This window comes from Lagenorhynchus albirostris, chromosome 12 (genome assembly GCF_949774975.1).
Source record: "Lagenorhynchus albirostris chromosome 12, mLagAlb1.1, whole genome shotgun sequence".
Classification (NCBI taxonomy): domain Eukaryota; kingdom Metazoa; phylum Chordata; class Mammalia; order Artiodactyla; family Delphinidae; genus Lagenorhynchus; species Lagenorhynchus albirostris.
The window spans coordinates 15,091,792-15,235,970 of NC_083106.1; the positions used below are offsets into that span (position 1 = coordinate 15,091,792).

Here is a 144,179-nt window from a genome sequence, read left to right on the forward strand (position 1 = left end):
TCTCAGTCGCTTCCATAAATTAAAATCCCATGGGGACAAACATTGAGACAATAGAGCTTAATAAACAACTGCCATGATAACTGGTCCACAGCCCGTAAAACGGAATCAGTTAAGTTTCTGTCTCTTCTTTCCATCCTTCCTCTCCTTACTGTCAGTTTCATAGTTTGGGGCTGAATCTTTACAATGACCTCTTTAATAATATCTTGCTAAATTCAATTTCTTTCTTCCTCAAGCCATCTCTACATGGCTCTCTTCTAAAACTCAGAATGTAGGTTACTCTCTGCCAGGAAAGCTTGATACAGTTCCCTATGGTCTACGAATCAAGCAGATACTCCTTATCTTAGCACTTAGCCTCCTAGGGTCTGGACAGGTACTGCAGCCATATTGGAACACTCAACACTCCCCAGGGATACTCTAGCTTTTCATACCTCTGGGCCTTTGCTCAGGCTAGTGTCTGCCCTGGGGATGCTCTTCCCACCGTTCCTTAAGTATGGAAATCACAAAGCACTTGGGGAATCAGGTTTGGGTAGAGCTTATATTCTCTTTAATGGTTACCTGAAACTTCTCCCAGGTCCTCAATAAATATTTGGTGGTGAGCTGACTTTATCATCTGACTTTGCTCCCAGAATAATTGTTGAAAAAGAAAGTTGGTTGAGATTTACAGCTACCTTTTCTTACTAGGTGGGTGGTTGAATTTGGAAAGGAATGAGAACCATTCCATTCATACAAGGAGAAGCTGTTCCCCAGCCGACATAATGAAGGAAATGGTGGTTTAGAAAGAATCTTAAAAATTACTCAAAGATGATTAGAGGCTGTCACCGAGAAATGAGGAAGGAAGGGGTTTCTTTTCGACTACAGGGTATAGAGTCCCACAGTCAGAAATTATTATTTTATATTGAGGCCAATGGTAGTCTGTATGCCTTTGAAATGTGAAAAGCAATACTAACTTAAGTTCCTGGTATGACTTACAAGGCATCAAGATAGATTATACAGGCCGTCTATGAAAACCAGGCTCCTTACTTGATAACATTTTGCAGTCATGTTTCTGAAGGCCCGGCTATCAAATAATCATTGAGTGCCTACCCTATAGAGACACTGGCCATGGTGGATTTAGGGTATCAAGCCATGGAGCTCTGACTGAGCTCAGCATCTAGATAAGGAGGGAGGATCACAGGCAAAGTGAATGGTGGGTGCTGCCTCTGCTATCCTGCAAATGAGCAACACGGCCAGGTTTTCTGGGTGTTCACAGGAGCTTCACTGAAGAATAGAATTTCTGAAATAGTGCATGCACTAAAGTGGGCATGATTTCACTCAACAAAGCAAGTCACTTAGTTGCAACTTAAAATGGGCAAATGCAAATGAACTTATCTACAAAACAGAAACAGACTCACAGACCTAGAGAACACAGAGACTTGCAGTTGCCAAGGGAGAGGAGGGGAGGGGAGGAGAGGGATGGAGTGGGAGTTTGGGATGAGCAGATGCAAACTATTACATACTGAATGGATAAACAACAAGGTCCTACTGTAGAGCACAGGGAACTATATTCAATATCCTGGGATAAACCATGATGGAAAAGAATATGAAAAAGAATGTATATATATGTATAACTGAATCACTTTGCTATACAGTAGAAATTAACACAACACTGTAAATCAACTATACTTCAATAAAATAAATTAAAAAAATAAAATGTGCAAATGTTTATTCTTGGTTAGATATTGAGAAAGTGGGTGGGGAATCATATACAGAAGAGGTATCCTTTGAGGAGTTACTTCCTAGTCCAAGGGCTTCATTTTGCGTTCCTCCTCCTTTCTCTCATGTCCTTCACAACTTTTGGAATAGTCAAAGCACAACGAGAGCACATTTTAGTGCGCTGAGTGGTGGACTGCCCAGATATACATGCACATACATCCTTACTTATTTGGACAGAGCTGGCAGAAACATAGTTACATTTTGTATTTAAAGGTGAACACTGTGAATCACCCACATCCACCCTCGTCTCCAGTTTCCCTACTCCAGTGAGGTGCCTAAGAGCTTCTCCAACTTGTAGCAGCTTCTGTTTCAGTTTCACTGTTCCCAGTTCCTGAGCCCAGCACTGAGAAAGAATAGCTATGTAGACAGCACCAAGAGCAGCTATGAGTTGAGAAGACTTGATTCACACGACACTGCTTAGCAGCTGGGATACTCAGATCACCCTCAAAACAAAACAAAACAAAACACCACCAAATAGTCTCTAAATTAGTATGAACTAGGCATTACCAGATTTCCTAAGTTAACTTTTGACATGTCACAGTTAAATATTTATATTATATAACACATCTACTCTGATATTCAGTGATCTATGGAGTGTGAAATAATTGCAGTTAGCAATTTTTACATCCAAAGAAAATAGCATTGCTCCAGAAAATAAAGAACTAAAGCATAAAGGTTATATTATTTTTTATTTAAAATCTCTTTCCTGGTACCTAAAAGTAAAATCTTATAAACTATTCATCTGTCCATCTCAAGGTAGATTTGCTGAATAATTATTCTAGGCCAGGACCTGGACTAGACATTAGGGATAAAAAAGATTTTTAAAAAGATGAATCTATGGCCCCTGCCTTTAAAGAGCTAACTGAAAATCAATACCTTCCTAAGAGTCTCTTCAGACTTCAAATAAATATAAAAATACCAGTAGACTGAAAAATATCTGAAGATTCTTCTATGAGCAGGTTAGAAATTACGGTATAGTTATGGGAGGGAGAATAAAACAGAAGGAAATGAAAACCATAAAAAGGAATGAAGTCCTGATACATGCTGTGGATGACTCTTGAAAACATTATGCTAAGTGAAATTAGCCAGACGTGAAAGGACAAATATTGTACGATTCCACTTATATGAAATATCTAGAATAGGGACATACCTAGGGACAAGAAGTAGGTTAGAGGTTACCAAAGGTTGGGACAGGGGAGAATGGGGAGTTACTGCTTCATGGTTACAGAATTTCTGTTTGGGGTGACAAAAAAGTTTTGCAAGTAGACAGTGGTGATGGTGGTATAAAATTATGAATGTAATTAATACCACTAAATTGTACACGTTAAAATGGTTAAAAGAGCAAATTTTGTGTTATATAGATTTTCCCACAACTTATAAAATGAATAATGTAACAGAAACCATTGAATTGTACCCTTTAATTGGGTGAATTGTATGGCCTGTAAATTATATCTCAGTAAAGCTGTTAAAAGAAATCCCTCACATGTTAGCATATTACTTCGTCATCTTGTAAAGCTCTGAATATTGTTAAATAAATATACTAGGAGCACAACTGGGCGCTCAATGTTTGAAATATTACGATTCACACTTCTTTCTGAATGCCAGATGTTACCAATAATCACTAACTCTTCTGGCCGTTCAGAACACAGCTGAGCCTTCTATCTTTTGCATATCTGGTTAAATAAGGAATTGACTATCTTGCCATGAATAAACTTATTGTGAAACCATTTTCACAATAGTCTCTTGGCTTGATTCTTCTTGAATACCATCAGCCTGAAAAGTATGGTTGGAAACCACCATCAGAACAAAACAAATGACAACTTTTCATTTTCATACCTCTCCACTGTAAGTTAGCAAGAGGCCAGAGTAAGTATCTCGAAAAATGCCTGGCACGTACTGGCTTCCAATACATATTTGTTGAAATGACAGAACGGTTAGCAGTTACTGCTTGGGAACCTCTCAGGGCTCTGGGTCAGATAGAAGCCTTCTGAGGGGCAGCAGTCCAGCTCAGAACACCCCTGGGAGTTGATTCCTTCTGGGCTCACCCCTGGTTCCTCTGCTAGCTCCGTGCTTCTCTCATAGGTCACTCATCAGCAAGACCCAAAGAGTTCCCTTCTAAGTAAGTATCATTAAGAAGTCCAAGGTCTAGGGGACTTCCCTGGTGGCGCAGTGGTTGAGAACCTGCCTGTCAATGCAGGGGACATGGGTTTGATCCCTGGTCCGGGAAGATCCCACATGCCACGGAGCAACTAAGCCCATGCGCCACAACTACTGAGCCTGCGTTCTAGAGCCCACGTGCCACAACTACTGAAGCCCAGGTGCCTAGAGCCCGTGCTCCGCAACAAGAGAAGCCACCGCAATGAGAAGCCCGCGCACCACAACGAAGAGCAGCCCCCGCTCGCCGCAACTAGAGAAAGCCCACGCGCAGCAACGAAGACCCAACACAGCCAAAAAAAAGTAAATAAATTAAAAAGAGAAAAAAAAGTCCAAGGTCTAGACAGAGCAGAATGAGGTTAGGAATTTCCAAAGTTTTTCATTCCAATGCAAATTTCTTTCAAAAATTTGGAGCTAAGTTAACAGGAGAGCTACATTTTGGTCACGAGTTCTATTGCTGCCTCAAAACAAAAAGTAGCAGAAAATAAATATAATTAATGGGGAAACCCAGAAGCTAACTACTTTTTTTTATAGAAGTATAGTTGATTTACAATGTTGTGCTGATCTCTGCTGTACAGCAATGTGACTCAGTTATACACATACAGACATCCTTCTTTAATATTCTTTTCCATTATGGTTTATCACAGGATATTGAACATATCAATAATTCCCTGTGCTATACATTAGGACCTTGTTGTTTATCCACAGAAGCTAACTACTTTTACCATTGCCCATACCAGAAGTAATAAAGTGATAAGATTTAGACTACAATTTGCCAAAGCCAATAAACCTTTTCTGTCTTATTAGTCAAATACACGTATCATAGAACAAGGATTACATCTTAAAATAAAAGCCTTTGAAGGAAAATAAGGGGGGATAATGATCTCTTACTGTGTGATCACTGAACGTCCCTGTGTCTTTGACTAGGAAAAGAGAAAATGAACCGCCTGCCATGAGTTAGCCATGATTTATAATAACCTAAGAAGAAAAGCAGACTCTAGATTTGTCAACTCTATTTGAAGGGGGAGAAAGCTTGTAAGCTCATTATCACCTTCCTGAACTCTTTAAAAAGAAAATCATGCAGTCATAGCAAAGTCACAAACCTACCCTGAGTCTGAATTCCATCTTGACTCTGGAGAACAGAAGTCTGGATTCTGCCCTTCGGGGAGAGCTGCGATTCCTCCATCCTCTGACCAGAGCTCCCACCACGGTTGTGGACCCCAGGTGGCCGTAGCCCCGCTGGGCGGCCGGGAGGGGGTAGATAGCCCTGGGAGGGAGGAGGATCCCATCCACCTGCGATGGTGCTACACCCCAGACAGACAGGTCCGGGCAGTTCCACCTGCCCCGTCCTCCACCCACACGCTCACCCTTGTGTTGTTGATCCTCCCTCAGGAGGCCCAGGGAAAGTGGGAGATGAGCCGAGAAAAAGCAGAAAACAGCAAAAACAAAACTGAGTGGTAGGGCTTCCCTGGTGGCGCAGTGGTTGAGAGTCCGCCTGCCGATGCAGGGGACACGGGTTCGTGCCCCGGTCCGGGAAGATCCCACATGCCGCGGAGCGGCTGGGCCCGTGAGCCATGGCCGCTGGGCCTGCGCATCCGGAGCCTGTGCTCCGCAACGGGAGAGGCCACAACAGTGAGAGGCCCGCGTACCGCAAAGAAAAAAAAAAAAAAAGACTGTGTACCTGTGATAAACCATAATGGAAAAGAATATGAAAAAGAAGCTATATATGTATAACTGAGTCACTTTGTTGTACAGCAGAAATTAACACAACATTGTAAATCAACTATACCTCAATAAAATTAAAAAAAAAAACCAACCCCCTCAAACAGACAAAAATGACTGTATATGTGGAGGGGGGCATGTACCTGTGTATCTATTTCTCTTTTCCCAGCTTATTTTCTCTCCTAAATTGGAACAGCTATCAGACAATTGTTTTTCCAAAGAGAACCAGTCGTCTAGATAAACAGAATTTGTTTCTGAAAAGTATTTCTAATGTCTGGGTGTTCACGTCACAGAATCATAACAGCTTTTGTGGATGAGGAAAGTTGATTAAGGGAATTTAATAAAAATTCACAATCATGTCAATGCTCGAGAACTTTAAAAAAATGAATTGATTCCGATGACCTAATTCTTTTCTCTCTCCTGGTGAGCTAGCTGGAGTTGCCTCAGACTGGTGGGTGGGACCTGAACGTCAGGCATAGAGTACACTGCTCACATATGCCCCCTCCTGGCCAAGATGCCAGGTGCACATTGGTTAGAGACCGAGGATTGCCTTAAAGCTGTGGGAGGGGCAAGGGGTAGAAAGTTCTGGAACCCCCTTGGTATGCTATATTCATTTAGCCTGAATTAATTATAGGCAGGCTGAGGCTTTTGATATTATTTTCTGTCCTAATGACTGTTACGGATTACACAGTTGGAGTAGATGGAGCGACCCATTACCTGGCTTCACTCCTCTCTTCCCCAGCTATACCTTATCTAATAGGCTCAAGACTGTTTTTGCAGGAGGGAAAATTCCCCAAATCCCTCCATATCCATTTACAATATTTCTTTTAAAGAGCCTCCAGTGTACTAAAACGCAGTAGTGTTTTGGGATACATATTTTATGGATTCAATTAGTCAAAATTGCCCTCATTTGCTTATGATTTTGACTTTTCCGAACTGCAGAAAAACTTTGGTATCGTGGCAGATGGAGGGAAGGCGGAAATGAAGGATGGGATTTGAAATGGTCTAAGAGTAGGAAGCTGCTGGTTCTACTCTCTGTTCCCTGACCTCAGGAGGGGTTCAGACACGCACCTGGGGCAGAGTCTGCAGGCAGGGAGGGGCAGCGTTTGCTGAGAGGACAGGTCCTGGTTCTCCTTGAGGTGCGTCTCCCACTTCCTCACTGGAGCGGGGGCTCCCTCTGCCGTGGGCAGCGCCCTCCACCTCCGAGGGCTGAGCCAGGCTCTGCTGGGGTTCAGGGGAGAACTGCTCAGGGAGCAATGCCACCTGCCCTTTAGGGGAAAGCGGCAAGAAGCCTTCAATAGTCTCTCAGTTCCGGGGACCCCCAGAGTCACAAAGACAGCCTGAACCTGCCTTCTGCTGGGGATACCCCCTGTGGGAGTTGGGCGGCATCAAGGAAGGACAGCAGGGAGCCAGTTACTGGAGCCTGGGGTCTGGTCCCGGCTTAGAGGTGAGGGATTAAGCAGGGGTCTTGAGGATGGTCCAGCGTCACTTGCAATTCATCAGGGGACGGTCAGGAGGCAGGAACGTGGTGGGTGCATTTACCCTGAGTCATCTCTCAGGGGATTCTGTGTCCAGTTGTAGGAGACTAGACGCGGGAATGCAGGGTGGTAGGGATTCCAGGAGAGGAGCTATCAGGAGGAGCAGAAGCCACCCGGCCCCATCCTCAGGGTGAGGTGGTGGAGATAACACAGTGATGCTGGAAGCAAAAGATCTGCTCTGAAGACTCTAGAAATCCACTAATGCCCCCAGATGGAGCTTTTCTTTGAGGGTCGATCATTAGTGCTGCCACGTATATGAGATCCCTGCAGACACCCGTCCCCAGTGGGTCAATGAGAAGTCCATGGTGGGAGACACAGGGCTCGTGGCCAGAAGCACAGCAAACTGCCCTAATTCAGACTCTGAGGACCCCGCACAGCTGTTGTTATCAGCCTCCAAGGTAAGACGGACATACGTGAGAAAGGAGGTGAACGGAGCCAACGGATACTTGAAATAAAACTCCCCAGATCCCAGCCCTGAACCCTCCCGTGACTACGGCTCCTCTGTTCTCACAGTCCCCGGGCGCAAGAACCACAGAGCTTGTCCCCCTCTGCTGCGGCCATGGACGTCTGCCCCACTCAACCAGCTGCCTCAGACCTCACTGCACATCAGAAACACCTTATAAAATACAGATTCCCGGGGCTCGCCCTGAAATGACTGCTCCCCTAGGTCTATGACAGTGCCGGGGGGCCTGCATTTTCTCGAGCTCCCCCCACCAGCCTGGAATTTTTTTTTTAACATCTTTATTGGAGTATAATTGCTTTACAGTGTTATGTTAGTTTCTGCTTTATTACAAAGTGAATCAGCTATACATATATATATATATATACATATATCCCCATATCTCCTCCCTCTTGCATCTCCCTCCCTCCCTCCCTGTCCCACCCCTCTAGGTGGACACAAAGCACCGAGCTGATCTCCCTGTGCTCTGCGGCTGCTTCCCACTAGCTATCTGTTTTACAGTTGGTAGTGTATATATGTCCATGTCACACTCTCACTTCGTCCCAGCTTCCCCCTCCCCTTCCCCGTGTCCTCAAGTCCATTCTCTATGTCTGCGTCTTTATTCCTGTCTTGCCCCTAGGTTCTTCAGAACCTTTTTTTTTCCTCTAGATTCCATATATATGTGTTAGCATACGGTATTTGTTTTTCTTCTTCTGACTTACTTCACTCTGTATGACAGACTCTAGGTCCAGCTACCTCACCACAAATAACTCAATGTCGTTCCTTTCTATGGCTGAGTAATATTCCATGGTATATCTGTGCCACATCTTCTTTATCCATTCATCTGTTGATGGACATTTAGGGTGTTTCCATGACCTCACCAGCCTGGAATTGATCAAGGAAGGTCTGAAGAAACGAACTTCCTTGACTGCGGGCTTCTTGAAGTCTGCGACCTTCATTACTTTTGCGGCCAGCACAGTGTGTGTGGCCAGCTTGTAGTCTGCTGGATGAGGAGAATCAATGCCCACCCCTCGTCTCCACACCCACTGGGCTGCCCGACCCCCTCACCTTCCCCTGAAGCCTCCTTCCTTGCTCTAACCCCAAGGCCACCCTGGCTGCAGCAGCCGTTCCATGACATTGCTTCGTCTTCTCTCCACCCCAGACTCGCACACTTCACTCGCCTGTGAGGTTCTGGCCCAGAACAAGACTGGCCGAGGCGGCAGCTTCCTGTCCCCTCAACCCCACAAAGAACGGCTCCATCTTTGCTGCTGATGTCTGAGGCCCCGGGTACCATGATCAAGGGGTCTGCATGGGAAATCAAGGTTTTGCAGCAGCAGGGAATACTTTGCCGTCCTTTTTTTGCTGGTTGTAGCAGGTGGACGCTCGGTAGGCAGGGTTTTCCCTGACAGGAAGCTGAGCTGTGACCATGACCGCTGTGGGAAATGTGGCCAGGAAGAGGAGGAAGTGTAACGTCCTGCCCACAGAGGGCAGCCCCACCCTTCCAGGTTCCCACACATACACTTCCTGACAGAGGCCCGCCGGAGGCCGACTGCGCCTTTCACTGGGACACGAGGGGAAACGGCTTGCCCTCGAGCCCATGAGGTCATCTCCCCCCTCCACCCCCGTCAGTCTTATTATAAGACACCCTCCCCTTCCACTCACGAAAACGGGCACACTGAGGAAGGAAACACACTTTTTTCTTTAGACAGAATATCTAGAAAACCAGAATCATACTGAAGGCTCTGTAAAGGTCAATACAGCTCAAGACAAACTCAGCTCATGGATGTTTGCTTCCAATTTCCTATGGTGTCTATGAGTTACTAACAATTCTCTAAATTTCAGAAATATAAGTACTGTTCCCACCCACCTTCCAAAGAGGATGAGGGCTGAATCGGCCACATGCTTCTTTGTAACCCCTTAGGGCTGGTTCTGGGCACACAGGGGGCTCTCAGAAAATGCTGATTGTGTAAATGCACAATGTGATGATATGGTTGTCACCTGCTAAAAGGGCTTTGAGCTACCAGACTAAGAATGGCTTCCGTCTCTGCAGCAGATAGGCGACCTCAGCTCTTACTTCAGGAAGGAGCTATTGGGTGGAGGGTGGGCTGTGTGGAGAATTTCTGCCTGGCTCCTGAGGTTTTCTTCCATCTGGGTGGGCTTCCAAGAGCTCCTGGTCTCTCTTTGACTCCTCACACACATTTCTCTTGGGGGCAGGAATCGGAAATTAGATCGGCAAACACAGGAGGGAAAATCGGGCAGGGGTAGTCTAGCCCTACTCTTTGGCTCCGGTGGCAGAGAGCTATCCACAAGTAGCAAGGTTCTGCTTTACTTCCCAGGAAAGCTCTGCTCCTATGTGGGGAAGGCTGCCCCTCTTCAACCCACTGGTGGGAAGGCTTCTGATGCTGAGTGTAGTATTAGGATGCTCACCTGCCCACAGGTGTAAGATGCAATATCCAAGGTCGATCTTATCAGTAATAAAGGTGGGGGGTTAGTCTCCATCTGCCTTGCTCCTTTGTTTCAAATTCTCAAATTGGTTCAGAACCTGGATGGAAGGAAAGGGTCTTAGCTGCCCTTTGCCCGCAAGCCCCAACATCTGGTGGGTTGGCTCCTGGACATGGCATTTGGGGAGCAAAATGACTCCTGGAGGTTGATGCTTCTGGCAGATGCTGTACCAAGTGTGGGCCACTGGTGTTTACCCGGCAATTTACAGCACATTGTTTTGTGCCAGGGTTGGCTTTTATGGTCGTGCCATTGCTTTTGGGGTCATCTGGTGAGCAGCTTTAAGCTTCATCCCATGTGCAATTTTGACTCTGCCAGCTGACTCAGCTGAAGATGACTTTGCTCACAGGCGAGGGGCTCTTTCAAGAGCATCAGGCCTGCAGGCATCAGGCCTCCCAAGCAGGGCTCAGGCCTCACCCCCTAAGCAGACGGCTGGGTGGCCTCAGCAAGTGTAGGCTTAGCCTAAGGGTCGGGGGCTTTCGGAGGCAGGCAACCACTGCCTGCCCTTGACCCACACAGTGCAGGGTGCTGAAGCAGGTGTACTGAGGCAAAGAGTCAGTGCAGGAAAAGGAGAGTCTGGGTTTACAGGCTTTCTAGACGTCAAGACTGGAACAGCGCCGCAAGGCAGCGAGTTCTGCACACATAGCCTGAGGAGACTGAACTTCAAATGAGTAAATGCCGGGCAGATCCAGGCGGCACTAATTGCTCCAATTCTACTCTGCGTTCAAGGCCAAGAGGAAATTGAGGGGGGCAAAATCTGAACTCAGATAGCTCATCCACAGGTTTGAGAGTCTCCCCGCGCTCTAGGGCCTCCAGCTGACTTGGGTTCGCTTGGTTCTCTCACTCAGACACCACTGAGATTCTGCTCTGGACTTGGCGATGGACTTTGGATCAAAGTGCTGCATTTAGGGACGATAGCTGTACATAGCTAACTGCTGCAGGGGATGGGAAATAAAACCTATTTTCTAAACTTGGAGGGCATGGAGCCATTGGTGTTTGCAGAGTTCTCAATAAGAGAAACGTGGAGGAAATTCTCGAAATTTTAAGGCAAAGGAAAATGAAAAGAAAATACTGATGCTCTAACCTCATTTCTTTTCTCTAAGTGATAACCACAACCCAGGCTGAATGGCTCTGAACTGGATGCTGTACCAAAACCAACCAAGCGCTACAGCACAACTCCCCTGCGCCATATGTACGGTCCTCGGTGTTGTAGAGGTCGCACATGGGGAAAACATTAACGCACGTGTGGTTTCTGCTAATGCTGATAATCACTGAAAAACGTATTTGTAAATTCATATGGAATTTGGATGCTCACATACACAAGCAGGTCTTGCTGTTTAGAGATGTTCATTCACTATCAAAGGCATCTCTTCTCTATCCGCCCTAAGAGTAGAGAAAACGTGCTCAGACTTGCCCATCTAAGAAGATGTTCCCTTGACTTTCCCTGTGTCCTCCTCCTCCAGCTGTAGGTCTCTTCTCCTCAAGGGTAAAAAATCACAAATGGCTTATCTGTACTTCTCTTCATTTCTTCCCCAAGTCACTCCAATCTAGTTCTCCCCTCACCCTCCTCAACCACCCAAACAGCTCTCTGTAGTTTAATGCTTCCTAATCCCACTGCCATTTATCGGTCTCTTTCTCCTACAACTTCTTGACAGCATCCGACACTTGTGACTGCTCCCTTCTTCTTGAAGCACTGTCCTCCCCCGGGGACCATGATCTCTGATTATCTGGTTTCTCTCCTACCTATATTGATATCCTTTTTCAGTTTCCTTTGCAGGACCATCCAATCACCGACTTTACCTTTGGCCCAAACATCTGAGCAACAGACCAGTACATCCAAGTGACTATTTGATATCTCAGCTTTGAGATTTCACAGGAAACTGAATGCTACTGCCATGTGCATGGATATACCAGCCAGAAATTCTGGAACCATCCTCTCCACCTTCGCTCCAGATGGTCAAACCATTACTACTTCCAGTTCTTGTTTTTTTTTTTTAACTTCTTAACTCTCTCAAACGGCACTTGCTTTCCTCTATCTCTACCCTGCTCGTCTTTCATTTGTACTAGTATAATGTTCATCCTGGAGGGTATAGGACTGTCGCACCACAAACTTTTCAAATTGTAAATCTGATGTCAGCCCACCTTTACCCCATCAACTGAAAGCTCTTCCATGCTTTTCATTTCTTCCAGGACAATGATCAAATCTTTGACATGGCCTCCAACTCCTCACAGGTCTAGTCCCTGCCTCCTTGCTCACCTTACCAGCCTCTGTAGCACTACAGTCTCACTGCTCTTCTCTAAGTTCCTCTAGGGAGTCGTGGTCTCTCCACATTGCTCGTCTGCCATGAACGACCTCCCCCCACAGCTACTACTGATCTGTGAGAGCTCTCTACAACGACCACCTCCTTAAGGCAATGCCTGTATTTTTTTCCTTTCTAGCATTTATAATTTGCAATGATTATTTGGTCTATAGTCATCTCCCCCACTAGTCTACCCTGTAATATTGATGAGGGCGGGGGCCATGTGTTTTTTGCCCATAACAAATCCCTAGAGCCTGGAATAGTGCCTGGCACATAGTACATACTCAATGAGCATTTGTGGGATGAATGAATGAACAGCTATAGTGCATTGGAGACTTTGGTATAATGAGTGTGTATGATATTTCTATCACAGTTGTTGTAATGTTTAAAAACATGCTATTGTTATAATTAGATGCTAAGATTGGATTAAAAGAGTAGCTGGTAATTATAAAAACATTCCCATGGGAAAATATGATCTACGTTATGACCCCCACTTTATTATAAGCATTCTTCAAAGAGAGCATTGTGGTGAAATGTGGGCTGCCTGTATTGATCTCCTATTTAGATGTAAGATTCACTTCGTCTGTGCCCCTAGAAATCCTACCAATATTGCTGAACAGAGACATAAAGCTCAGGAAGTTTAACAGATGGCTAAGCATCTCATTGCAGCTTAATATTCATTCGAAGATTAAAACCTAGGTTAAAATATATTAAAAACTGTTAAATGTGTATTTTATTAAAAACACAGCAACCGGAATAAAGAAGAGGCAATGGCGCCTTCTCATGCCTAACCCTTAATATACGGCAAAAAAGATTCTCACACTTAAAAAAAAATAAATTTGTTTATTTAATTATTTATTTTTTGGCTGCACGGGGGCTTTCTCTACTTGCAGCGAGCGGGGGCTACTCTTCGTTGAGGTGCGTGGGCTTCTCATTGCGGTGGCTTCTCTTGTTGTGGAGCACGGGATCTAGGTGCGCAGGCTTCAGCAGTTGCGGCACGTGGGCTCAGTAGTTGTGGCTCGCGGGCTCTAGAGCGCAGGCTCAGTAGTTGTGGCGCACGGACTTAGTTGCTCCGCGGCATGTGGGATCTTCCTGGACCAGGGCTCGAACCCGCGTCCCCTGCATTGGCAGGCGGATTCTTAACTACTGCGCCACCAGGGAAGTCCGATTCTCATATTTATTTTCTCTTCTACATCAAAGTAAGGTAAGGCTACTATCCCTTATTGTGGCACCTTCATTTATATATGCAATTTTATAAGAATCTGTTTAAGATATTGGTTTATAAAATTATTAATATTGTTGTCCTTTTTTTCATGGGTTTATTATCTATTTTCTCAGAAATGAAAGGTGATACATATAGACTGACTTCCAGTTTACAATTAATTGGTATTCAGAGATGTCTGATTTTAAAAACTGCAATATCAATGTTAATCTAATATGATAAAGCCCAGGTTTTCAAGCCATATTTAAAAGGCACATAAATGTTTTTTTTTCTTTTTTTAACATTTTTATTGGAGTATAATTGCTTTACAATGGTGTGTTAGTTTCTGCTTTATAACAAAGTGAATCAGTTATACATATACATATATCCCCATATCTCTTCCCTCTTGCGTCTCCCTCCCTCCCACCCTCCTTATTCCACCCTTCTAGCTGGTCACAAAGCATGGAACTGATCTCCCTGTGCTATGCGACTGCTTCCCACTAGCTATCTATTTTACATTTGGTAGTGTATGTATGTCCATATATACACTACCACTCTCTCACTTCGTCCCAGCTTACCCATCCCCCTCCCCATGTTCTCAAGTCCATTCTCTAGTAGGTCTGCATCTTTATTCCCGTCTTGCCCCTAGGTTCTTCATAACGTTTTTTTTTTTTTTAGATTCCATATATATGTGTTAGCATAAAGGCACGTAAATGTTTTGTCTTTAATCCATATATTCATACATTTGCTCATGGATGGTTAGAACAGATTCCCAAGAAAGCCTCAACACTTGGCAGTTGGAAATAACCATCTGCTACAGCAAAACCTTTGTTATTTGTAATTCTACCCTGAAACTGAACCCTATAAAATTGTAGAACTCTCTATTAGATTGGCGCATAACCTTAAACTGGAGAAGGGCCAACATTTCTCTCTCTCTTTTAAAAAGAGTATGTGGGTTAATTACAAGGCGCTGATTGATCGGGATTAGTCTTTAACCCTGTCTGCACAGAAGTAATTCCTACCACTTCCATCCGTTAGACTGGGTCAAGATGGGTAATTCAGGCTGAACCTAAAATAAAAACTTTTGTTTACTATGGCATCTGAAGTTAGCGTGGATTATTTTTGTTAAGAAATAATTCTTGTTTATCAGTGGCATAAGGAGTTCGATGTCTCTATGCTCATTTTATAGAATTATTAAAGCTTGTTCAAGCAGTGCTCAATTTAGGTGTTCACTGGAAGCAGATTTTAAATATTTGACTAGAAAAAGTGAGAAAACATATTTACCTTTTCTGGGGTCCCATTTGCTCTCTAAGTACCAGATAATACTCATACCAACATTTAAGGGGTCACAGATACTATTTACATTAAAGACAAGGGAACACACTGAAAAGACCTTGAAAGGTTTCCCTCTTTACTCTTGCTGAGAACACGTGATATTAGACTTCTAAATTAATGAACAGTTGACTTGCTAGATTTTCTAGCTAATGGGATTTGGGCAATCTCAGAGAGATGCAGCTTTAACCAGGTCACCTCCTTCTTGAGGTGACCTTCCTTTCACCTCCCAATGGTCTAAACCTCCCCCTTGATGCCACTGGAGGTATATCCCTTCCCTCCTTCCTCTTCTGCTGTGGTTGTTGAAGGCTCCCAAATCTGGCAGTGCCAGAAATCTGTTCTTGTTTCTGTAGACAGCAAGGAAGTGAGCAAAGAAATACAACTCTTATAGATAATTTAAAATGGTTGTAGCTACCACTATCAATAAAATAGTATAAAAGATAGTATTACAACTCACCATATTAGAGATTAAGCAGGATAATATATTTTGCCTCAAGTTAAATGGAAAACAGACTGTTCAGACATGCGTTTTCAGAATTCAGAAGTTCTTTCCCAATAAAGACAACATTCTACACAAGGGGTAGTCAGATGTTGTGGACACAGGTGGGTCTCCTCACCTTGTGTCTGTGTATATCAGAAAGTGGCCTATCTCATGAAGATGCCCTGGAAGGGATGATGTATGAACTGAATCCAGAAGAACAAATAAGAATAAATAGGTGTCAGCCAGCCTGGAGTTTCGGGATGAGGTTAGGAGCAGGTAAGGGCGTGCTACGTGCAAAGACCCAGGGTGCCTATTTGGGGAACTGTAAGCAATGTAGTGAGGTAGTAAGTGGTGTGTGTGTGTGTGTGTGTGTGTGTGTGTGTGTGTGTAGGAGGTGTAAAGAGGGAGAGAAATAAGAGACAAGACTATAGAGGTAAACAGGAATCAGGCCATGAAGAGCCTTATATATCTTAACAGAGTTTGACTTTATCCTGAAGCGTGACAAGGTTTTGAAGGGTTCAAAGTTGAGTGGTACCATGATCAGATCTGTGTTTTGAAAAGAAGACACTAAATGAAGTTGGAAAATGGATTGGAGGAAGTAAGAATGCAAGTAGGCAGATGAAGACCAGCTGAAAAAGAGATGATGGTCGCCTGGATAAAGGCAACTGGAGTGGGGATGCCTGTGGCTTGGGAACTGATTCCCTGGGGTTGGGTGTGAGGGGAGACAGCAGTCAGGAGGAGCTCAGGTCTGCGGTGCAGGTGACACGGGGCTCACAGGGGTGTGTGCAGAGGAAGAGAGGCGTTTTGGTCGTGGGGTGGTGGGTTGTTCAGGGAAATGATGAGTCCCCCATTTTCAGACATTTACACTACCCTGTATTTTTCCCCCCATTATAATGAATCCTCTGAAAACATTTTTGTACATGTATTATTTTAGTGCCTTTATATTGCATTAGTCGCTCCTTCAGATTAGAATCTATCTCCCCCATCTCTGCTTCTCACACTGCAGTGGTTCAATAAGTGTTTATCTCATGATATCCTTGGGATAAATTCCCAGGAAGAGCACTGCAGGATCAAAGAGGAAGACTTTGATAGTTCTTACTATATACGGTCAGATTTTATCCAAAAAGATCAAGTATTTTTACTTCGTCAGCAATAATGCATGAGTATATCTCTTTTTCCTATAACCTTTTTCAGATCTGGCCTTCGACTTTCATTTACTTGGTAGGTGTAAAATTCATTTTAAAATTTGTTGATGTTGAATATACAAATTTAATTTTCTATTTGTTTTATTTTGGGTGAAATAGCTGAATGTCTCCTTGAACCACTTATTTAATTATAATCTGATATTGTGCTCACATTTATATAAATTCATGTGTTATCAAGTCTCTAATTTTTGCTATGCATATTTTCTCATTTTGTTGCTTTCACTGTTTTAGTTTTAAAAGGTTTTAAATTTTATGTAAATACATTTTCCCATCTTTCCCTTTTCAATGTTCATTTCTTTTTTTTTTTTTAATTCTTTAAAATTTAAAAAAAATTTTTTTTTTTTTTTGGCTGCATTGGGTCTTTGTGGTTGCACACGGGCTTTCTCTAGTGGTGTCGAGCAGGGGCTACTCTTCATTGCGGTGCGTGGGCTTCTCATTGCAGTGGCTTCTGTTGTTGCAGAGCATGGGCTCTAGGCACGTGGGCTTCAGTAGTTGCAGCATGCGGGCTCAGTCGTTATGGCTCATGGGCTCTAGAGCACAGGCTCAGTAGTTGTGGCACAAGGGCTTAGTTGCTCCATGGTATGTGGGATCTTCCCGGACTAGGGATCAAACCTGTGTCCCCTGCATTGGCAGGCGGATTCTTAACCACTGCACTGCCCGAGAAGTCCCACAATGTTCATTTTTTCAACAAAAATTTCCCCTTTGTAGCTGGAACTGTGCTACTCCAAATCCATAATTCTTCAATTCACTGAGAGTTTGTTGAGGTATACACATTGTTTATGGTATGTGGTCTGAATCTTAGACATTTTTTTCTTTCATATTATATCCTGTGGTTAATAATTTTCCTAGTTTTTACTCGATTCATCTATATTTTATAGGTTTTTTATTATGATATCTGCAAGAAATATTTCTGTAGGCTCATTTTTGCTATTTAATTTTATCACCTTAGATTTAAATTATCCTTGTGCTTAATCTTCCACTAAGGAAAATACATTTTATCATTATAGACAAGAGGCTAAAATAAAACTATCTCAGAAAGGGTGTACACCAGCACCATGCCAGGTGCTTTACATAAAATCAGTCTGAAGAATAAGTAGTATCACACCTTTATGAGTGTAATATAATATACACTCATATTATATTATAAGTAATATTACATCTCATTCCTTTACAGATGAGGAAACTGGGGCTCAGGAGGGCTGAACAATTTGCGCAGGATCATATAGCTAGTAAGCGGCTGAGAACCTAGTTAAACCTAGAGTGTCACCAAAGTTAAACAGAATACAGATGAATTTTCCATAAAAAAGAAAGGGGATAAAAGACCCTCAAATATGTTAGAAAGATGAAACACTGAAAGATGAGGTTGTGGGGTAGGACCTCCCTTCTCCTAAGCACCCCCCCACCTGGAAAGCATGAGAGACAGAAGAAAAGAGCAAGAACACAGGAGTGTTCTGCGTGAGCATATGCATCGGAGACAGTGCAGGTGGTGAAAGCACGCGCTGCAGTGTCTGAAAGATTCGGTGGGAGTCCTGCTTCTGCCCTTCAGGCAAGTTCCAGAGCGGGTAATGGAACATGGAATGAAGGCGGCAAGCATGAGCGAGAAGGGCTTCCCTGGTGGCGCAGTGGTTGAGAGTCCGCCTGCCGATGCAGGGGACACAGGTTCGTGCCCCGGTCTGGGAAGATCCCACGTGCCGTGGAGCGGCTGGGCCCGTGAGCCATGGCCGCTGAGCCTGCGCATCCGGAGCCTGTGCTCTGCAACGGGAGAGGCCACAACAGTGAGAGGCCCGCGTACCGCCAAAAAAAAAAAAAGAATGAGCGAGAAGAGCTGCCAGGAGCTGTTATCACCGGGTGGCACCTGGGAAATCACAAAGCACCTGCAAATCACCTGCCCCGCACTGCCTGCGGGCACATGATAAGCTCCCCAAACGGTGCCCGAGATTATTACACGTCTCAGCCAGGCCACGTCATCAACTCATACAGAAGTTTTTCGGGTTTACATTTTCAAACAGGAAACAGTTCCCAATTTGTGTGTACCTTTTCTAGGAAAGATGTGAGGCGTAATCTGGCATCATGCAATTTGAAATACAAGTGAAACCCAGGTGCCATAAACGCAGTTCTATAATAATCTGTAACAAGAACTTGTTTCTTTCCTTTTCTTTTTTTAAATTGAAGTGTAGTTGATTTACAATGTTATGTTAGTTTCAGGTGTACAGCAAAGTGATTCAGTTGTACATATATATATGCTTTTTCAGATTCTTTTACATTATAGCTTATTACAGGATATTGAATATAGTTCCCTGTGCTATACTGTAGGTCCTTGTTGGTTATTTTACATATAGTAGTGTGTATACGTTAATCCCAAACTCCTAATTTATCCCTCCCCCACCCTTTCCCCTTTGGTAACCACAAGTTTGTTTTCTGTGTCTGTGGGTCTGTTTCTGTTTCGTAACAAGAGCTTGAACCCAACCATCTCCCCACTCCTCATTTCGGTGGTTTTCATTCTCAGAGGAGCTTCTATAACTTGCTGGTAGCAAGCTGATGCTGGGGAAGTCGGGGGAAGAGGGCTTGGCCTCTGAGATCATTAGTTCTGTCATTGTTATTAAGTAACATAGCGGTTACTCAATTTCCTCAAGAGATGAGGACTTCTGCCTAACTGAACTTTCTGATCGCTTCAGGGTTAACAATAAAAAACTCTTTTAAGTCTTGTTAATTTTTTTTCTAAGTTATACAGGTTCCCATTAATTAATTATATTAAATTAATATAATTTAACCTTCCTCTGATGATTCAGACTCTTGCTCTGCCTCTGGGTCAACTCCACAAGGCGTGTAGCGCCAGACTCTGGGAGGAGAAGATGGTGAAGTGGTTTAACAAGGACTGATCACATAACACGGCTCTGAAGGTTTACCTTTTCTCCTTAAATAAATCCCTCATGTCTAACTAGTTTGTGTTTGTAGTGGGGAGGGAGGGTTTCTTCTAGAAACTGAGTTTAGAAAGAAAATAGTACATTAAGGGCTTTGGCTTACCTAAACTTCACTCGAGTACAGGTGAGTATATGCCTTCAACGAGAGTCTAGTGCCCTGAGAAGTGTTTCTGAATATATTTCAGCATCTAGTAGCAAGCATTGGCTAGAGACAGGCAGAAGAAAAGCAACTTTGTCTAGCAGGCTCTTCATCTAAACACTGACCAGGATGGGGGGCTGAGTTAGCCACAGCTCTGCAGAGGTCACAGATTACACAGAATGTTTACAAATAATGCAGTACTAGATAGATGTGCATATGCTTGAAGATAAAAGGATCTTTTAGTAGAATGGCCCTTACCTTCACAGTGGTTTTGGAACTTGTATCCATGATGATTTGCCCTTTTGAAGAGGATGCTAAAGCTTAATTTTCTATGGCAAAAGGACTGCAGACAAATGCCAAAATTCTATTCCCAGACCTAAATTATATAATCAGCAATGCAGCATTCAAACTGCACATCAAATAGTCTCGCTTTCTGGCAGACTATGAAAAAAATCAGTTTCAGCGTTTGAAGTAGGCATCTGTTTATGTAATGCAAGCAACCACGACTGCCAAACACAATAATTAAATGCTTTAACAAGTGAGAAATCTTGCCAGAATATGTAATTTGAGGGGGAAAATAAGCAGAGAGTTGATATGTAGCAGAAAATGCTGAATTATTTATTTCCTACTAGTTAGAAGCAGACACTCATACTGTGAGCCTACCTGCAGAAATATTAAAAGAGAAAGAGCAGCAGAGGGGACCAGTTACCTTCCTTTTTATCCATCAATGTGCTCTTTCCTCCTACCTAAACTAAAAACATGAGGAGTTCTCACCCCCCTTTCACTATAATCTTACCTATGTGGAAATGAAATTAAACATCTACAAAGAAACAATAAATAATCCTAGTTTTCTCTTTTCATTCTTTGAATTATCAACTAAAAATGTAGTCACTTTGGGCTGTGCCTCTATTTCTCTTCTGGAGAGGGTAGACTGTGATTTCCTGAGTCTATGATACGGAAGTGCTTTTGTGTCATTTGCTTCTGTGAAAAAAAAAGAAGTTAGGGCTTCCGTGGTGGCGCAGTGGTTGAGAGTCTGCCTGCCGATGCAGGGGACGCGGGTTCGTGCCCCGGTCCGGGAGGATCCCACGTGCTGCGGAGCGGCTGGGCCCGTGAGCCGTGGCCGCTGAGCCTGTGCGTCCGGAGCCTGTGCTCCGCAACGGGAGAGGCCACAACAGTGAGAGGCCCACATACCGCAAAAAAAAAAGGAGTGGTACACCTACTCAGCTTTAAAAATTTCTTCTAATTCTAAAGTCTTTGATACGATTTCTATCATAACATTCAAAGGAAAAAAATCATAGTACAGTAACAAATAGCTGAAGATACTGTGCCTCAATGCTTTAATAGTACTTAAAATAATAATTGAAAACTTTCCTTGATATGTCTTATACATTATAGTTAACTTAATGTATGTATATTATATGTTTACTATGTACATTTACTACATATATTTATATATTAAATAGTTTATACTAATTATATTACACATGTGTCAAAGCAATAATGACTTAAAATTTTCTGTATTCTCTTTTCACGTCAAGGTTAGTATTTGTGAAATACAGGCTTAATTTAAAATAGGCTTATAATTAAAATGAGCGACTAATTAGATCTTTTCAAAGAATTCAACTTCTAAGACGACTGTAAAATCATCCTTAATTGTGATGTTCACTCATCTCCACGAACAAGCAATATAAATGTCTACTGGTTCCCCCAGGAACTTCAAGGAACAAAGGGGAAAGCAGAGGAGGCAGCAACAATTTCTAGAACTTGTATAGTACTACAGAGCACCTCGTGGCATTGATTTATTCATGTGGACAGCTCTGGAGCTGGGCTCTAATTTTCTCCATGGTATAGAGAGAACCCAAGCAGAGACCATCCTTGCACCACTTATAAAAGGTGAGGCAGTGAAGAGAGGAAGACTTCTGGTCACATGCTTTTTTCCCATTATTTAAATAGTGGTTCCTCAATAACATCTTCTCATCTTCCGTGTGCCCTAGAGGGTAATTTCTTTAATGTCAGGGATCCCGTTGGTGCAGGGGACCATTAGCTCCTGACTCGCCTATTGAAAAGCCCCCTAATTATTTACAATAGCCAAGACATGGGAAGAACCCAAGTGCTTATCAACAGACGATTGGTTTAAGAAGATGTGAGATATATATATATGCAATGGAATATTACTCGGCCACCAAAAAGAATGAAATACTGCCATTTGCAGCAACATGGACAGACCTAGAGAAGATCATACTAAGTGAAGTAAGACAGAGAATATTATATTATATCACTTATATGTGGAAATATAATAGAAATATTATATGATATCATTTATATGTGGAATCTAAAATATAATACAAATGAATCTATATACAAAACAAAAACAGACTCAGAGACATAGAAAATAATCAATAATCTTATGGTTACCAAAGGGGAAAGGGAGGGAGCGGGGGATAAATTAGGAGTATGGGATTAACAGATACAAACTACTATACCTAAAATAGATAAGCAACAAGGATTTACTATATAGCGCAGGGAACTATATTCAATATCTTGCAATAACCTATAATGGAAAATAATCTGAAAAATATATATATAACTGAATCACTTTGCTATATACCTGAAACTAACAAACACTGTAAATCAACTATACTTCAATTAAAAAAGAAAAAGAAAAAGCTCTTAACTGGTTACCCCCTTTCCACTCTTATCTGTAATTCATTCTTTACCCCAAAGAGCAAACCTTCAAAAAACTAAGCTGGATTACATCACTCCCCTGCTTAAAACCTGTAAGTATGTTCCCACTGCAGTTAGAATAAAAGTCAGACTCCTCAACACGGCCTGCAACCCCGCGCACGATACAGCCCTCACCTGCCTCTCCAGCCCCGTCTCATTGCCCCACTCATCGTTGCTCACCAGCCTCTTACACATTCTGGCTTTCATTCATTCACTCATTCTCTCATTTTTGTCCCAACTTCAGGATGAGCCTTCGTGCCAATGAAAACCCACTCTCTTAAGCGTCCCTTGTTCTCTTCATTCACAGCATTCACCGCAATGTGTAATTATACACTGAACGATGGTCTTTACAATGATCTTTCAGCTCCGCTAGCTCCAGGCTTCCTGCAGGAACTTCCAAGGTAACCACTGTATCCTCAGCACCCACTACAGTGTCTGGCACATGGAGCCCATCCTTAAGTGCTGGCTGTGTGGAAGCCTGAGCAAGTGAGGCGTGGAGGACTCCTGACTTGACAAACTCCTCAGCGGTCTGCGGCTTTGGTTCCTTCTTACCCATAATGGCTCTGCCCTTTCTTCTTTAAAGGAGCATGCTTTAGGATGGGGAAGACGCAGCAACATAGGAGCTGTAACATTATGCCATTTGCCTTGGCCAAATGGACGACTCTTGGGGGTCAACAATAAAAAGGCCACTTAGCTATGAATGCTGTGTGATCCAGGGTTTCCCCAACAATCCTAGGATAATTAGGGAACCCAAAAGTTTGCTGAATGAACCCAAAAATGTGAAAACATTTTTTATAACCCTTAGGTCTAGGGATGACAGGTTGCACAACTCCAGAGGGCCCCATTCCTGGTGGAGTGTGTGGAGCTGGTCTGTGTAGCTGTACAGGGTGGCCCTGCTCAGTTCCTTAATGTTGCCTCTCTGGACTATTCTTCCAGCTTTAATATATATATATATATATACACATACATATATATATATATATTTTTTTTTTTTTTTTTTGCGGTACACAGGCCTCTCACTGTTGTGGCCTCTCCCGTTGCGGAGCACAGGCTCCGGACGCACAGGCTCAGCGTCCATGGCTCATGGGCCCAGCCGCTTCGCAGCATGTGGGATCTTCCCGGACCGGGGCACGAACCCGCGTCCCCTGCATCGGCAGGCGGACTCTCAACCACTGCGCCACCAGGGAAGCCCTATTCTTCCAGCTTTATGCTTTGCTCCTGGGCTTATTCTTTGTTAAAACCCTAATATTTATCTCACACAAGTCTTTAAAAATATGACTAAATGGATCATATTCCTTATAAAGTTAAAGAAATAGAAGTCAGTGAGAGGCTATGAAAAGTGAAGCTACTTAAGTCAATCTTTTTAGTAGAAGAACACCACCAACATTACTGATTTTTGAAAAATGATTCCTCATTGCTTATTTACTTTGAAAACATAAGCACATGTGAAAATATTATATAAATTTTTTTTCTTGATGGTTTTTCTTGATACTCCTATTAAAATCCATGGGGTTTATAAAGAAAAATAAACATCTATTTCATTGAAGGAGCAGGGATAAAAATTAATAAAGCCACGTCTTTCCTTCAGTATAAAAATCCCTTAGTAATCTCAGGTATGGCTTCAAAAGGAAATTAGAAATACATTTCAAGGTCAAAATCCGGGTTAGCGTTATGTCAACATGGAGAACACCTTTGGTAAGAACCTGACTGAGTGTAAGAATCACTGTTTACAATTGCTACTGCCAAAGGATCTAAATGAATAGTTCAAGTCACTCTGACATCAAGTCAAGTATTGAAAGTAATTTAGGTAAAAATTTCCCCCAAAGAACATCTCATGATTTTCCATGTTAGCTAAAGAGTTAATTCTCCCCTTAGAGTGAAGCCTTGTGGATTCGAGCAGAAGTAATTACAAGGGAGTCAGGCATCAAAGTAGGTCAGAGAATGCCCTCTGTAGGAACACAAACACCATCTCAGATGCCTCTTCAGCCCTCACCTGCCCAGGCCAAAGTCATATTTTCTTTCTCTTCGCTCCTACTCATTTTGTACAATACAGACACATCTCAGCTCTCTACAATTATGAGCCTTGCGGATGCCCGCCTGCCTCTACTTGAGGGCTAGCTCTAAGTCAGGGACCTCCCTTTGTCTCTCCTGAATCCACAGTGTAGCCGTGCAAATGTTTGACTTAGAAAAAAGAACGTCGGTACTTGTGGTGATCTTATTTTAGCCATCCGACAATGCTAGGTGGGGGAGGAACAGAGAAGCCCTGAGAAGAAGGCTTAAGTTAAAATGTTTAAAAGTAAATTAGGATCAACAATTGCTTTGAGTCATCACTGCCATAAAATAAAAAGATTACTGCCAGATGCATAAAATATATTGGTCACAATAACTTGGCTCTCCTTTTACTTACATTTAAGGTCAATTAAGACATTATGCTTTGCGTTACTTTGTACAGAACAGGAGGACTGGAGAAACTATGGATTTTGTAGCATCAGAAGACTAAAACAGTTTTCCAGAAATGAATCAAAATTTAAGTAAATGAAAGAAACACAAGGTTTTAAACTTCTACTGCACTCTTCTCCCAAAATAATCAACATATTTTCAGGATGACACATAAAGCATTCTGATTTTAAAGTCCTTTGTCCGAGTGTTTCAGGTCAGACCTGATTGGGAACACTGCACCCCAGCTGACAAGAATGCCGAGCTCTCACTTGGTCATGAGAGCCAGCAAGACTCCGTGGAAACCAGTGAGTCCCAACGGATCAAAGAAGAGGTCAGCACTCAACAACTGCCTCCAACAATCCCGAAATAGAAACTATGCTCAATACAGGTACAACTGCTCAAATGGACCGTTCAATTTTATTGTAGAAGAACTCAAAATATCACCCCCCAAACCCAGAAATGTATAAAGGGAACTTCTGGCTCTCAGAGAAAACCATAATTTCTTCTTTGGAACTCGACTACTGGGAGTTGAAAAATAGTTGAGGGAGCCGTAAAGAACCAATCATTTTGCACTTTGTCTAGAAGGTGTCCTGGTGTTTAATGCTCCCGTGATACTTTTTTATTTTGTTCTCAGAAAAGTTACAGGAAGGGCAGCCAATGCTTTACGTCCTTTCTTGGCAGGTACAGATAGCAGTGAGGTGCACGTTCAGTCCTTGCAGAAGCACCAGGACACAGCAGTACGCACGTGGGCACAGGGAGCCTTTCCCGATGCATAGAAAAACTCTCACACCTGACAACAGCCAGCTGAAAAAAACAGCAAGTACGCCTTCAGAATCCATCTTCCCTTTCATATTCCTGGAAGGACCTATTTGTATACAAGTATTTTAGCCACTCTTGTATACAAGTCAATCTTCAAATACTTCTGCTCTTTATGTCTCTTTAGACACACGTCTCAAAAATAGACAAGAGGTCTTGAAACCTTTTAATATCTGCTGATAGAGAAATCTTTTCAAGGGACAGGTAGCACTCGACAACAATACATAGTATTTTTACTTGTTATTGTTGGTGGATTTAATATCACCTTGAGCTCTAAAGGAGGGTCAATTCTGCTTCCCGCCACTTCCTATCTTTCCATACATGTGAATCCTATCTTTCCATACATCTGAATTCGGTTTCTCTAAATGTTCCCAAGCAGCATACGCTCCTCACACAAAAGAAAACAATGTGATCTTAGGGTCATTTTAATGCAGGAAAATATTTCTGTTTGAGTTAATAAAGCATATTGTTTAGACACATCTGTTGCAAATAGGAAAAACTAGACTGCTATGAGCAAGGAAAATTAATGATACTGTGGGAGGTTGTCGCTGGAAACTGTGCTTCAAACTACTCTTTCCCAAGATACTTTACAATGTTAGATTGTGTTACAAGAAGTCTCCTCTGCCCAAACCCCATTTTAGTGCTGCAATAAGACGACATATTGCTGTCTCTTATAAGTTTGCTGAAAACACAAAGACTTGACTGAACAGATAATAGAAACAAGTAGCCTTCTTAGGCTTCAAAGACTAGGTATCCATAAAGTCGATGGGTGGAAATCCTTTTTGAAAGTCATGTCTACAGCCATTCAAGATTTTGAAAGTCTGATGTTGGGATGCTAGAAACTTGAAATCTTAGTAGTTAGGTGACCAAAGGTGATACAAACCCAGCCCTAATATATGTTTGAACAGGCCCAATTTTCATGTTGTAAGATTTGAATGGTTGGCATTCCCAGCTCTAAACAGACTAACATAGCAAATCAATTTTTAGAAGTCCATCTTTCTTATTGCTCATCAGTTTAAAACAATATGTGTGTGTGTGTATCTATATACATACCCCCTTTGTGGAAAAACTAAAGAATTTTATACATGCAGTTGGTATACGGGGCCGGGAGACAAGACACCTTGATTCTAGTTCAGTCTCTGGCACAAACTTGCTGCGCGAATTTGGTGGTGATGCCAACTTTCTCTGTGCCTCAGTTTCCTCATAAGCAACGTGAGGTATTTAGGACTAGATCTTTTTGGTGTCTAAAATTAACACCTATGTATGGCTGAGGTGAGCACAGAGATGGGTGGAGACACTAGGCGTACTGGTTATCTGGAGGGTAGAACTCTACCCCAAGCAGAGAAGAAGGGCATTTCTGGAATAGGCAAGATGACAAACAGATGGTAGGTCAGCGGCAAATGGACCAACAGAGCAGAGGGGGTATGGGATGGAGAACTAACACGAGATTCTGCTGGACAGAGCCAGACAAAAGAAGCCCTTGAAGGGGAAAGCCAGTGTTATCCTGTGGTGACCTCAGCTTGTTGAGAGGAAGGCCAAGTTTACCCTTGCTCTTAAACTTTCTACTCTTGGCAATATTCCAATCTGAATATATTGCCTTACTTTAGACAACTACAACTCTATCAGACTGCAGAAAGTGGAACATCTGGCCCTCTTAATACATTGTCCACATTATATGTCTGCATTATATTTACATAACTTGCCTCTTTTATCCAGAGTGCTGCCAGGGTGGAAGGAGGACTCATTTTCCTGTAGATACAGCATCATGAAGGATAAATAGGTAACAAAATTGCCTACATTGATCTATGTAACTTGGATGCTAAATACCACAAGAAGCCTGTCCTCCTGGTTATAACGTAGCCCCACTCAGCTGTCCAAGGCAGAAGCCTGGAAGCCATCCTTCAATTATTGGACTACTTTCCTCAGGCCCTGTATCTACAGTTTATGTCTGAGTTCTAAAGATAGAGGAATAGAGAGCAGAAAGTATTTTTTAACAGAGTAATTTTCACTTAAAACTCCACCAGGTATTTAGAAGCATCTGCCCCAATTCTGCACACAATACACTGTGACTCTGGCATGTGCTCCACAAAGCAAAGCACCACCTGGCCTCGGGTGGGCTCTGTGCGTGAGTGATTCTGGATGGCAGCGTTGGTTGGATGTCAGGCACTTCCAGTCATGGAGAGCTCAGCAACTTAGATCAGAAGATGAGGACAAGACCACAGCTGTTCATAATATGAGATGTGCTCCCCTCCCTCCAAGGTGCCAAGAAATAACTTGAGGAACTTTGTAGAAGTGCGGTCTGCAATAGTATGTAGGGATAAGAGCCAGGGATGGAAAGATTATACTCAGAACTATGTTTTATTTAGAAATAAAACTGCCACAATTAAGTATAATTGCCTCAATTTCATGGGCATTTTCGGTTGCTTACCCAGCATCTACTTTCCACTTCTCCCTTCACAACAGCTTGTTTTGCGGAGGCATCCACCCCCTTGTCCCTCCTACTCACAGTCACATCCTATTTTCTCTAAATGGTTCATTTGGGAACCACATTCTCCTGAATCAAGACACCATATTATTTAACCCATTTATTGAGCAACTGCTCAATATACAAGAGGGAGCAAAACTAAATAATTTGCCTTTTAGGCTAAAACCTGGTGGTGGGGAGAGAGAATTAACCTTCTTTCTCTATATAAATACAAACATTGGATGTTTAAATTGGTGCTCCCAAAGCATAGATGATTTGTTTAATTGTAAGTCCGAATGAACTTCCAAGAAGTAGTTGGAAATAATTAGAAGAAAAAGTTTTCTTGGATGTCTTTCAAGATATTCAGAAGAACGATCATGGAGGAAGAAAAATAAATTTAAGTGTTCAATATCTCACAGCAGGTCAGCCGGTCATGTCAACGAACCTCTTACCATCTGGTTTTTGTCTTCTAAAGTGACCCCATGAGCATTATACTTATTTTCATAAGTGTTTAGAGTTTCTCAGATAGGAAAGCTCATGTTCATAAAAATCATAAATGTGGAAAACTTAGAAATTTTATTTTGTGTCTAAGAAACACACAGTTGAGACTGGTCTCTAGATATACAAAGAGGTACAAGAGTTCATTGAGTTCCAAAGGCAAAAACCCTACATCCCCCATGAGAATCCAGCATTTTACTATTTGCTTCTCAGGCTCACTCAACTCTACACATACAGGCAGAACCAATTTAAAAATGGAGCACATTCCAAAAGACTCCTGGTAAATGGTTGTTTATTTCTACAGGAAAATGTGTTCCAGGTTCTATTGGTATAGAGGGTTCCCAGCTGCTTTGCCTGTAAAAGCTTTTTAACCCATAATGATTCTCAAATGTGGGATCTAACCATAGGTTATCAGTGTTTTTATGGAAGAATATGTCTCAGAGACCAGGGGGTAACCCTGATTGGGAAGATGGAGACTTGAAAGGCAAAGATTTCCTTACCCTCCCCCTTCTTCTCTCCTTCAACCTACTATTACCATAACCAGCCAATTCTCACTTTGGGATTTATGAGGGAGGAAGGCTATCATGATCTGCATGTTCCTCCTTTCTACAGCCCACTCTTCTTCTTCTTCTTTTTTTTTTTTTTTGGCCGCACCCTGCGGCACGCAAGACCTTAGTTCCCTGACCAGGGATTGAACCTGCGCCCCCTGCAGTGGAAGCGTGGAGCCTTAACCACTGGACCGCCAGGGAAGTCCCTGGCTCACACTTCTGAATCACTTACTCCTCCCTCCTCTCCCTAAGAGGTCCACACAGGGCATCATTCTTACATTCTCCTCATGCTCCTCTCAGGATACCAGGCCCCATCTTACTATTCATTTCAAAGCATTCCCCCTAAACTCTTACACAAAGTAAATAAGAATGCCTGGGTATTAGAGTTTCAAAATTCAAACTGGCATAAATTATAAATATATCAAACTTGAAAGTGCTATATAATTGTAATGTGCTTCTATTATTGCTTTGATATGTTGACGAAGCTCTCCTGAATCATTCTTATACACGATTACTCACGTCTGTATGACTTATAGTTTTATAGCTAATATGTGTCTCTCTACACTCTGATATCAAGACACATGGCCTCATAAAAATGTTTATGCCACATTTTCTAGTTGTGAGAAGTTCTACAAATATTGGAATCGCAATTGTTTATATGAACAGTGGGGAAGAATATTAGTATTGGCAACCGGCCACCAAAATGCCCTGAACTGCTTTCCAGGTACAGTATGGGTTAAACAGGCTCTGTTTGCCAGAGGACTTCCCACACATAGCTTTATATCTAATGAGGAAAAAACACACTCCAAAATATTTTTCAAATGAACTTTTGGAAAACAACCCTGGCTTAAATTGAAGATTGCCTGCGTGTAACATATGCTGTGTATACTCATGGTGTTACTGACGGAACCCTTATTACGTCCCAGTCTTTCCCTACAGAATCCTAGTCTTGAATGTTCAAATATTCTTGAAAATTGTTGAAGTTTTGAAATTTTTCTTTGCAAAGTTCCTTTTCCTAAGAGAGAGATCTTCCCAGATCCCAGTGGTGGTGCATGCTGAGTCAGCCGGCGCCTCTACACCTTCTGGGGTTTTATCTAGCATCGCCTCCTGGACGGACAAGGGAGAGGTGGGCACAGAGCAGAGAATTAATGCACCGAGCCGGGTGTTCCACAGCTGGGGGATGTGGTTCCCAACTCTTCACCCCCTCACCTTGACCCCAAGAAGGAAGAAGCCCATTCCCCTGGGAAGGGTTCTTCCAAAGGCTCTCACGCAGTTCAATTTCACAACTTTAAGCCTGAAGACAAAGGAGACTTTTTTTCTTAAGTAAACATTTTAATAAATAACTTCTCCATATAGGCAAAATATTGCCAAAATTAGTAATCTGCATTTTGTTTAGAAATAGACTTTGCAAATGCATTTAAATGTGAATTTAGGATGGAACACACACCTTGGCAGGTGAAACTTGGCTACAACGTGTTTCAAATGATTATTTTGCCAATACTTATGTTGTTGAAAGAGAGGGTCCCCAAACCTCCAGTTAAAATGATAAAGTATGGAGTTTTAAAAACTGGCTCTGAATACGGGGTGATTAAATAAAGCTAAAAGACCCATCATTACAACTTATATCTACCTATAATTCTTAATGGTAATTCTTTATTTGTCATTAACTATTTTCAGTAAATTGACTTGTACTGTACTTCCCTGTTATTTTTTATTTATTTTTTTTGCGGTACGCGGGCCTATGGCTCACGGGCCTAGCCGCTCTGCGGCATGTGGGATCTTCCCGGACTGGGGCACGAACCCGTGTCCCCTGTATCAGCAGGCGGACTCTCAACCACTGCGCCACCAGGGAATCCCCCCTGTTATTTTTATCATTAATTTAAAACACAGTTCCTTAAGACTAAACTGTATTTGCAGATTTTATTTAAAAAACTATATATATAAACATATAAATGTAGACAGAGCAGAATAATGATGCATCCTTTCATCTACCTTCTACAATGATCAACTGATGGCCAACCTTGTTTCATAACTTTCCCCACTCAATCTCATTCCACTCACAGATTACTTTTTAGCCAATTTTATTTAAGTACAATTTGTATACAACAAAATCCACCATTTTAGCTGTGCCTTTCTGTGAATTTTGACAAGGCATACAATTTTGTAACCTCCTTTACTGTCAAGTTATCAAGATATAGAAGTTTCCCATTGCACCAAAGAGTTCCCATGTTCCCTTTCATAGTCAATTCCCTATCCTTAGCCCCATCCCCTGGTAATGCTGTTCTCTATCCCTGTAGTTTTGCCTTTGTGATAATGTAATATAAATATAATCATACAATATGTAGTCTGTATATGAATCTGGCTTCTTTTACTTAGTCTAGTACCTTTGAGATTCATGTATGTTGCCAAAAATACCTGTATTTCGTTGCTTTCTATTGCTGAGCGGTCTTCCATTGAGCAAATGTAGCATAGTTTGTTTATCCATTCACCAGCTGATGAATATTTGTTTTCTTTTGTTTTTTCCACTTTTTTGGCAATTGTTAATAAATATATCTACTCTAAACATCCACATACAGGTTTTTGTATGGATTTATATCTTCATTTCACTTGAGTAAATATCTGAGAGATTGATGAGTTGTATGGTAGTTTATATTAAACTTAATAAGAAACTACTAAAGTGTTTTCCAAAATGGCTGAACCATTTTGCATTTTCACCAGCAGTGTACAATGCCCTGTACCCACACCAGCATTCAAATAACTGGGATCTAATTGTGATTTTAATAAGAATTTCCCTAATAAATGATGATGTTGATCATCTTTCATTTGCTTATTTGCCAACTGTATCTCATTTTTAGTTAAGTATCTGTTCAAATCTTTTATTAATTTTTAATGATGTTTTGTTATTATTGCGTTTTTAGAGTTCTTTATATATATATATATATATATTTTTTGTGTGTGTGTGTGTGTGTGGTACGCGGGCCTCGCACTGTTGTGGCCTCTCCCGTTGCGGAGCACAGGTTCCGGACGCGCAGGCTCAGCGGCCATGGCTCACGGGCCCAGCCGCTCCGCGGCATGTGGGATCTTCCCGGACCGCGGCACGAACCCGTGTCCCTTGCATCGGCAGGCGGACTCTCAACCACTGCGCCACCAGGGAAGCCCTCTTTATATATTTTTATCATATATGTATATTATATTTTCTCCCAGCTTGTGAATTATCTTGTTTATTTTCTTCTGTCTTTCAAATAAAGAGATTTTTTAATTAAAAAAAATAATAAAATAAATATAGAAGACCCATCATGAAAAAAATGGTCCCTTCAGTTTAAAAGTGCCACCACATTTTTATCTCTAAATGATCTCTTCTCTGACTCTTCCTCAGGCTTATTTTTTATAGCAACATCCTCCCCACCAGACTGTCCCAGCGGAAAACCTGGCCAGGAGGGGAGGGGAGAAAAAGTTACCTGGACTGAAGAGGCAAAGAAGAAAAATGAAAATCTGCCCAAGAAAAAAATTTAGGCCTAGAAAATAATAGTTATGAAGACAATTAGAATATTTCCTATCTTGGAGGTTCTCCAAGAAAATAAAACATGAGTGTATATACAGCCATGTTTTAAGATTGCCCAGGGCTTAAAAGGCAGTTTTGTGAGAAATACTGGATAGTAAGATTTCTTGGAGTTTCAAAGTTTACTCTGCAATATTCTTCACATTCAGAACTACGAACAAAGAAATTTGGGCTAATCATGCTACATGAAGACATTTACCTGGGAACCCTCTGTACTTAAAACCAACGCGCAGGCTACTGATTCCATCTGAATATATGTGAACCTTCTTAAGTTTGAATCCAAAGAGTCTGTGAATAGTTAGTTACACATCAGGCACCAGGCTATAGATCATATGCATAAGACCTAGTCCTGCCTTTGAACTTTTAGTCCATTAGAGCAGGAATTAACAACACTCAAGAAGGATTTTTAAGACCACAAAGCAGTGTCAAGACGCACTACAAAATTAAAATTGCTAAAAAAATTGTTCTGAAGCTAACTTATATACGAGGAAGCAGATAGAATCAGGCTGGAGTCATTTATGAAGGAGGAGGAACCTGAACTGAGTTTAAGAGGATAGATAAGGTCTCGATAATAGTATTACTGCGATCACCCTCCAGCTCCATTTGAGAGCCTGCCAGGCTCTCACCACAGCTGGCATTGTACATGCACTCTCTGGACCCACAGCTAGACTGTAGTGAGTTTATCGTCATGACTTTATAGCTGAGGATGGCAGAAAATGTGCCTGAGGCCTCCCAGGAAGGAGATGAGCCGCCCAGGTCCAACTGACCCCAGAACCCACGGTGTTTCCCTCATGACAACTCCAAGGAGTGGAGACGGTTCTGGGTGGCAAAAAATAGACTTTTCTAGAACAGTTGACTTCAAGATGAAAAGCAAAAATAGGTCAGAGCTTATGGAGCAAGGAACAATGTATCCCTGTGAATTTTAGACTAGACACCTGACATAATTAACCCAGCCCTGTGCGTGGACCAGGCTGGTGGGCAGCATGAACTGGAGGTTCACGAATTTGGAAAAACCATAGAGAAAGAGAATCTGGTTCTTCTGCCCCGATGTGGTACCACAGAGGTACGTGGCATGGCTGAGCTGCAGGCGGTATCCCACATTCCAGGGCAGCAAAGAAGATGGTGGACTTGTACTTGTACTTGGGTATTTATAACTCATCCTGTTTCTTAAAACTACTGGTTGTGAGACTTCGGGCAATGACTTAAATTTCTGAGAATTTCAGTCTCCTAACCTTGAAACCCAATTCATGATGATAACTGCACAAAGCTAAAAGGATGAAATAAGAAAAAGCATATAATGTGTAGCATGTGGCAAACATTCAGATATTCACCTTTCCCTTCTCTGAAGTCTGTGGAAATGGAAAAGAAGGGCTGAGACAGATAGAGAAGTAAATTTAGGGAGATCTAGTGACAAATTAGCTATCAGGGGTGGAGGTGGGGAGTGGGGGAGGAAGGGAGAAAGATGTCAAATGTGCACGTGAAATGATAAGCCTGCACAAAAGTATCTTTATTTTCCTCAAATAGGAGTTAAAAGGTAGTTTTAGGAATAAGTGGCCTTAGAGGTAACTGGGAGATCCCCAACTGAAAACACTCAGAAAAGAGTTAGAAATGAGACGGAGAGCTTAGAAACAAAAGAGAGACCAGAAAAAAAAAGGATTTGGTGATCATTTGCCTAAGAGCCTGGTTGCTATAATATTCCATTTATGAGGACTTGTGAAATTGCTAAACTCTGTTTATCTTTGAATGACTATGCTTTAGAAATCAAAGGAATATATATGAAGTTACAACATTTTAAGAAATCCAATTCCACATTTTTTAAGACAAAGAATATTAAAAGAAAATACTCTACTTAATACAGGACTTAAGATCAATTGCAACTCCCGTCTTTCAATTTAAAACACAATGATTGCTTTAATACCTGACTTAACTCTAGAAAGCCTTTATCACAAATGTAATCTGCCTCTCCAGAGCAGGCTTTCCTTATGGCATAGGAAAGTCATGATGGTGTAAGGCAATAAAACACAGATTTTAAAATTATGCATACCTTGGAAAATGCAGCTGAAACAGCAATAGTTGGGATCTGAAATGAGACAGGAAGCAAGGGGCCAAGACAGAGGCGGAGGGGATGTCAGCTTTATTCAGTCAACATGAATACAGGCCTTGCTTACCTAAAGCTATGGTGGATAATTCTGTTGTACGGACTTCCTAAGCTTGGTGAATCTGGTCCAGTGCTTCTCCAAGTTTCTCAGATATTACAACGAACTGTCTGTTCCCGACACTAGATTCATTATCTACAGCTGCCAAAAGCAGATCTGGCACCACTGGACTCATCTGGTTCTTCTGACATTTTAAGGGACGGCCTTTCCGTGTCTATTAGATGGTCCCTTTGCAAGCCCTGGGCAGGTCTATCCAAGGTTCATCATCAGCGGCAGATGTTAAAAACATGAGACCTTCAAAAACCCTCTGCGAGCCCATACTTCATGGGGATTGGATATTCTATCTGGTTTCCAAAACAACAATTATCTTGCACCTAGCTACATAACAAGTGAATAACTTATTAGCCTCTGTGTATCTAAAGTACAGCTTTGAAATATACAAAGGAAAAACTGATAGAACTAAAAGAAAAAATTAACAATCCACTCAACACAATTAAGTTCCAAAACAGCTCCCTCAGAAAATGACAGGTCAAATGGAGCAAAAGTTAAGTAAGGATACTGATAATCTGAATAACAGTTAAATGATTTTGATTTAATCGATAACTTTGTACCCAACAGAAAATAAGCATTATTTTCAAGACATGGGACATTCACAAGTGAATAATTTATATGGGAAGTACATCTCTTTGGATCATATTTCTAGGTCCTTTGGTACTCTAAGTTTCTGTTACCACTTTTTTTTTTTTTTTATCACATACTGCTTCACAGAAAGGTTACTTGTTAGATGTGTTTTACCTTCTCTGGCATACTTTACAACCTTTCCAAGGACAGAAGCCTTGTCTTCTTGCCTTTGCATCCCTCACAATACTTACTGCTTTACACAAAGTAGACATTCATTTATAAAACGATCATTCTAAAACAGATCACTTTTCATGATGTATCAATAACAACCTATGCTAAATAATTTTATGCTACCTCTTTCCAATAAGGAGTCCCTCAGAATCTGTCAAATGTTATTAAGTTGGAGGCAGTTTAATAGAAAAAGGTTTAAGGAAACTTTCTTCCACAGTAGGATTTCAGAACACTGAACGTCACCCTTTGCTGATCCCTGATCCCTTTGCCAGTGGCTTAGCCGAACGCTTCAAGATGCTTCACAAGCTGCATGCATGGAACATACAGGTCAGTCTGAGGGGAGAGCAAAATGGGAGGGAATCCCTCACCATCAAACTCAGGGCTGGTTCCATTACTGGTTATCCAGATGGAGCTCTTGGAGTCACTGTATAGAGTTTTATCCTCCAAATGTCCTGTTCGGTTCCTCTACCGAGACACGTCACAATTAGGGCTTCAATTCGTCTATATTTCTTCCCATAACCCATTTCTGTGTTTGTGCTGGTCACTTCCTCTTTCCATATTACATTGGCATTTACCAAGCCATCTTCCACAGAGCAGCACAGTAATAGGTCAAAAAACTAGCAGGTGGGGAAGGGGGCTTTGGGGAGGGAGGAGGAATTTCATTTCAATAAGTCTGAGAACCTTGCCTGTAACACTTCCTTGTTGAAGACGTACAGTTCAAGGCAGCATAGTAAAGGCTCTGCAGAAAAAGTAATCATTAACCTTGCTTAAATCCCAAACTTATTTGACCATGAAGCCCCCCTCCCCGTCCTTGTTTTTGACAGAAACCTATTACCATAATTCCACAAAATTGAGAACATACTGTCCTGAGAATCCTCTTATACTCAATGCCAGGAACGGGAACTAGTTCCTTATTCCAAAGGTCATCCCTTCATGAGAAAACAAGTACCTTTTTTTTTTTTTTTTTTTAAACTTATGTCCTTTTTCTCTCAAAAATAGTTGGGGACTTCCCCTCATACCTTTCCCAGATACAATGAAGGATCTACAATGAAGAAGTTTTCCTCCTTCACCCCTCCCCCCCACCAAACGGTGTCTAGTCTTTATACCAGCTTAAGGTATGCAAACTTCCAGAAGATATTAAAAAAAATTTTTTTAATTTTAATTGTGGTAAAATACATATATTTTTAAGCGTACAGTTCCATAGTGTTAAGTACATTCACACTGTTATGCAACCCATCTCCGGAACTCTTTAAAAGGAGACTTTTTTTTTTTTTTTGTGGTACGCGGGCCTCTCACTGTTGTGGCCTCTCCCGCTGCGGAGCACAGGCTCCGGACGCGCAGGCTCAGTGGCCATGGCTCACGGGCCCAGCCACTCCGTGGCATGTGGGATCCTCCCGGACCGGGGCACGAACCCATGTCCCCTGCATCGGCAGGCGGACTCTCAACCACTGAGCCACCAGGGAAGCCCAAAAGGAGAGTTGCCCATACTCAGAAAGCCAAATCTGTACGTCTTTCTGAACGTGTAATTTTGTGCTATATTTTTGTAACCACTATATTTAGTTATTATAACACTTTTAATTTTCGATTATCCTTTAAAAATTATTTTCATGACGGCTCCATGTTAAGAGATAATCAAGGGATTTTGCAATGGAAGAAAACTGATGGAAAGCATCTCAGTGACTTTTTAAAGATCCCACTGCATTAAGTCCCTGTCCTCTAGCTTAGTGCCAAGAATTGCACCAGATGGGTATATTATTAGCAATGTCTAGGGCAATATAATTAGTTATTTATTCACAATGTCAATCATTTATGCTGTAGCCACCGATAACTCTTCTATTAGCTGCCTTCCAATAAATCTATCAGCCTTAAGTAAAACACTTCCTGGAACACAGTGGCAAGGTCACTTACAGGATATGTAAAGGGCTGGGCAGTGTTGATTCCTCACTGAGCATCCTTCATTGCATTGTCTGTAAGTCTTAAGGGTAATAAGCCACAGTATTGCAACCCCACAAAGCCTTCAGCTTCAAGACTTTTGAGGTACCACAGAGCATGTGGGCCTCCTGCAATTGCTCACGAAAGGGCCGTGAGAGTCCTCAGCTAGGGATGGACGATGCCAGAGTGATGTTTATTCCCTCCAGAGAAGAGCATGACCACATGGTAGGGGTCAGAAAATGCTAGCAAGAACTGTAAAGGGTGCCCCGAGCACCCCAGTGCCTGGTGTGTACCTTGGAACATTTAAGTGGCATCTCTCAGATACTCGGGCAGCTCTAGGCTGTGTGCTCCTAAACTCCACCCCTGATGCACTTTCCTCAAAGAACCGGGGCAGGTGAAACCCTGGACAAAAAGACACCAAGAATAAAATGTATGGGAAAGTTTATTCAGGAAAAAAATATGTTTATATGAGTATGGGTACACACATATCTTTTTGGTGGTATTTCAAAGATGCAGTCTTTTTAAAAAATTATTTTATTAATGTATAATTGATTGACAATGCTGTGTGAATATCTGCTGTACAGCAAAGTGATTCAGTTATTCATATGCATAAACATCCTTTTTCATATTCTTTTCCATTCTATATGTAATAGTTTTCATCAAAGATATAGTCTTGAAGCTGAATAACACAAGCACACACACACACACACACACACACACACACACATCATACTAAGAGAAAATAATGCATTCTAATTCCTTTGGGGTCAAAAACTGTGAAAAATAGGCCTGTACTCCTCTGATTTTTCAAAAATTAGCTGGAGAGAGCGGCGCTTCTCCCTAGAATTCTCTTGTTTTCCTAGCTTAATTTGATCAACTGGTACCCAATGGCATCTATTGGCCTACTACCCTGGAGAGAACAGTTCTTATCTATAGCTTGTGGGTAACAAACTGGTAGATTATTATTTTATACTGATGTACCATATACATTTTTGTGTACATGCCCAGATATTTGCTAGTCTGAGAACTAGAAGTTTTGCAGTTCACTTATATACCCCAAACAATTTCAGAACACTTCAGAAGTATAACATGATTTGGGGGGGGTTATCAATTTAATTATATGTATTTACATTTAAAATAAACAATTGTTTTAGAAATACAGGGGTACTTTTTCCTTTTGGAGGGCTAGGAAGAGGGAGCGTGGGGTGGCCTGGACCAGCCTGAGAACAGCATGGGGTGAGGGGAGTCTAGGGGGGCACCAAGGTGGAGAAGGCCATCAGAATACCTTTTCTGTTGTTGTTTTAGGAAGTTCTAGAAGGGAATTCCCTGGCAGTCCAGTGGTTAGGACTCCAAGCTTCCACTGCAGGGGGCATGGGTTTGATCCCTGGTCGGGGCACTAAGATCCAATAAGCCTCACGGCACGGTGAAAAAAAAAAAGTTCTAGAAAAGTAAAAAAGCTCCTTCTAACCCAGCTATTTTTGTGAAAGGGTAAACTGAGTCTCGAGATGGAGGCTGACCACTGAAGGGTCACCCACCCCTCCAGGCACTGGAGATGTGGCCCTTCCAGTATCCGATCTCCACCGTTGTTACCTCAAACCAGAGGCCTGGAGCCCTAGTTCTCGGGAGGGGGAAACATGACTTTTCTAAAGAAGGAAATTAGCTCATTCATTCTTTCAGCAAACATTTGAGCTTCCCTTATGTCTGGCTTTTTCTAGGGTATATAGCAACAAGCAAAACATGCAAAGACCTGGCTCTGAGGGAGTTTATATTTGAGTGGGTACCAATTTTGAAAAAGAAGTTCATCAGACATTCAACACACTTACTTTAAATGAACAAGTGACTTTTATAAGATATTCTTATCTGGCCACTGCAGTTGAAGACTGACAAAGTTATTTTCTCCAACACTAGATCATGGCTTCAGAAACAAACAAAACCGGATCGGTCATGGTAATTGAAAATGTCATGTACTCAGTAACACAGATCAGCAACCAGGGAAGATCTAAGAGCTAAAGTCCACATGCCCACAGCAGCAAGGAGCAGGGGTCGCCACTGTTCTCATGGAACACACACTTCTCAGGCAAAAATGCTTGTCCAAAATGGGACCAAAGAATCCTGAGCTAGTCCCGCTTCCCCTTCCCTTATTTTGCGTATCATATTACAAAGGAAACAGAATATCAGTGGGTCTCTCAGGAGAGAAAATATTTCTTTTATTCTAAGAAAACATCATGAATAACCACAGCTATCTAACCTAACAAGATGTCATTTCTTTCTTTGGAGACGAACCATGTATCTCTCTGGTGAGCAGACAAGTCTATATACGCATTTCCAGAGAAGGTAATCATTTCTGAAAAAGAAATGATTATTCCACTTCAAAAAAAGAAAAAAAAAAAAGCGTTCAAATGACTGAATCTGTCACATATATAGGGTGTGCCTGACTGCGACCCAGGTAGGGGCACATGACGATTTTCTTGGGCTCTGAGGCCCCTTCCTCCATAAAAAAGAATATTAAAAATTATATTTTATGACTGCCTTGGTATAAAGAAAAATATAATCCAGGCTGGGTTCATTATTATATATTCACTATTTTTCTATTTATTTTGGGGGAAAGAATTAAAATTAAAACATTTTCATGGGCCACTAAAAGCATCATGGCCCCAGGCACTGTGTGTAATGGGTAAGTCAGCTCTGGACCTCAGACTCTTGATTTTTAAGCTACTCAGCATTCTAGTCATACATTAGACAAAAGAACTTCTAGGACTTTCTTGCCAGTAATGAAGATCTGCGGTAAGAAAACCACTATTTTACCAGTTAACAAAATACCGATGGACTCTGAACTCCAACACAAGCAAAGACATCTTTATTCCATTAAAATACCATTTGTCTTTGTAATAACTCTGAGTACCTCAACAAGAATAATGCAGTGTATCAAATATTCATAATTCCAACAAAGCATGATTATTGTGCTAGTTAAAGGCAGACTCTAACCCCTTGTTGCACTTATGCTTTAATGTTATTTTTATTTTACTGTTTGGTTAAAAAAAAAAGACCTGGTGTAGAATTGAAAGTATAAATGAGTAAAAGGATAATGCTGTGCTTACCAGGACTGAGTTTCTTCACATATTCCTTCCATTCTAGTAAGCATTTGATATGGAATTGAGTAATAATGTCAGTTTAACATTTCAAGTCTTGCCAAATAGCTTATGATGTGGTCAGAGTATGATAAATTAAAGGACTTAGGAAAGGAGAAACAGAATAAAATAACTGCCTAGACCTTAAAAAAGGGTATATCTCCCTCCTTCCCTTCCCTCTTATTGTTCACTGTGGTTTTTCAAGTACTACCACCACAAAATTGCATTGAGATTTTAAATCTTAAAGAAAAAAGAGGAACTTAAAAAGAACAGGAAGAACTTTTCTCACCAATGAAAAGCATTTAAAATATTAACCAAGAGACTGACTCATTAGCAGTAGCGCGCCAACAGGAAGGTATGATTCCAACTTGGGTCACACTATGGTTTACGCTTCCTGACTCCATTTTTATTCCTCATGTATGTACTTTGAAATATGAATTTTCTTTTGTATTTCACCCTCTGGTTATAATATTTGTTATTCTGTCTTACAAAATAGTTAAAAAACAATATAAATTTGGCTCTTAGAGGGTACTTACACAAAAATACCTAACAAACCTAAATTACAAATTTATTAATCTTTTAGCATGTTTCATACTCAAGTGGTAAAAAAATGAAAACAGCTCACTTTTATGGTTGAAGCCTTTCCAGTGTCTTCACCCACCAACTGCTAACATCCGTCTCCACCTGTAGCAGAAACACAAAATATAAATTGCTTTTTACTTTTCCAGAATGATTTCAGTGGAACATGGATGAGAAATCTGGGCCAATTTTAAGGGGCAAAAGGAAGACTGGATGCAAAAAGACCATAATTTTCCCAGGAAAAAGTCACCTATGCTACTGGTCTATAATAGACCTATAGCAATAATCATAACAATTTAACTTAAAAAACAACTTACAGGGTGTGGTGTTAGAAAGTTACTGTCCAATCTTGATTTTCCCTTTCCCTTGAAATACTCAGAAAATCTAAAAAAGACTTGAACTTTCAATAGCGCTAAAAATTAAGTTCAATGACTTGCCAGGAGCCAAGAAGAATTTCCTTTACCAGGAAGAGAGATGAAACTCCAAGGAGCAGAAGGAGAATGGATGATTTCACTCAGTCTCAACCCTCGTATCCTTATCTCTGAAATGCAAGTCTTCCACAGGATGTGAACCGCCTTCTAAGGCCATGGCCACTCTATCCCTGAGCTCCTCTCTATGGCTGTAGCCAATAAGTCCTCTCAGTTTCCATCTTTGCAAAGCACTTGGGGTGGGAAGGTAGAAGTTAATGGGAGTAATGCTTAGATGTGGTAAAGTCTGGGGTTGCTTTTTTTCTGGTCACTATTTTTGAAAAGAAAGAACCACAGACATTATATAATGGAAAAACAAATGTGCCTAGATATGTATCAGATAGGTATCTTCATGAACAGAAGTTACTTGAAAATATTTCCACTTGACTGAGGGATGAATCCAAATAAAGAGTGAAAAAGTAGTCACGTAGTAGCACGGCTGGTAAGCATTAAAAGCAGTAAATAGGGAATAAAGTATGCTAATTATTCTAAAACCAGTCCAAATGGTGTGCAAACTTACAAATTTTTGGAAAAAATGTCTAATAAAAACATTACTATAGTAGTTAAGTTCATCTAAGTCTGAAATCCTGGATCATGTTATGAAAAACGGGGAAATGAGTGGGGATAGATGGTAAAAGCAAGTTAATTTCATTTTGGGTGGGGAGTAAGAAATGCAGTTTTACTTGTGACGCTAGTAGCTGTTTTGTTTTTTTTTTTAAACTGGAGAGAACAAAGCAATAAACTGCATATTTAAACTTAAGCTCAAAAACAGCAGTAAAGGTAATATAGGAAAGGCAGAAAAAAATAAAAGCAGGAATTTTTGATTTCGATATTTAAAAAAAAGTCACTGGTCCATTATAGAATGAAATGTCTCATAGACAGATTTCAGGCAAATCTAGTCTTAAAATCCAACATGAAACTCGAATTACTAGAAGAACATATCACAGATATGGAAGAGATGATAAACTTGAGAATGCCATATAAAAAGATCCTTGTGAATAAATCTGAACATCTCAATGGAAACAGTTTTCTAAGGTGGTATTTAATTATTAAAACTGAACCAGAAATATAAAAGCCGAAAGGCTAAGAAATATGGTTCACTTCAAGGATTAGACAATTCCCAAACTGTATAAAAAGCTTTCAGGATATAAAACAAACGCGACTCTTCAGTTTGTTTGGTGAAGCTTATCAGATAACTTAACCTGATAAGACACAGAGAAGGAAAAAAGTAAGAGGTTTATTTCACTTAGATAAACATGATGGAAGAACATCAAGTAAAGTGCTCAGAACTCTTGATTTCTAGTAAATTAAAATAATGATACAACAATATAAACTGGGCTTATTCTATAAATATTATATAAATAAATCTCTTACGCTGTATCAATAGGTCAGATCAACACGTATTCATATTTCCAAAGATGACAAAATAGCATGTGATAAACTCAGCACTTATACCTGATAACCTCTCAGTAATCTAGAAATAGAAAGATCACCTACTGTGATTTTTAAAAAGATCTAAAACCAACAGACAACATTTTTGCTTAAAAGTCAGGAATAAAATAAAAAGATGTTCACAAAGTATTAGTGAAAGGAAATGAACAGACCAAATACCACCATCAGCAGGTGCAAGGCTGAATACCTAAAACTCAAGAGAAATATCTAAAAATAACCCTGTTGGAAATAGTAAGGGTGGTATCAGATGATTTGAAATACGTAAAAAGCAATGCTTTTTGTCCAGTGGTAGCAAAGGCCAGTCACAAACAAATGAAAAAAAAAGACAGTCTGAAAACAGGTCATATTCAGAAAAATTATGCTCAAAGAACCTATGTAGAAAATGTTTAACAAAATCTTTAGGACAATGGTTTCCTCATGAGAAATGTTGAGAAGTATAAATGTACTTTTTTAGAAAAGGGAAAAAAAAAAGCATCATCTAGCCAGGAAACTCAATATGAGGTAAACTAATGAATTTATATTTTTGGTCTGTAGAAGGTGAAGTACCATTATAGGAATATGAGAACAGTAAGAGGCTTTTATAATCAGAGAGGCTTATTTATAGGTGAATACTTGAGGATCTCAGAGGCTGTTCTATAAATTCACGATAGAATTTTTAGAAAAAAACACATTAGGAATATTTGATTATCCGGCCTTAAGCGCAAAATGCACTGATAGATTATACTCACAGCATTAAATACAAATAGAATTTGATATAAAAATACCCCCAAACACTTCACTACGCTCTTGAAGGTTGGGGAAATGTTATAAACAGCCATGAATGTTATATTTCTGGAAAGAAAATGTTAATTACACTTCACTGACCCATGATAAAACAGGTCACATTTTATTGCTTTTGGCCAAAGAACAATGTGAAACGTACAGTCAGGAGTACATGCAAGGTGGTGTTTAAAATAAGTTCTATAGGCACACCACAACTAATGTGAGTTTGAGAATAAAAATAAATAAAATGTCAGGGTTGGTTTTATAAAAAGGAGACACAAGTCCAATATGTCGCCATGTCTTTTTAGCTACAGTGTCTAAAATAAGCTTATCTCTCATTTCAGACAACAGAGGGAGGAGAGAAACTAAAAGCCAAGTGTTTCTGACAATAACTATGGGATCAATGTCACAAAAGCGATCACATTTACTCTTTATATCAGGACAAAATTAAAGGCCTGTTAGCTTTGGAGGAGGATGATACTGAGTGACTAGGTAAAAACAGGTTTAATGGGCTGAGTCTGGCAGGGTTTAAACAAGGAACAATTTAAAGTCATGTTCGATAAAAACACTTCTACTTATGATAATGACTGTGCAAATACCCAAGGCGTAGACACTTTCCCTAAAAATGTCAACTATTTGAAACACAGGAGCCCCAAAAGCTTGCCCATAAGCGTGAAATCTGTTATCTTTATTTCTTGAGTAAAACACATAAAACTTCATAGAAGAAACAAGTGAGAGTGAAAACTCACATAAAGGACTACCAGAAATCACAGAATTTTAGACCAGTGTAGACTAATGTACTCAATAGCAATGAGACCAAAAAAGGGCAACTTTCCCAATGTTCACGCCCTAAGTATCTAGAAAGTATTCCTTAAATAAGTAACACAGATGGTCAAGTAGACAAAAACAAAGCGAGTATTTTTGAGGGGATACACAGTTTGATCATGTAACTCCAAAAGGAATCTCTGTATTCACACCGGAGTCCAGCGCCTGCCCCACACCTGCCATTCTGGGGTATGTCTATCCAGCGCCACGTCTATCCATTCTGATTTAAGAATGCCAGGTAACTCTGGACTCTAGGTCCACTTCGACATAAAAACCACTTTCTCTCTTCCACTTGCCCTTCTTTGAGCTGCCTCATTTCCTTCATAGACCATAAGCAAGCAACAGTAGCTAGTGAAATACAAACCTTCTTAATTTGGCTGCTGAAAGGGGGCGGAATACTATCCTCTATAATTTTGGAAGCCCAACATTCATCTACCCTTCTTCTGACAACCATAGCACCGTTTCCCTCTCCTTTGTCCTACTATCAGCCCAGGTGCTCTGAATGAAATCAATTAGGCTAAACAATTCATCATATTTCATCTCCCTGATTACTCTGATTGGTGCATGGATAGGCACGTGACCCAAGCCACACCAATCGGGATCAATGAGACCTAACTGGGGTATTTTATTAAAATTACTAAGGAAGCAGAACTTTTCCTGCTTCTATGAGACACGAACAAGACAGGATTTAGAGGCCAGAGTTGCTGTAGCCACTCTGCAAACACGTGGGGCATGAAAATGAGCCTACATGGAGGAATCTCATTCTGATCAGTTCTGTGTGTTTTTGAACTATAAAACAGATCTATACATGCTGCAAGGTGACTTACTTTCTTCTACTCTGTATAACGTTTGTGAGGGACTTCCCTGGTGACGCAGTGGTTAAGACTCTGCGCTCCCAATGCAGGGCACCCGGGTTCCATCCCTGGTCAGGGAACTAGATCCCACACGCATGCCGCAACTAAGAGTTTGCATGCCACAACTTAGGATCCCGCCTGCTGCAACCAAATAAATAAATATTACGTTAGTGAGATTCCTCCATATCATTTTGCAGTGTAATTATTTGTGCAGATGGAGAGTACTTCTTTGAATTTCACTGGATACTTCATGGTATATTTATACGCTCTACTGTTAGACCTTTAGATTGTTTCCATTTTTCTTTCCTATACAAGCAACGCTGTACATGACTCCTGTATTCATACTTCTACATTGTATTTACTTGAACTGGAACTGCTGGGTTGCTCATCATACCCATGTTGAACTTTACTGGGTAATGCCAATTTTTTTTCAAGAGTAATTGTACCAATTTACACTCCACCCAGAGTACACACATACCTCATTTTACTGTGCTTTACTTTATTGCACCTTGAACATATTGCATTTTTATTTATTTACTTATTTTTACAAATTGAAAGTTTGTGGTAACCCTGGGTTGTCAGAGGATGGTTAGCATTTTTTAGCAATAAAATATTTTTAAATTAAGGTATATAGTTTTTTTAGGCAAAATGCTATTAAGCATTCAATAGACTACAGTATATAGTATAAACATAATTTTTATATGCACTGGGAAACCAAACAATTTGTGTGACTCGATTTATTGTGACATTAACATTATTGCAATGGTCTGAAACTGAACCTGCAATACCTCTGATGTATGCCTATATATGAGAGTTCTTTTCACTCCATATTATGGCCAACACCTAATACCATAAACTTTTTTTTTTTTTTTTTTTTTTTTTTTGCAGTACGCGGGCCTCTCACTGTTGTGGCCTCTCCCGTTGCGGAGCACAGGCTCCGGACGCGCAGGCTCAGCGGCCATGGCTCACGGGCCCAGCCGCTCTGCGGCACGTGGGATCTTTCCGGACCGGGGCACGAACCCGCGTCCCCTGCATCGGCAGGCGGACTCCCAACAACTGCGCCACCAGGGAAGCCCCCATAAATTTTTAATTATAGGTATTCTGGTGGGTGAGAAATGCTTTACTGTGGTTTAAATTTGCATTTACCTAATTACTAATGGGGTTGAGCATAACTTCATTTGTGTGTTGGCTATTCACATTTCCTTCCCTGTGAAAAACTTGCGCATACACTTTGCCCATTTTTCTATTGAATTATTTTTTTCTTATGAATTTGTTGGAGTTATTTATATATTACCCAAAATGTAAATCCATCTGTCTGTTATGGGTTATGGTTTATCTTCAGTCTCTTGACAAAGAGAAGTTCTTAAATATGATGCAGTTATATATGTCTCTTTATGGTATAATGATTTTCTGTCTTGTGTAATAAATTCTTTCCCTACCCCAAGGACATGAAGATATTCTTCTAGGTTTCTTTTAAAAGTTTTATAATTGTGTATTTTGTGTTTAAGTCCTTGATCCATTTGAAATTAATTACTATGTATGCTGCAAGGCAGGTGCCATTTTCATTTTTTCCATAAGGATAAGCTATTACCCCAGTATTGTTTATTTATTCTTTCCACTGATTTGCGTTTCAGTTGTGTCACATAACAGGTTTTCCATATAAATGTGGGCCTGTTTCAGAAATACTGTTTTACTGGTCTAATCATTTATCCCTATTGCCAAAATTACAGTGTCTAAATCGTTTGGGCTTTATAACAATATAAATATCTCTAAATCCTTCTACCTGTTTCTTCTTAAGGATTCTTTTGGCTATTTCTGGATCTTTGATCTGTATAAGTTTGAGAATCAACCTAAGTTCCAAAAACATGTTGAATTTTGACTGGGATTGTACTGGATCCACACTTGGGAGAACTGCCATCTTTATAATAATGAGATCATCTATGAATATCTTATGCCCCTCCCATTATTTAGATCTTTTAGAAGTATTTTTCAATAAAGTTAGTTATTCCAGCGTCTACATAAAGATCTTTCATCAAATATGTTTCTAGGAACTTAATTTTTGTTATTATTGGAGAATATATCTTTTAAAAATATATACTGCTTTTTCTAGAAAGGCTATTAACTTGAAAAAATGTATTTGGAAATATACAGAAAAGTTGCAAAAGTAAGAACTGTAGTGCTTAGCTTTTGCCTGTCAAAAGCTTATTAGTCGTTTCAGAGAACCCAGTTTTGATTCTGGGATGCCATACGTACTCATAATAATTGTTCAGACATAAGCAAAAAAACCCCATCGGCTACAGAATTCACAATAGAAACAGGCTGACCAAAGTGGGAGTGGAGGGGGGAAATTTAAATGATCAAATATTTTAGAATAAGAGTGTTAAACAATCACAAAAATTTTTCATTCAAGCAGGAAATGATTTATATGCCTCAGGCTCAATTTTTATTTTTTCATTCAACAAGTATTTAGGATCTATTATGCACAGATACACATTTCTATTCCCATAGAGACCTCCGGAGACGGACACTTTACAGCTTTACTTGCAAACTCAATTCAACTTCTATTTCTAATTTGATATCTCTAATTGGCCTTTGTTTGATCTCTCTAATTGGCATGTTTCTAAAGAGATCCAGTGGGTCTCAACCACTTAAAAAAACCCCAAACCCTAGAATTTGGAAGTGGAGACTATTGAGAAGAGGTGCACATCTTTCAATAACTAATAGTTATTGGTTTCCTAACCAGTAAATGTACTCGTTTTACCCACAATTTGATTAAATTATATAGTAAATGCCTGATGTGTGTCAGGCACTATGCCAGGAGTTTATAAAGTGGGTAAAGCAAGGTCTCTGAGGAATATATCTCATATTACAAAATGGGTGTGTTCTTGGGAAAAATACATAAAGCAATTCTTAATAAGTTGAATTGTTTTCTGTGGCATTTTAATAGATCCATTAGAAAAAAGCTGTTCAAGTGAAGGTTCTACCCACTCAATTCTGATGTAATACATCAGGTTTGCATGACTTGTCAGGCACTGCATTCTGCAAAGAAAGAAGACTGATGAAATGACAAGTTCAGTCTTTAGTTTGTATCATTTCTTGGGTTCCGCAGGATCACACACCAGCTGTGTGTATGCAGAACTGATTAAAGTTCTTTATATTTTATTAAGAAACGTTAGGCTGATACTGCATGCTTCCCAAATCTGGGCTATATTGAATGGTAAGTTGGTTGTGAATCTTTTAGAAAGGAAACCAAAAGCAGATAGACAACACAGACTCTGCACACCAGATTTTGATGACCCATAGCTTAGATATTGTCATTTGCTGTTTATATTTTTAAAAAGGCTAACAGCTGGCATAATGACTTGACAAAGCATCCTTAATTCTAATACTGAATCAGAGTTAGGAGTTAGAGTAGATGGCCCTTCCTCATATTCCCCTGTGTGTCCCTCTCTTTTTCATTCTTAGAGCAAAGTGGGCCTCTTTATTAAAAAAGCTGGCCAAACAGAACTGGGGATTCCAACACCATTTTCCTTTTATTTTTCAATGTTGGAGGGGAAAATGGGCAAGAATGTGAAGTAGTGAATGTTTCTTGAATGAATGACCTTCATTCAAGTGCTGTTAAAGGCACTAGAATTACAAAGAAAAATACCGAGCCTCTTCCCAAGATAGCAGGCTTTCAAGGGATGTATACCAGTCAATAGACTGGCTGGTAGCTGTGTTGCAAATGCTATAATACAGTTATCAACACTTTCCTATCTCACTTTCCTATCACCCAAGAGACCTGTGTTACTCTTAAAATGACCTGAACGCATCCAACATCTGAGCACCAATAATGCACCAGGCATGGGTACTGAGGACACAGCAGTGACTAGGACAGACCTAGTTCTTACCCCCATGGAACCTCCAGTCAGTGGAATGGACTGTCACAGAGTTAGCTAGTAACAACAGCCAGAGACAGCATGCTACCCAGTGTGATCTTGAAAGCATAAAAAGAATATAACTCTAATATTAAAATTTGGGGCTTAGTAGTTAGTACATCAGTAGAGGACTATAATGAGTAAGACAAGACTTTCCAAAGATCCTCGAGTCCAGACAGAAGTAAGAAGGAAGGGGATTATGAAAGTTAATAAAGTTTTGGCAGATTCTGTACTTAATAAAATGGAGGAAACTATAGAAATGGATGAGCATTTCTAAGCAGAAACATTTTATAAGCAACATTAAAAAAAATTTATTTACTTAATTTATTTTTGCTACGTTGGGGCTTTGTTGCTGCGCATGGGCTTCAGTAGTTGTGGCTCATGGGCTCTAGAGCGCAGGCTCAGTAGTTGCGGTGCACGGGCTTAGCTGCTCCACGGCATGTGGTATCTTCCCGGCTCGACACCATGTCCGCTGCATTGGCAGGCGGATTCTTAACCACTGCGCCACCAGGGAAGCCCAGCAATGGCTTTTATAGATTAGAGGAATATAGATTAGAGTCCAAGAGCTTCTTTCAACCTAGATCAATAACTTTAAGTGATTCAGAATGTGTTAGCAAGCAACGAAAATGAACAATGTTAGTTTACATAGCAAAATTCCCTAAAATGAACAGAATTCAGATGGCTGTGGTTTTTAAAGTTGGACTGACTCAAAAGTAAAACAGATTTTAGTAAGGGGAAACCAAAGATATCACATGTTTTCTTATACTAGTTATTTAATAAACTAATATTTTGGAAGATAGCTTTAGAAATTTAAATTTGTTGTTGCAGTTTATTTAATGGTGAGTACTGTAAAATGCTTCTGTAAAAACACTAGTTTTATTCAAGCAACATATGGAAAAACCTGTTACATCACTTTAGAATGTTATATTTAGAAAGGTAATTTCCTTTCACTGGAGGCCTTTTTTCTTTTCTCAACTTTTCCACATCAGTCAAGAAAAACAGGCTTTGACTTATCAGTTTTTTAAAAAAACAAACTACCAAATATATCACAGAGTTTTTATTTACTGTTCATTTAACACTGAGGATATTTCAATAGGCTTTCAGGTTCAGGGAAACCTGAATATGGAGAGCAGACTTCCAATAAAACATTTTACAGTTCCTACCGAACAGTGATTTATTCAGCTACGCATTCCCCACCATTACAGCAACTAGTACTTCCTGGAAATCTTTGGTTTTGCTAATGTGGACTGCTTTTACTTCTAAAAAGAGGGGAAATGCTAAAATTGAATTATGTAGCCCACGAGGAAACTAGGAGGGTGATAATTGACATACGCAAAGAAACCTTCTCATTTTACATCTGTACTTGAGAAAACTTTTTCTTTTTATTCAACTTGTCATTAGCATAGCTAGTGTGTGCTTACACAGTTATTTTTGCTAATTTTAAAAGGCTCCAACTTAATACGAATGTCATTAAAAATATTTTGGAGAGTCTAAACTGAACAGATGATTCTTTCTGTATAATATTTTTGGTTTCTTCATGGAAAACCATTAGGATTTTTTTCAATTTATCTTGCAAATTTAGATTATATTAAGTAGGTTTTATTTATTTGAGAATAAATTTTATTTAGAATAAATATATGTGGTTTTTAGTTTCTAACTCCATGAGCAGATTAATATTTCTTCAGATTCAGTTTATTTGCATTGTTAGCTCAGCTATTTGGGTGTGTACAATAGCCTATAACGGTAAGGACGTTTGGTCATGTGATATTAAAATTAAACCCAGAGCAAAGGCCAGTCCTCTGGTAATGCACAGATATGCTACAGAGAACACACTACCACAAATTTGACTACGAAACTGAAATACAGCGCCTATGAAAAAACTGAAATATATTGCCTACTACCAGAAAATTGGTTAGAATTGCATTTTCCAATCTAAATGATCAGCAAGAACAGATATTTGTTTAGCATTTGTTTCCCCCGTTAGACTATACGAGACCCCGTTTCTTTGGTACATGACAGCATACCCAACACCTAGCACATGGTGGTTGCTCACGAATAGTTATGAAATGAATAACTGAGTGAAATGTCCTCACTGGATAGGTATGCTAAGCTGTTTTGTTTTTTTTTAAAAATAAATTTATTTATTTATTTTTGGCTGCGCTGGGTGCTCGTTGCTGCACGCAGGCTTTCTCTAGTGGCGGCGAGCTGGGGCTTCTCTTTGTTGCAAAGCATGGGCTTCTCATTGTGGTGGCTTCTCTTGTTGTGGAGCACGGGCTCTAGGTGCGCGGGCATCAGTAGTTGTGGCATGCGGGCTTCAGTAGTTGTGGCTCACGGGCTCTAGGCTCAGTAGTTTTGCTACGTGGGCTTAGCTGCTCTGCAGCCTGTGGGATCTTCCCGGACCAGGGCTCGAACTCGTGTCCCCTGCATTGGCAGGCAGATTCTTAACCACTGCACCACCAGGGAAGCCCCTAAGCAGGGTTTTAAATGAAAAAGTCCGGCTGATATATAAATGATGACAGGATACATCTTTTAGAGAAAAAATGGTTGAAAATACTAGAACAGGGAAAATAATCAAAAATATCCCTGAAAAGACAGGAGGAACTGGGACCCAGGATCCAGGACCCAGCGTTAAATAAGGTCAGGACCCTTTTGCTGTTAAAACAAAGGGCAGGCAGTTGGGAGTTAGTAGATTTGTTGGCAGGCAGTAGCCCAGTGTGTTCTCAGATGATTTCCATTTTTCTCTGAGAAGTAAGAGACAAGACCATCTTCTGAATGTGATGGGCAAGAATGAGCATTTGGGAAGAGTGAGGAAGATTAGAAATGAGTCATTTGGAAGAGTCAGGGCATGAGCTGACTATAAAATAATCGTCAGTCGGTCAATATCCCACTGTGTCATCAACCTCCAGGTGACAGATCCTTAGGTGGGACATGGGCTTGGGCAAGTGCCTAGCAGAGAGCAGGTAGGACAGGTGGGAAGCATCACAAAAAAAGTTTTGGCTTTGGAATCAGGAGACTTGGGTCTAAGCCCAAGCTCTGCTCGTAATGAGTTGCCTGACTTGAAGGAATCACTTCATTTCTTTAGAACTTAGGCTTTACCATTTGTAAAATGAAAGGACTGCTTAAGAACCTCCACTATCCCTTCTAGCTCTCAAAGGGCTAAATCTTTACAAAATAACCAGTAAATGAGTCTAACGGCAGCACAATAAATACAGCATAAAAAGTTAGAGTTGGACAGTACCCATTTTTACTGCCTTGGCCCATGGCCTCGTTACTTTCTGACATGGGTTACATCATGACCTCCCCACTGGGCTGCCTCCAATCCTACCTTCATCCTGTCATGTGTATGGCAGATGTGATCACGTGGCTTCTTTGTTTCCATCCTTCAGAAGTTCCCCCCATTGCTGACTGATGAACCCAGGATCCTGAACCCCACCCAGGAAGCCCTTCATTACTGGTTCCTGCCTCACTTCACTGCTTCACTGAAACACTAACTGCAAAATTGTTTTTCAAAAAAAGAGAAAGGGAGGATATTCTCTATTAAAGCACACATAAAAAAAGGGTTATTCGAATCCCCTAAACATACCGATTTTCTACTTTAGGAACACATGCACTGCCATTTGCTATTTTATGACAGAGAGTCCAATTAAAAAACATCATATTCAGAGATTTGGGCCAAGCAGCTTTCAGTAGCAATAGTGAGAATTCTGTGGCTGAGTTAAAATACACTAAGGTGAATTCCTCTCACTTTTCAAGGTGAATATAAATTAAAGCCCTCCCCCAGAGAAATGGGCTTTCCAGAGGAAGTGAAGAAAGACTATAACTAACATTAGCCCATTCATTAAAAGAACGGTATTCAACCATGTTTACACAAGTGGTTCTCACTCTTTAAACTTAAGTCTAAATATATTTTAAAAGCTGTATGTAAAGTAGTAATTTACTGAAGCCAAACCACAAGACATTTTAGGAATGCATCCAGGTTATAAAATTCTATTCCCTGCTCCATAAAGAGAATTTTAATAGTTGCTATTTTGGTCATCTATTTGACTAATTGTTACTTGGAAGGATTTTGGAACACAAAATAATTCGAAAAATTAAGTTTCAGTCCAATTAGGTTTCTAGGTGAGAGCTAGACATGTAAGCCCCTAACCGCTGAGTAGCCACTTTTCATACCAGGTAACTGGCAGAGGCAGCCTCCCCTGCTCACTAGACCTCCTCACCTTCAACCTTCCATGTCTGGGAATTTTCTCGTCCTCTCAACACCCTTATTTGCCATCATTTCAGGAATCCTGAAGAGAGAGGGAGGGGCAATGGCAAGAAAGGTTCAATCAAAAGGCTCAATAAATTTCTTTCTTTTTTTTTTTTGGCCATGCCGCGTGGCACGTGGGATCTTAGTTTCCCGACCAGGGATGGAACCCAGGTCCCCTGCACTGGAAGCGTGGAGTCTTAACCACTGAACCGCCAGAGAAGTCCCAAGGCTCACTGAATGTGAAGATAAAGGAGAGACTGCTTCTGGTTGAGGGGGCTCCCAGACTGTCTGTGTAAATGAAGTGCAGGGTGGGCAAGCTTTTAGGGAAGAGTTAGGAGATGGAAGGAAAGACATTCCAGAACAGTGGGAGAGCACGGGAAACTAGAAAGCCTAACTTCTTCCAAGGAACTAAGACGGGTAATTTAGTTGGAGTTGGCGTTTTGGTGGGAAACAGTAACACTTTCTATCTACAAATTAAAGAAGTGTTTGGTGCTGGAAAAGAAAAATTCTAAGCAATCCAAGAAGATCATCTGTCAAGATCATCATTGTCAAGAACAATACTTTCTTAAGGGCTGGAACAATGTTCACATTCACATTTCTTTCATGCAAAAAAGGAACAAGAATGGGAACGTTCTCAGATGATTAAACAAATAAATGCCAAAACAGAAAACTCCATGGACTAAATAATAGAATTTATATGGCTCAAGACTCATCCAGCAGGTGGAAAAATTTAAGCCAAGAAAATCTCCAGAAAGTACAGCAAAAAAACAAAGGAAAATAGGAAAGACATGGAGAGTTGATTCCAGGACGTCCAAAATCCATCCCCTGGAGTTCTAGGTGAAGAGCTGAAGAGGGAGTAAGTATTAGTGGGGAAAAAATATCCTGAGCTAGAGGAGACTTCAGATCGTAAAGGCCAAAAAAAAAAAAAAAAAGATTAATGAAAAAAGATCACTGATGAAACATCAGAACTAAGGATAAAGTAAAAATTCCCCAAAGCTTCAAAGAGGTAGACAGACACATGCATACACAATCAACCAAGTTAGAAGAATCAGTCTAGCACCAGACTTATTGGCTACATTAGATTGTAGGTATCAGAGGGGCAATGCCTTCAAAGTTGAGGAACTATCATTTTGAATCTAGACTGAAATTATCAATCAAGTGTGAAGGCAAAATCAGACATTTCCAAACATGCAGTAACAGAGCTTACCATCTGTGCATATTATATATAAAAAGCTACTCAAAGGGAATAGTCTACCAAATGAAAACAGGAATCTAAGGAAGGGAACAACATGGATGCAGAAGAACAGTGGGAGCTGAATGTAGCCCCAAAGCAGAAGAGTGTCTATAAAGAATCGAAGCTGTTGGAAAATCTCCTTCAAGCAGCAAAAGTCAGTGATTCAGTGTGGAATGTCCTTCTCTATGGATCTTATTATATTCCGTGGCTCCACAGTGAATACTATTTGCATATTGGCTTTTGACTTTTAGAAACAATCTATGGACAAAACAAGCATTCACAGCTATGCTCTAACAATAAGTATTACCATGATGCTGTAAAAATGATGGTCTAACACATTGGGAGTTTATAGGTAAGGGCTGACCCTCCTGGGAGCGAGGGGGGTTCCTGGACGTGGGACTTTCAGTGCTAAAACTGGGAAAGTCCTGGGTAAACCAGGACTGGTTTGTCACCTTAGTCATGGGGAGAAGAGATGAAGAAAGGACGCTAATATCCTCATTTTGCCGAGCAGAGGTTCGACAGATGCTTTGGAAAAGAAATAAGTTGGTGACAACCAACACTAATATAGCAACTGTTAGCAGTGGCTGTCACTTAAGGAATGAGGTTTCTGTGTTTGATTTCAGCCCCTTCCAAATGATTTAGATTTCTAAAACAATACATCCATTTAGAGTAGAATGAGTCAAGTCTTATTCATGAGGCATCTAACTGCTAACAAAGAGAATGTTTCAAAGCGAGAAAAACCTAGGGCTCCAAACACGGGAAGCTAACTGAAAATGATTAAACAAGGGATTCTTATCTAAACTTTGATTTGAAAGCAAGAGTATAAACAAAACCAAGGACAGGAAGATCTGTTCTCCTGTCTAGGGGCAGTGTCTGTACTCTTGTGAAGAATGGATGGTCACAGGAAAGGACAGGAGGAAGAAGCCCTCAGTGAACCAAAAAAGGGACCAACTGAGCAGAGTTAATCACATAACAGGCCATTAGATGCTATACTGGTACCACGGCTACTGCTGGGTAAACCAGAGTAGCCCTGTTCCCTCCACATAAACGCTGCTCAAAAGACACCTGCTTCCTCTCTGAAAGTGTGACGTTTATGAGTATTATATGTTACACTAATTTACAAAAAACCCATAAACGACATACTGTGATCCAGCTGTTTTATGCCAAACTGTTATTCACATAACATGTAAAAATTCAAAATATGGCATCTTTTCATGCACACGAACACTTTGAAATTTGTCTAACGACCCTGAAGAGGGATTCATATCGATAGATAATTTTTTTTGTCTTAAAGAGAACCCAAATCTTAGGTATACTGATCCCCAATTATTTGTACAGGAAGCCGTTAACTTATCTACTAATGATAACACAACCATGGAAGATAATAATTGTTTCATTCCCTTCAACTTAAAAATGTCCTCTGTTAACACCCAAAAGATAAATGATTTTAAATTTTAAGGGGAAAAAGCCCACAGTCCCGCCTTCTGCAGTTCACATGACCAAAATCCATCCTGAGCGCTGTACAACGCAGGGAACTAGGGCCCTTGATACATTTGACGACTTTAATAGGTGCCTGTCAAATCTCCGAACATTTATCAAGTTTCCTTATTTTTAAGATACACTTAACATTTTAAAAGCATACCTGAAAGCAGGATATCGTTTACAATTAACATGAACATTTAACACGGCCGGGTTTACTTAGGTTCCTTGTACACCTGTTAAATCAATTGAGTGTCTTAAAATCCAGAGTCTAGAAACCGAGAAAATCCAAAAATATCACATTCATAACTCACTGGAAATGTGTATGATGATGACTAACATGTTTGAACCCATGAAAGGAATATTAAAAAATGTAGCCCGGGTAAGCGGAGATGTTTGTCCTATGAGTGAAGATAACTGAGATTAGAAACATTAGAAAGGACAATATTAGACCCAAACAGACACATTTCTCAATTCTTTTGAACTACAAATTATATATAGTTGATCCACAAATTCCAAAAGAAAAAACAATAGAACTGTGATTCCTCCACAGTGTCTATCCATAGCTTTTATATTTTCATTTTAATTACAAGACTCTTAAAATCCTCATTCAGTTATTTCAGGGCATTGAAAACATTTCAATGTCATTTATTAAAAGTGAAATTTGCTGCAAGTAAATCTCCACAACTCCCCAAAACAATTTTTTTTCAAAAAGCAGTGAGAGCCGCAATTTGCTTGCACTCCTGGAAACTATATGAAATGTATTGGAGAAAAAATGAAATAATGTAAAACATTGTGTGAAATTCAAAGTTGTCTGTTATAAGCCCTTTATAACAGGGTAGGAACCGTATCCACCTACATTTTCATTTCCTTTGGTTCCCAAGGACAGCTCTATTGAATACTCAAATTAAAAGGATTGAGAACTAATTATTTTTCCAGGGGAAGAGTCACTCAACTACTTTAAAACCTGGCTAGTTTTAAGTTTCTGCATCCAAAAAGAATTCTCCTAGCTCTTCTTGAAGGATAACATCCTATAAATTCCTACCCACTCCTACCCTGAAGACAGTTACAAACCACAGCCTGGTAACTCTTAGGCAAAGATGTTGGTGCTTGTAAAAATCCAAAAGCACAAAATGGAAATGGTGATGTACCTCCCCACATTCACTGTATTCTCCACAAAATAAAGATTCATTGTTCAATTGTTTCCTTACTTCATTACTTAAATGGATTTTCTCCCAGAATTAGGCTTAGGGTCTGGAATTGAAAGTTAAAATTTTCCATATGTCTGAATTTCAACCAGTTGACCCAGTGATGGAGAAATTGATTTATTCTTCAGTTAAAATATTTTAAATGTTTATTTTAATTAATTAATTAATTTATTTTTAAAGCTGTACCCCAAAGCTATGTTTCTGGTCTCTTTGCAGTTTTCAAGTTAGCCTTGAATGTGGTTCAATTATAGAAGTCAAGATAGCAATGGATAACCTATTGAGGGTATACTATCTGGTTTTTGAGCTTCTCATACTTTTCCTCTCTAACTACTGTTTAAAATTTCACCAAATTCATCAAGCTTTCTTAGGCTACCGTAGGCCACACATTTTATCTACACTGCAAAATCATTTCATATTTATTATTCTCTACCGCTCATGTGGCCACTTGATCACACACTTTGTTTTAAAAGACATGTACGTTAGTTGACCTTTTCTCCTAAACCAAACGAAAAACCAGTCTGAGAGTCGGGCAGTCTTTTCCACGGCTCCTAGCTACTCACGGCATTCAGCACATAAGTGGTACCACACAGGGATGGCCCTAGTTCCTGAATCAGTGAGTGTGTGCAGTAGCCATCAATATGAGTTCAGCACAGTCCTCTATTCTCAGAAGGGAGAAAGAACCAGACCTGATTTTTAATGTTGTGCTGGACATTGAGACTTCTCACAGTGGCATTTACCCCACTGAAATGTGGTATCATCACAAATTCCCAGCTACATCATGTATGTGTTTCTCTCATTACCACTTGAACTTGCATGTGTATTTTGTTGGAAGTTTAGACTGCTTCTCATTTTATCTTAGAAAAACTTAAAACTAACAATATATGAATATCATCATTTAAAAAACAAGGAAACTTTTGTACATATGGCATTTATTATGGACCCATCATAAAAAGTGACAGTCTCACTTTTCCAACCCCTGAGCCCCTCCTTTTTCTCCTAGTAGAGCAGATCCTCCTGGCTCACCCCCTAACCACTCTCTTAACAATACCCTTCATTCCCTTCCACCTTTGAACTTTGCAATTCCCAGGAAAAGACCAACACTAGGTTAGTTTCCGTCCTTCTACTATATCTCTGGGACTGAAAACTAAAGAGAAACCGCACACGCATCATGACACCACAATAGATCCGTGGTTGCCAACCTCAGCTGGGTTCTTTATCCTATTCAACCATCTTTTGACATTATGTTTTAACTGAATGTTAACTGAACACCTATTGTGTGCCAGGGACTGTCCTGGGATAGCTCTTCCTGCCTTAATCCTCATCCACTCCTTCTATAGTTCTTCTCTGCTGCAGGTTTATCATTCACTTTGCCCCACAAACCTTCTAACTCGGCCCACCCCCTGTTCTCAGAAGGCAGCCGCCGCTACATTGAGGAAAATGAGGCCATCAGGAACTCTCTCTCTCTCTACTTCCTAAGCCTTTTTGCACTTACAAGCCACCTGTGGCTCCACTCTTCCTTGCTGTCTTCCTGCAGGCTCAGAGGAGAGGATGGTTAGAACTTAGGAGGGACATCTCATCACCAGCATCCTCGATCTCATCCCTACGTCACTCTCTCCCAGACATCCGAACTCTCCCTCTGCATTGGCTGTTTTCTCTCAGCCTATATCCGTGGTGCTTTTCAACCATGCTAAGCATCCCCTTTGGACCAGTGCCGTCTTCCTCCTCCCCTCAGCTTCTATCGTCTTCCTTACTTGACCATATTTTCTCAGTGTCACTGTTTATGATCCTCTTTTTCCTCATCTCTTATTGACCCTGCTCGTGCTTCTATTCCTTTGTTTTGCCACTGAGATGAGTAAGGCACAGGTCTTCAGAGGCTCCTGAATCTTTACTTACAGCTTTAAGCAAAGCCTTCAGACCTGTATCTCCAATGGCCTGGAGAACAGCTCATAGCAGTCTCTTGGCTAACTACCCATCAGGGTAAAGCCCCACATCCTGCCAGCTCTACTCCAACTCCTGCGGGCCTCACACGGCACTGCTCACGCTAGCAGTACTGCCTGCCTGTACCACCTCTGCCGGGTGCACTTTTTCCTGCCTCTCTGGACTCCGTCCTGCTCTCGCCTCTGCCTGGTGTGTCACTCTCACCCTTTGTCACCTGGCCAACTTTCTCTCGTCCCTCAAGACTCAGTTCCAACGCCAATGACCTCCTTCGGGAGGGCACCCCCGAGCAGTGCGCTTCCAGGTGATGCCCTGGCTCTGTTTCTTCATTAGAACTGTGACCTCAAGGGCAGAAACCTTGTCTCATCTGTGGGGCCTCAGGCCCAGAGTCACTAGTCAAAAATGTGAAACTAAATTATGAGTCTTCAAAGGAAAGCAAGTCCATTCGTGGGTTGCTCCCAGATGTGAAGTGTGTTTTTTGGCTTAATAAAAATAAATAAAAGGTGCTTTAAAAAAAGAAAGCATTTCATAAGGTATTTGCACAGAATTGTTTAAGCCTAAATAAATAATTACATCATTAGCAAAATATCAACTAAGTTCGATAAGGGAAATTCAAATGAAATCATCCTAGAAAGGCATGAAAACTTTAGTCTTTGATATCCTCTAATTTAAAGGCAGCTAGTTTTACAGCACTTTCTAGTAAATAAAAGCAACAATTAGTGATATGAACCTTTTCAGGGCAAAATGTCTTAGAAAGTGTTCTTTAAAACATTGCTTCGAGCAGCCGCATAGCACAGGGAGATCAGCTCGGTGCTTTGTGACCACCTGGAGGGGTGGGATAGGGAGGGTGGGAGGGAGGGAGACGCAAGAGGGAAGAGATATGGGAACATATGTATATGTATAACTGATTCACTTTGTTATAGGGCAGAAACTAACACACCATGGTAAAGCAATTATACCCCAATAAAGATGTTAAAAAAAAAAATCGCTTCGAGGTAGAGCTCCTTTTCATTCCCCTCTTCCTTGTCTTTTAACCACCAGTATCCCTACAACCAACACTACCTATGTAAGAATAAAAAGTCTGAAAACTGATTCTCTGTATCTCTGTTGGACTCACAAAGCAAACTGTAGGTGTCATGAGGCACTTGGAATTACTTTATTACAAAGTTTATACTCTAATAAGTGCTCAGCATGGTCACAGAATATTGGCTGCATAAGGCAGGCTGTAGACCAGGACGTATAGGATAGTAGGATCCTATTTTTGGAAAAATAATAAAAGACAAGCTTGCAGGAAAACATCTGGAAGGATATAAAGCAAAAACGTTACAGGTGGTTGCTGCCTCCCCGGCTGGTAGAATTTAAGTATATGAGTATTTTCTTCCTTCCCATGCCCTAATCATCATGTATCACTTATACACTCTTGTAAAAAGTTCTTTAAATAATAAATAAACTGAGAAGCATGTCACGGACCTCTGTGATATCCTCTGAGTCTTCCTTGCACTGTTCACTGGAGAGAGAACATCCTGAACCCTGGGCTCAGCCCTGAGACGAGTCAGATCCTTAAGAAAACGAAGATGATGTTGCTGAGGCCTGAGAAGGCTTAACATAATCATGTAGAAAAGGCATTGAAACTCAGGTATTTGCATTTTTGTGCCTGACAAGGTTTTCTAAATGCATTTTCCATGTTCAATGACTATTTCTTCATCTATACCTAATGCCGAATTCTTTCAGACTCAGTTCATATGTAACTTCCTCTGGGAATCCTTCCCTTATCAGTCTGGTTTAGACTGAGGTCCTGTAATAGAAAAGAACAAACCTGACTCCATGGTGGATCTATTCCTTTAGCTCTGACCCTTGTGCGCTGTTGCCTGTGCTTAGCCATGTTGGCTCTGCACCTTTGAAAAGAATGTTGCCTAGAGCCTGAAATATACATGATAGCCCATTCTCAAGGCTCCGACCTTTTCCGTTCATATAGAAATAAAGCTGCAGAACAGAAAACATCATCTTGTTGGAGGTTTATAGGAACACTGTGAGCAGACCTAGTGGCCAGCAACAAGAACAAAGGATTCGGGCATCAAGAAGTTTGCAACTGCCAGCCACGCCCCCTCCCCTTTTAGAAGCCTCAGTTTTAACTGGGGTATGTTGGCTCTTTGGGACACTAGTCCACCATCTTCTCTGTCTGCTGGCTTTCTGAATAAAGTGGTTATTCCTTGCCCCGACACCTCGTCTCTCGAGTTACCGGCCTGTTGTACAGTGAGCAGTACAAGCTTGGACTCGGTAACAGGCCTTCCTATTTGCAGTTGAACTTTGCACACAACTACCACCCTTGCATTCTCTCCCCTGCATTGTGACACCATATTCCTGTCTGTATTCCCAACTGGACTCTGCGCTCCAAGGGGGTGGCTACCTTCCTTTTTTGCTCATCACCTGCAGCAGGAGAACAGTGCAGGACACAAGGTAATAGAAGTGCAGCAAGCATCAATGAAATGAATTAATCCACCCGTGAAGAGCGCTCTGCTCCGTCCCCGGTACCTCAGGGCGCTTGACCCGTGAAGAGCGCTCTGCTCCATCCCCGGTACATCAGGGCGCTTGACCCATGAAGAGCGCTCTGCTCCATCCCCGGTACATCCGGGTGCTTGCCCTGCACGATGTATATGCAATACTCTGCCTTCTGAGAACCAGTGGGGACAGAATACCCAACCAACTGGCCTGAAAAGTGATCAGGAAGCCTTTCAGTTAGATTGGAATAGCCCAGGAATGCTCGTGGGGAGGCAGCAGGAGGTTGTGAGTTGAAGCTCACGCAGGTCTTCAAGAGAAAAAAGAAGGGAAGACTTGTAGAAGGAGAACATTGAGAGCAAGGGGCAGGGGCAGGAAAAACATGGTATGTTTGAGACAAAGACATAGCACATGGGCACACTCTACATCTCTCTAAACCTCCCACCCTCCCCACTTGGCCTAATTTCTCCACTGCCATTACCATCATTATTCTATCTTTGACCCTGTTAGATGGAGGCCCTGGGGAGCAGATATATATCTTTCCTGTTCAGATCAACAGTGATTTCACCTGCTAAGTGAGTGTTCCCTTCCTATATTGACAATAAACCGTGTACGGCAGCCTGCATATCTCTGTTACTTTGTAGATGGATATGTGGGGACATGTCCTTTATCCTACCATACATGCTAGAGAACAGTGCTGTAACTTTAATTCTGGGCATTCCCAAAGTGCCAGCCACAGGGTAGTACTCAGACATGCTGAACCGATTCACGTCTGTCGAGAATCTCACCTAACACGCAAGAGACAGAACTGTACTGCAGCTGGGGGTCACAGATGCTGGGCAGGGCGGTTTTCATAGTCAAGGACGCAGCTTCAGGCTCTGCTGGATCAAGGGGTGCTTGGTACCTGAGCAGCCTGCCTTTGCTGGCCATCATTACTGCTTTCCTATGATAAGCCCTATGCTGCCTGTTAGGGGATTAGTGAATTGAACTGCATGGTCCTCTGGACCTTGGTGTTGTCAGATCTATTGTCAGAGGGGTCTCCTTCCTTACCTCCCCCCCCATCACCACCAGCTAAACGGTCAGGAGTTCTCACTATTCACTTAGTTGAACTGCATATATTTATTAGAACAAGTTTACATTGTGTTTGCAACCATGAAAAGCTTTGTTGCCATCGCTGAAAGGCAAGTAAATAGAGGCAAACTATTCAAAAGACAGACCTTGTTCTCTGAGCCACGTCCCCCCAGGCAGCTGACACTCACACGCGGACACTAACCTCAGGGCAAGCAGGGCCAGCAGAACCCTCATTGCTTTCGAATGTCCATCCTACACACAAGTGAAGGAAGATTTTGTTTTGTAATAATGAAGAGAGGTTTTATGAAAGAGTAATTACAAGAATAAAAAGTAAGTTTTTTAAATATTAAAAATGACAATATCACAGCCTGTGCATACTATTTATGCAAAAGATGACTGTTGCCAGGGATAGGATGCCTGTACCAACGACAGGTGGTGACTATGGAAATGCAAAAAGAAACAGACCTACTAGAGAATGGACTTGAGGATATGGGGAGGGGGAAGGGTAAGCTGTGACAAAGCGAGAGAGAGGCATGGACCAAACGTAAGGTTGATAGCTGGTGGGAAGCAGCCGCATAGCACAGGGAGATCGGAGGGGTGGGATAGGGAGGGTGGGAGGGAGGGAGACGCAAGAGGGAAGAGACATGGGAACATAAGTATATGTATAACTGATTCACTCTGTTATAAAGCAGAAACTAACACACCATTGTAAAGCAATTATACTCCAATAAAGATGTAAAAAACAACAACAACAACAACAAAAACCCTGACCTTACTATTAAGCCTAAAGCTGCTTTTCTTTTCCCAAAAGGAAAGGAGGCTTCTTCATCCTATTCATAATAGAATGTGATAATGTGGTCTAACTTAGTACTTTAGATATTAAATGAACCAGTAAGACTTCTAAACACGAGTATGCCCAAGTTATTAATTATTCTTCTTGTATCTTAATAGTTCATATAAAAATAAGAGGATTGAACTAATCTTTACCATTTGGCTCCAAGATTCTAGGATTTAATTACTTTGATTTTTATGTATATACAATATTTACATAGAATATGTATTTATGTATATAAATGAGCATATAAAATATAAAAACATCACTGCTCTGGAAGTCAAAGCCTGTGATACATACAGCCAAGTGGTCTGTCTAAAATTCAGGACACTTGATAGCCTGTACGCACAAGCCACTCCCTAGCAAATAACAAGGTCCTTACACTCATAAGGTGACTCTCTTGTGACAAAAGTATTACTATTCACTAAAATAATAGAGAGCCACACAGAAGCCAACTAGCTTCGCCGTGTGACTTGCGGTCAAAAACGAATCACGACCACAAAGAAGAACATGACCATTAAAAAAGTTCCCACAAGGCTCACGTCGGTTCGGAATGTGTGTTTTGAAGGTCCGGGTCTCCACAGAGGGGCTCTCAGCGGCACCACCCATCTTGTGCACCCGGGTTTCCAGCTTTCTTTACTTCCATTCCAGCCATCACCCTTGACAGCACCAGGTTGCCTACCGAGGACCCTAAAACAACCTGATCGAGGGCCCCTAGCCTCTCCCAGCACAGACCCCCATCGGCCATACCCTGGGGCACCCTCACAGCCTTGCTACGTAACATGTGATCCAGGCAGGACATCTGGGAGCTGCTGGAAAGGCAGTCGGAGCCTGCAGGTGATTCCTACGCAGAGAGAAGTGGAGAAGCTACTCCAGACTTCGCTACACAGGACAGGGCACCACCTGTGGCCTCTGGATACAAATCAGATTCTCCAAATGGAGCTTCTTCAGAGACCTCCACCCCCAAACCCATGCACGCCAAAAATTCTACTATCTCTCTTCTCTAGAACTGAAGAGTAGCCCCCCTTCACGCTGCCCATCATGTACCCCCAAGCCTTCCACTCTCTGTAAAGCTGCCCTTGGAAGCATCTGATGCTTTCCCTTCCTCCTCAGCTAGTGTCACACCTGCAGCATAAGCCCCGAAGCTTGGCGGTCCCCTGGGAGATGGCCTTGGGCAGGTTTGTCGGGTTCTCTCTCCCACTGGAACCCGGGCAGCAGCAGTGAGCGCGACAGCACAGGCCACACTCAAGAGCGGGGATCATGCCATCCAATGGGGCCTCAGGCCAAAGCACTGGCAATGATTAACATGTCGGGTACTTCACTGACAGGGTGTCCGGAGGGACTTATGGCTAGGAAGAAAACAGGCCGGGGAGCCACAGAGTCAGTGGAGAGTTTAAAGACTGATCGCTTTTGGAAGTTGGAACAGGCAAAGGGTTCAGCACACATCTGGAGCTCGATAAAAATGGACTGGACTAAGTGAGTCAAGAATCCCCACTGTCAATGCTTTGGACGACACTTTTGAGTTAGCTGCACAGACACACAAACACACAGCCCCCCGCCTGAGATTCCAGACACATGATGGTGGTGGTTGGGTGGGAAGGATGGCTGTGACCAATGACAAGCTGGGGGGATGAAGATAAATCCTGGTCTGCTGAGCTGGCAGAAGGAAGCTGGACGAGATGTCCCAACATGTGGTAGAACCTTAGCCCTCGTGTGTCTATGGCTCCCCTTCCACACCCATTTTCTATGAACATGTCCACCTCTGACTTCAGTGAAGATGGTGACCATTAGCTGAGCGCCCTGCACTTCACCTTAACAAACAGATCCTCCAATTTTCCTCACATGCATTCTCAAAGGAAGGGGTTTCTCTCTTCAACAAAGTGAGTCAGAAAGCGGACCCCACAGTAGAAATACACATCTTTCTCATCTCCCCTTTTACCCCCATCAGTCCCTCATCTTGCCCTCACCATGAGTTCCCTTCTCTTCGTTTCCTAAATAAGGCTCAGGCCATACTCTTTCAATGCCTGCTCACCCTTCTAGCTAGTCCTGTTTCTGTTCTGTTTAAAAGGAAAATGCTGAACAAGCAGAGAATTTTCAATCCACACGCTTCTTATGAGTCAATTCCCGTGTGCAGATTCGCTTGCTTCCCACTCCAGAAATTCTTCTTTCCTTGCTGCAAGTTCAGCTCTTACTTGGGGTCAATCATCTTGTCTCTCTCTCTGTAACATTTAACAACACTACACTTCGTGGAAGTTTCCTCCAGAGTTCGCTTATACTGAACTTGCCTAAAGCACGCCCAGGGTTCTGCTATCTTCTCCATGCCCTTTGCTGGCTGATATTTTTCTTTCCATCCCTCATGGCTCAGAACAGGTTGAGCCAGTGGGTTTCCATCTTTGCTCCTTGAGCATGGCGATAAAGAGTCCCTCCCCGACCATGCACACCCTTTCCCTATGGGGAGAGGGGGTGTCCTTACTTTTCACTCCTGTTCCAAGTAGTTCAATTTTATCTTTTTCATATCCATATACACTTTCCATATAAAATTTTGTTTCCACATAGATGTTATGGTTTAAAAAAAATTTGAGGGCTTCCCTGGTGGCGCAGTGGTTGAGAGTCCGCCTGCCGATGCAGGGGACACGGGTTCGTGCCCCGGTCCGGGAGGATCCCACATGCTGCAGAGTGGCTGGGCCCGTGAGCCATGGCCACTGAGCCTGCGCGTCCGGAGCCTATGCTCCGCAGCGGGAGAGGCCACAGCAGTGAGAGGCCCGCGTACCGCAAAAAAAAAAAAAAAAAGAAAAAAGAAAAAAGTTTTGAAAACCATCGTTGACTGGTGTAGGGAAACAAGGGTTCAGAGTTTTCTGGTCCCCGCTATGGAATTTGCTAGAGTCGCAACCCCTCAGACATCAGCTTCCTGCTAACTAACTGAGGAGCAACAGTACCGTTCTTGCCTACCTCACAGGGCAACTGGGAGACCCAGAGAGAAAATGCACATTAGTCCCTAATATGTGATGGCTCCTGGACTACCTTCTCTAACAGTGGTATGTGCCCCGGCCACCCTGTTGGGTGCAAGGTATGGAGGGAGAGGGCAGAGAAGCAAGGAAAGAGAGCTGGCCATCCCGGGCAGCACTCGCCTGTGGGCCTAGGGGCTCTGAGCGGTAGCTTCAGCTCTTTTCTCCTCCCACTGCCGCCTGTGCCCCACGTCCACGCTAGCCCAAGTCTGACCATCCACTGCAGCACCTGAGACTCTGATAGCGGCCCTCTGGGTACCCAACTTGCCAAGGAGGATTGTTAAAGTGTACTGAACTTTGGAAGAAGTCTTTTTTCTTTTTCCTTTTTTTTTCCTGGGCCTCACCGCGCAGCTTGAGGGATCTCAGTTCCCTGACCAGGGATTGAACCCGGGCCCTCACATTGAAAGCACCGAGTCCTAACAACCAGGGAATTCCCAAGAAATCTTTAAATATACTTTTTTTAGTTATAAAAATAATAGATGCCCACTGTAAAAAAGTCTAGAGAGTAAAGGAAAGCAAGGAAGAAGCACCACTTATAACTCAGAGAGGATCATGGCTACAAAACAGTGGTACTTTCCTTCCAGTCTTGGCCCTTTGTTTGTTTATAATGGAGAATGAAGAGTAAACAATTTAGTGTACTCTGACTTTTTTTTCGACTGAGCATTGTAACAATTTCTTAGGAGAGAACTTTATTATTTTTCTTATTTTATAAATTTATTTATTTATTTATTTTTGGCTGTGTTGGGTCTTTGTTGCTGCACTCAGGCTTCTTCTAGTTGCAGTGAGCAGGGGCTACTCTTCGTTGCGGTGCGCGGGCTTCTCACTGTGGTGGCTTCTCTTGTTGCGGAGCACGGGCTCTAGGCAGGCTTCAGTAGTTGTGGCACGCAGGCTCAGTAGTTGTGGCTCGCGGGCTCTAGAGCGCAGGCTCAGTAGTTGTGGTGCACGGGCTTAGTTGTTCCGCGGCACGTGGGATCTTCTCATAACAGGGCTCGAACCCGTGTCCCCTGCATTGGCAGGCGGATTCTTAACCACTTCGCCACCAGAGAAGTCCGGGAGAGAACTTTAAACTGTGGACGTTTTGCAACTTGCACATTTTCTGAAGAACGCTTCAGAAAATGTCAGAAATGCTGCACACTCGTGAGACTGTTCCCATTCTCAGTAGGCCAGAGATCAGGGAACTCTGGCGGACAGCCTGGTGACAGTGGCAGAGAAAGCACTGGGGCTGAGAAGCCCTGGCAGGAAACTGGCTCCCACAAAGCTCTGTTCCCCTTTACACCCCCTCCAGCAGTCCAAATCCTCTTCTTCTGACCAGCCCGATTCAACCCTTCATCCCCTTCTTCAGGAGCCTCCGGCCATGCTTGGAAGCCTCGGTGATACTCCTGCTAGCCAAGTTGGGGGTGGTTGTTGGCAAGAGGAAAGGAAGCCCTGAATCCGTTGAAGCAGGGGAAGAAGTATTCTGAAATGCACACTTAGAGCTTGTATTTTCCTAGAAGTCTTGCTGCAAATGGTACCTCATGCGCAAATGACTTTGCAGCCATCGTGTCACACCTTCTCCACTTGGCTTCTGAGAGGCAGGACTCCTGGCTTTCCTCCCCTACTGGCTGCTCCTTCCCAGTGTCCTGGACTGGGTCTTTCTCCTCATGCATCCTTTAAGTGCTGGGATGCCCTAGGATCTGCCTCCTGGCCTTTTCTCTGTCTACACTTTCTCTGTAAGAGAGCTTTTCTAGCCCCATGATTGTAAATACCATTGATTTGCTGATAGTTTCCAGGTGCACATCTTCTACCCAGACCCCTCTCCTGAACACCAGATTCACACACGCAGGTGTCTGCCGGGCATCACCACTTAAAGCTGAGATGCCTTTTCGAGACCCAGCCTGACCACAGACTCCTAATTTCTTATCCTTGCTAACCTGCTTTTCCCCACTGTGTTTCTCACCTCGATGCCAAATGCACTCAGATGTTCAGGCTGACATCCTTGGCTTCATCTTTCACCCTTTTCTTTCCAAAGCCCCCCAAGTAAGCTGCCCACAAACCTCAGTGGGCCCACTCTCCGCAGATCCCCAACCACAGTTCGCCAATTCTGCAGCTCCCACCCCATCCTCTCCCATCTGGACTGTGACAAGCCTCCTACTCACTGATCTCTCTGCCCACACGCGTCTTCTCCAGTACTGATTCTACACACAGAAGCCAGAGCAGTTCTGCTCACGTGCAGGATCTTGGCACTCCCAGCTTCAGACCCCTCCAATGGCTTCCCATCACACCCAGAGTAAAGCCAAGGTCCTAACCAGGACCTATACCCTGAGTACCATACTTCTCTTCACCTCCCAGCTGAACAAGGTAGAAACTGCTCTGAAGAGAACTCGGTGGGCAGTACCGGTCCAATGTAAAGAATGGTCTCATCTGTGAACCCTTCAAATAGCCTACGTCCTCAACCACTCTGGCTGGGAAGAGGCTGCCTGGATAAGTATCCTTAATTTTTACTTAACAAATAAAACAATTTTTTTCTGATTGTAGACATCGTGAAAAATCCTGAAAAATCCAGGAAAGTATAAATAAAATAAAAATCAAAGTGTCAGGACTTCCCTGGCGGTCCAGTGGTTAAGACTCTGAGCTTCCACTGCAGGGGGTACAGGTTCCATCCCTGGTTGGGGAATTAAGATCCCACATGCTGTGCAGCGTGGCCAAAAAAGAAAAAAAAAGAGAAAAAAATCGAAGTGTCAAAAAGCCAAAAGATAACTATTATTAGCATTACTATTTTGATCTAATTTCCTGCCTTTCTATTCTATGCAGTACTGACTTTTTTTTTTTTAAGTAGGTTATTCCACCTTGATTTTATCCTCTCCTTTCTCACATGTCTTAAGCGTTTTACTTTTACCATTGATAAGATCTTGGGAAATCTTAATTACACACAATAGTCCCTTGGATGAGCATACCATAAATTACTCAGTCCTTTATTGTTGAAAATTTAGGTTGCTTATTGCAGCAGTGTAAAAGCTTGCCTATAATCAGGTATACAGGAAGGTTTATTTCTTTAGGATATAATCCTGAAAATGGAATTACTGGGTCAAAGGGTATGGACCTTTGAGGCCTGATACACATTGTCAGAGGGCTTTCAGGAACCTATACTCCAAGCAGCTACGTGTCCCTGTGCTCAACCCTTTATTTCAAAGTGTCCCGAGTACACACTGCCTGGATGTACTGAGACATCATCACAAGTCTGGAACTGGTCTGGGGAATCCTACCCTTCACATCCAAACTGGCTTCCTGGTCAGCTTCTCAACCATGGTCAACATCAGTTTAATCTCTGAGGCTAAAATCCTCATTTTCCTCTCTATCAATCTCTCAGCAGGTCCCCCCGCACCCCCAGTATGTGGGCACAAGCACGTGTACACACATACACACATACACACACGTATGCTTTCTCTTGGGGGAGCTTCTCCATTTCCATTGATTTCCGGTCCACTTTGAGGCCTCATCACCTGCACAGGGGTGATGGTGCCACATCACCACTTGTCACCTGGAAAGAACTTCTTAACCTTATGTGCCTGTGAGTCACCTGGGGCTATCATCACAGCGAAGGTTCTTACTCTACAGAATAACACAATGGTTATGCAATCAGCTTATCCTCTCTGCGAGATTATAGGGCCATTAGTAGCAGGGGCAGAATATTAACCAACTCTACCGAACTAAATGAATTCAACCCCAAGTCTGTCTGACTGAGTCAAGTTAATACATAATCTAGATAGAGAGGGTATAACATAGCAGGGCAGGGACAGGTATGTGTGTATGTGTGTTTTCCTACCTGCACACCATTCCCAAAACAAATGTCCATTTGCTAAGGACTCTTTGAAAATTGATCTCAAAGGAATCTAAAGAGAAACCAGGATTGAAGTGCTATGTGTGGAAAGCGGCTACTTTATGCTATCCTTCAGGCGAGGAGTTTTCTCCTAGGTCAACATCCCTTTTGAAGTTTATACCAAGAAAAATATACACATATTAAACAGCAGTGGCAATTTACAGTAAAACAAGAAAATCCCCCTCAGAGCAGAAAACAGCCTGAAACGCATTACATTTCAAACCTCTAAAAGTGGGAGTTCAAATGCCTAAATCATGGCTTAATTGCTCAATTTTACTACAGAAACAGCATTTCCTCAGACAATCATTCCAGTATTACAAACCTTTAAAACATTTACTTTGGGTTCAGCCTGTTTTCCATATGTCAGACATCAGACTAGTTAAATTTGCAATTCTGTACCAGAACGGGTTCTATTTAAAAATCCCATTATCATGTGGTTACAAGGATATCATTAAAAATAAATATTAATGGAGGCCTATATCTGTTCTTAAAACATGGAATAAAGCCTGCATTCCATGAAACTCCCTGCCTATCGCACAGCACCACATTTGGAAGGCAACAAAGCAGCAATTGTTTATTATCTATGTAATCTGGGATTTAAGTTCCTGATGATGCAGATGGCAACGAACTCCTCCAGTAATACTCAAGGCAATAGTGCCGTGGAGTCTTTTCTAATTGTGGCAACCGTATGTTGACAGATATTTACGTTCAGTTTGCCAGGCAGGACACATGTATATCCAATTGTGTTAACCCTGTAATCCTAATAAACAAAATCCATCTGCCAATGTTGGGTTTTTTCAGATATGTAGTAATTCTTTTAACTTCATACATGCAGACGAGACCAGTAAAGCCTTTTTTTTAAAGATGAAGGTCCAAAAAACAGTGCAGTTTCCCAGAAGGAAACCAGATGTTTAAGTTTTCTTCTCAAAGATGATGCTAAGTGTTGCTGTCGTTGCTTTGAAAGACCACTGTTATTTGTAAGCTCAAGTTTCCTTCTCTTCACTCCTGAAATTTATGCCACAGTTATCCGTGGAAAGGTTCACTCTTCTTACTGGAAGAAACCATGATAACCTTACTTTTGCACAAAGAACATTTTTCAATTTGGAAGAGATTGTTGCCATGCTAGTGAGATTCAGGGATAGAGAGAATGATGTCCTTGATTCTCTCGTGTGAGTCATTTCAAAGCAGATTTTGTAGCTTCTAATGGAGTTCAGGAAGAAAAATGATTAAAAACTTTCTTTCCATCTCTGTCTGCCTCAACAATGCCTTCCAAGACATAAATAGTTTTCATTCTTCATATAAATATTTTGTCCAGAATTTGACATGGTATAAACAAACAGGTCTGGCTATGGACTTGCTGATTTAACTTGTTATATCACTTCTCTGGAAACAGGGTCTGGGAGCAAACTCTCCCCTTGATCTATGACAGAACTCACCACACCACAGAGTCTAGACAATGACTCTCCATCTTCCCTGCCTCTCAAAGCGTCCCATTCACTACAAAGCATGGTTTATTTGCTACTTGTCATTCAAAAGCTTTCCTGAGTTTAACAGTTGAGTGCAAAGATATTTCACTTTAAATAGTTTTTTATAACCTTGACCTAAATTGAGGGTAAAAATGCCACACACACACACACACACACGCACGCATTTCAGGATAAAAGCTGAACTATTCCTAATGATGGGATATTGTTCCTCAAGCAAGGTTATGTTCCCCATAACCAATGGGCTTGAATTCTTTGATACTGGGCCTTTCAGCTTTTTGAAATGGAATTGATAACCTCCTATTCAAAGAGCTTTACTTATCTTAGGCATATACCGTAATACCTGGCTGGTATCATAGCTGAACCTTAAAACATAAAAGCAAACACACACACACACACCCCAAAAAAAAAAACTTGCCAACAGGGTACATCTGAGCCCTGCAAGGTCTGAAGTGGCGAGTTAGCTAACATGGGCGTAGCAGTTGTAGGAGCTTCTCCTTCACTCAAGAGCACCAAGCAGTGAACAGAATCAACTTCCCAGTGTCCTTCACAGACAGAAACACACGGGAGATCAAAACTGACTCTTGATCACAAGGACTTAGACAGATCTCTCAAAGCCAAAGTGTTCAATCCTTAGCCTTCAGGAAAGACCACATTGAAACTCAGCCAGGCCAAGGAACTCTGAACCTTTGCCTGAAGACCTCTGGAGTGGATAGCACCCTCTCTTTGGGAAAATATGCAATATTTCTATACACCCTTCCATCCTGGAAATAAAATAAGGGCCTTTTTGGGGTCTTTTTTTTTTTCAGTACGCGGGCCTCTCACTGTTGGGGCCTCTCCCGTTGCGGAGCACAGGCTCCGGACACGCAGGCCCAGAGGCCATGGCTCACAGGTCCAGCCGCTCCGCGGCATGTGGGATCTTCCCAGACCGGGGCACGAACCCGCGTCCCCTGCATCGGCAGGCGGACTCTCAACCACTGCGCCACCAGGGAAGCCCTGGGGTCTTTTTTAATGATCTGCAAGAGTTCTCATATATTTTGGACAGTAAAACCCATTTACTGCTTGTTTTGCAGACACTCTCTCTGAGTCTGTCCCCATTATGGTGTCTTTTGCAATTTTTTAAATCACTCTTACAACTTTTTTTGTGGTTGTTGAACTGTTTGAAAGTAATGCACAGATATCACTCCTCACCCCTACGTGTTTCGTCATGCATTCCCCCCCAAAGGGACATTTTCCTGTAGGGTCACAATCCATGATTGCACCTGTGAAAATTAACAGGAGTTCCCCAACACTGTCTCACATCCAGTCCATGTTCAGGGTGAACCAGTTGTCTACTATGTGCTGAGTCATATCTCCCCAGAGTCGTATGATGAAGTCTTAACCCCCAGTACCTCAGAATGGGACTGTGTTTGGAAATAGGGTTTTTAAAGAGGTAATTAGATTAAAATGAGGTCATTAGGGTGGGCCCTAATCCAATGTGACTCCTGTCCTTATAAGATAAGGAAATTTGGACAGACACACACAGATGACACACCATGTGAAGATACAGGGAAAAGACAGCCATCTGCAAACCAAGGAGAAAGGCCTCAGAATGAAACCTGCTCTGCTGACACCTTGATCTTGGACTTCTAGCCTCTAGAACGATGAGAAAATTAATTTCTGTTGTTTAAGGCCACCAAGTCTGTGGCACTTTGCTACGGCAGCCCTAGCAAACTAATGTACTATCTTAAGAATGCGTTATCTTTCTTTTGATCTACAGCTCAGTCAAGGCTCAGTCATTACATTTGATTTTTAAGGAAAAATTATGGGCTTTTGTTTCAGACAAGCTGGATTCCAAATATGGGTTCCTTCCTTGGTGCAAAGCAAGTTCCTTCCTTCTGGTCTTCCATTTCCTCGTTGGGGACCACAGCTAACCCTGTCTGTCACTGTTGAAGTTAGGCTGATTGTGGTGACAACTGAGAAAGAAAAACAAAACTAGGGAAAGTGACTGGGTTATAGAAAGTTTTCAGTAAATGTCCCTCCCATTCCTTCACCCAAACAGAAATCCCCAAATTTCTGTTTGAAGTAAGGATGAAGCCTCGATCACTATGCTTGTAAGAATCACGAGGATGACAATAGAGCCTTCCGACTTTTCTTGCACAGACTAAAACTGTCCTGGTTGAATTTTTCCAAAGGGACTGTCCCGCAGCAGTCACGTGGTCTCCAGGCCCTACGTAGTGCGGAAGACCTTTACCCAGCAGGAGTTGTAATCTGAACGGAAGTGAATTAAATCATTTGATTCGCAATGGAAGGCAGCACCCGAGCACTGACTTAGTGTGAGGTCCTGTGCTCAACACTGGAGATGAACGCACTTCTCCACAGCTACTCTGTGAGGTGGGCACTGTCTTCTCCCTGAAAGAGCGTAGCAAAGAGGAAAGTTGGGGTTCAGGTGCTGAGGTGATGGCGAGGGAGAGGGGGTCCTCCTGAGCAGGGGTCCCTTGGGGTGACAGGACCCCAAGGGCAAGGAGCAGGAAGGCACCCGAGTCCCAGGCACCGTAACACAGGGCTGAGAACAGGGTCGTGATGAGAGAAAGAACTGGAAGAAGAGGCCAGGGTCTTCTCACAGGGGCCGAAGGGCTGAGTGAGAAGCTGTAGTAAATTCTCCAGGCACAGGCAATCTCTGCGGGGTTCCACCTGGGATTTACCCTCCAAGGCACTGCCTGCTCCCTCCCTAAGGAAGAGGGAAACACAGACCTTTCCGACACTTCCATGGTTAGGTCAGTGATTCTCAACCTTTCCTCAGGCTCCTTTTGCATTCTTAAAAACTACTGAGGGGCTTCCCTGGTGGCGCAGTGGTTGAGAGTCCGCCTGCCGATGCAGGGGACGCGGGTTCGTGCCCCAGTCCGCGAAGATCCCACATGCCGCGGAGCGGCTGGGCCCGTGAGCCATGGCCGCTGAGCCTGCGTGTCCGGAACCTGTGCTCCGCAACGGAAGAGGCCACAACAGTGAGAGGCCCGCGTACCTCAAAAAAAACAAAAAACAAAACAAAACAAAAAAATCTACTGAGAACCCCAAAGAGCTCTTGATGATGTGGGTTATGAATTCTCATATTTATCATATGAGATATGATAAATATTAGAAACTAAAACAAGTTCAAAATATGCATTAATTTTAAAAGAGCCATTGTAAATCCATGGCATGTTCAGATAAATCTCATTTTAATGAAAAAATAATATTTTTTTAACCCAAAAGCATTTCGTGAGGAGAGTGTCATTGTTTTAAAGTTTTCTAAGTCTCTTGACTGTCTGGCTTTACAAAGACAGCTGGATTCTCCCACCTCCCTCTGCGTTCAGTCTGTTGTGCTAGCGTATGTCATGTCGTCTTTGGAAAACACCACTGCACCCTCATGACAGAGAATAAAAAGGCAAAGAGAGTAAAAAGGCAAAACTATGGGCCCCTAGACCATCCTTGGAAGACTGCTGATTTAGATCCTAATGATTTTAAAGAGTGGGGAATGGGGGAAATGTAGCTAAGAACAAAACCCCAGGTGCCCTGCTAATGCTTTTTACTAAAGAATGTTTAGAACGGTGATTACGTCCTTGCGAAGTACTACCAAGATGGTATTGTCATTGGCCCTACAGCACAAGCTCTCACAAAACTATGCGATGCTTCCCCCCACCCCACCCCCCAAGGTTATTTAACTTGCAAAATGAAGAAAACAAAATCTCCTCATCTGTTTTCCTCTCTCTGGCTGCACCTGTGTGGTTTAGGGCACGATAACATCAAATGTGACTTCAGTGTCACTTGATGAATTACACTACAGTGAGGTTGAGGAAGAGAAGTGAAACTTCAAGAACGTGTCCCTGACATACCTAACAAATGACAGAAGAGGCCTCAGCAGGCTGGCTCACTCACTTCCTACAGAAGAACAACAAAAGACGCTAATTAAGACTCCGTATCTATTGGCCAACAAGAGGAAATGCCACGCCCTCTCTGTCCGAGGGGCTGAAACAGTGCAGTTTGGTCTTTCTCCTTGGGAGGGTGAGGATGCTACTATAAAATTCCCCTTAGTTTTTCTAACCCCTTTTAGGCCCTTAGGAGGTACTGAACTAACTTTGGTTGATTTCTTATTCCGATTTTAGGAAAAAGCCTCCAACTTCCCGTGCTGGTAAAACCCCGCGTGCATGACTTACAATGAACCTCCAGTAACACAGTGTCTGGGAACATCTCCCTTTAACAAAACCTGTCTGGAGGGGATGAGGCGAGAGGGCCTTATGGACTCCACCCCAGGGAGAGGCGAGCTGGTGAGGGGTGTGCATCTCCCTGGTGGGTCCCGCTGAGTCACGCGGCTCAAGAACAGTGGCCCGGAGAAGAGGGGGAGAATTCTTGAGGCAGCTCAGTGCTCAGAAGCTCTGGCACCAAAGGCTGCCCCACGGGGGTGGGGTGAGGTGGGGAGACAGGGCACAGGATGGGTGCCCCCCCGCGCTGCCCCTGCACCGGGACACAGCGTGGGGGTTCCAGTTATTCTGACTTCTACCCTTTCCAAAGAAGTCTGTCACTGGGAATGTTACCGTACATAGGATAACAAACTATTACTCTATCTTGGGGCGAAAACGACCACTCACCGTATAGCATCTGGAATAGTGCTTTATACATATATAATAAATATTCATATAACATTTTTGCTTTCACTGAGATTCACTTATTTAACAACAGTATGCTTCTGATATCTCACAGGATGACATTCTCCTTCGGCTTTCTGCTTCCTTCCACCTGGTATAACGTGAAGTGCAGGTTGACATAACCAAGCAGACCCCAGAGGTGGACAGAGTTCTCAGCGAAGGGGGTCGTGTGAGGGACCAGTAAGGGAAAGAGAGGCTCAAATGTGAGTTGGATTCCAATGTGCTCAAGGTCAACTGCACTCATAACACAAGTGAACCTGAGCACAGTGTGACAAGGCATTACCGATGCCTCCACGTCGTGAATTATAGGGTGTTCCGGAGACGAGATGTCACCTGAAGGGAAAGCATCGGAAAGGAAGGAGGACATGATGTGTAGCATAAATAATTACGATGTAATAAATAATTACGATGTAATAAATAATTACGATGTGTCTTTTGATAGCACTTGTATTTACAGACTTTACATAGGTTATTTTGGGCCCTATGAGTGCTTAGTACCACCATCTGTAGTGGTATTTCCAATAGTATTTCCCAGTTTTCAAACTGTGCTCTCACCTTCTTTAAACTGATTTGCACAACAAAACCCTCTGAGGCTAGTGGCCTAAGAGGATCCCATTTTACAAAGAGGGAAGCTGAGGTTCCTCGCTTATTGCTTCCCCGCAAAGCAGCAGCTCGACATCCTGACCTTCTGGAACACAGCCTCCTGGCACAAGTGCGAGATCCTCACGTGTATCGTTATTGGACGGTATTAGCGCTACCATTCGAGGACTTACTGCACGCCGGGCCTTGTTCTAAGCCCGTCACAAGCCCTAACTCCATATTACTCTTTGCAACAGCTCCAGGAGCCGATTACTGTTATTAAATGTGCAGCTTAACATTAGGAAACTGAGGCCCAGAAACTGAAGTCAGGAACCTTGGAGATTCAACCTGAGAAAGAGAAGCTGAATGTTCTTCTTTTCTTTACACAGACAGGATAAATGGCAGAGTTTTATTTACTTCTTCTGGCTACCACCTTTAACATCCACAGATGAGATATATCTGGGTAACAGTAAGAAAAAGTGCCCTCCCTCCCCAGTCCGAGCTCCTTTTCTACCCTGTTACCCTGGCCTGACTCTTCTTCATTGCACTGGTCAGTCCTGATAACATTTGATGTTTACTTATTGAGATCTGTCACCTGCAGAGAATGCAAACTTCGAGAGGGCAGGTCCTCAGTTTTGTTCACCCTTGGACCCTAAGTGCCTACACAGCAAATAAAGGATGCCTGGCACAGAAGAGGCACACAGACATTTACTGAATGAACACAAACACACACACACACACACACACACACACACTCCTCATTACAGCAGAAGTCTAGACAACTTAAAAAAAAAAAGCTTAGTCAGTCAAAAAGATCTGGCAACTTATAAGATAAGCAAAACAGAACACACAATTGGCTCTCTTCACCCCGACTCGCTCGGATTAAGAGGGTGTGGAATGCCCAACTATCAGAGAGGGAGTGACGGTGTTTACACAGAGCCCTTCCCTGCTTGCACAAATACTGAAGGGGTCTGAGGGGACAAAGGACAGGCCTGGAGGCTGCTGCAATCTCCTGAGGAATCAGGACCTGCCGGATCTGGCCTGGGTACGGCCAGGAGCTGGCAGAGCTGGAGGGCCACTGAGTCAGGCCGTCTTCCTGCAGGGAGAATGCAGGCGGGCTGCCCACGTCTGGGGCTTCCTGCCCATGGCCAGGCTACAACTTTGAGGAATACAGGTCTAGAACTATTTCTAATGACCCAATTGGAATCGGTGTTTTTCTTTCCCTTCACACATACAAAAATCCCTTTTCCGATTAAAAACGCAATAAAATTATAAAAACGCACACAATAAAATAAACAACGAAAGTAAACACAAATAAAGGCCCCCAAAATAAATACAATAAAAATATAAAGGTGACTGTGTGATTGTGATCAAATAAACGTGGCATTTATAGAGAAGACACAGCCGTGTTAATCTCAATACAGCAGCTTAAATGTGTTAATGCTACAGAAACACCCTCCTCAACTCAAAACACATCTTTTGGGAAAAAGGAATCAATTTACGCCAAAAACTATAAGCGGTCCAAGCAGCAAACGGGAGTTTTTCTGAGCCCTGGGTCTCTGGAGCTGTGGGCAGCGTGAAGTGGGAGGGAAAAAAGAACATTTCTTCCTTCATGTCTGAAGAAGGAAAGCATCTAGAAGCATGCATTTTCTTTTCTTTTCTTTTTATTTTGCGGTACGCGGGCCTCTCACTGTTGTGGCCTCTCCCGTTGCGGAGCACAGGCTCCGGACGCGCAGGCTCAGCGGCCATGGCTCACGGGCCCAGCCGCTCCGCGGCATGTGGGATCCTCCCGGAACGGGGCACGAACCCGTGTCTCCTGCATCAGCAGGCGGACTCTCAACCACTGTGCCACCAGGAAAGACCCATTTTATTTTCTTTACATCTCCACCTGCTCCGTAAAAGCCACCCTTAGGTCCTCAAAGGCTCCCTGCTCCAAAACTGCCTTCCTTTCCACTTCGTCATCCTCTCCCTTAGTATAGAGGGGCTCGGTGGGTATTAGGAATAAAGCTGAACTAATTTAACATAAATGAATATTAATTAATTAACACTGAATTAATTCAAATGAAAATGTGTCAGGAAAATAGGTCTGTTTTTACAATCGTCTGTGGCCCTCTAAGGGAGTATGAATTCTGAGGTCTTCTTGCTGAGATGAGTGATGGCTCTGAGCAAATGCAAAGGTGGAGAAAGCTGGGAAACTCTCTACCAGGGCAGAAGAGGAGAGAATGGGAAAGAGGGCATGTGGGAGAGGCTAACAGACAGGAGTGCTGAGACTGTGAAGAGGGACCCTGAGCACAGAGTAGAGATGACCTTTGAACCCCCCCATCTTTAACAAACATGGATCTCTCAATAGGTAGAATTTTGAGAAAAGTCATCACTTGAGTCAAAAGGTCTAGGCTCTGTCCCCAGAGCAAGTCTAAACTGTTTTTTACTTTCCACAGTTTCTTCTACTGTTTGTCGTTTTTTTTTTTTTTTTTTTCCCTTTGGCCTCGTCCCATGGCTTGTGGGATCTTAGTTCCCTGACCAGGGATCGAACCCTCGCCCTCGGCAGTGAAAGCGCCAAGTCCTAACCACAGGACTGCCGGGGAAGTTCCCTCTTCCCTTGTTTTTCACAAACGACTCTCCCTCTGCTGCTACTCCCCTCGCCCCCGAGTAAGTAAAAAGCCTGAGGTAACCAGTGAGAGATCTCCAGCAATGGCTGGGCAGGGGCTGTCCCACCCTTTGGATTGCAATTGTCCTTAGTAACCTGGAGACCACCTGTATTCAGTTACATAAATGCACTTGGCCCACACTTGGAGAAAAATCACCACTGCTTTCCAAAATACATTTCATCAGGTCAGAAACTTCCCAGATGAGCACTCTGTTACTCTCCCGATGCCTCTGTGCACTGTGACAGTTGACACTCTCCTACTCAACGCTCTTTTCCTTAGCATCTCACAAGAACCAACTGTTAAGCTTCAGGAATTTTGTGAGCCAGTTGTTAAAGTCATCATTAAAATGTAAATAATGTAATCTCAACATTAAATAAACTGCATTAGAAACAAAGGTAGAAATGCTCAAAACTCCTCACTTATTATTTTACTATATTTTACTGTTACCTATGTTCTTGAGGTTATTGATGTCTATTTTATCTATATGGTAGAAATATCATAATAATGGCTAATAATTACATATTTCTCCCCAACTCTGGTAGCTTGAAAGTAGCCACCGTGCGAATATTTACACCATGGAAGTTGGCAAACGCTGCAAATCTGGGCTTTGATTTGTTCTCTTCGTGTCTAAGAAAGTGCCGGAGAAAATGTTAATAATACGGATTAAAACATAAAAGGGTGTTATGTCTGGAGCTGCTACACTGTACACATAGGACCCAAAAATGAGGAAACAGTCATCCAGCATTCAATTCAGCAGAGGAGTCTCATGTCACTGATCAAAGTGTGAAGCTCTGACACATCTTCATTGTTTCACTTTTGTCATATTAATGTCAAAGAAAATATCTAACAAACATTAATGTTGAGACTAAATTCACTTATTATAGGTTGGTTATGAATATAAGAAGCTCAGCAAACATCAACAAAAGCATTCTATGAGAATCAATTTTTATTATTTGCACATTACGTGCTATTCATCCTTTATATTACTACAATTTGTCATAAACTTATATGTACATATGTATAGGTATGTCTCCTGTGTGTACACACACACACACACACACACACACACACAGAGCTACCTACCCCCATAGGTCGTTAAACATTTACCAGCACACACCATATTCGCTTTCTATCGCCCCTGGAGGCCTGTTCCCACACCCAGGCCCTCCTCAAGACAATGCTTGCTGATATGCCCATCAGTAAGCTGAAATCATTTGTCTGTCAGACATCCTCAGAGAATAGAAGGAAATCCTTTGCATGTATAAACCCTGGTGAATGCTCTGCAGCTTGGCCTCACAAGGGCACTCACACCAGTTGACAGCTTTACTCTCCACTCACCATCAGCATCACTGTTCTTAATTTTCTTGGGCATCTCAAGTTAGACCTAAACCTTACTGAGTTCTACAGGGAATGTTGCCAAGGAGACTTAGAGTTCTGTACTACCAATAGCCTTCTTCTGAAAGTCCCCAGCCATTTGAGTAGTTAAAACACTTTTAAAGCACAAGTTTATTTTGTCACACTAGTAATTAACTGGTTAATTACTTCTCATCAATTTACTTTTAAATTTCACGAGGACATCAAGTCTGATTTTGGAATTCCAACAGAAGACAATGTTGTTGACTCAACTAGAGAATAAAAGCGCTGTTTTAGCAAAAACTTTTGAAAAAGGAAGTCTCTTAATTCTTCTCTGGGCCACCGTGAAAACAAGTGTGATTAAAGTGATTGTAGTTCTTCAAATTCAGTGAAGCATAATGGATTCTATAATCTTCACCAGAAGCATACCACCAAATGAGTGTTTTTTTGACTCAACAAACCCTCCAACTCAGGATACCCTGTTAGAAAGGATTTCCTGTAATTCTCTGGGAACATGCAATAGAGGAAAATTCACAGAATCTAAATTTCTGAAAAATATACAATTTAACTCAACTACACTTCTTCAAATTCTTAATCTTGGTAAAAAAAACTTTGTTATCCAAGTTCTTGATTTTCTTTCTAATCCTCTCACTAATGTTTAAATCATTCCTCCCTCAACATAGGTCTTAATTCTAGAACTTCACATTTATCCATTTTTTTTCTATCACAGTAGATTGAGAATACTGCCATCTCAATCAGTTCGTTGATTAATTAATTCAGTCCAAATGTGGAGCCCTTCAAGCAAGAGTCTGACTAGTACAACTCTTCGACAGAAAAGCAAGTTCTTACAAGACATTAAACTGAAGGAGGCAAGTAGACCTTATCAGTTTTCAGCTGTTTCCTAATGTCACCATGAATGACTGACATCCTATGATGATTAGCATCTTTAGAAGTTTCCTCTCCAGAAGAGACTGCTTCTGACCTTCTGTTAGTAAACAGCCCTTGCCAGGATGAAATGTTTGTTGGAAGTGCCCAGTTGTTAATCAAACACTAGCATGTAATATTTATTTGTAATTAAGTGGGGCATCCCGCCAGATGTGAAACTTTTTTTTTTTTCCCCTTTAGAGACGACACCCGAAGAGTCAATCAAATACTTTAGTAGCTACCATGAGCCACAGCTTTTCAAGGCACTCAAGCAGTACAGTTCAGAGACTGGCTGCTGGCGCTCCTTCCCTCTGGAACAGCACACCTTGCAATATCATCTTCCCTTTCTCTTATCGAGAGAGTTGTATCCCAACCTGCCACTCTTGTTTTCAACAATAACGCAACCCTTAATTTTAACTAGGTACAGTTGTCCCTCAGTATTATCGGGAGGTTGGTTCCAGGAGGCCCCCGTAGATGCCAAAATCCCAGGATGCTCAAGTTCCTTGTATAAAATGGTGCAGTACATTAAATGTAATCAGCCCTCCACATCCACGTGTTTTGAATTCACAGGTTTCGAGTCCACGGATTCAGCCAACCAACCTTGATCCTCGGTTGACTGAATCTGCAGATGAGATACCTGGGGATATGGAGGGCCGACCACATACAGCCACGCATAATGAAGATGACATCTCTCAGGGCAACAAGATAGAGGGAGTTTGGGTCCCTATGAGCAGAGACCTTAAGTCCTACTCAGACCTGTAAGTCCTGTGTCCCCCATCCCCAGCCCTTGCAGTCGAGCCCAATCCTAACTCATACCCCAAGTGTACTATGAGCATGAGATCTGAAGCCAGTCTGTTGGGCACAGATCCAAGGCTGCCATTGATCAGCTGAGTGTCTTTGGACAAGTTATCTGTTTTTACACCTCAGTTTCCTCATCTGTGAAATGGGAATGATTGCATATATTCAAAGTGCTTGTGCGCATGAAATTAGTAAATACATGCAAAGCCTCTGGAACATTGCCTGAACTAGTCAGTACTTCCTTGGTACAACAGGGAACTACAAGACAGGAGGCAAATCGGAACCAGAGGTAAAGCTTCATGACCACCACCCTAGCCCTCACACTGCCTTTCATTCTCCCCATACCTGCTGCCCAGATGCCCTGCCCCTTCCAGTCTCCTTGGTCCTTATTTAGAATTTCCCCTCTATTCCTTATAGCAGACTTCCCTCACTGCAATCTCTCTTCAGTCTGTTTCTTCTCACAAAAAATTCTAGCCTCTGTGAATTTACAACTGTATTATTTTTCCTGTTGTGAGAATTTAAGTATATGCAGATTTGCAGATTTCCAGATTTCCCTTGGGGAGATTTAGAAAGAAGAAGGGGCTGTGATGGAGGAGGAAGGGAAATAAAGCAGATGGCAGCTTTCAGAGGGGTGAAGGAGGCCAAGTCAGAGCAAAGAGAACTCTGTGTGGACTTGGGGGTTCGCTGGAGGGGAGGGGACCCAGATGCATCATTCAGAAAAGGGCCCAAGGGTGTATGTTCGGGTACAAAGCTATCAGAGTTAGAGCTAATGCTTTGAAACCCTCTGTGCTGTGGAAAGGGACTGAGCTTTGCTGAGGTTATAGGTTATCCAAAGCTTTATTCACCTCAAATTCCAGGCTAGTCTGTCTCAGAACAAGGTGTGGTCTTGGAAATGGAGGGCAGTTCTTTCAAATCATGAAATTGAGAAGGCCCTTCCATGTGCCCGACCAATGATGGGGAGGAAGACTAACCTTGCACTTAAACCTAGTATGAGAAGTGATGTGTTATTAACAAGACTGGTTATGACCTCAGAACTTATCAGGGACCCTGATGTGCCTGACAGTAATCTTACTTAGATAGGCATCTAAAGTGTGACCCAGTCATTCATTCAGGGGTTGGTAGAAATAGAGCTCTAATTTTGGAGAGGTCATACAACCATCTACAGTGACAGCAGAGCACAAAACCTGAGTTTTATGGAACTATTTTTTTTTTTTTTTTTTTTTTTGTGGTACGCGGGCCTCTCACTGTTGTGGCCTCTCCCGCTGCGGAGCACAGGCTCCGGACGCACAGGCCCAGCGGCCATGGCTCACGGGCCCAGCCGCTCCGCGGCACGTGGGATCCTCCCGGACCGGGGCACGAACCCCCGTCCCCTGCATCAGCAGGCGGACTCCCAACCACTGCGCCACCAGGGAAGCCCTTATGGAACTATTTTTGTCTAGTGTTTACTCAAAAGAGAAGGTAGCACTATGACGATTTTTTTTTTTTTTTTGCAGTACGCAGGCCTCTCACTGTTGTAGCCTCCCCCGTTGCGGAGCACAGGCTCCGGTCGCGCAGGCTCAGCGGCCATGGCTCACGGGCCCAGCCGCTCCGCGGCATGTGGGATCTTCCTGGACCGGGACACGAACCCGCGTCCCCTGCATTGGCAGGCGGACTCCCAACCACTGCGCCACCAGGGAAGCCCCCAAGGATTTTTTTAAAGTGTCATTAGAAGTTAAAGCTCTTCAAATTGAGCCTCAAAAGGGCAGCAGTACTGCCCAGAGTAAAACCAAAACACTGCTTTGCCATTGCACAGTAGACCATAGCAAACGCAAGAAAAACCGAAGAGCCAATCTGGACAGAAAGAGAGAGACAGAGAGAGAGAGAGAGAGAGAGAGAGACTGGACGGAGGCCAGGGAGGCCTGGGAAGGCAGCACTATGGAGACCCAGCTTCTGCTTGGTAGCCTCTTGCCTCCAAGCAGCCTCTGGGGGCCTTTCCTCCCTGGCTTGGGAACTCTCACCTTGGAAATTGCCAATGACAGTGGCTTGCAACAAGAGAGAGAGCACAACTGTCCATTAAACAGCTGCTAAAGGCCAAGCACTGTTAAAGTTTATCCACTACATGTTCATAACTACCCTCTACAGTAGTTATAATTCTCCTCCATTTTATGAAAGAAGAAATAGCTTATAAGTAGTACAGTTCATATTCAAAAGGCAGTCCATTCAACTCTAAAAATATGAACCATGCTAACTTCATTTCCTGTTCAAGAAGGGAGAAGGAGTGGAATTTCAGACTCCTCCGAGGCAAGAGAGGCAGGTTCAAACACAACCTATCCTGGGCTTCCCTGGTGGCACAGTGGTTGAGAGTCCTCCTGCCGATGCAGGGGACACGGGTTCGTGCCCCGGTCCGGGAAGATCCCACATGCCGCGGAGCGGCTGGGCCCGTGAGCCACGGCTGCTGAGCCTGCGCGTCCAGAGCCTGTGCTCCACAATGGAGAGGCCACAACAGTGAGAGGCCCGTGTACCGCAAAAAAATAAAAAAGACAACCTATTCCGAGTTAGAACTCCAAAGGTATCTGCTCATTAAAAGACATTGACATTATGAGTCAAGCGGGCTTTCTTTTATTAGCCCAAGACCACAATCACCATTTATCATATTTTTATGGAATTGTCTTCCAAAAATGAAATTTCAGAACACAACTTAGCCACGCATTCATTTAAATATTACAGTGGGTCTTATGTACTTGGGATGTGGCAGTGAACAAAACAGGCCAAAAAACTCCAGCTCTGATGGAAATTTGACTATGGACAGAGAAAAAGCTGACATTAGGGAACTACTGTTATTTTTATTAGGTGTATTAATTGTGTGGTGGTGATACGGAAAAGTGTGTTCTTATCTGTTGGAAATGCATATTGAAATATTTATGGGTACAGTAACATGATATCTGGGATTTGCTTTTACTACTTCAAAGTTGGGGAAGGGGGTTCATGGGGAAACAGATGAAACAAGATTGGCAAAATGTTTATAATTCTTGAATCTGGAAGATGGGTACATGGGGGTTCATTATGCTATTTTCTCTACTTGCATTTCGTTGGAAAGTTCCTTAATTCGAAGATGCATTCCTCCTTCCATGGAGCTTTAAAGATAAACAGTAATTCCTGGTGTATCTATCAGGCAGGTATGTGTGCTAATCAGGAAAATAAAGCAGGGAAGGGAGTGGGAAATGCTGAGAGGAGGGTGGATAAATATAGTCTTTCTACACGCAAGCAGTATTTATTTATTTTATACACGTAAGTTAATAAGACCTGGATGAGTTGATAACTGCATCAAGATAAGGCCTTAAGGGGCTTCCTTGGTGGCGCAGTGGTTGAGAATCTGCCTGCTAATGCAGGGGACACGGGTTCGAGCCCTGGTCTGGGAGGATCCCACATGCCGCAGAGCAGCTAGGTCCGTGAGCCACAACTACTGAGCCTGCGCGTCCGGAGCCTGTGCTCCTCAACAAGAGAGGCCACGACAGTGAGAGGCCCGCGCACTGCGGTGAATAGTGGCCCCCACTTGCCACAACTAGAGAAAGCCCTCGCACAGAAACGAAGACTCAACACAGCAAAATAATTTAATAAACTCCTACCCCCAACATCTTCTTAAAAAAAAAAAGAGATAAGGCCTTAATACACAGGAAGTTGAATAAAATGGTAATTAAAAGACAGGCGGTTTTCTGAGAAAGAAGGACAATTTGAGTTTTCTTAAAGAGGCCCATTTAAAAGAAATGCTAATGAAAACGATGGTGAACATTTGCCTGACTTTTTCTCTATGTTGGAACTAGGTTTTGCAAGCCTATTAAAGAATGATGGGCTTTGATCTTCATCATAATCCCAGAAGCTGGTGCTGCTTCCCTCATCTGTAAGTCGCTGCCCCTTAGCTTAGGGGGGGTTAAAAGTCTGTTCAAGGTCATGAAAACTCTAAGCGATGCAACCCAGTCTGAATCCAGGTAGCCCAGCGCCAGAGTCTGAATGTTTAACTGTCACACCACACCACCTACTGCGATGGATAAGTAGCATCTGGACAAAGGAAGGGTAAAAGATTAGACCTGATTATCAAGCGTTGTCTTGATATTTTCTGAGTGGTGCCGTGGGTACTGCAGAGGAATAAGGCAGATAGGGGAGAACAGCCAAGAGTAAGGCTTTTGGGGCTGCGTGGTGCTAGAGAGCAGACACTGCAGGCAAGGGGCCCAGGCGGACCTCCAAAGGAAGCTTCCTCTGAAGCCCAGGAGGGTGAGGGCAGGGATGGAGGGAGGATGGAGGGTGGAGGAAGGTGGAGTCATAAGGCAGGTTCTCCACCACTTCTACTCCAACACACCCACCCATCACCGCACACAGCACCTTAGGCGCTGATCTCGTTCTAGAACATGGTGCAGCAGCATCAGACTGCAAGCAGAATTTACCTGACTTCGAGGCAAGAGGTGGCAATTGCCGAGGTGATGTTGATTTATTCGAAAAGTGAAGCTTCTCTCTGTGCTGAGCACTGTTCTAAATCATTGGAAATACAGTGTGAACAGCACAGGGCCTCTCTCCTCATGGAAGAACAGACAAGAAACAACTATATCCTTTGTTAAGTGTTCTTAAATAAATGCTGTGCATACAAATGAAGTAGGGTAAGAAGGCTACAGCGGCCTCCAAGGTACGGAGGCTGCCGTTTTCTACAGCACCATCAGGAAGGCTTCTTTGATAAGGGGACGCTTGCGCAGGGGACTGAAAGAAGTGAGACGGTAAAGCTTTGATATCCAGGGAAGAATGTTCCAGGCAGAGGTCATGAAAACACTCTGAGGCCGGAGCTCGTCTGGCGTATTTGGGACCAGCAGAGGGGCCGGCGAGCCGGGGGAGGGTGGGCACGTGGGGAGGGGCAGGCGGCAGATCAGAGCGAGAGCGCGGGGCAGGGGTCCCACTGCGGGGGCTCGGAGGCCGTTCCGTGGATTGGCTTCTGACTCTGAGCGAAATGGGAAACCGTGAGAGGAGTCTGAATGAGGATCGCTTTGGCTGAGGGGGCATGGGGCTGAGCCAGGAGACCAGTTAGGAACCTACTGCACCATCCAGGCAGAGAGAGCAGCTGGACCGGACCCAGTGGCAGCAGTGAAGACTGAGAAGTCACGGGATTCTGGATATTTGGGAGGAAGAGCCCAGTTTGCCTATGGTTTCGACCTGAGATATTAGAGGGAAAACATGACCAGAGGAACACCCAAGGCTCTCTACCTGGGACTTGTGTCTCCACCTGAAGTTCTACTGTCAGCCCTTCTGTTGGGTGAAGCCATTAGAAGAGGCCTCTATGACAACACGTTCACTGGTCAGATTCGTATTCTAGATACATCAATCCACGCTGGCTCACCAACTATGCTAGTGGGCTAGGCAAGCGAGGAGCATCTGAACGGATGGGAGGGGGACATGAATAAGTGAATATGGACGGAGACCTGTTAAGGGAGTCATTGCTCACTGATTGGACAAGGCAGAAAAGGAAAAAAATAAATGGCTTCTCCTGACCAATGAATTGTGGTATGCTATTAACTAAGCACTGGAAAAGGAGGGAAAAGAAACAACCCCAGGAAATTAGAGGTGGGTCTGGAAATGGAGATTGTGAGCCCAGTTCTGGGTGGGTGACTTTAAATCAATTGTGCAAAAGCCAATAGATAAATCTCAGAAGGCATATGAATAGCGGTGGGAGGCTCGGGCAGGCTGCTGCGCGGTGTTTCTGTAGATTTATTTTGAAACACAATAGGCCCTCACTCTTTGAGCCAGAAAATTTAAATCAGAGTATTTTGAGAGCTATTGCATTTGATTATTTTCTAGTAGGCAGAGTAACTAAGTGGCTGACATTCCAGTTCCGAGTCAACCTGCTGCCGTTGCCAGCATCCTCTCTGTACCGCTGCTCCCAACTGAAAGATAATTGATCAGATTCTGTCGCTCCCCTGCCTCAAACCCTCCAGTGGCTTTGCACGGCGCCTCTTTTTTTTTTTTTTTAAAAAAAAAACTTTATATTTTATATTGGAGTAGAGTTGATGAACAATGTTGTGTTAGTTTCAGGTGTACAGCAAAGTGATTCAGTTACACAGGTACCTGTATCTATTCTTTTTCAAATTCTTTTCCCAATTAAGTTGCTGCAGAATACTGAGCAGAGTTCCCTGTGCTATGCAGTAGGTCCTTGCTGGTTATCCGTTTTAAATACAGCAGGGTGTACTTGTCAATCCCAAACTCCCTAACTATCCCTTCCCCCGCCCCACCCTGGTAACCATAAATTCATTCTCTAAGTCTTGTGAGTCTGTTCCTGCTTTGTAAATAAGTTCATTTGTACCACTGCTTTTAGATTCCTCGTGTAAGCGATACCATCCAGGTATCATACGCTATTTCTCTTTTAAGCCACGGTAAAGATCTTCAATATTATAAAGACCTATGAGATTCAGGCCCCACCTCCCTCTCCACCTTCACCTCACGCTTTCTTCTGCCTCCCTTGTTCACTCACAGCCTGCTTTTCTTTCCCTGGAACTCATGGAGCTTTTGTCTCTCTTAGGGCCTCCATACGTATTTTTCTTCTCTCTGCCAAGAATGTTCTTCCCTCGCATCTTCTTAAGGTCACTTCTTATTATACAGATCTTGGCTCGATATAACCAGCTCAGACAGGCCTTTCTGACCACCCAGGCAAATAACAGGCCACTCCCGGCCCCAACCCATTTCCCTCTTTTCTTTTCTTTAAAGCACTCATCGCACGGATTTTCCCCCTTCACTCCAGATTTGGTCTGTTTTGTTCATCACTGTATCCGCAGAATTCAGGAAATTATCTTTGTTGAATACACGAATTATAATCTGAATTCCCAAGTGTAACGTATAGTCTGTCTCTACTACAGTAAAAACCAACGCGATAGTGTTCCTCTTCGCTCTCTCTTACTTTTGCCTCAGGAGAAAGGCTGTTCTTCCACCACTGAGATGTTTTTTCTCAGCTATTTTCATGTTGGTTTATTGTTCCAGACGTCTAGTAGCAGGGAGTAAAACTTAAGTGTGACACCCAGTAAACATAGTAAGAGAGCCACTATTTATCAAGGGCTTATTATGTACTGGGTGCTATATAGACATTATGCATTTAAGCCTCACAATATCTTTATTATATAGTCTTACCCCCAGGTTAGCAGGCGTTTTCAAATAATGTCCAAATGACATATATAGGCTGCCTAATTCCAGACTATTCCCACATTTCAACTCTGATTATTCAGACCTTAGAAAAACAAACTTATCTCTCCCATGCACACCATTTTTCCCATAATTAATGTCACAGAAACAGTGCTTGAACTAGCATTACAATAAGTAAGGAAAGAAAGCAAGAAAGTATTAGATTTGATTGCTATATCTCATGCATACTGAAGTATCAAGTAAGAATTTTCTCTTTTAAGAGCATGGTATGTCGTTTCCGAACATTTGCAAAGTATGTTTTCTGCTCATATTAGTAACCCGAAGCCAAGGGGTTTTTTAGAATAGTTATTGCTAGCTCTTATGCCTTTAGCTAATACAGAAAGGTGCTTTCTTCTTCACTTATATAAGAAGGTAAAAACAAACACCTGTTAACTTCCTGTTTGGAAATTTCCTGAACTATAGGATTAGATTAGATAGTACTGCATCTTGGTGTGGCAGATCACAAAGTGAAACAAACCTCTCTTTGCTCTTCAGGGGGATTCTGGATTCTGAAAGGCGTGGCTACGACAGTGCTCATCACAACTCGATTTTTAGAACTTCATAGCATTTGCTTTCTATCAGGATAAGTTCTACAGGGAAAGAAAGAAGAAAGAAAGCGTGCTTCTTGATAATGATGCTTCTGGGAAATCCTCTGGATTCCAACTTGCTCGAGGTAATGCTTCCTTGTGATTGGTACACCTATGGGCCACAGGGGGCCACATGCCTCAGAAACATTATTTTCACATTGCTTTCCTTGCCATTTTAGTGTCAAGATCAAATATCATTAAGTATTGTGACTAAATGGCAATTCCTTAGAGTTTCATCTAAACGACTGTTAAAGGAGAGAGGGGAAAATAAGCATTTATCTCACATAGACACTGAAGAAAAGTGGAAAAAAGCCAAGACCACCAAGATTTTGCTCCATAACTATATTCCATAAGCTTACAAATATTTCCCAAAGCACTTTTCCTAGACACAGCCAACGCTCCTCAGCCCATCTGGGCGCCCATTCTCTGCCTGTTCCTTGCCCATCTCATCACCCTTCTAGCCTCACCCTCATTAGTCCTTAGCAAGAAATTCTCTAAAAACTCTGATCTAAGGTGTGAAGGGCACGAGGTAAAGGAAGGGTTTTCTTTTTTGTTTTGTTTTTAATTTTTATTTTATATTGGAGTATAGTTTGATTTACAATGTTGTGTTCGTTTCAGGTATACAGCAAAATGATTCTGTTATCCATATACATGTATCTATTCTTGTACAAATTCTTTTCCCATTTAGGTTATCACAGAATATTGAGTAGAGTTCCCTGTGCTATACAGTAGGTCCTAGTTGGTTATATATTTTAAATATAGTAGTGTGTACATGGCACTCCCAAACTCCCAAAGCGTTTTCTCTTTATAAAAATCACTTTTAAAGGCTACATCTCCTCGAATAGGCTTCTGCTCTGCATACCCCACTCAGTGATCCAATATCCCTGATTTTGACTCTTATGCTTCATAATTCATATGTTTAGTTGATTCAAATTTTAAAAGTGTGAGACAACCGAGTACTTAAATGGTAAGCTGTCTCAGACCAGCTACCGTATCCTCCTTTGAAGCAGCTGTAATATTTAAGTACAACATAGATGCTTAAACTAATAACAGGTTTGCATGGTTAAAGGGAATAAACACAGGATCGTATATTTATGCCCCAGATTACAGTTTTTTCCTCTCTCCCAGCACATCAGAGAAGCACAGATGTTAGTGTTTGAGGACTGCCTGTAATCATACGACCATGGGAAGCTGAACTCTGCGACGGTCCCCACTCATTCCTTGTGGCCTGGCATCTTCACACAACCCTTCCACCCCGACAAGCATTCCAGCCACAGGTCGGAGACAGCCTTAAATCATCTTGAGGCTGGACCGTGGTTAATATGCATCCCTGGACTGCAAATGGCCTTTCCGTTGCATCTACTTGTTTCCAAAGACTCATATTTCAGCTAGAGTTGGCAAGGGTTCGAAAGACCCCCTATAGCGTGAGGGCTTCCGTCACAGGAGAAGGTGGAGGAAGGTTGTGCCTGGAAGGGAGCAAGGTCTGCATTCGCTTCCTCCGTGGCCTAGTGCTGACAGACCCTTCCCAGCCAGACAGGGTGCAGGCAGGGAAGTTTGCTGGGAGAGGGTGGGAGTTGCTGAAAGGGTCCCACAAGAACAGACTCCGGGCGGGCAGAAGGAAAGGCACGCTCACCATGTGTGGAGGGCAGGCGTGCCGACGTGTGTGCGGGACTTGAGTGACATGTTGAAATTAAAATCAAAACAGCATGAAAGCGCACTTTATGACAGCTAGAAAGAGCTAAGTATTGTCAAAGCCCCCGTTGAGTCATCCATCCAGAAGCTGAGATCTTGGACAGAAGGGGAGAGTTGGAGCGGGTTCCCAACTGGGTTCAGAAAAAGATCTTGACGAGGGAGAGAGTTTAGAGGGTGGTCAGAAAGCGAAGACTTAAGCAGTGTTTTACTCTCTAAGCAAGGAGGAGGGTGGGGAGAGAGAGGAGAACACTGCTTGGACTGTGAAAACCCAGAGACTTGCCAGAGGAGGGAAGAGGGGTGGCTCTAAAGGGAGCCGCCTTCATTTCATTATCACAGAGGACCTGCCTGGTTAGAGGAATGATCAGACCCTTGGGATACAGAGGAGAAGAGGAGTATTTATGTCACGTTAAATCTGGGAAACAGAAGGAAGTCGGCTCCAGCTAATGCCTTCATTGCCCTGAGGAAGGCCTTTCTGTGCATTAAAGATTCACACATCTCCACGGACAGCTGCCAGAAGGAATTACCGGCTGCAAGAGCTGCTCAACTTCACTCCCACCCAAGTTACGTCCAGGCCAATTTCACTTCAACAGGAGTCACCAAGACACTTTGCCCATTGAGATGACCAAAGCCAATGTTTTAAACTATTTTTAAAGCACGTTGGATCACAAATGTCTCACAATACTTTACTTTACTATATTGTACCCTTTGCTAGTTCCAAGTCAATCTTTCAGACCTAAGAAACAGAGGAGACCAACTCAGTTACAACGTAAACCATCGGAGCTGAACCTCGGACGCAACCATGGCGTAACACTAACTTATTCAATGGATATTTATTGAGCACCAATATTAATGCATTTCATTGCTGCTAAGATGCACATTTTTCACAGCCTAGGGATGCATCTTACAGGAGACTGTGTCAATTTTATTGACAGCATTTCTTCTCTCTTAATGGTACATTAAAAAAGGGTGTGTTTCAAAAGCATCTTAGATTTGATGAAACAGGGACTCATCAATCTCATTAAAGTTGCAGTTCAAACCTTGCCTTCTCTGACAGGCTTCCTGGAGCACCAGTCTATGGTGGCCCATCCCCTACCCTGATTCTCTCCGCTTACTGATCGTATCACTATGGAGACCGTGGCTCTTGTATTCACTGCTATTCCTAGAGCGGCGTCAGGCACCATTCCAGGGATAGTAGGTTCTCAATAGATGACCCTGGAATGAACAAAAGTTGCCATTTATTGAGCAATCACTACACGTCAGACCCTGAACTAAATGCTCGTCAGAGAAAAATAATCTCATTTATTCCTAGCAATTGAGAGGTCATTCTCATTACTGACTTTAAAGATGGGGCAGCAGGTAAAGTGGAGAAGCCCAGACTAGATGTCAGCTCAGCCTGACTTCAAATCCAGACACATCAGTGCCATGCTATACTGCGTATCACATGCAAAGCCTGGAAATGGGGCTGATTCTGCGAGTGGCCCAAAGAGGTGAGGTAGGATCTCTGAAGCTACAGAGAAGAATAAGACTGTTCCCCCAAACTTGAAAGGTAATATTTGTCCACTGGGGATCACCACACTTCTCTGTCCTTCTATATGCTTCACGTGTAAGGTCCTGCGTTAATATGGAGCTGCAGGGGCCCATATTTCTTCCCAATAAGATCAGGAGAGGCTCCACGAAAGAGATGTATATTTAAACTTTGTGTGGACGGATCCCAGCATTGGTGAGAGAGAGCACAGCCCATATAGGGCTCTGTGAGTTATCCTGAGTGAGAGAGACATAGAGTACACCTGGGAAGGTGCTAGGAGAAAAGCGAGCATGAAGGTCTTGGGTACCATCCTGGGGGGTTTGAACTTCATTTCATATGATCAATGATCTTCGTCAATGACCCGTTTCAATGTGGACTTTATTCCATCCCAGCTGAGCTTCTCTCCCTGTCCTGCATCTCACTCAAGGATGAGTGTTGAAATTTGGTGTTGTCAGTCCTATGTCAACTGATCGCTATGTCTAACAGAGACCTCTAAGCCCAGTGTAAAGAGAAAATAAAGAAGAGTGACTGGAAAAAACAGTAACACAGGAGATTTGATTATAAGTCAGTCTATAGCGAGTCAGCTTAGATAGAGCCTATGAAATTTATCATCTGGGGGCTCCACAAAAATACTAAAGGATATCACAGACAGAATATTTCATTTAGGACACAGTTGGCAAACTACGGCTGCCATATTTTTTTCTTTTTTTGGTTTACTAACATTTATTTAGATTTCCAGTGAAAAGACTGTTTTGTATGGCTTTCAAGCAAAGATCGGTTTTTACTTTTTTTTTTTTTTTTTTTTTTTACGGTACGCGGGCCTCTCACTGCTGTGGCCTCTCCCGTTGCGGAGCACAGGCTCCGGACGCGCAGGCTCAGCGGCCATGGCTCACGGGCCCAGCCGCTCCGCGGCATGTGGGATCTTCCCGGACCGGGGCACGAACCCGCGTCCCCTGCATCGGCAGGCGGACTCTCAACCACTGCGCCACCAGGGAAGCCTCGGTTTTTACATTTTTAAAGGGTTTATGTAAACAACCAATTCCCCCTCCTACAAATCAAAGAATATACGACAGGTATGTACATGGCCCACAAAGCCTAAAATACTTCCATCTGGCTCTTTACAGGAAAAGGTTCACCACCCCCTGATCTAGAACTTCTCGTCGTCCTCCTCCATTTCTGTTCAGAGTCAGGGCATTTAAGTCAGTGCTTAATGTCACTGGACACGGAGTGGACAATGGTAAGATCTATTTGCCACTTCAAACATTAGATTTATTGATTCCTTTTATGAAAATTCTAAAGTTTCAGCGATTATTACACTCACACACGTTTCAACTTTGTCTTTCATCTTTTTAAAAGATGTCCTTCTCACACTTGAAGGCTTACTCGCTTTTGGCCAAATGCTGCAATGGTTTGATCTTCTTAATGCTGCTGATAAGTGGCTTCCGTAGGCTCAACAGCACCCTGGTCATTAAAGCTTACCCGAATAGCTTTCTTAATTAAAGACATCAGTTTAGTACATCAAGGGGGGGCGTAGCTGGAATCTTTTAAAAACATAGCCTAACATGAACACTCTTGAAGCTGCCCTTCCTCCAGGATTCCTCCTCCAGGATGGGAAGGGGGAAAGAAGAGGAGGGTTAGGGATTGTTCGGATCCATGAATGCAGCCTCCTTTTGCTTTCCATCAAACAGTAATTCAATATTTACCAAAAGGAGATGTTTAGGTTTAGAGATTTTTACATGGCTTGTAGCTCAGCAGAGAAACATTTCTGGGTAACTTTGTGTATATAGATTGGAAATATACTTAAACATGACTCGAACATGAAAACTACGCTAGAACTACAGGCAACTTCTAGTCACTGGGATGGGGGTCACCCAAGCATCCCTGAAGTTGTTCTGCAACATCCGGATGACCTGCGGCCTAGTTACTTTAACAGCAAACCCAGGCCCCCTCACTAGCATGTCCAGCCTATATTTCTATCATCTCTGCTAAAGCATCTGTTGCTTTTCATCAGCGTGAGCAATAAGCAGCAGAGCATGCAGCCATCTCTTAATTACTTGAAAGCGGGCCCTGCAGTTAGTAAGTTCTCCTCGGCACAGACGCCCATGGCTCTGAATGCCCAACTGGCTTGGGGTCAGCTCTTCATTTTATAAAGCAAGATTGATGCAGGCTGTCATGAAACGTTAATATTTGAGATGCCTGCCAAACACAAGCACTAGGCTGCTTAGGGTCTTTGTCTAGAAGATGTTTCTATTCCCATCCCTGCTTGAATACATGAACATTTTGCTTTGGAAACTATGTTCTTTTTTAAGTCAAAAGAGGCAAGGGATTTTTTTCTTAAATAGTGAACCATTACATTTAAGTTAAAATATGTCCCCATGCCACCACCATTTCTAGGTAGTGAAGTTCAGGAGTAAGAGAAGTGATCCTGGGTTAAATCACAGCTTTGCCAGTCGAGAGCTGCGTAACTGCCAACAAAATCACTCACTCCTGGGACTTGGTTTCTCAACAGTAATCATCTTGGAAGCACACAGTGCACCCACCACTTACTACAGATTAATTTGTTAATAATCATCAATGCTCAGCACCGTTCAAGAGGGAAGGGTCACTACTTCCCAAATTTACAGAGGAAGGAATAAGCAAAGGTGAGATAATCCGGAGAGAATGATCAACTATGACTGCTACATTTTCTCCATTATAAAATAATCCATGTCTAAATAACTTCCTTAGAGGGGTCAAGGTCGCACTGCTGTTGCGCTGCAGAGGCAAACTTCATACACAGGTCAGCTAGTTCCAGAGCACTTGTTCTTAACCACTAGAGCTTTCACACATCTTTAAGATGTACGGGCTTGACTGGCTCATCCAAGATGCATCTAGTTTTACTGTTCCATGGATATAATCTCACCTGCATGAGGATTCACAGATGGCAGCTGTTCGAAAGACCAACTACTCGCAAAGGGGGAGGGAAGAGAAATCCGTACAAAGTGGATTGCAGCCTTTAAACATCAGAGCATAGATTCAGGAATTGCTTTATAGTTTACTAAGGGCTCAAAAGATTTAGTGTTACTCAAGCATTTCCTGTGTTTATGTGTCAGACTACAAACCATTAAATCACTTGAAAAATCATAGCCTCAAAAAGGAGGAGAACAAGACAGCACTGGTTATTCTTTCTTCTGAAAACTTACTTGGCCACTTCCTATCCATTTGTTAAAAAATGATCATTTAATCTTTTTGAAGCACAGATTGAGTCTCCCAGGGAAATATTTAAGCTTGTATTTGGTAACATCGTCCATGTTAAAGTCACAGAAGGAAGCTGGTGCCCATGGTGAGGATGCAGATGAGCAGGAAAAAAACCCATCAAGGGAAGCAGGATTCAGGCATGGGTCTGACTGCCAGGTAACCGTCTCTCACTGCACCTTGCCCTTCAGTGGAAAGCTTCAGGGACAGCTATACCAGGGAAAAGGAAGGTCATGCAGTGGCAGCTGTTGATGACCTTATGAGGATGACGCCAATGAGGAAGGAGAACTTTGGGGAAAACGTTTCTTCGGGGGCGTTGGTGGCTTAGACACCAGGTTTCAAACAGGACCAAAAGCAAAGTGAGGAATTGGGAAGTCAGACTCAAAGATGGTAAAGGACCATAATATCAAACCATCACTTTTGTATCTAAATCTTAAATACAGTGGACCAGACAAGTACTATGGGGTGGGAGTGGTGCGGTGAGGAGCGAGCCTGAAGCTTTAGAAACTCCCTGGTTCCTCTAAATCACTGCACAAGGGAGAAGCCAAGGCCACCAGAGGTGGACCGCTTGCTCAGGTCTGACTTGGCAAAGATGAAATTAGAATGGAGTTTCTTATTCCTAGACACGATAAGCCTGGAAATGTTTTAATAGCGTTTAATCAAAATCCAAAGTCCATAAATTCTTTAAAAGTATACAGAAACTGAGCGGCCCGGAGACGCTGATTTTAACACTTGATAACTCTGTTTATAGCATTCCATGATCTCTCTAGGCCTGGAATTCTGTTCGAAGACGAATCTGACCCAGAGTCAACATGCTGGTCTCCTGGTTTAAATACGAAAACACAAGGAAGTTCTGTACCCAGTCGTCGGAAAACCCCCAAACCAACTCTCCCTCTGCGATCGACCTTGTCTTCCGCGATGCCTGCTGCAAACAGCCTTCCCCCGGACTCACCCTCTACAATTTCAAAACTATGTGCAGTAGCCTTGGCCACCTGAGGGTGGTACAAAGGGAGGGTTAAGGACCAGAACTTAATGAAATACCGGCTCTACAAACAAGACTCCACCAGAGCGTTTAAAAAGTCATCCACCTCATTGTTTCCCAGGAACAGAATGAAATGCCACAGCTTAACGACTTTTCCCGATTAGAACCTTCCTAGGCTTCTGATTTAAGAACCAAAGTCTCACCAGAGGACACAAAGCGCGGGTGGGGGCTGGGGGGAGGGGAGGTGCTGCGGGCATCACCGCAGACCCTGGCTGTCCTCCGAGGCCAGGAAGGTCGGCAGAGTCCCCGTGGACCAGGTGTTACATCGACCCCGTGATGGACGGGACACGGGCTTTCGACACCGCCCCCCCGCCCCCCCCCCCCGAGGGGACGTATTTGCAGAGCTGGGACACCAAGGCTAGATGTGCAAAGGCAGGGATCCTGCCAGCCAAACGCGCCACAGAGCCCCGGCCTCCGACTCCCACCGCGGTTCGCCGCTCCTGGGGGCCCAGGCGCCCGGGCCCGGTGGTGGGGAGCTGACCGAGAGCGGCGGGCGCTCGGGTCCCGTTTTCCGACTGTGCCGTTTGGGCTGTGAGGGTTGGGTTGGTAACGCTCCTGCGCGCACTAAGGAGCCCCTTTTCCGCCGCAGCAGCCGGTGGAGGGACGGGAGAGCCAGGGACTCAGGGACCGGGGCTCGGGGACGCGGAGCCCGGAGCCGGGCGGCGGCGGCGGCGGCGGCGGCGGCGGGTCGCCCCCTCAGGACGGCGGCGGGCAGGGGCGGGCCCAGGTCCCGGCGGCGGGGCGCTCCCCCGACCCCGCCGGCCCCCACCCGCGAGGATGGGGGCGCGGGGGACAGGAACCCGGTACCGCGCTCCGCTCGCCTCCACCTGCGGATCTGGGGCGCCGGGCCGAGGGTGCCCCGGGCCCCTTCCCCTTCCCCGGGGCTCCCGGCCGAGCGGTCCCGTCCCTGGAAAAGGACCCGGTGTCCAGCGAAGCGGGCGCTTACCCGGGTAGAGGCGGCTCCCGGCGCGGGCCGCCCTCGCACGTCGGCCCGGGAAGGTGCGGCTGCGCTGCGCTGCGCTGCGCCGGCTCCGGCGCCCGCCGAGCGCCCTACACCGCCGCTCCGGCTCGGACTTCCTCTTCCTCGGGCTCGGCCCCGCCGCTCGGCCGCGCTCCCCGCTCGGCGGCCGCGCCCCGACCCGCCCCTCCCGGCGCAGGGATGCGGGCCCCGCCGCCGCGAGCAGCGGATCTGCGGTGCCTCCTCCCCTCTGCCCGGGCGAGAACGGTGGGGAGGTGGAGGGGGAGAGAGAAGGAGAAAGAGATTAAGCACTTGGACTTGTCTCTGGAGCGTTGCCAAAGAGAGCAGTCAAATTACAGCCCCCGGGGGAAAAAAAATTACACACACAAAAAAAAATCCCTGCTACTGTTTTCGTAAACACATGACTTTTCTTCGTGTTCCGGGGTCCTCAGGTTTAGCTTTCTCTTAGACGTGATAGTTTCCCATATGATTTTGTAAAAATAATACCCCGAATGATTAATTCGACATTTTAGTAGTAACACAGAAGCTCTGGGGTAATAATATGTACAAAGAGGGAGGAAGCTCACTGTTTTTCAGGCGTCATTACCCTAATGACCTCAGTTAATGTACCAACTAACCTTTGCTTAGAGAAAGTAAAAGTGGAAAAGGAGGCAAAGAAGACTGATCTTTGAAATAGCCAGATAGGTGTTTAAAGGCACCAGCTGTGTGTGCAGTGAGTTGATGACCTGAGTCGAAGGTGCCTAAGATGAACGTCAAAGGCACGCAAAGTGATTTCTCAGCACTTACCTCCCTTCAAAGGCAGCCGTACGCGTTTGCCTATTGACTCCATGAGGTTCTGTAGTTCTTAAGAATGCGCTCTTACATGACTTGCTCACAGCTCTTCAGCTTTAGCAGTGACGAGCTGTGTGGTCTTGAGAGAATTATTTAACCTCTCTGTGCCTCAGTTTCCTCATCTGTAAAATGGGGATAATGATGACAGCGCTATCTCACAGAGTTGCTTCTTGTGAGGTAAATAAGATAATGCCCAGAAAAGGCTTAGAAGGTTCCTGGCACACTTGCTGGGTAAATGTTAGCTATTATTGTTGTTGATTTCCCCCTTTTATCTGCTCTGATGCATGAATGCGGTTATGAAAAGTATCATAAAGATATGAAATAAAATAAGGTTTTGAGCAGTAGGGCCACACAATGTCGTAATTCTCTCCCTACAACGTGCAGTTTGTATTCTGTTTTACAATTTATTTTGTCTCCACAACTGACTTGCATTACCTAAAGCTATGAGACTGGGTTATGCTCGGGGTACATTTACCATGGAAGATTTGCAACGCGACTCAAACAGATTTTTGCCATCTTCAAAGTATGGTTTCCGTTGATCTTGCAATACCCTTGTGAGGTCGGCAGGACAGGGGCTAGTTTCTTTTCACAGACAGTACCTGCAGACTCAGGAGGCTGAATCAGACCCTTTCCAGTACCCAGAGCTCACACAAAACCGTGCCTGTCACGCCATCTCTCGATGTTGTTACCTTCCATGAAGTGAGCAGGTGCCCATCACCGTACAGCATGTACCATATTCATGGTCTCTATCAATACTGTGAGCTAGGTGCTGGCCCTCATTTGACACTTAGATTCAAAGACCTTAGTTTCAAAGAGCCTAACTGATGTGTTAGTGTCTGACAGATGGGGTTTGGGGACCACTTGGAGAGGAAGGGAGGAGAAGCAGGGTTTCCTGGTTCCCTGCAAAATGTGCTCTCTGCTTCCCCACTCCCCAGCCGCACAGAGTCACACATTTCTTAGCACAGATGACTTAGAGTAAAGCAATTAGTGAAGTGGTGTGACCATCAGCTGCAGACTCTGACACTTACTAGCTGCAGATAACAATTCTGAACTTTGGTTCTTTATCTACCTAATGGTTATTATATTTCCTGTCCAGCTCACTTCATTTCACCTCAGTGTATTGATGAGGTGGGAGGCGGCTCCTGGAAACAGGAGTGTGAAATCTCTTTTGTTGATGCTGTGTGCCAAGCATAGCATTAGGTACCTAACCCGCATTATTACTCCTGATTCCCAAATAAGCACATTCTGCCCTTCATGTCATTAGAGAGTGACCTTGAAATCGCCTGGTCTGACACACCGTGTATCTAGTTTATCGTGTGTGTCCTGGGCTTAGGTCAATTCTTAACTCATAATAGATATAAAATGTTCAGTGGGTGGATGGATGAAATGACAACATGAGTTGTAAATGCTATCACGCAGCAGTCCCTATTGTAATATGCTACTCTCCCCCTTTGTGGAAAATAATCCAATGGAATCCAATGGAATGACTTTCTAATGGTGCATCCAGTATTGGGAAAATTTTTTTGGCGAAAGGTCTTCCTGATGCTATTATTAATATCAGTCAAAGTCAAAGAAGGGAAACAAACCACTTAAAGTATCTATAAAAAAGAGACTTTAATGCAGAGAATTGTCTCCACAAGTGATGGGAGAACGAAGAATCCAACTGGAGACAGTGAGGCAGTCCAGAAATTAACAATAGTGGAAAGTCACCATCACCCCTGGCAGAAAGGGCGGGGAGAGGGGTGTGTTACGGATGGGAAGTATCTGCCCAGTGAAATAGCCACCGTCTTAGACACTGGCAGGGAGGGGGAGAAATACCTGTTTCCTCCCTTCCTTCACCCTCCAGTCCAGTACCTTGCACTGGATGAAGCCAGCTGACAGAGAACTTGGAATACTCTGCTTGCAGGGACATCCCCGCGGCCACCCTGCAATCTAGTGATACTGAGCAGGAAAAGGGGCACGAAAGATCTAAAGGCAACCAACCTAGACCTAGTAGATCCCTCAAATCATACCCTTTTCTTTCCTGAATAGATCAGATCTAGAAGAAATGTTTTTGCTTTTTGAGATTATTGAGTATCTCTTATGGTTTCTCAATCATCCCTCATACAAACCTATAACCCCTAAATTACATACAAGGTCACAGCCATTCAGGAAGTTTCAGTGACTTGCTCAAAGCCACACACTCTATGTGGCAGAGTGGGCTTCAGACACGGGGCCGTGCATTCTCCATGTGTCCCACTAACTCAGCTATTTCTAGCGAAAGGCAGTGCGACGAGACACAGTCTCGTATAGAATCACATTTCAGGGTCACTGATCCATGCACATGTAGGAGTTAATGTTTGCAAAGCTTACAGAGTTAAAAGGCTGGATCATGCCTCGCTTTCATTTTATGACTTTGGGTGATAACTTTTATGGTGCTGATAATGGCTGCACTCAATTCATGATCACCCAAGATCAGAAATATCCTGTCCACTAGATTATAGGAGCACCTCAGGAAAAACACAGGTGGCATTTATCCTTTTTAACTTTCTAAGCTATTTCTATTTCAAATTTGGTTTGAAAAAGATCTAGAACATTCTGACCATGTCAAAGCATTTGGGGTAAGAGAAGGGACTTATGGCAGAGTCTCATGTAGGGAAGGCAGAAAACCAAGAATGTAGGCAAATGCATTGTGGCTTCAAATTCTCTTCAGTCAGGAGTGGAGATCAGAGTCGATGCTGGTGCTGGTATTCCTGTCTCTCAAGCCTCTATCAGCTAGAAGATTTAAAAATCAAGAAGTTGTGCTTACCCTAAAGAGTGAAAGGTAAAATAATAAAGGTCCCTAGTTATTAATGACTAGCTAAGTTGGGCTTCAAAGTAGGTAGAGGAGGGACTTCCCTGGCGGTCCAGTGGTTAAGACTTCGCCTTCCAGTGCAGGGGGTGCAAGTTCAATCCCTGGTCGGGGAGCTAAGATCCCACATGCCTCATGGCCAAAAAACCAAAACATAAAACAGGAGCAATATTGTAATAAATTCAGTAAAGACTTTAAAAATGGTCCACGTCAAAAAATCTTGAAAAAAAAAAAGTAGGTAGAAGAATTCACCAGAAATCCTGATACTTCAGAATATCTGCATTGCTGGCTTACAACAGAGCACCTAAATTTCCCTTTACTAGTGCCTAGTGGCTTAGGACCTGGTGTCCAGGAGGCAAGTGTAAATTCATTATCTATCAAGGGTAATAAATACAGTGAAGGGTTATCCCACCCATTATCGGGCTAGCATAGTGAGGGCATCAGATTCCTTCAAAAGCGTAATCACCTGCTGCTAAAGAGGCCCCAGCAGAGGAGGAGGTCCTCAGATATCAGCCAGAGCAAGAAGACAGCAAAGAAGCACCAGGAAATGCAAAAAGCACGACAGACATGTGCCAGGATAACAGGAACCTGTGAAAATAAGAACTGTAACTAGCTCACGGCCACCATCATAATTTTATCTATTCCTTCAATTGCCTAAACATTCTCAATTTTGATCAATATAGTAAAGTAAGATGTATGTATACATGCTTTATAAATATTGATACCTGCAGGAAAAAATTAACCAAAGCCAATATTATTGTATGCAGATGGCCTGAATATCTCTGTGGTACCACCATTCTCAGCGGTATTATACCAAAATAAAGCACCACTGGACAATTTATGCTTCTGCTTCAGAAGTAGCTTTATTTTCAAGTTCATCATAGAGTACACATTTGGAAGCTCTTGTAATTTGATGTATTTTTTGAGCCTTTTTCTCTGTCAGAGGTGTTAGAGGGAGGAGTTACTTCCAACTTTATTTCTCAAAACAAAATGTGTTTAGAAGTTCCCCTCAGGAAGAGTCCTTTGGAAATGGAGGGGGGTGGCAGTGTTTGGTTGTCCCAATGGAAGGGGGAGTCTACTGGTGGTTAGCTGCCAGGGTGGCTAAACTTTCTGCCAGCTAGCACAGTCCCGCACCACAGTTTTGTCCCATCCTAAATACCAACAGCATCTCCTGAAGTGCATGGGCAGGAGTCCCTTCAGCCTGGACATCTCAAATTTAAGCTCTTTCAGGGACCAGGCTAGGAAGACATAAAATACGGTAAGATTAAGGTTTTACTGTGCATGATGTTTCATTAAAGCCCACTGGAAACACAGGGACTCTAGAATATTGGGCAGAGGCAGAGCAAAGGACCAGTGATTGGCGCCTGTTGTGGTGTTGCTGGTCCCAGGGATTCCTGGGTCCCATCCCTCCTCTCACTCAACCAGGCAGGTTGTTTAGACCTTATTTGCCAGTTGGAGTGTGTGGATTGAAGGAAGAGCACATCTGAGGCTCAGTTAGTACATGAGCTAACACAAATTAGGAGGGGAGAGATTTTTAGCCCACTGAAGCCCATACCCTTGTGTGTTGCTACCTTCAAATGGAGTTTAGTGATTATCTAGTTTTCCTTTCTTCCGTACAACTTCAGACTTAACCTTACTACCTGTGAGAAAAGATCTGAATGTCAAGATCTGAATGTATATGCTGTAGAAAGGAATAAAAACCAAACTACTTTTAGAGAACAAAATGATCAGCGGAAAAGGGGGAAACGCCATAATTATTCTTATTCATTAATGCCCCCAAAAATGGTCTTTGAGACTGTAAATTGGCAGTTCTCTTTCAGACCCAGCATCATCTTAAAAATAATTATCCAAGGCTTCCCTGGTGGTACAGTGGTTGAGAGTGCATCTGCCGATGCAGGGGATACGGGTTCGTGCCCCGGTCCGGGAAGATCCCACATGCCGCGGAGCGGCTGGGCCCGTGAGCCATGGCCGCTGAGCCTGCGCGTCCGGAGCCTGTGCTCCGCAACGGGAGAGGCCACAACAGTGAGAGGCCCGCGTACCGCAAAAAAATAATTATCCAGGGCCATCACTGAGGTCTCTGTATAACAACTCTTTAGAAGATGCTGGCAAATTTGGAGACTTTGGATATTCAGTAGAATGCTCTTCTTTTTTTCATTTCCATTTCTAACAGTGGCAGGCTGTTTCTTGAAGGATAAAAAAATACCTTATTCCAAGCAAAAATTCTAGAAGGAAAAGTTCCAATGAAACCAAGCCTTCAAGATCGTTCTTGCATCAACTGCAAAATGTTGTTTAAAATGTTTGGGAACAGGAATAAAATGATCTAGAACTGGGTTTTCATATAACAGTTAATAAGTTAAAATATGAACTTTTAAATAGCTCAATCCTGTAAGGCAAATGCAAAATTAAATCCCATGAAATTCTCAAAAAAAAAGGAAAATTCATTTTGAATGGGGAACATTGATATTTGAAAGTATGAAGACCTAAAATTTAAGCAGAGTTTAATAATGGAGGAAGCAGTTATCAGTAGGTTTATAACGCACAGTCTTTGAAGGAAGTGTGATGACACAGGGGAGCAAAGGTAAAGGAAGCAGTGAATGGAGAAAGATTGAGATTTTATTTTATTTCTGGGAGCTCCTTAAAAAATGAGAACTGATGATGATATCATTCTAACCCCAAGATACTTTCAAGTTAGCACCTTCAAACTTTCTGATTGGCTAAAATATTATGGTAAACTGAGCTTTTCTCATATATGTAATTTATAATAAATATCTCAAACTTACGTTTTTCTCCAAATTCTTTTGTTATTAAACTTAGGAACAATTTTATTCACCACCTTTACCAATCAGACTCTATTAACATAGAGTATCCTGGATAAACTTAAGAATTATTAAGAATAAATGAAATATTTTTAATGTATATTAGTTTTTTCATGCTTGCTCTGTGAATATACCTTGAATATTTAGAATCATGTGTTGCATCCATTGAAGACTGGTGAGATCTCCTAACTGTTTCTCTTGTATCTCTACTCTCGTCAGAAGAGAAATGAAATCCACCTTGCCATCACAATCACAATTGCATATGTATTTCTGCCTCTTTGTACAGATCTCTTCTTTCTAGACTTCTTTCTGTTTTCTTTTTATTTCTGAGCCCCCTTCCCCTCAAAAAGTCAACTTTATTTATATTGTCAAAATCCTTATTCCCATTAGTGTTTTCTTTCCAGCTTAATTCTGCGAAAACTGATTACATGATATCAACATATCGCGTGTGAATTCTGAGATGTTCCACTTTTCTTTGGAATTTTGTGATGAAACAAATTAACCAGAAGCCGAAGAAACGTCCTGCTTTTTCTGGATTTGTTACATTAGAAATCATTCTTTTAAAAACTGGTTTCTTCATTTTTGTAATTTCCCTTGACTTACTCATCATAGTCGGACAACTGTCTTAGGTACAGACAAAACCCTCCTACCAAATATCTAGACAGAAATATGATAGAGGATGGAAACCCCACAAATTACATTACATTACTGCCTGTGTAGACTGGAGTTCTTTGTAATGCGATTAACTCTAGCCACACCCAGTATACTGGTCTCAAAGTTAGTTTTTCTGTAATTACAGAAGGACTTTGTTTATGGAGAACCCAGTTGCATGATCGCTTTCCAGCAACCAAATACTTTCCTGAGAGTTGACTCTCACATTCCCAGCAAGATGTTTTGAGCTCCTGTTCCTTTTAGGAAATGCATCCTTTCACCTTTCAAGAACAGAAGGGGTCTTTTAAAAGTATTCAGCAAGTTAAAAAAAAAAAAAAGAAGGCACACTTGATGTGGGCTAATTCAATTAATAAACATCTCCTGTAACCTTATAATTAAAAATATCATACATCATGACGAAGCACTGTCATCTGTTCTTTCCAGTCCTCTTACTCTGGCTTTAGTTCAATTCCACATCACGTACTTCCCCGACAGGGTAGGTCCACTTTCAGGCTTCCATGCACTCTGCTCAGTACTGCTGCCAGCCTGATCTCAGTAGGACACTGTTTGCATAGCTAACAACACAGAAAGGACCCTCATATGGTGAAAAGCAAAACCGAGCTGTGTGGACGGGAAGGACTTTAAGAGTGTTGACCCAGAGAGTACTCAAAGACTCGAGCCTTCTGAGTAGTGAGGAGACTTGCCCAGTGGTCTACAACGTGCACTTCTCTCTCTGCACTAACCCCTGGCCACTGCTCTTCCCAGGCCAGGAGGCATCTCAGGCCCCTTTCCCCCGCCACCCTCCAGTGCTGTGGTCCTGTTCAGAAAGGAAGCTCTTCCCTGCGCTGTCACTCGAAGCTGGGGCAAGTGGCTTTGCAGAGCTCATTTGGAGGAGAACATGCCTAATTAAATGTCAGCATTGTCCAGGCTTGCACAGGGGTGAAGTGGAAAAAAAATGTAGTTGAGTTTAGGATTATAGTGAGGAAGTCTCTCTACTTACACACTTAACTTTGAGAAATTGTAACTCGACGGAGAGCTGATCTCTGAATTATATTCTGCTTTACCTCCAGTGCAAGGAACTAATCAGCCTATCGTGGATTATCATGGAATGTGGCCCAGTTAGGTACCTATAAGCATCACCAAATTATCCTAAATCAGGAAGATGAAAGAAGAAGGGCTTGACAGGCTTGGGACAAACATATTTCCCTGAAAAGAAGGTGGTGGATGTGAAGCCTTACAATGTCAGTCTTATTTGTTTTATAAATTTCTTAGTAAGAAAGACTCAAACACTTTACTGGGTTGTCTGCATACTCTTTGCCATTTGTTGTTTACATATGCACTTATATTCAGTGCTTTAGAAAACTGTAGATGAGTTATCCCATAATGTGGATATGTTAATCTCGTATTTGCTGACTTCACAGTATTATGTGTTCAGAGGGTCCCTCAGGATGGTTAAAGAAAAGTGCTTGAACCAGGGGACGCCACTCTCAACTTCATACAGTGCACAGACAAGGGAAGGAACATCTGTCCTCACACAGGAGAGGAAGTGTATACCTCTCACGTGAACATCGGCCACGCCTTGAACACACTTCATTGGCTCCCTACGTTACAATCCAGTTCAAATTTCTTAGCCCACTATTTAAGACCTGTTAATCTAGCCCCTACTGACCACCTTGTCTTTTATCATTATTATAATTATTCCACCCAAATGTTTCAATTAACCAAATCTACCAATACGTAGTATCCCCATATTATATGATATCAGGTGAATTTCTGTGTTTGTGGCTGAGATGTGCTTTCTTGTGTTCTTTGAGGAGGCGTGCTGCCCTTCCTCCAAGGAGAAGTTTTAATTCCACTTCTTGTAATGGGTTTTCCTAAACACTCCAGGGATAAGCTCCCCACTCGGAATGTCCAAACCATGGTCTGCCTACATCCTCTTCCCCTAAAACTGCAACAGGGACCAAACTCCTTTACTGGATGTGTATTCAACGTGTGACTATTGACGAGGTAAGATAAGACATATGAGACAGTTAATTTCATAATGGTCAAGCGTGCATGTACACATTTAAAACAAAAACCTTGACAAACAAAATTGATATAATTGAAGGTGGTTATTCATATAATACAATGATTCTTTGATGGATTCTTTAAAGTCAGAGCCTCTCTACTGAAGTATCTTTCACTAGATGGCTAACTACTTGGCAGGTGCATAGGGGATAAATAGCTTAAACTAGGTTAAGAGTACCTTTAGTGCATTACCCATGTCCCTCTTCATAGAAGAAGGCGTTCTCCACGTGGCCATAGAACTTTCTGGAATTGGAAAGTTCTGTTCAATGAATGAGACGATGCTGTGAGTCCATGGCTGCTACATCTGAAGAGCAAAGCTAGTAAATCACAGACTGACAGAAGTTTTCAGAACTGGAAAGGAACAGTCTAGTGCAAACTTTCAAACAATTTCCAAAATAACCCGTGTCAAAAAAAAATAAAATAAAAATGCCAATTTATTTGTAGATGACTAAATATGTGGGGCAGTATTTTGTTTTTGCTTTTGTTTTTTGGTTTTTTTGCGGTACGCGGGCCTCTCACTGTTGTGGCCTCTCCTGTTGCTGAGCACAGGCTCCGGACGCGGAGGCTCAGCGGCCATGGCTCACGGGCCCAGCCGCTCTGCGGGCATGTGGGATCTTCCCGGACCGGGGCACGAACCCGTGTCCCCTGCATCGGCAGGTGGACTCTCAACCGCTGTGCCACCAGGGAAGCCCTGTGGGGCAGTTTTTATAACTGAATTCTGCTGTGAGAAGAGAAAAACCCAGTCACATAAGGATCATGGTCTATACAGCAGCTTCCAGTGTGTGCCTGGGTTACAGCCGGTCACTGCGGGAGGGGAGGATGGCTCTTTCTCAGCAGATCTGTCAGTAGAGCTGTCACCGTGAGGAGGTGAGAAATACCATCCCCACCAGCCCATGAAAAGGAGGAAATGCTCAGCGGGTAAGGGTACTTTCCGGTGAAGGATTTTTTTTTTTTTTCCCTAAAGAGGTGGGAATGTAACATTTTTATTGGAAAGGCCCTACACTCACTTCTTGGGCTTGGCATAAACATGGTGCAGGTAGAAAGATGTGGTCTAGTATTGCTGAAGTCCCCTCATTCGCTGACCTCTTGGAGGAACTTGATGTAATGGCCTGCCTGCCTGACGAGTAGCTACATTCTCTCATTCATAGGTAAATTCATAAGTGCATTCACTAATTCATCTGGTATTTGCTGAGCCTCTGTATGTGCCAGGACTGTGCTAGGCACAGAGGAGCAAAAGAGATGCTATTCCAGTTCTCATGGAATGGCCATATAATGAGGAGAATCCATTTCAATGACTTAATACCCAAATCAGTATCAGTTGTCCACTGTGGAAAGTCAAGGATATGAGGATGGATACAGAGACATCTATAACCTACTCTAGAAGTTCAGGGGAGATGTCCCTAAAATTGTCCTTTGAGCTGGGGTCAGAAGAATGAGTAGGAGTTAACATACCAAAGGAGAAAGGACAAAGACAAAGAGAATGTTCCAGGCAGAGAGAACCTCTGCAGCCAGTACAAAACCGCTGAGGCAGGAGCGGGGAGCCACTGGGAAGAAGGTCTGTTTGGCTGGAAGGTCTTGAGTGTGGAGGGGACCCAGCTCAGAAGGGTGTGGCTTGGAAGGAGGCAGCGGGTGCAGCTTAATTGGTGTCTGATGGCTGAGGGAGAAGAAACTCTAGGTCAGTGTGCTATGAAGGCCAGGACTTGTGAGCCCAGGAGATTTGTGCCCCAGGCATGTCACTTGATTTCTTCAAGTTTCGGTTTCTTAATCTCGAGGAAAAGATGGCATTTGAAGAAAAGCCAGAATTGGTTTGCGCTTCTGTTTTTTTCATCCAGAGTGTGAAGATAATTATTTCTGTCCCATCTGATTTGCAGAGTAGTTGTGAAGAGAAAGTTAGATAATGAATGAGAAAGCACTTGGAAGATTGGAGAGCATGACAGAATGCAGGTAATAATACAGTATGAATGACAAGAGTGACAAGAATCTGGTATGGCTCACTGGGATTCTCTGCTGAGGATCTACATGCAAGGTGTTGGCTAGCTGTGTCCTTATCTGAGGTTCTGGGGAAGACTCTACTTCCAAACTCACTCAGATTTTTGGCAGGATTCAATTTCTTGTGGTTGTAGGACTGAGGTCCCAGTTTCCTTGCTGGCTGTCAGCTAAGGTTCATTCTCATCTCCTGCAGCCATCTCTCTAGTCCTCGAATGTGGTCTCCTCCATCCTCCATCTTTAAGCATCAAGCTCTTTTATGCTTCTAATCTCTCTGACTTTTTCTTCCAGTAATAGGCAGAGAAAGCTCTCTGCTTTTAAGGATGTATGTGATTAAGTCAAGTCCACGCATAATCTCCTTATTTTAAGGTCAACTGAGCTATATGATGTAACATAATCATGGGAGTGATATATACCTGTGTGTATGTATATCACTCATGGGAGTGATATCTTATTATATTATATATATATATTCACAGGGTTCGGGGTTTAGGGCATAGAATCTTAGGAGCCATTTTCAGAATCCTGCCTACCACAATTTCTCAAGGTGACCCTAATGAGATTGTTACTTAACCTCTATTGGTCTTAGCTTCCTCACCTGTATGATGGAGTGAAATCATACCTTGAGGCATCGTTGTGTTGATAGGTGAAATAAGATAGACATTGTGCCGAAAACTGTGTTTTATTCTCATTCCCTGGCATCTCACATTCAGTTTTGTACATTGAGAGCCTGGTTAGCTCCTAATGCCAGAGGAGATTTTCTATATAAAAGAGGAATGGGTTCTCTCCTTTACAAGTTTGGACGTTCTTTCAGATCTTTATGCTATTAGATTACATAACCAGAATTTGATTTTTCTTAAGTAGCTGAAAATTGATGTATATGCTGCATGTTGGTATAAATTAAGAACTTGGACAAGAGAAAAACTTGCCAGAATTCAACCTTGGAGTGTTTACGTCTGATCTTTAAAAAAATAAAAATAAAAAAGACCCCCACATTATGTTTTGGCAGTAAAAGTAACTTCTTGGTGGTAAGAGGAAAACAGGAGTTTATATATGATTGCTGGAGTTTAGTTTGTCCTGCCAGTTTTACGGGTAAACTCCCTCAGAGCCTACTTGCTTTTAAGACTGCAGAACCTGATGAAAGAAAGCATGGTTCTACCCTACTTCTTTAGTTGTAAAGGCATCATAGTCCTTGCTCTGTGACACTTCATGCATTCCCTCCATGCAACAGTAAGTTTTTATAGATCCCCCTTCTTTATTAATATGAAATTCAACAAAAGAGCTAACAGCCCTTAAATCCATGAACTGGCTGTAAGTCCAAGCAGCTGCATTATGAGTCACTCGGAGACCCGTACAGTGAATGGGCTACTGTGCTTCCAGGCAGGAGACAGAGCACAACCCTCCCCAAATGGCCATTCTCCCCTAAATCAGTAAAATTCAGGTTAAGGGGAAGTCAGAACTGCAGGTTTTCACAAACCTTCAAAGGTAACATGGTAGGTGATAGGGGGATCCACAAACCTAAATACTGGTATTAATTAGCCAGAGAAGAGTAGCTCCTATTGTGAAGTTCAAGGGGCCTTTCAACTGCTTACTGGCCTTCATTTCTCCAGCAGTAGATTAGTAATTTTTGCATATTAATATTTGCCTTATAGGAGTATTTTCAGAGTTCGTGTGGTAGCATGAAAAAAATGCTTTGAGTGGAATCTCATCTGGTGATATGCATTTTCTGTGTTTTACTCCATGGCCTAAGCCGGAGATTATCACTAATGACATGGTCTTGGAGGAGGACAGCAAAAAGAAACATGGTGTACTCTCATTCAACCACATGCAGCCAGGAATCATCCAATCCGCAAACGTCCTTCACTCACTCACTTCAGTAAAGTCTGGAATAAATAAAACCTTGGGAAATGGGATGTTATGGCTTACTGAATTTGGGGGTCACTAGAACTCCCTTTCCTTTGCAATACATAATATAGAAAATCTTCAGAGATATTGATGCCTTAAAATATCATCTTAAAATAATCGGATCTTTTTCTCATCGATACATATCTCGTAGCTCAGGGTTAATTCTTTCTGAATGTTAATTCTTACTGTAAAGTACTGAGGATGACCTGAGATATAGCCTGAACTGATACTCAGGCCTCATCATAGAAGTCACTTGAAAAGATATCCTGCATCTCTGACAGGATATTTTCTCTTAGTTTCCTGCTTTCTCCATTCATGGAACACATAATCTATTTAACTGAGGTCTCTTTAGTATTTGGAGGACGGACAAATGATCTATCATCCTAGTGTCTAGCATTTTTTAATAATTTGAAAAAAAGGCACAAAAATATATACTATGTATTGCAGAATAAATGAAAGAACATGGGAGTTGGAAAAGAAAATTTAATAACTGTTACTATCTATTGAGAGATTTCTATATTGCTAGGTATTGCTAAGTGCTTTGCTTGTGTTATTTCATTTAATATCACAAAAAGCCCTATAAAAAGGTATCACATCATCATCGTCATCACCATCACCATCACCTTCTTGCTGATAAAGAAATGGAGCAGTAGGGAGGCTGGGAATTTTCCTGGGGCCACCCAGCTAGAAGGTTCTAGGGCTCAAATCTGAGAGCAGTTCTGTTTGACACTGATCTTGTGATGCCCGTGACTTGTGCAATGGTCTATAATACAACAGCATGTAATAGCCTTCTGGGAGCAGGGAAGCTGTGGTTTAAAGGCAGGCTGAACCAGCTGAAAGGCCTTTTCTTCAGAAGAGGAAACCACACCAGACAGACAAGTGATGTTATATGGAGACCCTTTGGTTGGGCTTGGTTGAGACCCAGCTCCTTGATGGGTGTGGCCTGGGGCCTGCGTGGAGACCCACAGTCCCTGTCCCCACTGGCTGTAGACGCCAGAGCGGGGCTGCCAGGCATCCGCTTAGAGGAAGCTACTGGGAACAGGGTGCTCATTCCTCCCCTGGGCAGGAGGTGGGGTGGGTGGGAGGCTAGGGTGGAGGATGAGAGCTGTGTTCTCCCTGGAAGGAACTGGAGAATCCAGGGTGAGGGTGCTGCCACAGGAGACACTGCAACACTGTCCCTCCTTGGTTTTCTGAGTGTGTCAGCAAGATTAGCAGAGTTCTACCATTTATGTCTCTGAGCTGTTCCTGAGGCACCCGCTGGGTATGGTGTCACTTTGAGGCATGATAAAGGGAACACCAAACCTGTTCCCTTCACTCATCGGGCTTACAGTCCTCTGGGGATAACTATTTGAATATAAATCTTGAGCACTTTAATATGAAGCTTTAAAAATGAAGCAAAAGTTACTGTTGGATGTGACGGATACACTGTCATTTACAAGGCTGGCATAACAGAAAAGCTTATTTCAGAATAGCACACTCCTCTCTCTTTCAAAATATGTTTTTCTGATGCCGCCCTATCAGATCGGGCCTCAGATTTCAGAATCTGCAGTGCTGTCTCACATGCAAAAGAGTAGCTCCAGGGGTCAAAGGACTGTCTGCTACCCAAAGCCGATGCTGCCACTGGCAGGCCACTGGGATACTGTCATCAGGCATCAGCCAGGTTTTGATGAAGAACCTAGGGGTGAGACAGGAATAAAGACACAGACCTACTAGAGAATGGACTTGAGGATACGGGGAGGGGGAAGGGTAAGCTGTGACAAAGTGAGAGAGTGGCACGGACATATATACACTACCAAATGTAAGGTAGATAGCTAGTGGGAAGCAGCCGCATAGCACAGGGAGATCAGCTCGGTGCTTTGTGACCACCTAGAGGGGTGGGATAGGGAGGGTGGGAGGGAGGGAGATGCAAGAGGGAAGAGATATGGGAACATATGTATGTGTATAACGGATTCCCTTTGTTATAAAGCAGAAACTAACACACCATTGTAAAGCAATTACACTCCAATAAAGATGAAAACAAAAAAGAACATGCTTGGTGCTAAGCAGAGATGCATTGCTTCACAGCACAAGAGAGGCGGCAGGGAAAATTGCTCTTGAGGATTATAGGGTCATATCAGAAATGGAATCTTTGAGGAAGGTTGGAAGGTAAAGTCAGTTTCCCTTTGTATAGCACATCTCAGCCTCTACGACCTCCAAATTTCAATGGCGATCCTTTAAAAGAGAGCTATGATAATATCTGCGCAGTGACCTCAAGATGACCTCATGATTGGTGGTGGAGAAGCACCTGAAACCCATTAGATGATTTTATCGTCTTCATAAAACCTGACCCCCAAAGCAATTTGTCATTTGCCTTTGCAATGAAAGCAGGAGAAATTTTTGTAAAATTTGACAATAACCAACATGGACCCTGAGTGCCACGTGAAATGAAATAAACAGGGGAAGGTGATGGGCCCTTAGCTTGCCCTCTAGTGAAATTACCACAGGTTGTATTAGCTTGTCACTTTAGGAAAGAAGAATAAGAATCAGTGGTTAATTCAGCCAGAGAGCTGGTCCTCGGCAACTGGTGACACGAAAATGCATTCTGACTTTGTAAGTTTTATGCTATGAGCGTTAACACTCTTAGGGGTCACAGGAAGTGCAAGAGAACTCAAAAGTGCTCAAACAATGTGCTGTATCATTCAAGGGAAGAAATCTTCTTTATTGTTAAATTTATTAATAATTCACGGAAACGTTTCCAGTCTACCTAACTAGCCTGCTTGTCTTTCTCGATGGAAAGCCTCTATCTGCAAGGCTTTTAAACCCTGTGTTTCCTGGTTAAAATAAAAGGCCTGAGAACTTGCACGATATCACTATTAAACTGCAGATCTAAGAAAGCCAAGGAGACAACTCTCGCGTCCTTGGGCTGAGACAGGTTTTCCTTATTGAAATGGTAGGTGCCAGTGTCTGGAGACCCGTCAGCCAGCATTCCTCCAGCAGCTGGTGGGCAGAATGCGTGACAGTCCTGTCCCTCCTTGGATTTCTCCTTCTGCTTACCCCTGTCAGAAGTGCTAAAGATTGTGTGGGATGAGGGATCTAGCAGAGATTTCCAGAAGCAGGTAAGGAATCCAAGTAGGAAAATACAGGATCAACTTGTCCTTTCACATCTTCCTGAGTATGGAAGGAAAATCCAAGGTTAAGTGGACAAAGGCTTTATTTACAGAATATGAAGAGCTTCCTATTTCTGCTGCAGCACGTCCTCAGCGTTCTGGTCATCTTCCACCTTCAGCCTTTTAGAAAACTAATTTCGAAACCACACGAGCCATGCATCTAGGTAGATGGACACAAAACACGAGTATACATTTTCTAAATATGTAGATACATAGGAAAAAGTTCTGGAAATATAGACAACAGCATGATAGTAATGGCTAACTCAGGAGAAGGGCTGGTGAGGCCAACGCAGGGGTGAGGCTGGAGCAGGGAGGGCTTGGTCAAAGGGACCTTTAGCCTAATTTGTAACATTTTAATATTTTACATGGAGAATATTCTTTACTCATTTGCCTTATTCCTAGAAGCCGCTGCAGGCTTGCCAGCTGCTCTCACACTTGAGCATTTCCCACTCAGAGTCCAGTCGAATCATTCCAATTTGGGGATTTGAGGACATGCTTTTAGACCCACAGATGATGTTATTAATCAAAGAAAGCAGCCTATCGGAGTCTTATAGAATCAGAAGTGTTACATTCACCCTGTAGTCTTTCTGCAAATAGATCGCATTCCCTTCTCTCCCTCCTCTTCGGAGGAGGCCATTGCAAAGCCTGATTTCTGGTTCTAAATAGAAAGCCATTGTTGGCAGGCTCCGCTGAGTCTAGTTACCAGCACAGATAGGAGGCTAGGAAAGTCCCTCCGTCCACTTAACGCAGAACAATTGATTCTCGGAACCAGATGAGAAGTAGAGGCGGGACAACATGGAAGGCGGCCAGCCCCCTTCACCTTGGCCTTCCTGCTTCCCCGACCAGCCCGCGCTGCTGGAGGCGCCCCAGCCCCCCGCCCCACCCCCACTGCCCGGCCAAACCCCACCCTCTCTCTGGCCCCTACTGCTCCCTTACATGTACCCCGTGTCCCGGCCAAAGGAAACCACCTTGTTTCCTGACTATTCCCATGCTTTCCCGGAGCATGCCTTGTCCCCCCCTCTTCCTCTGCCTGTTGAAGTCCTATCTGTCCTTCAAGGCCCGTCTCCAATGCCAGGGTCTTCATCTAGTCTTTCTGAAGCCACCCAACCAGATGCCATTTCTTCCTCCCCCAAGCCCTGCCTTCGTGTGAAGTTTCTCTACGTCTAGTTAGAGATGCACGTGGAGCATCCTGCCTGAGAGAGTGTAAGCCCGTGAAGGCGGGGTGGTGTTTAGGTGACACATGCCCCTCCTTCCCATCTGCCGGGCCTTATTCTAGAATTTGGAGAAATACCCACGGACAAGGATTTGTCCCTATGCTCCTGGAGTTCATCGTTTAGAGATCTGGATAATTTCCAGCCTTGTCAGGTAAGGACAATGGGCCCCCAGCTTCCACAGCAACCGTCTCCATCCACTGAGCTACCCTGGGAACACGGGAGCCTGACTTCTCTGGAAACTCCACATCTCAAAACTGGGAGGGAGACTCATTCTGCACAGGGCCAATGGGCCAGGGTAGAAGCCCAGAGGGGATCCCACCTTTCCAGTGGAGAGGGAAGAGGCAACGGAAAATAACACAGAGATGAGCAATTCAATCCTGGAGGCAGAAATCAGTAACTTAGCCCTGTGATCTCTGGGGAGAGGGTTAAACACAGCAAGTGCTCTGCTCCCCGGTGTGCGCACGTGTATGTGTCTGAGAAGCAAGAGCTGTTGGGTCCCCCACTGCATTCCTCCCTGGAAGGGCTGGGGGGACTTGGCTCTCACCACAGGGCTGCTGGGTCCTGTGGGTCCTTCCCTACCCATGGCTTTAAGGACTGGCCCCTAACTCAGGATGGAGGGGAGATGAATACAGCCTGTCCTGACCAGCTCCTCACTGTGGGTACCGTTGAAAACATATTTAGCCTTCAGAAGAATGCAAGAGCAATAGGTTGGAGCTCTGCTGTGCCCCGGGGAGCTGGCAGGTGAGGGCAGAGATGGAGTTCTGCCTGTATCAGTGTCCTGAGGAGAGGGAAAGCTTCCACTGGCCTTAGGTAAACCCTCCTGCACAGGGTAGGCAGGCATCTGGCTGAGAGAGTGGACCCTGGAGTCCGAGTGCCTTGCTTCAAAGCCTGGTTCTGTCACCTACTGGCTGGGAGTCCTACGGCAGCTGACTTAACAATTCTGGGCTTCAGTTTCCCCATCTGTAAAATGGTAACAGTAAGTAGAGTTGCTATAAAGGCTTAAATGCAAAGTGCTTAGAGTAGCACTTGGCACAGAGTAGGTATTCAATAAATGGTAGCGGTTTTTATGAGAGGAGGAGATAATAAATATGAGGTTGGATCTCCTTCCTGTAATCTAGTTTGTCCAGACCAAATTCAGCCATTGACAAGGGTAGCATTCTGCCTGACTCGGTAGCGCTTTTTCGTCCTTGGGCTGACTCCAAATCCCACCCACCTCGGGTGTCCAGGACCCTCTACCGTCTACTTGGCCGGTCAGGTAAGTTCTCCTACTGGGAACCCATCCAGGGATGCCCACACCAGACAGAACCGGATTCCAGCATGAGGATATAGCATCTATCTACTCCCTTAAAACTTGAGAAACTCTTTGAGGACAAAAAATATCTGTCTCCCTTATTTTCTTCAGAAACATTTTAAAACAACTCCCTCTTCTGTGTCAGACACACAAACAGTTGTTTATCATTCAGGTTGTTCTCTGGAAAGCTGTTCTTAGTTGGAAAGGAGCTAGAACTCAATGAGATGACACAGGTTTTCATTTTAACCTGGAGCTCTTGCCTCATCCGAATGGTGGCGACATTTTAGTCCCACTTGTTGGGTAGAGAGAGAGCAGTTTTGAGGTAGGAGCTGTGAAGCTGGTCCAGAGTGATTCCTGCCAGCACAAGGCCACCCAGGGCTCCGTTTCTGTGAGCATCACCCTGGGTCTCAGGTCCATCAAATGAGCGAGCTCTGTTTCCTGCACCCACCAAAGGTGATTTGAAATAAAATTAGTGACACCTCATTTTACTCAATTTCAAGTAACTAGTATTTTTATATTCTAAAACATAATGTCTGTAATATTTTGGAATTCTGAACAAATATAAAGTTTTCATAAGCACAAAGCTATCTGGTTTGCTGGATTTGGTACCTTTAAATTTGTTTAAATTGCATTTTTACAAATATGATTTGATGATGTCAGAATAGATTTGTAAAGGGGCAGGTAAGGAAAGAGGAGGAAGGTGAAGAATGAATAAATTGGGAGGATGAAGAAAGCTAACAATGATATTGTAACCATGAGAGTTTACCAGCAATTTTTCATAAGTGTTCCATTCGAAACATGGAGCAGATAAGCATTATCCTACCCATTTTGCAGATGGGAACATCGTAGTGGGAGTGCCTATCTGGCTCTCCTTGGATTTTTGCAGATGCCACACATACTGCTTCACATGCCAGGGAGGGAGGAGTAAAAGTGAACAGGAGAGGGCTGCAGACGAGCTCGAGGTGAACACTGAAGGCTGCTGACACTGGGCCAGCAGGGGACAAAGCCAGGACAGTTGCTCACTGGCTGCCAGCACAGCTGGGGCAACGACCACCGGCCTCCTGGGCAGGCCTGCCTGTGTGCTCCTGGCTCACCTTTCAGACCTGGCTCCAGCTGGCTCTCCGTGACATCCTGAGCCCCTCTGTCCAGTGCTCCTGTCGCCTAAGTGCCCAGAGACCCCTCCCTCTCTGCTCCCACCTCCTGCTTCCAATTTTTCACCTCTGAGGCAGCAAGGCAGGACTCTGCGATACAGGTTTTATATGATGGTTGAGTGACTCTTCTCTGGCCCGCTCCTGCCAGCGACCTGGCTGCCCCTGGTCTCTGAGCCGGGTCAGTGCACGGCCTGGAGGGATCCCCAGTGACGCTAGGAAGCGGACCCCTGGCCTCGGCTTGCTGAGGGTCGGTGACCTTTCTGGCGGTGACCAGGTTGTCAGAACAATGTCACAGGCCAGTGGGAAAGTGCTGACGGTTGTGGGCGTTGGCAAAGCAGGCTTCTCGCCTGGAAGACTGATGGCTGTCTGTCCTCATCTCAGCTACCATGATGGTTGTTGACTTTGAATGAACAAATTGAAGTTGAGGCATCTTTTTTTAAAATTTATTGTTTCATTGAAATATAGTTGATTTACAGTGTTGTGTTAATTTCTGCTGTACAGCAAAGTGACTCAGTTATACACATATATATGTTCTTTTTTATATTCTTTTCCATTATGGTTTACCCCAGGATATTGAATATAGTTCCCCGTGCTCTACAGTAGGACCTTTTGTTTATCAATTCTATGTATAATAGTTTGCATCTACTAAACCCAAACCCCCAGTCCATCCCTCTCCCATTCTCCCTCCCCCTTGGTAACCACCAGTCTGTTCTCCATGCCTGTGAGTCTGTTTCTCTTTGGCAGATAGGTTCATTTGTGCCATATTTTAGATTCCACATGCAAGTGTATCATACGATATTTGTCTTTCTCTTTCTGACTTACTTCGCTTAGTACGATAATCTTTAGTTGCAGCCATGTTGCTGCAGATGGCATTATTTCGTTCTTTTTTTGTGGCTGAGTAGTATTCCATTGTATCTATGGACCACGTCTTCTTTATCTACTCATCTGTTGATGAACATTTAGGTTGTTTCCATGTCTTGACTGCTGCTATGAACGTAGGGGTGCATGTATCTTTTTGAATTAGAGTTTTGTCCAGATATAAAGGCATCTTAAATTAACCAATCACATTCCCCAGGTCATTTTCTCAAGGAAAGGGTTGAACCCAAAGAAGGGTGTGTACTTTGGGGAAGGATCACAAATGTGCGCTGCTCTTGGTTTTTCCCTCTACTTTTCTCTTCCCTCTGTGACCTGTGATCTTACACCTAACCTATCATCTTCCATTTATATTTACTTTTCTATGTATATATGTAATTGAATATGCAATCACACTCTCATAATATATTTATAAGTACTATTTTACTTACACAAATACTGTGTGTCAAGGTGAGTGCCCGGAACTGGTACAGATAGGAGGTCTCTGCTCCTGGGAGAATGTGGTCTGGTTGGACAATGGCTATGCGTACACAAATATCCCATCCGCAGACGGGATGCAATACATATCATAAAAGGAACACAAGGACATTGCTATGGGAGTGTAGGTGAGAGTGAGCCCAATTGCAGACGGAGAGATCGGGCATGCTCAGGAGGTACGAGAGCTGGTCCAGGAACTGGGATGGACTGAGGGACTGAGGCGGCATGGCCTTGCATTCTTTTGCAAGTGGATACTCCACAAATTCCAGGTAGAAAGAGCAGCCTGAGTGAGAATGTGGAGACGGTAAATGACAAGAAGCCTCATCTTCATTGACTGATTCATCTGGCAGATGGTTACTGAGTGTTTACTGTGCACCAGGCATGGTTCTAGGTGCTGGGGATCCAGGAATAAACTAAGCACACAAAGTCCCCGCTCTCATTGAGCTTACATTCTAGGGGCAGGAGAGACAGCAGGTAAAACTACAACACACCAGGTGGTGTGAGGCCCTGCAAGGGAAATTAAAGCAGGATAAAGGGGCAAGTGTTATTTGAAAGAGGGCCGTTGGGAAAGCCCTTCCGACAAAACCTTGATGGAGGTGCAAGAGACCGCTGTGTGGATTTCAGGAGATGAGGCCCCCCAGGCAGGGGAACAGCACGTGCAAAGGGCCTGTGGTGGGAATAGACTGGGTGTGCCTGAAGAGTATAGATGAAAACAATGCAGCAAGTCTTTGAGGAGGTGACTTATAGATGAGGTTGAAGGGAGTGTTGGGACCAGATCACGTGGGGCTTTGTGTCTCATAACAAGGACTTGGCATTTTATTCTGAGCATTTTGAGCAGAGCACAGACATGCTGTCACGTTTCTAAAGGACCCCTTGCTGCTGAGCAGAGAATAGACTACAAAAGATGCCAAAGCTACGCTGAGCTCAGCGTTGTACGGTGTACCTTTCCCTGGAGTGCGGTGTGCAGATATTGTACCTAAGGAATTAATGTATTTCTCCAGGAAATGAACCTGGAGAAGTACGTAATTTGGAATTAGACCATGGGGGTTCTACCTAGAGGGCCAGGCTCAAATCGTTAGACTCTATTTGCGGACAGTGAAGAGCCGTTGGAAGATTTAAGCACAGAAGGGATATGATTGTTGTTTAGCTTATGAAATCTATAAGGGAACTCAGGGCTCAGACCCTGGGACTGGAGGGATGTGGGTCCTGCTTCCACCAGTCACTAGCTCTGAAATCTTGGACAACCATCGTTTCATCATCTGTAGTTTATTCCTCTGCTCCTCTCCTCTCTATACTGCAAAGGGTTATTACAAAGGTGATGTGACAGGAAAATATACAAAAGCCTCCAGTGAACTATGACACAGAGACCATGACGAGAATGATGATGATGATGAGGATGATGATGGTGGTGATGATGATGAGTTGAAAAGAGGAACCTGGATGAAGACTTATTGAGGAGCTTCTGCCACTTTCCAGGTGAGCCATGGAGTGGGCTTGAGTGGAGGTGGTGGGAGTGGAAACAGGAAGGAAAGTGTCCAAGATGTTGCAAAGGAAGAATCTACAGCTCTTGGTGGGATGGGCAGTAAATAGTCTGTAAGTGCTACATTTAGGGTTCAAACGCTGGCCAGTCCAACCCCGCTGTATCCTGCAGCCTGCGTGGAGACTTGTGAGCTCTCATGCAGAGGTTACAGTTGCTGCTATGGGCTCCCTGCAATGATGGGCAGAGGGAGAGGTGTGGAGGGTCAAAGGCTGGCCTGGTTCAGGAAGAAGCAGGAGAAGAGATCCTGCTACAGGAGACATAGAAATAACTGTCAAAGAGGAAAGAAACCAAATGACAATTGTAGCTGGGGAGGGGGGGCGAGGAAAGGCTGTACAGAGACCTTTTTGAAGTAAGATATGTAACAGCCTGCATCTGAGGACTGAGCAGTGAGAAAGAATCAAATGTCAGGGGGTGGTTTCACTTCAAAGAGAGGAAGCAGGATGAGAGGTACCAAAAATCGGGCGGTTGACAAAGGGAAGTAGTTTTAGGGAGGAGATGCTAAGTTTGGGCATTTTCAGCTTACGGTGCCGTCAGGAAGGACAGCGAGAGTCTCTTGTATGCAGCTGGGCACATAGCATGACGGTACCCAGCACTTACTGAGTTCAGCTGAATTGCCCGTAGGCAAGTCAGGATTTAAAATTGGAGACGAAGATTTAGATGGAGCTGTAACACGAATGAAAGGTCTTGAGAAGCTGGGGAGAGGGGAGAGTGTCAAAAATAGAGACTTGAAGGTATGCACAGGTGAGGGATGGGAGGACGAAGGGAGATGCAAAGGTGATGCAGAATCAGACAGAGAGAAAGGCCGAGAACACAGAAGACAAGCGAATTATTCTTAAAAGGATACAGTGGTCGAGCGACTGTGAAGTGGTGAAGGCGAGGTGGGGTGTGTCCTGGGCTGGGGCAGGTCTGTCCCCTCTTTCGGGGCCTGGGAACCGGGTGGAGGGTGGGCGGCTGTCGGTGATGACATCTGAATTAAAGCACATATTAGACTGCTGACGCGGGTGATGCGAACTGGAGTCTGAGCCGGGCCGCTGGAAAAAAAAAAAAAAAAAAAGGATATACTGGTCAAAAGTGTCTAAGATCAAAGAAGGGCTGAGAAGAATAACCCATGAGCCAACTCGCTGAATTTGAATTTGGGAGAGACGTGGGGGGAAAGCGGGGGGAGACAGAAAGAAAGGAGGATGAGGGAAGAGGACCTAGAGGAGAAGCAGGAAGAGAAAGGACATCGTGGGGGACTTTGAGAGGCGAGGGCTCATCTGCAGGTGGAGGTGCAAATTCCCTACAGGGCCCTGTGTCTCTGGCCTCCTCCTGGTGCATGTGGCCTGAAGCAATAACAAATGATGGTTAAACAGCTCGTGACTAAATGTTGCTTTTAAGGTAAACTGACATAAACAAATATTGATTTATGACCAGAAAACGAAAACCTTAGCATCATGAATTTATCTTTCCTTCATCTTTGTGGCCACATTCGTGGCTGACAATTGCCAGGACTTGCTAACTGACCATTTTTTCTGGGCCATTCAGCTTCAACGACTCCAATCACTCTCCTCGTCCTTCACAGCTTTCATGAATCGAGCTGCTTGACATCTCCTGGTTATCTGGACCCACAGATCCCTTCTTTCCAGAAATGGGGCATCTTGTTTTCATTATCAGCTGGTTTACGGAGGCACTGACTTCTGAGCAGAACACATCCATGCTCACTCACTTTGCGTTTATTTGAAATCCACAAACTCTCCTGCTCAATACCAAGAACATCTTAGAGTCTTTTGTAGTCTGAAACCTTGGAATCATAGCCATGTTACAATAAAGAACATACAGTTTCCCCTTTAGTTATGTGAGGTCTTTTAGGGTTACTCTCCCCTGTCCTATGTTTCATAACCCTAAAAATCCTTCATTTTCAGAGACTCTGGCATATCCTAAGTATTCTGAGGATGAATTTAATGTGTATTTTAAACATGAGTTCCTTTTACTCAGTTGTAGTCCCTTAAGGGTTCCTGAGACCAAGTCCTAATTTCTATCTACACAGTTTTGAAAGAAAGCGACACATTCCTTTCATAGCTGAGTGAAAAGGACAAACAACAGCAATGAAGAAGTACTTGGCTCACCTGCCAAACCACAGCATTTTTTCCCTTAAACTAATGCAAGTACTTTGAGATGGGTGATTCATCCAGGCCCTCGGGGTACCAGGTAATCACACAATATGTGCGCTCCAGCGCTGAAGATGCTGCACAATTTCCAATCCCATCCTTCAGATCCCTTACCCTCACCCCCAAGCCTGGTGAGGATCTCCACAAAGTGTCTAGGAATGATCTGTCCATGCCTTACACTGTTCATACCCATCAGTGATGCTGACAGCAGCATCTCACTCCTGCTGGATGAGAGGAGGGGGACCCTCCATCCTCTCACGGCCTGGCACAGACCTTGCCTCTCTCCTCAGCCCATGCGCCTGTCAACACATCTGATGACAATTCTCAGGCCACAGGTGAATTGTGTTCCTTCCTCCTGGATGACAGCTTCTGTCAGCTCCCTGGTGGCAGGGTCTCTACTGTCTTCTCTGTTCCTCGGGGCTGAAAGATGGGGATGAGACGTCCCTGCCTGGGTGGGATTCCGACCTCACAGGCAAACCATTTTTTACCTGTTGAACCATATTTGAGGTGCTGTGTGGCTCTCCATTAGAAAAAGGAAAAGTGTTGCTTCCGAAATGATTTATTTGCAAAACTTTCTCTCATCTCTATATATGGAGTAGAGAATACTTTAAATTTACACACACAAAATAGAGAAATGGGGCTTCCCTGGTGGCGCAGTGGTTGAGAGTCCGCCTGCCGATGCAGGGGACACGGGTTCGTGCCCCGGTCCGGGAAGATCCCACATACCGCGGAGTGGCTGGGCCCGTGAGCCATGGCCGCTGAGCCTGCGCGTCCGGAGCCTGTGCTCCGCAACGGGAGAGGCCACAACAGTGAGAGGCCTGCGTACCGCAAAAAAAAAAAAAAAAAAAAAAGAGAGAGAGAAATGAAGCAATTTTCCATGGGAAAAAAGACACTTTTCATTTGAAACATTCAGATAATTAAAGCCAAAATATGTATGTGGGGAGGAAAGGGCACACTTGAATTACAAGGATAATTGCCCCGATTCACTACTTTACTTTGTATGGGTAGACACAAAAGTGTACAGTATTTAAAGTATCCGTTATCCTCAGAAATGAAACCCAAGCCTTTGTGAACTCATTTTATGTTAAGAAGCAGTGTCCAGAAACACTGGAACTGTACCAGCAGCATTGTTTGCTGTGCATTTGAGTGTCACTGAAGTCAGAGAGAAATTTGTTTCAAGGATAAGGTACCGTGTTTTTACGATAGGGCTTTCACCCGCGAGCGTGGGAAGGTGGAGGTTTCCCGCTCTTCATGACAAACCCTCTCGCTCTGTCTTGAGGGAAGAAAGAAGTACATTAAGTGACAAAGCTGTACCTGAAAAACTTAACTTTCAAAGGCTGCAGCATTTCAGTTTGTAGAATATTAGCCTTTATCTTTGACTCTGTATAAGAGCTAGGCGACTTGGTAATCACAGTCACACTGATAAGGATTATATCTACAATGGAATCTTAAGAGTGTCTCAGCAGAGATTGTTGTAACCTCGAACTTGCTTAAAGAATCCTGGAAAAAAAATGCTCTAGGTGGGGGAAAAAGGGGGTTACTGTTTAGTTTGGAAAGGGAAGGCAAACTTTGGGGGGAAGGGGAACCAATTCTTTAAACATTTCTTTGTTCAAAAGATGATTTTGTTAAGAAAAGCAAGGAATAAGAGAACAAGTCTTTTTGCAAATAAGAATCAATCCAACAGAACAGGGTAAACTATTCATAAAATAGATAAAGATAGTTTTATGTTGGAATTCTTACTACAGTTCACGGCGGAGGGGGGAGGGGGAGGATGAAAATAATCTTTTTCTTTTTTCCTGTATGAGAAATCGTTTATTTCTTAAATCACTTTTCTGGGGGGAGCGGGGTCAGGTTCTGAACTAAGTTTATTATGTAGCTTGTTTCCTTTTTCAAAAATTAATTTTTATTGGAGTATAGTTGATTTACAGAAAATAATCTTCTTTTAGAGGACCACTTACTCCCTACAAGGATAAGATTTCACCCTCCAATGCTTTTTCTTTTACTTTCTTTTTAAACTTTTAGATATTTATTTCCAGCAGTTAAAAATTAATAACCATTTCTCACTACTGAGTAGGGGCTCCTGGAAACAGAAGAAAAACCAGCATTCTCTAGGGCCATGCTGAATGTGGGCTGCAGAACCAAGACTTTGACTTGGCCAGGCAGACCCAAAGACAGAGGTGTTGGAAGCCAAGCAAGTGCCTGTTCTGAGTGCAGGGGTTAAATGTGTGGTTTTGGATCCAGCTAACTGGCTTTTAATCCAGGTGCTCTCATCACTAACTCTAAGCGGGGCAGTTTACTTGGCCTCCTATATCTCATTTCTCTGCCTATTAAATGAGAAAACTAGAACCCTCCCCAGAGGTTGTTATGCGAATTACATAGGCCCATATATGCCAGCTGCTTAGAACCATGTCTCACCCAACATAAGTACTCCACAAACGTCACTACTTATTAGTTTATACTTACCCAGGTGAAGGTTTGACTGTGTGATGGGCTGGATGTGTTGGGCTAACATCCAGTCCACGATGTGCCACGTGCCCCAGATTCCATCATGGTTCAGCTAAGTTTTTAGTTTAACTGGCATCCCATGCTAGGAGCCATCTCTGTGGGCAGGCAGACATCTAAATATTTGTATAAGGAAAATAACTACTGAAGGCAGAGACTGGAGGCAGAGACCCCACCGGGAAAATGTTACAGTGGTTTAGGTTTTCTTTGATAGAGGCTGGATTGCAGAAGACTGAAAGGGAAGGAGTGTTGAATGTAAGATGATTGTGAGAAGAAGAAATAAAACAATGACTTCAAGGTTTCCTGCCTGGGTTTCCAGGAGTATGATTGTACCAATTAGCACAATAAGAAATGTGTAATTTCCAAATTAAGCTGACAGCTCAGTTTTTCTTTCATTTATCCCTAAGCAGCTACTCTTCACTTTTCCTGCAATGAATGTGCCAACTTTCATCGCTTTTTTCTTAACATTCAGAGCCTGATTCACAACATTTCAGCATATGGCTGTGCTTTGTGTCAGATACAAACTCCCTCAGCTTTGTTCCCACAATTTCCCGCTTTTCATCCATGCTTTTGTGGGTTCCCTGTGTGGCTCCATCATTTTTCTTTTTTTTTTTGAGACATGGAGGGAAAAAAGTCATTCTTGCACAAGATTAGCACTTTCACGTATACCGCTGTTTCTCATGAGCCCCTGCTTCATAAATTTTTAAAAAGAGTGCTTCATCATTTTAATCATTTATTTACTATAGCATTAATTCTTCCCCTTCACTGGCTTACAAAAATCAGAATACAGGCAAGTGAAAATCTTTTCTAATCCAAAAAACATCTTTCAGGGCTTCCCTGGTGGCGCAGTGGTTGAGAGTCCGCCTGCCGATGCAGGGGACACGGGTTCGTGCCCCGGTCCGGGAAGATCCCACGTGCCGCGGAGCGGCTGGGCCCGTGAGCCATGGCCGCTGAGCCTGCGCGTCCGGAGCCTGTGCTCCGCAACGGGAGAGGCCACAACAGTGAGAGGCCCGCGTACCGCAAAAAAACCCCCAAAACATCTTTCAGCACAATCTTACTACACCCCGAGCTTCCTCCTTTTTGCATCCTCCCATTTAGCAATGAACTTATTGACAAAAAAAGTCTATGTTTCCTCTTCTACTTCCTTGGTTCTCATTCACTTATGATTCCGTTTTAAAAAGTTTTTTTGTATAAATGCATATGGCATACGCACCAAAAAGGGCACAAACCATCATTGTATACCCAGTGAGTGAACACACTCTAGTAACAGCCTGGGTCACGAAATAGGTTACCATCTTCTCAGAAGCTCCTCTCATATTCCCTTCCCTTTTCTTCAAAAGAAATTGGCTATTTTGACTTCCAACATCCTGGATTAATTTTACATATTTTAAATTTTTATGTACATGAAATATTACAGTATATGCAGCCTTCTGTATCTGACTTCTTTCCCTCAAAACCAGGTTTATGAGATTCACCTGTTTCTTGAATGTATGAGCTGTTCAGTCATTTTCATTGCTGGATAGTATTCCGTCATGTGAATATACCACTAGTTTTTAATCCATTCTACTATTTATGGGCAATTAGATTGTTTCCAGTTTTAAGCTATTGCTGCTATGAGCATTCTTTTGGTGCATATATGTACACATTTCTATTAGATGTATTTAGAAAAGGAATTTCTGTGTCAAAGGTTACACATATGATCAATGCAAAGCAGTTTTCCAGAATGATTTTACCAATTTACACACTCATCAGCAATGGATGAATGTTCAGTTGCTCTCATACTTGCTGACACTTAGTATTGTCCGTACTTTTTATTTAATTTTAGCCATTCAAGTAGGTGTCAGGCAATATCTCAATGTGTGTTGTTTTCCTCTTTTAAATTCAAATATGTTGAGGTACAATCTGCCTACAATAAAATGTACCCATTTTAGGCTCCATGTGTTTGAACATGTGTACACCTGTGTAGCCACCATCTAATCAAGATATAGAATATTTCCATTACCCCAGAGTTTGTTGCCCCCTTGCAGTGAATGCTTCTCATTTTGGATACCAGGCAACCACTGATCAGCTTTCTGTCTCTATAAAGTAGTTTTGCCTCTCCAATTATTTAACAAAATAAAACCAAATAGTATATACCCATTTGTGGCTTCTTTTGTGAACAAAAGTACATTGATTTTGAGATTAATGCAGGTTGTGTGTATCAATACTTCATTGCTTTTTTTTGCTGAGTAGTATTCAAGGATAGGAATAAACTGTATTTTGTTTATTCATCTGTTGATGGGAATTTGAGTAACTTCCACTTTTTGACAATTATGAATAAGGCTTCCATCAGTATTCATGTCCAAGTGTTGTTGTAGACATAAGATTTTATTTTTCTTGGGTAAATGCCTAATTGTGGAATTTATGGTATGAGTGTGTATTTAACTTTATAAAAAGTCACCAAAATATTTCCAAAAGTGATTGTATCATCTTGCATTCCCACCAGCAGTGTATGAGAGTTCCTGTTCTATTTCACTGTTTTAGCTGTATCTCACAGTCCAATTTCCAAATATTTGGAGATTCTCCAGATATCTTTTTGTTATTGATTTCGAATACACTTGCCAACATTTGGTGTTGCCAGTCTTTAATTTTAGCTATTCTAGAGGATGTATACTAGTATCGTGTTGTTTTAATTTTTATTTCTTTCAATGATGTTTTTTTCATATGCTTATTTTCCATATCTTCTTTGGTGAATCATTAGTGAAACCTGTCCCTTTAAAAAAAATCAGGTTATCTTCTTATTGTTGAGTTGTAAGAGTTGTTTACACACTCTGAATACAAGTCTTTCAACAGGCATATGTCTTGCCTATGTTTTCCCCAGTCTGTGTTATGCATTTTTGTATTCTTAACCATGCATTCGGAAGGGCAAAAGTTTTAAATTTTAGTTGTCTAATTTATCATTGTTTCTTCTTTTGTGGTTTTTGTGTCCTAAGAAATCTTTGCTTAACACGATAATTGTTTTTTCCTGTTTTATTTTGGAACGTAAAAAAGTTTTAGTTCTTGTACTTTGGACTATAATTCACTTCAAATTAATTTTTGTATATGATGTGAAATATGAGTCAGGATTTATTTCCCCCCCTTCCCAGCCATAGGAATAGCCAGGTTTTTCAGCAGCATTTGTTGAAGACTATCCTTTCCTCATGGAATTCCTTTGGTATCACTGAAAATCAGTTGACAATATATATGTGTATATAATATTTCTAGACTCTCTATTGTTTTCTATTGATCTATTTGTTTATCCTTATGCCAGAACTGGTGTATGGTCTTGATAACTGTTGCTTTAAAGTAATTTTTTTAATTTTTTTTAATTTTTTTACATCTTTATTGGGGTATAATTGCTTTACAATGGTGTGTTAGTTTCTGCTTTATAACAAAGTGAATCAGTCATACATAAACATATGTTCCCATATGTCTTCCCTGTTGCGTCTCCCTCCCTCCCACCCTCCCCATCCCACCCCTCCAGGCTGTCACAAAGCACCGAGCCGATATCCCTGTGCCATGCGGCTGCTTCCCACTAGCTATCTACCTTACTGCGTTTGTTAGTGTGTATATGCTAAAGTAATTTTTGAAAATCCAATATTGTAAACCCTCTACCTTTGTTCTTGTTTTTCAAAATTGTTTTTTGAAACAATATGTGATAGATCAATATTCAAGGACCTATTCTAGGTACTTTGTATTTCCACATAAATTTTAGATTAAGCTTGTCAAGTTGTACAAAAATCTTGCTGGAATTTTAATAGGAATAATGTTAGATCTGCAAATCAATTTGGGGAGAACTGATATCTTAACAATATTGAGACCTTCAGTTCACAAATATAGTTCTCCACTTGTTAGCTCTTAAAAATTTTCTCTCTGCAAAGCATTGTAGTTTACGGTATGCAGGTCTTGTTCATATTTTTGTTAAATTGTCCTGAAGTGTTTTATTTTTGATGCCAAAATAAATGCTATTGTTTTTTAAATTGTGTTTTTCAATTGTTTGTTGCTAGAATATAGAAATAAAATTACGTTTTGTGTACTAAATATCCTGTGACTTTTCTAAATTCTCTTATTAATTCTGGTATTTCTTTATAGGTTTCATAGGATTTTCTATGGCACATTCACATCATCTGTGAATAAAGAGGGTTTAAAATTTTTCTTTTCAGTCTAATTGACTTTAATTTTTTTTCTTGCCGTATTGAACTGGCTAGAACATCCAGTGCACTGTTCAATGAAAGTTGTAAGAGCAGACATCTTGGTTTTGTTCTCAGTCATAAGGGGAAAGTATCCAGGCTTCTACCATTAAGTTTGATGGTAATTGTAAGCTTTTACTCATATCAAATTAAGGAAATTTCCTTCTATTTCTCATTCTTTAATTTTTTTAACACAAATAGGTATTGAATTTTGTTAAATGATTTTGGTATGTCTATTGGTATGATTATATGGTTTTTCTCCTTTATTCTGTTACTATGATGACTTACATTGATTGGTTTTTAGCTGTTAAACCAATCATGTATTCCTGGAATAAGCCCCCATTGGTCATAATATGTTATCTTTTTATATATTTCTGGGAATTGATGTGCTAATATTTGGTTAAGGATTTTTACATCTATGATCATGAGGAATATAGGTCTGTTGTTTTCTTTCATTGTTACATTTTTGTTTACTTTTCATATCATAGTAATGCTGCCCTCATAAAATGAGTTTGGAAGTATTTAATACTTTTCTATTTCCTGGAAGAGGTTTGTGAGATAGATATAATATCTTCTTTACATATTTGATAGAATCTAGATCTGGAGTTTTCTTTGTGGGAAAGTTAAGTATAAAATCAATTTCTTTTACTGATATAGGGCTATTCAGGTATTTTATTTCTTCATGTGTTAGCATTGATAATTTGTGTATTCCAAGGAATTTGTCCAATTTATGTAGGTTGCAGAATTTATCGGACTAAACATGTTCATATTATTGTCTTATTTGCTTTTAATATCTGTAGTATCTGTACTAATGTCTTTTCTCTACACGTCATGTTGGTCATTTGTGTCTTCTCTCTTTTTTTTTTCCTTGATCAATCCAGCTTGAGTGTATCAATTTTAGTGATCTTTTTACAGAACCAGCTTGTTGTTTTGTTAAATTTCTCTGTTGTTTTTCTATTTCACTGTTTTAGCTGTATCTTACAGTCCAATTTCCAAATATTTGGAGATTCTCCAGATATCTTTTTGTTATTGATTTCGAATAATTTCAGTTTGATTAGAGAACATACTTTGCATGTTTTAAATTTATAGACTTTTTAATGGCCCAACATATGGTCTACCCTGGAAAATGTTCTGCATGCACTTGCAAGAATGTGAATATTCTTTGTGTAGAGTATTTTGTAAATGTCAGTTAGGTCAAATTGAGAGTATTGTGCATTTGCTCTAACAACTATTGTGGGAGGAGTGTTAAAATATCAAACTATATTCATGAACTAATCTATTTCTCTTTTTGCTTCATGTATTTTGAAGTCCTGTTATTAGGTGCATATATATTTAAGATTGTTACCTCTTCTTGATGAACTGATTATTTTAAAATTATAAAATCTTTTATCATTTTATTATTCATATGAAATGTCTCATATTTAAGACTTCCATTTTGCTGTTTTCTACATCTTCTTTGTTGTTTTTCCTATTTTCTTCTCTATTTTTCGATTAATTGTACATTGTGTAGTATTCCATTTTTTCTCATCTGTTGGCACATTGCCTGTACCTCTTTGTTTCATTTTTTAATTGTTGCTTTGAAGATTTCACTATTATCGTTCCTTAACTTACTACAATCTATCCTGAATTAATAGTATACTACTTCATGTATTAAAAACTTTAAAATAGTATAACTTCCATTCACCCTCTTTCTTTATTCTAGTGTTGTCTTACATTTTACCTTTTTATAAAGCCCACAGTATACTGTTATTATTTTTGCCTTCAATAGTTCAGTGATCTCTTCAAGAAATTAAGAAAAGAAAAAATAGTTAAAATTACTATTTCCTATGTTCTTCATTTTTTGTGTGTGGATCCAAGTTGTCATCTGATGGCATTTCCCTTTAGCCAGAAGAACTTCTTTTAGTATTTTTAATAGTGGACTTGTGCTAGAGACAAAACCTCTCAGCATTTTTTCCCAGAAAATGCATATTGCTTATTTTTTTTTTCATTGTGGTAAAATACACATAACATAAAATTTACCATCTTAACTATTTTAAGTGTACAATTCAATAGTGTTAAGTACATTCACATTGTTGTGCAGTCAATCTCCAGAACACTTTTCATCTTGCAAAACTGAAACTCTGTACCCATTAAGGAACAACTCACCATTCCTCCCTCTCTCCAGCCCCTGGCAAACACCATTCTACTTTTTGTTTCTATGAACTTGATTACTCTAGGTACCCCATATAAGAGGAATCATATAGTATGTTTTGTGTGTGTGTGTGTGTGTGTGTGTGACTGGCTTATTTCATCTTGCATAATGTCTTCCAGATTCATCTAAGTTGTAGCATGCATCAGAATTTCTGTCCTTTTTAAGGCCAAATAATATTCCATTGTATGTATATACCACGTTTTGCTTATCCATCAATGGACAATTGGGTTGCTTATGGCTACTATAAATAATGCTGCTATGAACATGGTATACGAATCTCTTGGAGACCCTGTTTTCAATTCTTTTGGCTATATACCAAGAAGTGGAACTGCTAGATCATATGGTAATTCTATTTTTCATTTTTGAGGAACTGCCATACTGTTTTCCTTAGCAGCAACATCATTTCACATACCCACCAACAGTGCATGAGGGTTTCAATTTTTCCACATCCTTGCCAACACTTGATACTTTGAATTTATTTATTTATTTATTTATAACAGCCATCCTAATGGGTGTGAGCTGATATCTCATTGTGATTTTCATTTGTATTTCTCTAATAATTAGTTCAGCATCTTTTCATGTGTTTGTTGGCCATGTGTGTATCTTCTTCAAGAAGTGTCTTTTCAAGTCCTTTGCTCATTTTTAAATTGGGTTGCTTGTTTTTTTGTTGTTGTTGTTGAGTTGTAGGAGTTCTTCCTATATTCTGGAGATATAGGAGATATATATTTATATCTATATGTCTATATAGATATATCTCCCTTATCAGATACATGATTTGCAGATATTTCCTCCCATTCTGTAGGTTGCTTTTTCACTCTGTTGATTGTGTCCTTTGATGTACAGAAGTTTTCATTTTTCTGTAGTCCAATTTATCTATTTTTACTTTGGTTGACAGTACTTATTTAATAATTTATTGTCAAGTCTGTGTCATGAAGCTTTCCCTTGTTTTCTTCTAAGAGTTTATAGCTTTAGCTCTTACCTCTAGGTCTTTGATCCATCATGAATAATTTTTGTGTCTAACTTTATTCTTTTGCATGTGAATATCCAGTTTTCCCAGTAACATTTATTGAAAAGACTAACTTTTCCCCATTGAATGGTCCTGGCAACTTTGTTGAAAATTATTTAACTATATGTGTGAGGATTTATTTCTGGGCTGTCTGTTTTATTTTATTGGTCTATATGTCTGTCTTGTGCCAGTATCACACTCTTTTGATTTCTGTAGTTTTATCACTTACTTTTGATAGATACTTTCTTTGCCTATATCATTTTAAAATAAGTTTTTGTTTTTTGGTTTTGGCACTGTAAAGATGTTGTGATATTGTTTTCTGGCCTGCATTGTTGCTGATGAGAAGTCAGTCCCCTTCTTTATTGTTCCCTTGTATGTAATGTTCACTTATTCATTAAGATTGCTAAAATGTTTGCTTAGAAATGTAGATACTACAAGTAAATATTTGCTTAGAGTTGATTGCAACGTGGATTAAAGTCTCTGTATTTTAGCTTTTAACTCATTCAAAGTGGTCCTTTTTTAAATCAATTTGGCTGAAGGAGTGGAAGTTTACTGGTTGTATATTAAATGGTCATTTAGATAGATATTATTTTTTAAATATATTGAAATATCAGAGTTTGTTTCAAATGAATTATAAATCTATATCTAGGTATTTATATGTATATGTCCCTGGTATAAAATTAATACCTACCCCAGAACTATTTGTAGAAGTCTATTGTCTAGTAGCTGTTTCAAGAGCTGAGCTGAGTATTAGTCTCCGGGTCAGATAACAGGTGGAATGTTTAAGTTGACAGGACATGATAACCCAGGAGGGACATCACCAAGTCCTTGTGTTCTGCCTTCACACTGACTTCTGAGGACGACTGAGAGTGTGGGTATCTCTTCACTTTAACGATCCTCCCTTCGTCCCCTCCGCCTCCACAGGGTGTAGTCAGGGGCTAGAGTACATTTCACAATGATCAGGTTTAACATCTTGTGTGAAACACCAAATCACGCTGGGACATCTCAGCAGCAAGTCTGCTGGCGTGAAGAGCTGGCTCTCCTGCATTCCTCCTTTCCAAACCACGCCTCTTCTGCAAAGAGTGCTCAGACAGCACGCATATATATCCACAGGAACAAGCACCAGTTAACAGGCATAGGCTAAGTTTAGACCTAGAATGACTCAAGTACACCTGAAAATGGAAATCCTTACTCATGCCATGCTCTCTTCAAATTTCTACTCTCCCAGCCTTCTCTGTTTTCATGAATGGTACCCCAGGAACTCAGTTTTTCGTGCCAAAAACCTGCATTTCATTCTCAATTCCTCCCTTCTCCACATCGAATGCCTCAGCAACTCCTACTGTACCTTTTCCTTCAGGAGCCAAAGTGCTTCATATCAGTTTACTTCTCTCCATCCCGCTGGCCAAGTGACCATCTCCTGCCTAGACCTAGCAATTGCCTCTCACTGGTCTCCATCATGTACCCCTGCCTCCTTCTGACCTGTTTTTTTCCAGCAGCCATTTTTATCTTTGCATTTTGAATAGAATACACACCCATTTGCATGACTTTCATGGCGCTACATGATCTAATCTCTGTCTACTTCTCCAACATCCTATTCTCCTACCTCACACACTGTACTTCAGCCATGCAAACTTCCCTTCATGTCTTTGAACAAGGTAAGCCTCCCCGGACTGCCCTGGTGGCACAGTGGTTAAGAATCCGCCTGCAGGGGGCTTCCCTGGTGGTGCAGTGGTTAAGAATCTGCCTGCCAATGCGGGGGACACAGGTTCGAGCCCTGGTCCGGGAGGATCCCACATGCCACGGAGCAACTAGGTCCACGCGCCACAACTACTGAGCCTGCACTCTGTAGCCCACGAGCCACAACTACTGAGCCCACGCGCCTACAGCCCATGCTCTACAACAAGAGACGCCACCACGATGAGAAGGCCGCACACTGCAACAAAGAGTAGCCCCTGCTCACCTCAACTAGAGAAAGCCCATGTGCAGCAACGAAGACCCAATGCAGCCAAAAATAAATTAATTAATTAATTAGATTTATTAAAAAAAAAAGGTAAACCTCCCCCGTAGCAACCCAGCCCTTTGTTCATGTTGTTTCCTTTGCTTGGAACATTCCTTTGCTTGGGACATCCTCCCTTCCCTGTCATGTTTTACCGACATTCTTTTCATTCCTTAGGTCCTCTCCTTCCATGAACAATGAACACCTTGTCTAAATTGCTCCTTCTCTGTTGTTATCCATCATGGATCCTATTTGTCTCCTTCAGAACAATCAAATATATATGCGTTTGGTTCCTTGATTGTATTTATACGTCACTGTGCTGCAAGCTTTGGGGAGGCAGTGACTCTTATTCACCATCACAAGCCTAGAAACTAGTGTTGGCACTTAGTTGATATTGAATAATTGAATTAATGAACTAAGATGGCCGAATCCAAAAGCTTTTCCCATTAAAAAAGACATTCTGCTCTGATGTAAAATCAAGCCTTTACATTAAAAGAAGAATCTGCTTGCAATACTTAGGGAGCAATTTTGTTCTAGCTTCAGAAAAATCTGAAGGACTGTTCTCTGTAAAACACATTGCTGCTACACCAGGAAAATAAGAAAGACACATTTCTTGCCTTGAGGATATGAATGGCCCAATCGCATATTGTTATTGATCAGAGCAGTCATCAACAGCAGTTAGGCTCCAGAGGGAGTACTGAGACCACCCTGGCCCACATATGGTATAGCAACTACATGGTAAGGTGCAGAGGCAGTCCCACTGAAAGGCTTCACCTGTCTGAATATACCTGTTACTCATCAGCACTAGAGATTCTGTCCATTGGCTTGAAGTGAGCAAGGTCAGAATTGCCACTGCGGTTAAACAGCAATGCATGTATAAATAAAAATGTAACAATGCACATTTGATAAAGAAGGCGCTGGTGTGTGTGTGTGTGTGTGTGTGTGTGTGTGTGTGTGTGTGTGTATGTGCAAACAGCACCCTCAACTAATTTACTTTTGATCTGGAGAAGGTTAGAGCTAGACGGAGTTTAGGGATTGACAAAACCAATCTGTGGGCAGATTAGTGGTCAAAGGCCCAGTCTTTTAGGGAACTAGCCCCAATGGGTGAAAGGAGGGGCCTGGGGAAATGAGTAACAGCGGACATCAGGGCAGGGGAACAGGCCATGGTGGGGAAGGGCTGTGCCTAGTGGTGTGTGGTGTCACTGGGGGACCTGGTCAGGCAGGGCAGCAGCTTTAAGCTTGCCTTTCCTTTCCCTCACCATCCTCCGTCCCACCCCACTCTTCCAGACTTGTTCAACAAAGAAGAGATGTAGTCACTCTGGAAAAATTTTCGGAGGCAATAAGTGGATCGAGTGGTACACTTAATTAAAGCGAGGGCACCCGGATGGGCTTTCTAGTCCTTGGAATGTGGGGAACTTTGTTATGAAGTGCAAAGAAAAATTCACATAAACAGACTCCCTGGGAAATGAGGTCATGTATTCAAAGTACAACAATACAAAGTCAGCTCTATGGGTACTTCCTCCCTCTCCCGCCTCCACAGTCTTGCCTTCTCTTGGCTTTTTCTCACTCCCCACTCTTCCAAAATCTCTTGCAAGCAATTGGATGGGGAAACACATAGATGGAAGGAGAGGCAGTGATGACAAAAAGTGGGAGAAGGAGGGGTAAAAGAGGGAACATGAGACGGGATTGCAGTCGGGCGAGTCCCATGACGTCCTCCAAAGTGGCAAAATCAGGCCATAGCTATGACTTTTCTCAAAGGATGTATTCCTTAGAAAATCTGGAGAAAATGCAGCCTGGTAGAAAGCTCTGGGCTAGGCATGGGATCCACCCATGTTGAACCAGCCTAGCTTGATGGGCAGTGTGACCCTGTGCAAACCTGTAGCCTCAGATCCTTGCAGATAAGGAGAGGTTGGATGAGAGAACTGTGTGCTCCTCTCAGCTCTAGTTTCTAACATTTCATTACGTGGAATGGAGGGAGAACCTGGCAAGGAGGGGAGACCTCAGCATGCAGAGCTCCTTCAGGACTGAGGCTTTTTTCCTCCAGGACTCCATGAAGGGGCTGTGAAGGGGTCCAGACAGCCAGAGCTCAAAGCTCTTGTCTGACCAAGACTCGAGGGTGACGAAACACCACATCCTATGTCACCAACTCAGCGGAGCAAGAAGGACCTGTGAGGCCAGAGGTCTGAGAAAGGATTGCGCGATTGCAGCGTGAGGATGGGACTTGGTCTGGATGGTTGTGGAGCCTGTAGCAAGACTTTTATAAGCTTCTGCTTGCCTTTTTGGTGGGAGTTTTGAGTCAGGACTTTCAGAGGCACTAGAATGACGTGATGCATGGATGTTTCCCTGTCCATGGTGGACCCATTTCTCCCCAGGGCTCCGGGCCTCGGACTGCTGCAAGGTGGATGGACCCAGCCAAGCTGTGGCCCCCTCGGACCCCTTTGCCCTCTCCCGGTGTCTGTTGGAGACATCATCTGGTGCTTGCAGACATCAGTGCGGGCGGGCAGTGGTGTCATGAGGTGGAATGGCCATGAGATGGGCCTAAATGCCACCTCTGTCCGCTCTCTGGCATAGGGGCAGCGGTCTCTTCAGCCTCCAGGTCCACTTATGGGGGAATCCCCCGGGATGGAGAGCGAGCTAGGCAGTGTGCTAGATAGTCTCCCTTTGCTCTTCTAGATGCCGTCTCTGCTCTGGTCACCCTGCTCTGTGCTCAGGAGCTGACCCTTATGGGCTGCACCAGTGGGCTCCCTTGCTCGCTGATACCCACTGGGCTTGGTCAACGGAAGATATTGGCAAGAGTAGGGAGAGAGGGAGGTGAGATCTGAACATGGGCTCAGAATCTTCCATCCATCCCTCCAGATCTACTTCTCTAAGGAGATTTCTGAAGAGAATGGATCTTTAAAATGCTACATGGTAACCAGTCACACATATTCTAAATGACATACGATGTGTATGTGGTCCCTACAGCAATCCACTCGTGGAATTCAGGAAGGCTGCTGTGAATGCACTGTGATAGGCACCTTTGAAGAATCCCATAGGACCTCAGCTTTGCTGCTCCCTTTTCTCATTGTGACTGTCCCTCTGGCAATAGAAGTGGAGCTTTGGGTTTTCCTGTGGGTCCCCCTCTAGCAGTCACTGGCCGTTTCAGTTTATTCCCTCATGTCAAATACCAAACAGTCCAATTTTTGATCCTTCACTACGTTGTGACCTCCCATTGTCAAGGTGCTTCCAATTTTGGCTAAAGTTGGAGCTACGGTCAAAGGCATGTGGTACAGAGTTTGAGCCCGAAGCCATAACATCGAGTCTATTCATCCCCGATGAATAGACTGGCCACATTGGCCAGGTCTCTACATTTTCTACTGGCCAAGTACAGATAAGGATTGAATAGGAAGCATCCCTCTAAGATCATGAGATTGTTGCCCCTACCAAAATACCACTTCAAAATCCACTTTAGTTTTTCAAACATTTCCCCAGGGATTGCCTCCAGAGCCGGTCTTCAGGGACCTTAGAAACTAGCTTCTTACTTTACGGTTAAACACACAGCCCACTGGTCTGTCTCTCCTTCACCTCCGGGGACTGCAGGATCCTCGACCCCATCCAGCTCCCTCCTCCTTTCCTTCCTGCTCTCTTTTTTCCCTCCTCTCTCTCTCTCTCTCTCTCTCTCTGTCTTTCTCTTCCTTCCTTCTTCCTTCCCCTCTCTCCCCCCCTCCTTGGGAGCCGTCTGGACAAAAGACACAAGGGCCCGGAGAAATGAGTTGTGCTGCTGTTGCCATGGCACTGAGGTCCCTGTGGAGGACAGGATGCAGGGGCTGGCCCAGACCTGGAGGAGTCGAGAGCAGTTTACAAGGAGCAGCACTCCTGGAAGCCGACCGATGCATCTATTCTCAAATTTTCCAAAATGTACATGAGAGAGGCTATCTGAGAGCAAGAAACCAAATCCTTGGAGAGTAAAGAGAGTAAAGAGCTGCTGGATGACCAGTTTCCTCTGCTCCTAAGACAATGTGCTAAAAGCAACTTCCGGTCAAGAGGAAAAAAGAGAATCCTGTACAAAACACGAGCCAGCAAACCAACGCAATGCGGTTTCATCACTTATGCAGGGGACCTTGTCTTCAGAACAGACATTCTGTGGACCTGACCGCAAATTCGCCCTTCCACCGGTTGAGTCCGGCTGTTCGTTTCTGGCTGGCCCTCCATCGAGGCCGAGCAGACTAAGTCAACAACGAACAGCACAGTTTGCACTTCTAAGCAAACACACAGGAAAAGAATAACAATTAAAAGCTTAATTATTTCAGGTAGACTGCCTATTTCCTCTTCATTTGTTTGGTCTGGTGGGTTTTGACTTTGCTCTTTCATCTGCTGCGTATTTCTCTGTCTTCTCATTTTGCTTAACTTACTGCGTTTGGGAGGGAGATGCAAGAGGGAGGGCATATGGGGACATATGTATACGTATAGCTGACTCACTTTGTAATACAGCAGAAACTAACACAACAGTGTAAAGCAATTATACTCCAATAAAGTTGTTTTTTTAAAAAAGCTTAATTATTGGTTTTAAATCACAGACATTAGAAGCTGCCACAGGAAGTGTTGGGGGCACAGGAAAAAGTGTTGAAGCCTGAAATCCAGCTATTTGGTCGCTTTTGACCATGATCAAAGGGCTGCCCCTGAACCTCAGAAATGTCCAGTCTGAAATCGTTTCACAGGTGAAGTTGCATTTTTTTCTCTTTTTCTGGGAGATGTTCTCTAAGGGGGAATAACTTATCTCCTGGTGGCCCACGTCAAGAGGATCAATGTCAGGAAAAAACAGTGTTTGTTTCCTTTGTATTTTAAGACTTCCTATTTTTGGCATCCTTCCTTGAGGATGGCTTTATCTCGGTGTGGAGACGGGGAAGTCAATTGTGTTGGCAGGAGCATACTCTGGGCTATTCCACATCTTGGTATGCAGACATCCCGCTTAGCCTCTGGCACTCGTGGACTGTTTGCCCAGGCCAACACGGGCTTTCCAGAAGTTCACATCTAAGAATCCCGGAGGGTTCACAATGTTTCTACCTTGTTTGTAAAAGATTATTTTTCTTCGGAGGAGGAGAAAGTTAAAATTCATCTCATTCCACATCCTTTTAATCCAGTCTCTGCTTCTGCAGCTCTGTTAGCCAGAGTGGGCGAGCTCTGACCTTTGTGTCCCTACAGGCAAACAAGATTATGTCAGTTTCATTACTAACAGTAGAACAAACAACAATGTGAATGTCCAGGGAATTTTTGAGGCATATTGTAGCAGTGGGTGGATAGCGTGATGGGTATAAATAACTTTACTGCTTCATTTTATTCTCCAAATTCAGTGGTTAACGAAGATTTTAAAGAAATGTTACTCATTAAAATTTCTTAGAAAAATTACTTCATCTCTCTGTGGCTCATCTAAGAAAAAAAAAAATGTGAGAATTTCCCCTCAGATTTAGAAGTGAGTTATTTAAAAGTTTTTCCTCTTTAGAATGTTTTGTTTTTCTCATATCTCTAAATTTTTTAAGTTCTAATAAAGAGCAAAGGATAATAGAACAAATACTACACATATATTTTCATCAACCAGAATCGTCAACTTAATATTCTATTTTCTTCTAGCCTTTTTTCTTCTTTTTATTTTTTAAAATTAAAACATCCCAGATGTAGCAAAATTTCACTTTTATCATCATCCTTGGTCCCACTAACTTTGTCACACTCACCACCCTAACTATGCAATTGTATCATAAGTTTGATGAGTTTGGTGTGTCTAATTCAAGCTCATTTTCATATTTTACATAAAATATATACCCAGAAAATAGAGTACATTTTTATGTGTATTTATGAAGCAAAAGTTGTGTGTATATGAAGAGTACATATCAAAAGACACAACTCAACATATTTCTATTCCTATGCTCCCACCACCCAGAAAAAAACCCAGAATATTGTCAGCCCCTCCAGAAGCCACTTTTGTGTCATCTTCTACTTCCCACCACCCTCATGTTGTAACATCACATGGTAATTTTGCTTGTTTCTGAATTCCATAAAAATGGAGTCTTTTGTGTCTGGTTTCTTTTAGTCAACATTTATGTGGAATTCATACAGACTTTTGCATATAGCTCTAGTTCATTCATTTTCATTGCTGTATAGTATTCAATCACATTAATATACTACAATTTATTTCTCAGCTCTATCATAGATGGACATGTGTCTTTTTTCCTGAATTCAGGTCCTTATGAATAGTGCTGCTATGAACATTTTTGTGCACATTTTTTGATGTTCACATATACATTTCTACTGGGTACATAACTAGGAGTGGAATTGCTGGGTCATATGACATGATTATAATAAGCTTTAGTCAGTATTTCTGAACTATTTTACGAAGGGCTGATGCCAGTTTACATTTCCATCAATTTGTGTTGTTTTAAAAATTTATTGAAATACCACCAGACTGTAGTTATAGTAAGAAACAGTGCCATATATACTTCTGCATCTAGGTTTTTTTAACCAAATTTTTTAATGACCCATTCACATTGACATACAGAGCTATAGCTCTAAACTACTATGCCTATTCTATTGAATCTATGCATCACATTTTATTAATTAATGCACCTATTGATATACATTAGGTTGTTTCCATTATTTTTTTTATAAGAACGCTGCACTTAGCCTCCTCCTATAAATCTTGAATAAAAGGAATAAATAAAAGGACAAGAATTTCTTTCATTTTTTAAAAAAATTTATTTATTTATTTTTGGCTGCATTGGGTCTTCGTTGCTGCGCGCGAGCTTTCTCTAGTTGAGGAGAACTGGGGCTACTCTTCATTGTGGTGCACGGGCTTCTCATTGCTGTGGCTTCTCTTGTCACGGAGCACATGCTCTAGGCGCATGGGCTTCAGTAGTTGTGGCGTGCGGGCTTAGCTGCTCCACAGCATGTGGGATCTTCCTGGACCAGGGCTCGAACCTGTGTCCCCTTCATTGGCAGGCGGACTCTCAACCACTGCAACACCAGGGAAGTCCCCAAGAATTTCTTTAGCTCAGTGTTTCCCAGATTTGTCTGATAATAAGGCTCCCCTGTGGTACTAGTGAAATATCTAGGTTTCCCAGCCCTTTCCCTGGTGATTCTGAGTCAATGGTTCCGGGGTGTACTCTAGGAATCTGTGTGCTTAACCATCATTGCAGCGTTTTTACAGTTGAGGAGGGCCGGGAAGAGCTGCCCTTTTGAGTATTACAGACTCAAAAGTGGAATTGATTATAGGCTGGGCACATTTTCAATTTAACTAGATGTTACTACCATGTTCTCTGAAGGGGCTGTTCCATTGAATCGCTACACCAACGTTGTATAATAGACACATTTTCCCCACACCTTTAATATTTGCTATTTTCAGGCTTAATTTTTTTTTTACACCAGTCTGATGGGTGGAAAGTGGTATTTTGTTTTCAGTTACAGTTCTCTGATTACCACTGACAATGATACTTGCCAGCAATTGTATAGAGGTAGGTACCATCTACTCTTTTAAGCAGTTAATTTATATTAACTCATTTTATTCTCCCAACGCTAAGAAGCAGGGAGCTATTTTCCTAGGTTAGGGAAACTAAATGCAGAGGTTAAGTTACCTGCCAAAGGTCACAGACCACGGCATTCCCTCTACTGTAAAT

General features: G+C 42.7%; 1 long non-coding RNA gene and 1 other non-coding gene across 2 annotated transcripts; one reads left to right on the plus strand and one right to left on the minus strand.

Moving 5' to 3' along the window:
- Positions 1 to 25,297: 25,297 nt before the first annotated feature.
- LOC132530719 (uncharacterized) lies at positions 25,298 to 99,764 on the minus strand. Its single transcript, XR_009543861.1, has 3 exons — positions 99,676 to 99,764; positions 41,425 to 41,483; positions 25,298 to 25,650 (listed from the first exon to the last, which is right to left on the minus strand). It is a non-coding gene; the product is annotated as an uncharacterized LOC132530719 (long non-coding RNA).
- Positions 99,765 to 123,440: 23,676 nt separating this feature from the next.
- LOC132530972 (small nucleolar RNA SNORD104) lies at positions 123,441 to 123,510 on the plus strand. Its single transcript, XR_009543978.1, has one exon. It is a non-coding gene; the product is annotated as a small nucleolar RNA SNORD104 (small nucleolar RNA).
- Positions 123,511 to 144,179: the final 20,669 nt, after the last annotated feature.